At 47.1% G+C, this 144,179-nt stretch overlaps 1 protein-coding gene, 1 non-coding gene and 1 pseudogene across 2 annotated transcripts; all 3 read left to right on the top strand.

Annotated features, from left to right (window-relative positions):
- Positions 1–28,525: 28,525 nt before the first annotated feature.
- On the top strand, positions 28,526–131,064 carry LOC149337756 (uncharacterized). Its single transcript, XM_089554510.1, has 13 exons — positions 28,526–28,581; positions 30,941–30,976; positions 65,066–65,197; positions 70,696–70,716; positions 73,893–73,912; positions 74,815–74,847; positions 75,680–75,902; positions 92,078–92,234; positions 98,180–98,301; positions 106,310–106,454; positions 112,377–112,577; positions 127,704–127,823; positions 130,876–131,064. Exons 1-13 carry the CDS (start codon positions 28,526–28,528, stop codon positions 131,062–131,064), a joined length of 1,455 nt encoding a protein of 484 aa, XP_089410636.1.
- Positions 81,604–81,675, top strand: TRNAT-AGU (transfer RNA threonine (anticodon AGU)). The gene has a single exon. It is a non-coding gene; the product is annotated as a tRNA-Thr (tRNA).
- Positions 131,065–138,954: 7,890 nt separating the features above from the next.
- Positions 138,955–140,342, top strand: LOC149337755 (uncharacterized; annotated as a pseudogene).
- Positions 140,343–144,179: the final 3,837 nt, after the last annotated feature.

The raw sequence follows: 144,179 nt of genomic DNA, 5'->3' as shown, positions 1-144,179 counted from the left end.
TATCTGGCTGTGTGTTTCGGCTATGTTCATTTTGATGTGCATAGAAACTCTCACCTGTTTGACCTGTAGAAGTGAGACGAGAACGCATTTCGATTTGTATTGCAATACGTATTTCAACACTCTATGACGTCGTGATATGTTTCCCGGTAGTTCTTCTGAGCAAGCGGATGTTGCAAAGTTTAGAAAGATCGCATAGTCGCAAGGAGCGAGCTTTAGTGACAAACTTTCTCTTTACATTGTGCTGTTTTTCTCCGTTGACACGTCCTAACTTGCCAGCAGTGACTTTACAATTATTGTGGCCTCATAGTTCGTTGAAGGTTTTCATGATTTTTTAAGCGCATCGTTTATATGGCTATATTTTGCTAAGAGGAGACTTGTGAGTAATCCGACTGTGGGAAGTTTTAAAGGGATACTGAGGCGGTTTTCGAATCAGCTAATTTTTTAGGGTTTTGAAGTAGTGTCATTGCTGATCACGTCTGTGAAATTATTTTTTCGATTTTGGCCAAAACAGTGGCGCAATCACCGATTAAAAACGCGACGTTTAAATCTCCCGCGCTCCGCGCGACCACAGGAGAGGAGAACAGCGGAGAGGGAAACCTCGTCCATGTCGGCCAACGTGACGTCACGTTGATGAGCCGGGGATACTTCGGCGCACCCGAGAGAGCTTTCAGCGCGCGTTGTTTCTCGTGCTGCATGCGTTGTTCCTCGTACTGCGTGTGTTGTGACGTACAGTAGTAGTAGTAGAAAACTTTTATTGAGATCTTTTAAGAGATTCGCGGATTCGAAGCCTCCGTCGTCTTTCGTGGCGCCGGCGACTTGAGGCTTCTCTTCAGCAAGGTTGGGCCCCTAGTCCAGGGCTCCACTGAGTCGCGCTGCATCAGTAGCGTGCCGCACTAAGGCCCTTTGGGCCGCGAGCTCGCTGCTGGTGAGCCGGCTCTCCCATTGCTCCGCACTCGGGAATTCGTGTTGGTGGAATGCTTTATTTCGTTCGCACTCCCATGTGATGTGGTATAGTGTGGGTGTGTCGCCGCACCAGGGGCAGTTTGCTCTGTATTGTGTTGGTGACATCTTGTTATAGATGTACAAGTTGGGGAAGGAGTTTGTTTGTAGCCTACGCCAGCCGACTGCTTCCTCCCTCGTGAGGGCTTTGTGTGGTGCTGGGTACTTGAATCTAGTCCCCCTGTATAGTTGTAATGTCTCTGTGTATCCCCCCTCGCATGCTAGTAGCTGAAGCTCCAGAACATCTGACATGCCTGCTCGGTATGTAAGCCCTCGAGCTAGGCTGTCTGCTCTTTCGTTCCCCGCTACGCCTGCGTGGCCTGGGACCCAGATTATGTGTTGTATGGGTGTCTTCTCAGCAGAGGCTGCTGCCCCACTGATTATCCTGAGGGCCATGCCACTAATTCTGCCCTTCGTATAGTTTTTACACGTGTCTTTCGAGTCTGTTAAGATGTTTACGTACAAAGCGTGTCAGCCGACCTTGAGAATCAGATTCAACACGAGGTACTACTCAGCTTTCGTGTCCACGAACAACTACGCCCGCGACTGTGTCGTCTTCCACTGTTTTCCGCAAGATCATACGCTCGCAGCGCAAGCGCTCGCTGCTTTGACGAAGAATTCAAGCCGACCAAAGCAAGCATACTCTGCTCGAAGCACTTTCGTGAGACCGGCTATATGCAGAGCTTGTCCCTAATGTGATCTCTGGAGATTTCTGTCGCGGCTGAACCATGACGCAGTTCCTTTCATTTCCTCGCGCATGAGAGGCGTGTCACCATTTCGAAGAAGCGCCTCTTCTAAAAGAAGAAACATGCTCACTAGAAACATGCCCCTGCAGAAACCTAATAGAGGCTCAATCATGTGTTGCTCTTCTCAGCTTAGGTGCGGCCAGACCACCTGAGGCGTGCACAGCAAGGCTCGGTTAGTGATTTTATACTCGGTTCGACGTGTCCAAGCAAGCAAGCAAAGCAAAACACAATAAAGCAAAGCAAGCAAGTATTGAAGCTCTTCATATGCGGCATCTCGTTTTATAGTATCTAAGCGATTGAAATGAAAGCGTTCGACGTTCTGATTTCGGATGCAAATTTAACAGAGAAATTAATGGCAACCAAGTTTTTGCAAAAAAACACCATGTCTCGCAACCTTAGTCGGTTTCTTCATCAAGTTGTGGCAGCGAACGAGTTGCAGCTATAGCTTGGCTTTTAAACACACATATAGTTGGCCACTACTTCACTGAACCTAAACTGCAAATCTAGGAAGGGCGAACGTTTACGAGGCAGCGATTAATATTTTCTGGCATCTGCTGAACGCGCCACGAGTGAAGCAGCAGCCTTGTGAGCGTATTTAGCTCGGTTTCCAGCGCACAATGATTCCTTCAATATCCTGTGGTCACGTGCTTCGCAGTGCTTGGCCACTGCTCTTCGCTAATTTTGACATCAGCTTTGTGCTGCTTCATCGTTTCCTTGAAATACTTTCTTGCCCCAACCTACGCCGAATAGTGAGAATAGGATTTTTTGTACACAGCGCTTTGGGCCTTTTCTTTAGGATGACGCTCTTTCGGGCGAGCCAGGAGGCGTCCGGTGGTGGTAATTGACTTGAGTATTGTTCGCACCCCTTCCTTTCCGAGAATACCAGCCGAGGTTGTGCTGGCACCTTTTACGCATGGTCTGCATCGCGTCTTCGACGCTGGCGTATGCTTGTGCTAGGCATAGAATTTTTTGCTTGTGTCTTTTTTGGTTTCAGGCGATACGTGGAATGAACAAACTGTAGTATCCTTTTCTTTGGAGGTCAGTAAAAATATAGTCGCCATATTCGCTTTTACAACGTCACGGAAAGCTGCGATCTGCACTCAGCGCAGCGCCGGATCCGCATCGGCAGCTTCTCCAGTCCTCAAAATGACGTCACGACCTCTCTTGACCAATCACGGGCGGCGGCGCGCCGCGCGGCGTGCCCCGCGGCACAGGCCGCATATTTCTGCTAAAAAAGGCAATTCGCGCTTGTTTTTGCCTTATTTGGATGCGATATTCGAGCATATAGCATCAAAAACTATAGGACGCCGCTGCCAGCCGGATTTTCAAAAAAAGTGCTTCAGTCTCCCTTTAAGTAGTGGCAGTTCTTCAACAAGGCGAATTGTTATGCTAGTAACAAAATAATGACGGTGGTGTTCTCGCTTTAATGCGTATTAAGCGCATTTTCTTTGTCCTATATTCAGGTGTTATTACAAAAAAACAGCCCAAAGCGATGCATACTCTTCATTGCCGCGCCCTTTGCATGCTTCGGGTTTGGTGCTCCTGAATTAAGAACCGGCTTGAGCAAACAGCCAAATTCTCCGCTTCTACTTTGAAGAGCGCGTGTTCGGCTTCAATCTCTGGTGCCGATTCGTGGCCAGGGGTCCAAATAATTTTGATCTTGTGGTAACTCTCCTTGGATTCGAATAGTTTCTTCGTTTCTACCGCCACTCTTACCTTGGGGAGATTCCAGATGGCCGTCTTGCCGTCACTAATTATGGGGCTGGCTTGCGTCCCGACACACGCGCGGGCAACAGCTACTTCCTCGGCGATGCAGCGTTTCTGGTTTTAACCGATGCTGTAATTAAGTTGATGCCTGCCACGTCTACCACCGCGGCGACCGCGGCCCCAGATTTTTTGGTGGCTGCGTCCATGTATGCCACTGTTTGCGACGGTTTCGAATTCATATCTTTAGCTACTACCGAGCGAAGCATAGCGGCTCGACGACCCGTCCCCCGAGGAGCGGCTGAACACCTTCAGAAATGCTTGCGATTACTACAAACTCAGTAAACATTCCTACGCCACACCGCACAAACAACCGGACAACGAACAAGACAGGATCCTGAGAAGACTCCAAGCAGGCAAATATCCGAACCCACATTGGCTAAACCTCATTAGCATAGACGGCAGTGAGTAGAACGCATGTAAACAATGCACCCAGAAAGGGACACTAAATCACATAGTCTGACCATACTCACCTGGGGCTGCCGTAAGCATTCGTAATGAAGGAGCTGAGCTTGGGAGGCTCTCCTTCGAAGCTGGAAACTCGAAAACCAACTTCAAGCCATCCGCCTGGCGACCGAGGCATCGAAGAACCAAGCGGTTCGCCAGACACGCCTCTAAGGCGGAGCCCCCTGCTCCCCCTCGTCTCTGCGTAACTTAGTTCAGAAGGTAGGGGGGCCTCCTATAACGGTGTACAATAAAGTTCCTCCCTCTCGCTTTCTTTTTGGCTTTGACGGCATAGATTACAGCCATTTCGGATCAGTAAAGACGCAAGACGTCCCACTCCCATCACTGAGAACGAGCAGTCGAACCGAGTGTGATGCCTTCATTTGGGGTAAATAATTCATTGCGGGAGTCCACGCTGAGTGATTGGAAAAGACAAAGTATGCGCAAGCATGCAATGAAGGTTCCTCCAAAGCATACATAACCGCACTAACAAATGATAAAGACCAATTTCTAGTCAACACCTTACTAGACAAGCTACAAACAAATGCTAGAAAATTTTGGCGAGTCGTTAATCCCACAGCCAGGAATCATATTGTTTTGACAGACTCGCGTGTTGAGCCAATTGATAATAATACCTGTGCTACTGCAATAAACAATATTTTTCTAGTAATATTTCATCCCACAGCCGCACCCGTCTTCCTGATGTACATCATCGTGATTACTCGATCATGCCCCCCGCCCCTCCGGACTGTTTACCCAGCCGGTGTTGCTCGGCTAATTAATACTCTGAAAGATCATTCCAGTCCAGGATACGACCTGGTTAATGCTAAATTTTTAAAAAACTTCTTGTGTATATAGCTCAGCTACTTTTACTCATGTATTTCAACAGCCATTGGACACAGGCACACTACCTGAACATTGAAAAATCGGGAAGATCGTTCCACTTCACAAATGTGGGTGCAAGACTTCTGCTGCTAATTATCGCCTCGTATCTATGACTAGCACACGTTGCCAACTGTTCGAACATATCATATTCGCTGCACTTGTGAACTTTCTCGAAAACAATTAGTTTTTCTTCTTTGTACAACATGGTTTCCGAAAAACATATTCATGTGACACTCAACAAATTTCTTTCACGAATAGCTTGCAACATATACTTGACAAGTCATCAGTCGCTGATTGCATTTTTTTTATTTTTCAAAACCATTTGATAAAGTTTGCCATTACTTGCTTCTTCACAAATTACGCCACCTAAATATTGACAATAACTTGATCAAATGGATTGAATGCTTTCTGATTAATCATTCCCAGTTTGTTGCTGCTAATTGTTACAACTCATTTCGTTAATGTACTTTCTGGTATTCCTCAGGGTTCCGTTCTCGGATTATCACTGTTCTTAATTTATATCAATGATCTTCCTTCTCATGAGTCATCTAACGTACATTTATTCCCCGACGACTGCGTGATTTTTCGCGAGATTAAAAGCGATAATGATATTAACATCCTGCAGCGCGACCTTACAGCTATACTTAATTGGTGCAATTAGAGGCTAATGGAACTAGACATTAACAATTTCAAAGTTTTGCGTGTATCCCGTTCTGCTTATCCGTCTCCCGTATTCTATTTGAATGACATTCCAATTGAAAGCCAGGACAGCAGCTTGGACATGGTTATTCATTTGTGACGAAACAGCGCAAAACACCGGGACAAGAGACAAGCGCTGACCTCCAACTGGTTTTTATTTCGAAGGAACACTGCTTCTTATACCTTCTTCACCCAATCAAAAAACACATGCGTCACAACCACATCATTTAAGCATCCAAAAAACATAAGGCAAATAATCACAGACAATTATAATCACATTTTTAACATGTCAAATTCTTTTTTTGTCAAACCAACAGACGGCGTGCTGACTCAATCGTCGCGCAGAGTCGCTGTAGAAGTTGCCTCGATTATTTCCCGGTCTAACTGGTCTTTGTGATTAGCCAAAGCTTTACATTTTTGGAAAACAGGTGCACAACTTATTGAAGGGCAATCTCTGCTATGAATTCCCAGGTTCCTGCAAGTTTGCTCGAAATTAGTTTTGTGTTCTAGTAGCCTTTCATTCATGCACCTGCCAGTCTGCCCTATGTATTGTTTACCACTTGTCACTGGACACGAATAAACAAGGCTTTCCGTGCACTCCACAAAGGGGGTTCAATGCTTTATCGTGCATCCCTGCTTCTTTTTGGTCGGGTCGGAATTGACTCATCTTCACACACTTTTGAGTTTTTTTAGGGGCAGTCATCACTACAATCACGCCAGATTTTCGACCTATGCTTTTCAGCCGATGGGAAACGTTGTGAATATACGGTATTGCTACTACCGGCCTCCTTTCTTTCTGTTTCTTTGCCTCATCTTGCTGCTCGAGCCTAGCCTGCATCAGGTGCTTTTTCATCTGCTTGGCAACAGATACCAACAGGTGCGAGGGGTAACCGGAGTTGCCAAGCCGTTCCGCCTGGCGAAGAAAGCTCGCTTCCATTTTGTGAACAAAGGACTTCCTCAAGGCATTTGTGAGGCACAAGTTCACAATAGCCCTCTTGGTCAGCTTAGAGTGAGCTGATTGGAAGGGCATTGGTGCTTTCTCCCCTCTGGGCTCATAGGCCCAGCAGACATGCCCTCTAGTCAACTCAAGTCTCAGGTCTAAAAACCTGAGTGACCCTTGAGCAGGAAGCTCGTGCGTGACAGTAAGTGGCTGCAAAGCCTGCGCAAAGCGATCAACCTCCTCCGTTACTGTTTCTAGCGTATTCGCGCGTTGGCCTCCACAAAGAACAAGGTAGTCATCAACGTACCTAAATACCTTTTTAACACTTGTACCAGCAAGGGTTACGTTCAGGAACCTGTCTTTTCGCGCCAAGTAGAAATCACTGAGTGGAGGCGCGACACATGAAACAATGCAAACATCGCGTTTCTGGAGATACATTTTTCCTTCCCAGAAGACGTAAGTCGACCTGAGGTACACTGCCAAAAGTTCCATAAACCCTCTAATAGACATTCCGCAGGCGTTTTGAAATGGAACAGCACCATGCGTATCTATGCATTCTTCTACAGACACCATTAGTTCGTCATGGGGTATGGAATAGTACAAATCTTTTACATCAACTGGGCATGCGGCAAAGTCACTGCTAGAATAGTCATTTTAAAAATGTAGCTATATCGTGCGAAGATTTCACCTGAAATGGGTCGTCAGTTATTGGTAGTTTTAATTTTGCTTGCAAGAAGACACCAAGAATCTTTTGCGAAGTCCCTCCCTCAGAAATTATTACCCTCAAGGGCCAGTGTGGTTTGTGAGTTTTTACAGCGAAAAACGCGTCCATGTTAGACTTCTTGCAAGTTTTTATGCCTCGAAGGCGGCAGTGAAGTTTAAGTTCTTTGCAGAGCTTCATAGCAGTTAATTTTCCTTTCCTAACAGCTGATGTTTGTGCTCGTCAAAAACAGAGTTGCTGGTTTCTAACGCCTCAGTTTTGTACAGGTCCTTGGAAGTCACTGCAAAGCCCCCCTCTTTGTCAGAGGTCAGCAACGCAAGGGAAGTGTCTCTCAAGTACCTTACAGTACGTCCCACTGGCAGATTCCTCTCTCAGAGCTGGTAGCGACCAACGACGTCGGCTCCGTCTAAAATACACCTTGCACTTTCCGATTCAGGGCTTGCCTTGGCAACGCGCCGCACCATGGCTAGAAGCTCCGGTGTTGTCTTCTTCGATTGGATGGCAAACTTCGGCCCAAGGCTAAGCACTTCGCGGACCGGTTGTGGCAGAACATCTACACCAAGTGTGTGGATCTTGTTTTCATGGCTCTGTGCGGTCATGCCTCTTCTCCTATCATTGTAGTAGTGATGACTCCTCCTGATAAACTCAAAAGTCTGTGCAGATGAGTCAATTTCGACCTGACCAAAAATAAGCAGGGATGCACGATAAAGCATCGAACACCCTTTGTGGAGTGCAGGGAAGGCCTTGTTTATTCGTTGCCAGTGACATGTGGTAAACAATACTTAGGGCAGACTGGCGGGTGCATGGATGAAAGGCTACTAGAACACAAAATTAATTTTGAGCAAGCTTGCAGGAGCCTGGGAATTCATAGCAGAGATTGCCCTTCAACAAGTTGTGCACCTGTTTTCCAAAAATATAAAGCTTTGGCTAATCACAAAGACCAGTTAGTCCGGGAAATAATCGAGGCAGCTTCGATAGCCAGTCTGCGCGACGATTGTGTCAGCACGCCGTCTGTTGCTTTGACAAAGAAAGAATTTGACATGTTAAAAATGTGATTATAAATGTCTGTGATTATTTGTCTTATGTTTTTTGGACGCTTGAACGACATCGTTGTGACGCATGTGTTTTTTGAGGGGGTGAAGATGGTATAAAAAGCAGTGTTTTTTTGAAATAAAAACCAGTTGTAAGTCAGCGCTTGTCTCTCGTCCCGGTGTTTTGCGCTGTTCCATCACAATTGAAAGCGTCAGTTCTCATAAATACATAGGCATTCCCATTAAATCTGAGCTATATTGGAGGCTTCACATAGATTACATAATCAATAATGCAAACGAAACTTTAGTTTATCTACGACGTAATTTTTCTCGGGCACCATGTTCTTTGAATTAAGTTCTTTATAAATCATTAATACGTCTGAATACTCACCTAGAATACTCTAGAATACTAGAATACTCACCAGGATTGTGGGATCCTGGCCATGACTACTTAATTTCTTCGCCTGGACGTGATAAAAAAACTCCGCTTGTTTCATTCTTTATAACTGCGTATAACCAAGGAGGTAGCATAACAGAAATGAAAGCTAACCTTAGTCTTCATTCATTAGCTTCGCAACGAAAGAGTTGTCCGCAAACCTTATTTGACAAGTTGTATTATCACTCCTGCCTACACAATAAATGCTTTCATGAACCCTATTACTTTTCACGCCGCATTGATCATACCCACAAAGTTGACATACCCTTACGCAAAACAGTTTCTTTCTTACACTCATTTGTTCCCCGTACTGCTAAGGAATGGAATGATTTTCCATCTATTGCTGACATCAAGGACTTTAGCAAAATTTTGACTGTTGTTGTATAAACTTCCAAAATTTGGTTCTGCACTAATGTATTATTGCCTTAGATAACATTACATACATTGCATTAATGTTTTATGTACACGTTCCCTTTTTCTCCATTGTTCGCTCTATATTTTCTGCCCACTCCCCTCTGCTATGCCTGCAAGGCCCTGAGGGTTAAATAAAATAAAATAAATAAATCACAGAATAACTAGTCGGGCTCCTGGTGCCTCTGCCGCTCACCCAAGAGTATGGAGATTCCGGCAAGTCCTTTGTAGTCGGCGCACACACGAAGCGATGATTCCCTCGATGAAGGCAGCGAGCCTGCAACAGTAGTACACGGCTACGGGATAGCTAACCGCTCGGTTCGCGGCACGCGCAGGTGAGCCAGGCTTCATGCTGGTTTCAATCGTACTCAGCTTTGGCGTCAGAAGCGTTCTACTGCTCTCCGATCTGTCATGCGGTCAGTCTTTCCTTCACTCCGAAGCGGAATGAGTAGGGGAAACCTCTTCCACCATCACCACGACGGGGTGTGTGCAGGTGGCCTCGGCTTCGTAGTGGAAGGCGTCGGACCGCTTTGGTATTTCTCCTACGGCGCGTAGTGATCACGAAGCGGAGTGCAAAGGAGTCCTCCTCAGCGTCCCATGCGTGCCCCTTTTTATGCGATAGCGTTAAGGACCTCGTGTCACAGAAAAAGCCGGTGGCGGCGTTTTTGGCGGGAAGGTCGGGCGTGCTGGTAGGCTATAATGCGATGCTTGGCAATCAGCGTTTGTCGGACCTTCGGCGATGACGAGAAGCACTCGCTGTAGCTTCCAAGGATGTTGCGAATCTGGTCTTTTCTGTTCCGGGGCAGAGCTGGGTTTATGTCGAAAGTGGGCGAGTTCGCTTGGTGAGGCAAAACTTCTACCGGTGATCAGCTTGGATCGCACGTCGATGATTGCCTGATGCTCATTAAGGACATTCATGCACAAGATCGAAGAATTCTCGTGCGTCGGATATTTCGTCGAGGCAAGCAGTTGCCGTTTCTCTGTTTAAGTGCCGGTATTCTTCGCTGAAGTTAGTCAGCAGTACATCGGCTTGTCCTTTGAGGAAATATGCGATGCCTCTCGCGGTACCGATTCCTCGGTCGAGAAGAAATTGCCTGTTCCCCTCGATGATGGCTTCAGCTTTAATAGCTTCCGTGGAACCTACGGTGACGATGACGCTTGAGCGGGGTGGGACACTCACTTGTTCCTCCAGGACACTAAATGCAACGTCAAGTTCCGGAGTTCTCATCGAAGGGATGGCCTCGTCCGTGGAAAGCATGATCATCTTGGACCGCAGGTCGATGATTGCGTGATGATCATTAAGGAAATCGATGCCCAAGATCACTTCGCGGGAACATTGCCGTAGCACAACGAAGGTCGCGGGATAGGTATGTCCCTTGAGAGTCACTCGCGCTGTGCATCCTCCTGATGGCGTAAGGAGGTGGTCCCCTGCGGTACGAATTTGCGGGCCATCCCAAGCGGCCATTACTTTCTTCAGCTGTGCAGCGAATGGTCCATTCATAACCTAATAATCGCTCCTGTGTCGACTAGAGCGGTAAATTTACGGACGTCGATAACGACTTCTAAGTCGGATGCCCTGGCTCCGGCGTTGCACGTCGTCCTCGGCGTCGGGTCACGGCTTCACGTGCTCCTCAGTGATGGCTAAGGCGTGTCGTCAAAGACTTTCGGGGGGGTGGCCGCATCGTTTTTGAGATGGTCTCGTCGTGGTCGATGTTGTCGCCGTATGTGGCGTCAGCGTGTCGAGGGCGGCGTCTTCATGCGGTACGGCCGCCGGAGGATCTTCGGCGTTTCGCTTGTGAGCGAACTGAGCTCCCGAGGTTCCCGTCTTTAGTTTCCCCTTACGGGAATTGGGACACCTTCCTCTTACCACGGCTGCGTAGCTTTGGCGTGGCGAAGGGAAACTCGTCGTGGTCATTTTATTGCACAACCGCATAGTCTGAGGGAGTTGTAGCGTGTATTATTTCTGTGTCAATCTTTATCAGTCACCGGTGGAAGGAGCGTCAGCAGCTCTCAGCAGTTTCTAGGAATTTTTTTTCCTGTCATCCCTATAAATCTTCAATGCAGGTGTGAATCAGCAACATGCAACACGTGGTAAAAAATCTGCTTTATTTCAAATGAAAAATTACAAACAAATGCAAGGCTACTATCACAAATTAAAAAGTGATGTCTTGATCAAATACATAAATAGAGCTCGTTTTATGCACCCAAACAAAACTAATTGCTAAAACGCTTCGAAATCAGAAAACAAATGTTTCCCAACATACGCCGCCGTTTATCTCTTATAACAAGAAACAGGATTAAAATGCGGTTACGGTTCAATGCAGCATTAGACCACCTTTACCTTGGAAACTTTGACGTAAGTGATCTAGCAGGATTTGGCTGTGAATACACCCTTCAGCGATGCTGCATATACTAGTTTGGTATTTACGCTTGAAGAACAGCATCGGCGCTCCTCTTTTCTTACTCTAATATTCCTCTCTTCATTACATGGCGCTGATGAGAGCGAAAAACATGTTTTTATTGATTGGACGCCTGACAATAGCCGACTGACATTAATCCCTGATTTATTATTGTACTGTTCTATTTATTATTTTTATTTTATTTATAGATACTGCAGTCTTACAGATAAGACCATAGCACGTGGGTCATCACAACTGCACACTAACACAAGAGGACAAAATAAGAGGGGAAAACATATACAGCAGGCAAGGCGTTACGAGCAACAAAATTACACCATACTGTCACGTTGTAGTGACGGCAGTCCAGCGGTCAGGAAGACACCAGAAATACTCGCAAACGAAGCTCTTTATTAGGGCTGACTTGCGCCCGCAAAAGAACTGAATCACTCGGTGGCGGCGTAAGCAACAAGCGTGCTCGTCAATCGTCGATCTACGAATGTCCGCCGCTCGCGGCATCGCTCAATTTAAAGGCGGCAAGGAAACTTCCAGATAACAGGACAAGATCATCGACAGTAATCTAGAAAAACCTAGATGCAGCCCTTCATGGCTGCGATCAATCGAGATTAGTCTGGTCGCTTCTCGCGCCACGAACAAAAGTGATAACAACCCTTTCCTGCAGCCTTGAGCGTGAACGAACAAACACTACAATGATACGTGGCATTACCCCCCTTCCAAAGAAGCATCGTCTCGATGCTTTAAAATGAAAATAAACACGGAGAATGAAACTTCGAGTCCTTTAGCGTTCATAATATGGCTTTAGGCGTACGACATGTACGACTTCCGGGCGTGGGCGGCGTCGCTGAGATGCTGTCGTGCCGTCGGGGATGACTTCATAGTCGAGGTCACCGATGCGACGGAGAACCCTGTACGGGCCAAAGTAGCGTCGCAGCAACTTTTCGCTCAATCCGCGGTGGCGAACTGGCGTCCATATCCAAACCCGATCACCTGGCTTGTAATGAGTGTCTCGTCGGCGCAGATTGTAGCGTCGGGCGTCGGTGTGCTGCTGGTCTTGAATGCGAAGCCGTGCAAGTCTTCGGGCTTCCTCGGCGCGATGAAGGTAGGCGGCGACGTCGAGGTTGTCTTCGTCGGAAACGTGCGGGAGCATTGCGTCGAGTGTTGTCGTGGGCTTCCTGCCGTATACCAGATGGAATGGAGTAAACCTGGTTGTCTCCTGGGTGGCAGTATTATAGGCGAAGATCACGTAGGGCAGAATAGAGTCCCACGTCTTGTGTTCGGCGTCGATGTACATGGAGAGCATGTCTGCGATGGTCTTGTTCAGACGCTCTGTGAGTCCGTTGGTTTGTGGATGATAGGCAGTTGTCCTCCGATGGCTTGTCTGGCTGTACTTTAAAATGGCTTGCGTCAGTTCCGCTGTAAATGCTGTTCCTCTGTCTGTGATGAGTACTTCGGGTGCGCCGTGTCGGAGGAGAATTTGTTCGACAAAAAATTTTGCAACTTCTGTCGCGGTACCACTAGGCAACGCTTTTGCTTCGGCGTAGCGGGTCATGTAGTCGGTGGCCACGATACTCCACTTGTTACCTGGTGATGAAGTAGGAAAGGGGCCGAGTAGGTCCATCCCGATTTGCTGAAAGGGCTTAGTTGGCGGTGGTATGGGATTCAGGAGTCCGGCTGGTCTAGTCGGAGGCGTTTTGCGTCGTTGACACTCACGGCACGTTTTAACGTAATGGGAAACGTCGGTAGCTAGCCGCGGCCAATAGTACTTCTCCTGGATGCGGTGCAACGTGCGAGCAATCCCGAGATGCCCTGCAGTCGGCTCATCATGACATGCCTGCATAATTTCTTGCCTGAGATTTTTGGGCACGACAAGAAGATGCACTGCCCTGTTGGGCGCGAAGTTCTTCTTCAGAAGGACATTATTGTGAAGGACGAAGGACGACAGTTGGCGCTTGAACCCTCGGGGAGGCGATATGGTCTTGCCTTGCAGATAATCAACCAGGCTTTGCAACTCAGGATCCGAGCGCTGCTGCTGCGCGAAACTGCTCTCGCTTACCGGTCCTAAGAAAGCGTCGTCGTCTTCCTCTTCCGGTGCTGCGTCGACGGGGGCTCGCGACAAGCAGTCTGCGTCGGAATGTTTGCGGCCAGATTTGTAGACTACAGTTATGTTGAATTCTTGAAGGCGCAGGCTCCAACGATCAAGGCGGCCGGAGGGATCTTTCAAATTGGCTAGCCAGCACAGAGCATGGTGATCGCTCACAATCTTGAATGGTCGTCCGTACAGGTAGGGGCGAAATTTCGACGTGGCCCAAATAATGGCGAGATATTCTTTCTCGGTGGTCGAGTAGTTGGCCTCGGCTTTCGACAGTGAACGGCTAGCGTACGCGATAACCTTCTCCTGCCTGCCATTTTTCTGAACGAGGACCGCTCCTAAGCCCACACTGCTTGCATCGGTATGAACTTCGGTTTCGGCGTTTTCATCAAAGTGCCCGAGCACAGGAGGGGACTGTAAGCGGCGCTTCAGTTCGTTGAAAGCTTCCTCTTGCGGCCTTTCCCATTTAAAAGGCACGTCAGCCTTGGTAAGTTGGGTCAAAGGTTCAGCGATGCGCGAAAAGTTCTTGACGAATCGCCGGTAATAAGCGCATAATCCAAGGAATCTGCGTATAGCCTTCTTGTCATTAGGCTGCGGAAACTCTGCGATCGCAGCCGTCTTCTTGGGGTCTGGACGAACTCCATCCTTGCTTACGACGTGACCAAGGAACAACAGCTCCTCGTAAGCGAAGTGGCACTTCTCTCGTTTCAGTGTCAGGCCTGAAGACTTGATCGTTTCCAGCACTATCCGAAGCCTTCTGAGGTGGTCTTCAAAGCTTGAGGAGAAGACAACAACGTCATCTAAGTAGACTAGGCAAATCTGCCATTTCAAGCCTGCGAGCACCGTATCCATTACTCGCTGGAACGTCGCTGGGGCAGAGCAGAGGCCGAATGGCATCACCTTGAACTCGAAGAGTCCGTCTGGCGTGATGAACGCAGTCTTCTCGCGATCTCTTTCGTCGACTTCAATTTGCCAGTAGCCGCTCTTCAGGTCCATCGATGAGAAGTACATAGCGTTGCACAGCCGGTCCAGTGTATCGTCGATGCGGGGGAGGGGGTAGACATCCTTCTTCGTAATGTTGTTCAGGCGGCGGTAATCGACGCAAAAGCGAAGGGTGCCGTCTTTCTTTTTCACTAGGACGACCGGTGCTGCCCAGGGGCTCCTCGATGGCTGGATGACGTCGTCACGAAGCATTTCCTCAACTTGCTTGCGGATAGCTTGGCGTTCTAACGGCGATACGCGGTAGGGGCTCTGTCGCAGCGGTCGTGCGTGTTCGTCTGTGACAATGCGGTGCTTGGCAAGCCGGGTTCGTCGCACATTCGATGCTGATGAGAAGCAATCTGTGTACCTTTGAAGAAGACTGCGTATTTGGTCATGTCTGCTCCGGGGTAATGCCGGGTTGATGTCGAACGTGGGTTGATGGCCTTGTTCAGATAGTTCTGCAGGTTGGTCGGGTAGGGCAAATACGTCTCTGATGTCTGCCAGCTCGTCGAGGAAAGCGATCGTTGTACCTTTGTTTAGATGCCGGTATTCTTCGGTGAAGTTGGTTAGCAACACCTGGGCTCGGCCATTTCGGATTTCGGCGACTCCCCTCGCGACGCCCAATCCTCGATCCAGGAGTAACTGGGTGTTCCCCTCGATAACACCTTCGGCATTTTCGATGTCTCCAGTACCTATGCCGACGAGAACACTTGATCGGGGCGGCACGCTGAATGCTTCATCGAGGACGTTTAAGGCAACGTGATGAGTCGCGCTCGTCGCAACAGGTATGGCTTTTTCCGTGGAAAGCTTGATCGACTAAGATCGAAGGTCGATGATCGCCCGATGTTCGTTCAGGAAGTCCATTCCCAAAATCACGTCTCTCGAGCATTGCTGTAGGATCAGGAAGGTTGTCGCATAGGTTCTCCTATTTACAGTAACTCTCGCGGTGCAGCGTCCTGACGGCGTAATCAGGTTGCCACCTGCGGTGCGGATCAGCGGGCCATCCCAGGTTGTTGTCACCTTCCTGAGTCGGACAGCGAGTGGCCCACTCATGACGGAGTAGTCAGCTCCGGTGTCCACCAAGGCAGCAACCGCATGATCGTCGATCATAACTTCAAGGTCACTTGTTCGCGTTTTCGCATTGCACGTTGTCTTCGGTGTACGATCTCGGCTTCGTCTAGTAGTGAGGCTGCGGTGGGCGTACTGTTACGTTACTTCACTGGGCAACGGTAAAAGCTTCAAGTCTGGCCGCATCGTCGTCGTCGGTGTCGTCGTCGTCGGAGCTGTCGTCGTCGGAGCTGTCGTCGTCGGTGTTGTCGTCGTCGGTGTTGTCGTCGTCGGTGTTGTCGTCGTCGGTGGTGTCGTCGTCGGTGGTGTCGTCGTCGGTGTTGCCGTCGTCGGTGGTGTCGTCGTCGGTGTTGTCGTCGTCGGTGTTGTCATCGTAGTTGAGGCATGGTCTTGAACACTCGTCGATGGAGGATCTTTATCATTGCGCTTAGAAGCAACCTCACCTCCAGAGGCTGCTTTATTTAGTTTAACCTTCGGGGGCTGGGGGAGCGTCCACGCACGGCGTAACCTCGGCTAGGAGAAACAAAGCGCGGGGACGATGGCGACGGGGAACGTGATAGGCGGCTCGGCGATGAGTATTCTTCCCGACGTAAAAACTCCTCGATTTCGGCTGGTCGCTGGCCGGGTCGGGGACGTGGAGCGTCGTAAGAGAACCCTCGGATGCCCAGTCTTCTGTATGGGCAGTGCCGGAGGACGTGACCGGCTTCGCCACAGTGGAAGCATAGTGGGCGGCGCTGGTCGGGAGTTCTCCACTCGTCGCATTTCCTCGGCTGCGCGCGTCGCTCGTAGGACGGGTGGGTTGGGGCGAGTGGGCGGTGGTCCAACGCAGCTGGCTGAGGGCGATAGGGGCTTGGGTCCCGTCGTCGAGGTGCAGGACGGCGCACAGCTGCGGCGTAAGTCATGGCTGGGGGCTGCATAGGCTGCATGGGTGTTGGCGTCGCACCCAAGGCCTGTTGAACCTCGTCCCGGATGACGTCAGTGAGCGGTGAAGGTTGCGGCTGCGTTCCCGTTGGCAGCAATCGTCGGAACTCCTCTCGCACAACTTGACGTATAACCTCCCGCAGGTCATTGCTGTTAGCGGTGTCTAGGCAGCTTGCTGAGAAAACGCGCTGCTGGCGGTCATACTGGCGGGTTCGGGAATCAAGAGTTTTTTCCATCGTGGATGCCTCTTCTACAAATTCCGCGACAGTTTTCGGTGGGTTGCAAACGAGGCCGGCAAAGAGCTGCTCTTTAACTCCTCGCATGAGCAGCTTTACTTTTTCTTCTTCCTTCATGTTTGCGTCGGTACGCCGGAAGAGACGCTTCATTTCCTCAGTGTACACAGCAACGGTCTCGTTTGGGTGTTGTATGCGAGACTGTAGCAGCTGCTGGGCTCTCTCCTTTCGTACGACGTTCGTGAAGGTCTTTAGAAGCTGCTCCTTGAAGGTTTCCCAGTTCGTGAGGTTAGCTTCCTCATTCTCAAACCAGACTTTTGCTGGTCCCTCCAAGGCGAAGAACACGTACCTAAGTTTCGTGGCATCGTCCCAGTTGTTGATGATCGCCACACGGTCGAACTGCTCCAGCCATTCTTCGGGGTCGGCGCCAGGTGAAGCGTCGAAGGTTGGTGGCACCCGGGGCTGCTGAAGAATGATTGGAGTCATCGTCTGGGGCAAGCTCATGGTAGATGTTGCTGCTGGCTTTCGCTTCCGGGTAGGGTCCGGCAGAATCCCGAACTCAGGTTCGTCCCCTTGCAGGCGTCGGCTTGCGCGGTGCACTGGACTCAGGTCCTGCGGTAGATGACTCAAAGGGCTGGCGTCTCGACTTGTAGGGGGTGTCCGGAACATGGGAGGCTACCCAGCACCTCCACCAGATGTCACGTTGTAGTGACGGCAGTCCAGCGGTCAGGAAGACACCAGAAATACTCGCAAACGAAGCTCTTTATTAGGGCTGACTTGCGCCCGCAAAAGAACTGAATCACTCGGTGGCGGCGTAAGCAACAAGCGTGCTCGTCAATCGTCGATCTACGAATGTCCGCCGCTCGCGGCATCGCTCAATTTAAAGGCGGCAAGGAAACTTCCAGATAACAGGACAAGATCATCTACAGTAATCTAGAAAAACCTAGATGCAGCCCTTCATGGCTGCGATCAATCGAGATTAGTCTGGTCGCTTCTCGCGCCACGAACAAAAGTGATAACAACCCTTTCCTGCAGCCTTGAACGTGAACGAACAAACACTACAATGATACGTGGCAATACTACAGTCGTACATAAACATTAGAAAAACTACATCACAGAGGTGTCATCCAGCTCAAGCGAATTATGAAAACTTTCAAGCATTCAGTGAGCCAGTTCAAATCAGCAAGTAAGTTATTCTGTAGCTCGCGAATTATTACACCCGTGACTCAAACGAAACCATTGTTAGTACATGATCGCAAGGTTGTTCCATTCTGTAATTGCACTAGGGAAGTAGGATAATTTACAGCAGATAGTTCTTGCTGACCAAGGTTTTATTGAAAGGCCATGTCGCAAGCATGTAGCATAACTGCTAGACTAACAAATTATTACCGAGTTGTAAATACTACATTGTCCTTTTATCAAGCGGAAAAGGAATTTCAAGCGAAGAATACGATTACTTTCTGTGAGGGATATTAAGCCACTTTTTCTGAGCATGTCAGCGATCAGAGATATCGCGCACGATATCATTAATCAATAGAATAAACATAAGCGCTCCAAAAACAGATTGTTGGGAGACTCCAGACCCAACTGGAATACTGTAAGAGAAGGCATGCTTCAGGGTAGGAAACCTGCTCCTGTTTGACAACTAAGCTTTGATACAGGTTATTAGTTGTATTTTTTTCATTACAGAGCCTAATTCTTAAATTTTCTATGTAAAACCGTGTCGAAAACCTTGCGAAAATCTAAAAAGATTGCGTCTCTTCGTTTATCTTCGTTAATTGTTTCTGAAAAAATCATGAATTGTCTCAACTAGCTATGAGCCTAACGAATACCTTTTTCTGTAGCCATGTTCAGCTTTTGCGAATGCATAAAAAAGGTAGTTAAACGCTTGTTAATAATATGCTCCAGGATCTTGCATGCTGTAGATGTCAGTGATATGAGCGAAAATTCTGCACACATTTCTGTCTCACGCTTTACATAAATGTTTCATCCTTGCAACCCGCTTAGAATCCGATGAAGTGCCTTCCACTAAGCATCTTTTTATATAGCAATTGCAAGAACTTGGTACATCATTCCGGCATGTTTATTTCTTTTCAGACATGCGTAAGACATCACTTTACATGAATTAGCACGTGGTATCCGCCTGCGGCCGCAAAATCTTTAATCACAGATCTGTGAGATCAAAGTTCTCTAAATATCATAAAAGGCATAAAAACACTGCGGTATAATGGCTGCGTCTTGATTCATTGTTTCCTGCTCTTGAAGCAGGCTCGCTTTAGCATTACAGTGGATTAAAACGATGAAGCAGGGAAGACATCCCGGTTTTTAACATGTCTTCAGTTTTCACATGTCGTACAGTGGTGAGCAGCCTTGTCTAGAGCGCTCGGGCGGTGCACTTCCTTGCAAACACATCCAGATTTTGTGGCAGCCTCTAGGGTCCAGCTCCAACGCTTGCACGGAAGTAGCGCCAGATAGCCTCGTAAACAAAGCAGGCACGAAAACTTTGCCCTGTAATGAGGGGCTGCTCTCTAATTTCGGTTTTTGTTACCAAGTGCGCACTGCTCAAGCGCTCTAGACAAGGCTGCTCACCACTGTACTCGCGTTTACCATACCATGAAGCCACAGCTTCGAGTATAATCGCATTTTCAAAATTATAAGCACTGTTATATCCATTACTAACGACCGGCTACAGATCTCTGTTTAGAAGTAGGCGCCTAACGCTACTAGTTAAGACGTTAGTTACTAAAAATTAGTTAGCCAACATACTGCTTAAGACGATTCACCTCTTTTCTGATGTTCCCGAGAGCGGTAATACTGTGCCGCAAAGACCATATTTTTACCTAAAGATGCCTATATTTAAAAATTTTTGAATTCCTTAGCTAAAACACTTGGCATATGTCGGTAGCAGCCGCCGCATGTTCTTACCATTAAGAAATTATCGCGCATGTTATCTCGCTCCTTTCCTATCAGCTTCTAGCACATCCTGGTCTGTGCGCAGTTGGCCTGCTAACCACCCTATAAGTTCCATTAGAGGCGAACACGGCAGCTCGCTCAAAGGCACCAGCCTCTCCAGCTTCATTTGCGCGATTCATGAGGGGTCACGAACCTGCTCTAAAGACAGAGCAAACTCCTGGCAGGCTCACGAGATTGTGATGGCGTTGAAGGGCCCAGGACCACGGCATGCTCGGAGGTCAGGCGCTGGCAAGCGACCCTCTCTTGTGGTGGCGTGTCGCCGATGGAGCTGCTCAGATGGAAGCTGCAGTGTCGCGGCAGCTGGAAAGAAGTCCTTCTGAGGTGGGGGTCCGGGCAGTTGTTCCCCGGGCTGACGTAAAGCGGTCATGCCCTTAGGAAAAGTCAGGAACTGGTACCTCGGACACGCTTCTTTTCTTGTCCTCCACTTCTTCTAGTAGTCGTCCGCACTAGTCCGCTAGCCACATCATGACAATGTCCGTAAAGTTGGAAGATACCTTAACGAAGGATTCTGATTGGCTTGGTTTATTGGGGTTTAACGAGCCGAAGCAACTCAGGCTATGAGGGACGCCGCAGTGAAGGGTTCCCGAAATTTCGTCCACCTTGGGTTCTTTGACGTGCACTGACATCTCGCACCACACAGGCCTCTAGAATTTCGCCTTCATCAAAATTCAGCCTACGCGGCCGGGATCGAACCTGCGTCTTTCGGGTCAGCAGCTAAGCGCCATAACCACTGATCCACCGCGGCGGGGCGAAGGATTCTGAGCGCCGAAATATAGTGTTCGAAAAGTTATGCGCCGCTCCCTAAGCAAACTCTGCCAAAACATATTTCATTTCGTCAACCTATATCGAAGCCTTTAGGGCCCATGGGAAACATAAGGCCACAAATTAAATTTCATGAACGACTCTCAATATTCGTGAAAGACATGAGAGCGCAAAACGGAGACACGGACGAGGAAGGGAACAGGACGAGCGCTGCACTTTCAACAGGATTTATTCAAGGAAGAACGTTTATATAGCCTTTGCCCCTTTCCATGCTCTTGATCGCAGACAATCACCTCTCACAGATACACATCAAGAAACAGCATTTCACTGTGGCGAATAACAACTGACGTGTCACTGATACAACTATCACCTCGAGCACTGCCAAGCCTGCTCGAAAGAGAAGCGTGCAGCCTGCAAGCCTCGGCTATCTGATTGCAAAGTGGTATTGAAAAGCCGAGATAGGACAGAACGTGAGCTTGTGGAAGCCTCCTATATCAAGAAAAGCGAGGTGATAGTTGTATTAGTGACACGTCAGTTGTTCTTCGCCGCAGTGAAATGCTGTTTCTTAATGCGTATCTGTGAGAGGTGATTTTCTGTGATCAAGAGTATGGAAAAGGGCAAAGGCTATTTAAACGTTCTTCCCTGAATAAATCCTGTTGAAAGTGCAGCGCTCGTCCTGTTACCTTCCTCGTCCCTTGCCCCCGTTTTGCGCTCTCATGTCTTTCACGAATATGCACCAACAAGCCCAGCTTCAAGTACTTCTTGACTCTCAATATGTTTTAATTTTTTTCAGTGTGCTAGTGACAACAACACCTCAAATGATCACAGAAATAATTGGAACCAAATAACTATGCCATCGGGTTGATGTGTAAATATTGTTGCCGCTGTCCCCGCTGGAAGAAGCCAGATCACCAGCATTCCCTTAGACATCATCAGACATTGTATGGCGTTGTTATCGGCGGCACTTGCCGCCTTTTATTGTGGCATGATCTTGCAATATTTCCTCAAAGTATGTGATTCTATTTCTTCTCTTCGACTTGCTGTCGCGGCGTCCCTTGTTCCGGGATCTTTTTAGCCAATCAGTTCTCAATTGTAAACGTAGTACTACTGAAGTAACCAATGGGATTTAGCAAAAAGCAATATTTTTTGTGTGTTTGACTCCTTGCGTGGCATTTTCCACCTGGGTTCACATCTGTGGAATAAGAATTTAAACAGAACCAAACGCTGTGAGATCATAGCACAGTTCCGCACATTGGCCGTCCAGACGAATGTCGCGACATCGAAGTGGCTTGAACTAAAGCGTTTTTCTCAGCAGTTTTCTGCCTGCTTTTGCATGCAGCATCATCGCAGCACGCTGAAAGTGCGAAAGGCGGTTCCGGTGAAGACGACGACAAGGACGCGGCTCACTACTCATACGTCGCTCAAAAGAAGACCTCCACGCAATCAACAACAACCAGTGCAAGCAGTACGTGCGGCGAAAATCCTGCTTTAGCTCTCGTTGTGACGACACTACCGCCATGCGGGCCACTGCGCCGCTTCTCTGTATAAGTGCTCCACCAATACGCGTTCACTAACACGAATATGCAAGACTTGAATGTGCATCGTCGAATAAGTAAAGTTGAAATACTTTGCTTTATTTGATGAGTGCAAGGCTGATCTAAACTTCGCTGCACTCAAGCATGTCGAAAAAAGGTCAGTTTATATGACCGCACAGTTTAACCATGAAAAGGAGTTTATTCGACAATAAACAGGACACCTTGTTGACGAGTTGCACAAACGCTGATGTTTGCTATGATTTAAAAATGATCAATTTTTGGTGTTTGCCAGCGATTCACTGATTGTCGTAGTTAGAGAGAGATGATTTATGCCATTACATTACACTTGCCTTCAGCGTGCGGTTGCCTCCGACGTCACCATTGCGGGCCCCATTTGCACTGGAAGACGCTGGGACTCTCTGTAACAGTGTCATTTTTTGACTCATAAGACAGAGTTTTTGTAATCGCGAATTTATGGTGACGGGTGACTCTACTGAGCGTGACGCCCAATTGAACCTTCTCCCGTGGTATTCATGTAGAAGACGTCTTCTATCAATCGCACTTTTTGATCGTGACCCAAGCCCTACTTACGTGTTCGGGTAAACCGTATTTACGGAAATTAGGTGTGGTTACTACGAATCGCGGTTCGCCATTGCTGCGCAGCTGTCCACCGGTCTCAATTACGCAAATCGACTTCTGTGCAACAAACGAAGTGACGTAGGAGCGAAGTTGCATTTTAAAATATTTTAATTTATAACGCAATGACTAGAGCGTGTACCCACGCCGTGGCAACAGTGCGCTCAAGAACCGTATGGCGGCAGCATTGCCTCCATCGCGGCGCCTCCCGCAAGCCGTCCGTGCCAAGCACACAGCTCCCTTAGAAAAGTTCTAGTTTGGGCTACCTTTTTCCTATGTCCTCACTACGGATCCCTGGCGCCATTGCCAAAAAGCGTGCTAGTGTTTAATTTTAACGAGAACAGAAAACTGGGCAAGTTGGAAAGGATTCATCTTAAAGCAGCGCGATACACAGCACGATACACAGGTGTCGTCTCTTGTTTCTTTCTCTCGTCCTGTGTATCGCGCTGCTTTAAGATGTTTAATTTTCACCGATGCAATAAGCCCTCGGATAAAGATAAAGGAATAAAACAATAAATCCTTTTTAAGGATTTCTAACTCGCACTGAGTGCTGAACAAGCAAGGTTCGTCTCAGAGCCGCACAAAAGCTGCCGCCGGTTAGGCGCGTCTCACCTGGCCTACTTGAACGCTAGCATCGTTGCAAATAAGTCCCCAAAATAAACAAATAGCGCAATTTACTGTAGGGCTTGCCAATTCCAAAGCGGCCTCCGCTGTGGCTTCGATGCGAAGCAACCTGGGTCTAGGAACGACCAGAGAGTAACGTACTGCCAGAGCGCTGTCGTCCGCGGCGTTCATGGGTGGCACTATTGCGGTGCGCTTGCGTCATCTGGTGCTGCGAGGATTGCGATGTAATCGTCTACTTTCTTCATTCAGCAAGGACCGGACCATTACTGACATTACGGCACCAGAATGCGTAGCTTGAGCCCCGCGGGATGGTGCTGCAGTTGAGTTCTGTGCCTTATACACCACTCGAAGGCTCTATAAATGCTAAATAAGGCGCTTTGGACACCTACTATTTTAATGAGTTGCTACTGAGCTTGATTTCCTGTGAGAAATGTACGTTCTTGAAGCGGGCCAGCTCGTGCGCTTTTCGCCCTTGGGCACCAAAGTGTTGCATTCGTTCACAGACGCCGCCATTTTCTCGGTGAACTACACAAAACGAGGTCGCGAAGTTCGCTTCGGGATAACCATAGCTACTGGCGTAGCCGCGGCTTAGTCCTCCGTGTAACATGGGATAACCATTGTTTCGCGTAACCGCGGTTAAATATGCGCGTGTAGCCACGAAACTGAGCAGTCAATTGTGTATAATTATACCACGGAACTGTGCAGTCAGTAGTGTGCAATGAATATGTGCCCAGCCGACAAACACTCGAGGCCTCCGGTCTCTCAGATGACAATATGGGCAACTGGGACTGAACTATAGGGGAGGCCATTTGGCAGGCAGCTCACCGAAAGCAACCAGGAGAAGCACATTTGCCACCATAGTGCGTCTGTTATCGTTCCTTGTCCCTTTAGTAGGAAGCTTCTGATGCCTCCTTTTCTGTAAGCTGGAAGTGTTTAGAATGCTCTGACATATATCTCTGGAGAAGTTATGTTGTAATATGCAGAAAAAGATGAACAGGTCGTAATTCGCCAAGGGTACATGAACCTCTGAAATACCCTTGAGGAATCATTTGAGGGGCTGAACAGAGGGTATAGCTGAAGAAGTGCAGGCCCTTGTACGCAGCCTAGTGTTCGCACACTTAGGGACCCTAGGGTTCATCCCACTCGCGCTTTGGAGATTAACATCATAACCTAGGGTGCACCTGCAAGCTATCGACGTCCCTATGGATGGTGAAAGGCGGGGTATCCAAAATAAAAACCGGCGCACGGACTTAAAACTCCACTGTTTAGAGATTGCTTAATCATAATGTCAATTTAATAACAGCTAGGTTGCTGCGAGGAGTAGGTATACTTGAAATAATGAGTGGCTTTAAACTTAGAACATCGCAGGTAGCTGGCGACGGCGAAACGCTCCCAGCGAAATTTACAACATGTGAAGTATAAAAATGTCTAGTTGAAATGCTTAGATGCTATTGCATCTGTATTGCTACTGTATCTGTTTAGATATTCCGTGTTTGTATTGTTCTGCGAAATATCTAATCTTTAGCGGAGCTCAGTTTTCTGAACTCAAGCGCTACAGTTGAACGCCAGTTAAAGGGAGACTGAAGCACTTTTTCTGAAAATCGGGCTGGCAGCGGCATCCTACAGTTTTTCATGCTGTATACTGGAATATCGCATCCAAATTAGGCAAAAACAAGCGCGAATTGCCTTTTTTAGCCGAAATATGCGGCCTGTGCCGCGGGGCACGCCGCGCGGCGCGCCGCCGCCCGTGATTGGTCAAGAGAGGTCGTGACGTCACTTTGAGGACTGGAGAAGCTGCCGATGCGGATCCGGCGCTGCGTTGAGGGCAGATCGCAGCTTTCCGTGTCGTTGTAAAAGCGAATACGGCGACTAGCTTTTTTTACTGACCACCGAAGAAAAGGATACTACAGTTTGCTCATTCCACGTATCGCCTGAAACCAAAAAAGACACAAGCAAAAAATTCTATGCCTAGCACAAGCATACGCCAGCGTCGAAGACGCGATGCAGACCATGCGTAAAAGGTGCCAGCACAACCTCGGCTCGTATTCTCGGAAAGGAAGGGGTGCGAACAATACTCAAGTCAATTACCACCACCTGACGCCTCCTGGCTCGCCCGGAAGAGCGTCATCCTAAAGAAAAGGCCCAAAGCACTGTGTACAAAAAATACTGTTCTCAGTACCCGGCGTTGCAGGTTTGGGCAAGAAAGTATTTCAAGGAAACGATGAAGGAGCACAGAGTTGGTGTCAAAATTAGCGAAGCGCAGTGGCCAAGCACTGCGAGGCATGTGACCACAAGATAGTGACGCAATCATGGTGCGCTGGAAACCAAGCCAAATACGCGCACAAATACGCTTCACTCCTGGCGAGTTCAGCAGATGCCAGAAAATATTAATCGAAGCCTCGGAAACGTTCGCCCTTCCTAGATTTGCAGTTTAGGTTCAGTGAAGTAGTTGCCAACTATATGTGTGTTTAAAAGCCTAGCTAGCTGCAACTCGCCCACTGCCACTACTTGATGAAGAAATCGAGTAAGGTTGCGGTGTTTTTTTGCAGAAACTCGGTTGGCATTCATTTCTCTCATAAATTAGCATCCGAAATCAACGTCGAACGCTTTCATTTTAATTGCTTAGCTAGGATTAAACGAGATGCCGCATATGAAGAGCTTCGATGCTTGCTTGCTTTGCGTTATTGTGCTTTGCTCTGCTTGCTTGCTTGCTTGCTTGGATACGTCGAACCGAGTATAAAATCACTAACCGAGCCTTGCTGAGCACGTCTCAGGTGGTCTGGCCGCACCTAAGCTGAGGAGAGTGACACATGCTTAAACCTCTATAAGGTTTCTTCAGGGGCTAAGTGAGCATGTTTCTACTTTTAAAGAGGCGCTTCTTCGGAATGGTGACACGCCTCTTAAGCGCGAGGAAATCGATGGAACTGTGTCATGGTTCAGCCGCGCCTTTTCGACAGAAATCTCCAGAGATCACACTAGGACAAGCTCTGGCTGTAGCCGCTCTTACGAAAGTGTTTCGAGCAGAGTAAGCTTGCTTTAGTCGGCTTGAATTTTTCGTCACAGCAGCGAGCGGTTGCGCTGCGAGCTTGTGATCTTGCGGCAAAAGTGTAAGACGACACAGTCGCGGCCGTAGTTGTTCGTGGACACGAACGCAGAGTAGTACTTGTTGAATCTGATTCTCAAGGTCGGCTGACACGCTTTGTACGTCACAACGCACGCAGTACGAGGAACAACGCATGCAGCACGAGAAACAGCGCGCGCTGAAAGCGAGCTCGGGTGCGCCGAAGCATCCCCGGCTCCTCAACATGACGTCACGCTGGCCGACATGGACGAGGTTTCACTCTCCGCTGTTCCCCTCTCCTGCGCTCGCGCGGGCCGCGAGAAATTTAAACATCGCGTTTTTAATTGGTGATTGCGCCACTATTTTAGCCAAAATCGAAAAAATAATTTCACAGACGTGATCAGCAATGACACTACTTCAAAACCCTAGAAGGTTAGCTGATTCGAAAACCGCCTCAGTATCCCTTTAATGACTTGAGTAAGATTTTGCGAAATGCATCAGGGAGGACTTAACCTTAGAGTGGCAAATAACCGCATCTTCGGGTTCGAACTATCAGATTATTATTTCCTGAAAAAAATATCTATAGTTTTATAATCATATTACCAAACACCTAAACCTGATATTTTTCAGCAACGACGAAAAAGAAGCGGAAGACTACGCTGTCATCGAGCAAGAGAAGTAAGCCTAGTCTTGTTAGAGGTTGCCGCTAAAGTTATTAATACCTTGATATGCATAGGTATTAGCTTGATACGCCCAGCATCATTACAATAGAAGAAAGCCAAACTCCACAATAGTAACCTAGCCACCGTGTGCCTTTGACTTCCAGGCATATGTAAATGTAGAATTGTTTCAGATGAATGTAGATAAAGCTACATGTGTCTAAGTCAATGTAATGGCAGTGAGGGCACAATACGGATACTGCAGCATATTCACTCAAATTTTGTTATTAAACGCGACAGTATTTGACATCATAATAAATTTTGTTACCTGTTAAGAAACACGATAACTACGACGTCGTGTTAACAAGATCAAATCGTTATTCTTATTTCCTGACGTTCTTGCTTATTTGGCCTTGTTCACTAAACAAAAATTTTTCATACTGCATGGAGGTGAACCTTGATGGCTGAGCGGATGCCCCATTTTTATGTAGAGGAAAGACAAGATCTCAGAAGGTTTATTTTCTGTTTAGTTGATATCAATTTGCGATGGACGCGGGTGACAACATAACCTCCTTAACTGTCTGCTTGAAGTTACTCGCCGCTACTAAACTGCACCTGCCATAGGCGCAGTTGCGGAGGATGGGAAGAACGCGGGTGCCACACAGTTTCTACTTTTCTTGCAGCGACCTTGAAGAGCACAAAGCGCAGTAAGATTTCTTTCCCACACTTCTTGTAAACTTGTGAGAAAATGTTTATGCTTAAGTGTTGTTGTGCATACCGCATTCTATTTTTCCGTACCACTTCCAAGCTGAAGTGCATTTTAGTTATGCATGCTGCCCTTGCTTACGGGTAAAATCCCGATTGTGCTTTCCTTGTATACGTGTAGCGACTGCGAAGACGACGAGGGGTAAGTGTTCGCGGAATAAAGTGCTCATCACGAGAAACTAGCGAAAAGTTTTGAAGTTTATCCTTTTTATATTATCATGTAATAAAACAGCGCAAGGACACAGGACGAGAATGGAGAGAAGACACACACGGTTCTCGTCCTGTGTCCTTGCGCTGTTTTATTACAAGATGCTTAACCAACTCGCCCAAACTGCCATTTTACTAAAGTTATATTATCAACACGGTCACCATTTGCACCATTTCTGGATCTCAAAGGTGTCGACACAAACATTAGGGGATTTTTTTTTAATTCTCGTGTGAACGGCACCCTCTCGCAGAGACCACAGAGACGACGGAATGTAAGTAGAGGCGTAACGCTTTATGCGTAGACGGCTGTCTGCCTTGGCTTAATTATAACATCCCTCCATAAAATAAACAATATCGAAGTAGGTTGAACCTAGAAAGGCACCCGCATTAAATGACAACAAAATCATATGAGGATTTAGGCACAGATGCGAGCAGAACATAAATAAGCTCTACTTCTCTACCTGCCCTGTAATTAACTCTTACTGAAAAATGGGGTGCCCGAAATGAGACGCGCTTTAATGAATGCGAAACTTTTCAGCAACAACTTCAACGACGAAAAGGCCTACCACGAAAAGTAAGTACTGCAATGAAAACTAATAACGAAAAAATGCGCAATATAATGAAACAGAACGGTAAATTTTATAACGTTGGTAACCTGAATGGAAATTTTTATTTCCTGCAAGTTGGCAGCGGACGTAGTGAGTTTTTGAAGCAACAATAAAAATGGGTAAAATAGCTAGGATTACCAACATCAGTAGTACTCTCACGAATGAATCTGTGGTGAACATGAAGAAATCGGAAGTGTTGCTCTAGCTGCTGCTGGGCTAAGCCATGTATTGGAGGCTAAGGTAGGCGATTTTTCATTGTAAACACATGCGATATGGATAGTTTACAATCATTTTCAGGGAGTTTGGTGTGGCTTATGTAACCTATATATTTGTGGACACACCGCACTTATCAGTAAAACACGGTTGCACTCGAGTCTGATGTAGGTAACAGCAGGTAAAGCCCAAATATTTTAACAACACTTTGGAATAAGAGAAGAATTTTTATAAACATCTTCAGACCCCACATACAATATAAATTATCTTTTGAAATGGGCTTGCAAACCTATTACGTCAAGGAAAGCTTTCAGTCGTATTTATTATCCATATTTCGTGCTTCTCCTTTTAGCATTGATAAGGGCGTTCGCAAACTATCATCTTATACGTTTAACACCATGTATAGCAGTGCTATTGGAACTTTTCGCGTTGTTAAATAGTGCTTCATTGCTTCACGCCTGCTTTTCATTAAATTGGTCCTATATAATTTATTGTGTTCTTGAAGAACACCAATGCATGGTGTAAAATATATTCTTTTAAGGACATGTTCCAGCATTCCGGTGCTGGTTTTCAGTTTATTTGTGCACGTCCAAGCCTTTCTAGCGCATATTTTGCTGCTAAGTACTCCAAATGGGACCTGTTAGTGTTTCCTATTTGTCACCTCTGCCGCTGCACTGAGCTTTAGTTTTTTTACATCTCAGCAAACGAACTCTTCCTTGTGGACATTGTATATGAGCCGCACCTGGTCTGCGCTGCCCACGTGCCACCGAGTAGAGCCACTTTGAGCTGCCTCAACCTTTGTGTTTGGCGTCGCGCAAGGCCACATATATACGGCCAGAGGTGATGCAAACACCCACAAGAGGCGTGCACTTCCCTTCTTTTGTTAATTCGCGTTTCCGCATTACTTCCCCGACCCAATCGTGCGCCCACCACTTCTCAACTGGATGTCTGAGTATTCACTTCGTATTCACGCCCCGTGGCATCTTTGCTCTTATCTCTTTGTCAGTGTGTCTGATGTCTTCCATTCTTCTTTTTAACTCCTCTGTGTGCACAAATGAATGAAATATTTAGACGTATGAGCGCCGTGCCATCATTTCTGGCAAAGAACAGTCCCCTGTTGAAACGTAAATTGAATGCGTTAAACTTTTATGTGAGTTGCTGAACTTACTATAAAAAGAGAAGGTTCTAAAGGCTCCTTTTTGAAAATCTAAGCATACAGCTATTAGCTATAACACAGCAAATGTAAACACGCGAATGTGGTTAAACTCATAAGAAGGATGAACATCATGCAGCAACAGGTCTAAGAAGAAAGAAAAGAACTGTAGCGCAACCAAGACGTACATAAGAGAGGACCACACAGGACTAGCGCTAACCTTCACCTAACATTATTCTCTAACAGCGCTGCAAATATAAGGAAAAACCAGCACACGTGCAGAGAGATACCAGTTCCCACACAACACTGTCTACATAACTGTTCAAGATACGCCATTTCCTATTTTAAGAGGATGACCGACGTATCGCTAACACAAGATGCACCTCTCTTCCTTATATGAAATGCTTCCAAAAGTTCCGTGCCCTTGTGTCTTTGCTTTTACCTAAAATCTTTATCTTATGAAACCGTAGTTGACACTTCTTGCAGTACCTGCATCTTGCCTGTGGCAAATGTTTTGCCGCTCGAGGTCATTCATAACACTCAGCGCAGTGCTGGGAAAGGTGTGCACCACTTACGTCTTTTACTGACCGGGCGTGCTCACCTGCCCTTTCATTGATGCACCACCCTGTTTGGCCCACATAGGCCTTCCCTCATTCTTTCAACATGCACCATCTAGCCCAACAAAAAGTTCTTCTAAAAGGTCTAAGGAGAGCTTAATATTTCCTTGTTCACATCCGTCATTCTTAGATGTAGGAGAGTCAAATGGGAGTAAAAGGAAGAAAGGTTTCAAGTGTTCCAAGACTTTCATTTTTAAACGTGTTTGCTGGGCCTGGAAGCACCGGTGTATACAGTACCCAATTGGACCGAGCTGAGTGTGCTTGCGGTGAGCAAATCCAGTCAACAGAACTCATATCAATGCGTGTAGCTCTCACCAACACTCCTTCATCCTCTCATTTCAGGGGCCACGAAAGCCACCAGGACAACTACGAAGGCAGGTGAGCAACTTCAATCAGTGATGTAGGAGGAAGGAGAGAAGAAAGGGACCTCTTGAAAAGACATAAATAGATATGATACTGCATATCCGAACACTGCGATTTCAATATTTAGAGTAGCTAACCACATTATACAAGAGTCAGGAGTCTCGAACTGGGTAGTGTTGTCAACGCTGTTGTCCTATGGTTTTATTATTTTCCGCTGCGTGAGTTTGTGCCCACTGATTGGTTCTGTATTTTGTTATTCAGCTTATTCTGTCAATTTATTTTATGCTTAGGTTACACAATTGTATAATTTAACTACTTAGTGCTGGCTTCAATCCTGTTCTCTTTAATTCCCTGTGTAATCGACAGATTTCCTCTGTTCATGTGCAAGTTTGCTTTATTTGCAGTCATTCCTATGTGTGTGCTGTTTGTGCTGCAAGTTTTGTAGGGACATTGGCCCAGTCAGGCGTTCATTGCTATCGCCTTTTGCCTCGGCCCCTTGTCACTACTTCTGTACTGTCTTAAGCACAATAAACCAACAAACAAACAAATAAACAGACGGTACATCACCATCGGAAGCTATCACTGAAAAAAATTATTTCTAAATATCTATGAGAAGTGCTTTCTTCTGTTCCATGCTTCTGCATGTGAGGATTAGCGGTAGCTGTAGACTGTAAGACTCAGGCAAATACTGAAGTTTTTCTTTTGGCTGCAGTAACTACCAAGGCCACCCAGAAAAGTAAGCACAAATTTTGGCATGCATCCACCGAGGAGCTAAAATGCTATATTTGCGTGGAATTCCGCTATGATGAAACCCTGCAGAAAACGCTGCCTTTCAGTTTTGAGAAGGCCCCAGGCTTCGAATCACTAGTTCGTGGAATGCCGCAGCTTGTCCAACAATTCGAGATACAGCAAGATGATCATACATATTATTGCTTCCTTCTCCCAGCTTCGCAATGACGAGTTTCTCGACTTTTTTCTTAGCGTATCCATGCCAGAGATTTCTGCGGTGGCAGAGGAACCAAATTCAACACCTTTCCTCACAACTGTGGGATCTGCTCAATCCTTGCTCACCGTTAGTGTATTACCTCCCTCATTCCTGTATGGTAAGGACACTCTAGAAGCCGGCTTGCCCACCCCGTTCGAATTAAACTTAACTCATCTCTTCGTAGAAACATCCTGGAGAGGTTGCTTACTCCGCAATTAATGACGAGTGATACTTGTGATATGAGAAGCGACCAGAACTACCCCGCACTGGACACTGGGTTAGCAGAAAAGTAAGCGCCAAAGCTTCAGGCAGCCTGGTTTTCACTCTTACACCGAATGCTGTAGCAGACGTCACCTTGAGTTGCAACAGAACCTATGCGTTTCCGCGTCTGTGAGATCAAAGAACAATTATTTGTGCAAAGTACCACCCTAAAATTCTGATATGAATGTAGGCTTTGCAACACTGCTGAAATAGCCTGTGATGTTATTCGACATCAGAAAATTCGATGTTATGCTTAAAGCTGTATGACAAATCGATGCCGCAGGTTCAATGGCACAGTTGTGTACAGCCTTTGTCAAAAGTTTGGGGCCCAGGGGGTTTGCTTCTGAAGCACAGTGTCTGGTTCGTAATGCATTTCCAGCGCTGCAAATTTGCTGAAGGTAAGAAGATTTCTGGTCCTGCCTCCTCCAATCGGTAGCACTACCATGAATGTTACAGGAGTCCCACTTCGAGGCTTAGAAGCAAACCCCCTGGGCTAGAGGCCCGTGTACTGTGCGATGTCAGTGCACGTTAAAGAACCCCAGGTGGTCGAAATTTCCGGAGCCCTCCACTACGGCGTCTCTCATAGCCTTAGTTGCTTTGGGACGTTAAACCCCATTAACTAAACTTTTGACAAAGACTGTTCCACAGGCTCCTGTAAATCTGTCCAGAATTTTCAGTGGCTTGCATGTGACAAGTTTGGTTTATTTCCGTTAAGGAACTGAAGAGCTAAGAGAGCGTCTCGAACCGAACAGCTTGGTTTCTACATTGTCTTCCAGCAACTGTAAGGACGGCATGAAGGCGACCATTCGTGATTGCCGAGTTCCTTTGCCCTGCGCTTTACCAGTTCGGAATAGCAAAACACGGCATGTGATTATAGGTGCCAGGCGTCCCATTTCCTAAAAGTTCTTTTCGTGGTTTGTTCCAGGTACCGCGGCACTCAGCATTTTGGCCGGTATCTGGCACTGCACACTTAGCTGAATTCATACCCTCAGAGGTGTCACAACCACAAAAATTTCAAAAGAAAATACAAACCGGAGAATATAATCTTCAACGAATACGCGTCGATATTCGGCAGATTAGTGCTTCTTCATGTGATGCAACTGGAAAATCGAAGAACGCGGTCTTGTGTGCAGAACATTTAGTGAGCTTCTATACACGAAGAAACTAAATTTTCATTGGAGTAGGGCTAAATATGCACAGTGTTTTATTCATTCGTAGTGATGGGTATAGAAAGGCGGGGGTGGGGGGAGGTTTGTGTGTCAAATCAGCTGCGGAATACGCATCTCTGAGGACAGTTGAACGCTGCATGTCGGCTTCTCGTTACTGTTCTTGCCTAAATTCCTGCGCATTCATTTGAAAGGAATGCGTTAGATATTATGCGGATAAACTGAGGGACATGTGTTTTAAACAACCCAAAGTGAATATATGACGGCTTGGATTGAAAATATATATCTTACTTCTCATTTCCAACCCTTATCGTAGGCTTTTAGAGAACTAAGTAGCGCTGACAGCGATACACTATTAGCAATTCTTAAATACAACTTTTAGATCTCATCAACGTAGCAGAAACCCGTCCTGTATTATCCATAGTTTGCAACGCGAAACACAGGCGAGCACCATGCACATTCACACAAGCTTCTCTGATAGCTGGTAGTTTCAAGATGTGCTAATATTATAGTGCTAAATCGCAGAGACACATGATGGTGCGTGCCGATCCATGTCAAAATGCATGCTAGAGCTGCCTAACGAACCACTTCTGGTGCCGAGACTGGCATTCGCCGACCTCGTGACTAAGCTACCTCGACAACATTCTCGTCTTTTCCCCCAATTTTCAAACCCATATATCCCACCTGAAGCATGATTTGACCTGCCCCTCTCACGTCGACCTGCAGCTCAACTTGAAGAAATGTCGTTTTTCTGCGCTTAAGCTGATAATATTAGGCCAGGTTACCGCCAACGAAGGCGTTTGTCCCAACCAAGCCAATACTCGTACAGTGGCTGCCTTTCCCAAACCTACTTCCATCAAAGACCTGAGCAGCATCCTTGGTCTATGCTCTTATTTTCGACGGTTTATTCGCAACTATGCTTCGATTGCTGCGCTTTAACGCAACTGTTCGGCAGTTGCGATTTATCGCCGTGGTCTGCAATGTGCGACCATGCTTAAACACCTTATACCGCCTCCTTGCGGCGCCGCTCATTCTGCGCCATTTCGACTCGACCGCTCCTACGGAAGTTCATACGGACGCCAGTGATGTCATAACGCTGTATTTACCCATCACACCTCTGGTTTCGATGAAAACGTCGTTGTCTATGCAAGCCGCATACTTGCGGAGGCTGAATATAATTACTGCGTCAGTGAAAAAAAAGTGCTTTGCATCCTATGGGCCCTTGCCAAATACCGCCCTTGCTTCTATGACCGCTCTTGACGTTGTGACGGGCCGTCATGCACTTTGTTCGCTTTCGTCCTTGAAACATCCATCCGGCTTCCTTGCCGGGCGGACTTTCCGTCTGCAGGAATATGATATCGACGTGGTATATCACTCCAACCGCAAACATCAAGATGCTGATGCCCTGTCCCACTGCCCCCTTCCAGCCGAGATCGCCAGTCTTTCCACCTCCGACGCCTCCTCGCCGTTTCTTCACATACGCGACATGCGCTAAGCGCGCTCAGCGCAACGTACCTAGCCCTGGACGGCTTGCCTTCTCGACTCTCTCTACAACTCCACGGCTTGTCCTCTGTCACGTGCTCTCCATCGCCATGCTTACATTTCGCGATTCGTGATAACTTCCTATATCATCGCAACTGCAGCTCAGAGACGGCCGCAAGTGGCTGCTCGTTATTCTTCGCCACTTCCGCACGCAAATATGCGCCTATTTCCGCGCCGATCCACAATGCGGTCACGTGGGAGTTTCAAGACATACACCCGCATCTGGCGGCGCGGCTACATGTACACCTTCGTACTTAAATACATACGCTTCTGCCTCGCCTGTCAATGTTGCGAGACATCTCCTCATCGTTCTGCCGGAGAGTTGCAGCCGCTCCCTTGCCCACCACGCCCCTTCGACCACATCGGCATTGATATCTACGGCGCGCTTCCGTACACAGCAGCCGGAAACCGTTGGTCTAACGTTGCGGTTGATTGTATGAGGAGGTATGCCGAAACCGCCTCCCTTCCGTCGGCCACAGCGACAGACGTAGCTTCCTTCTTTTCGCAGTGTTTCGTCCTTCGTCACGGTGCACCTCGTGAACTGCTTAGCGACCACGGATGCGTCCTTTTTCGGATGTCGTCAAAGCGCTGCTCAGCCAGTACAACATAATTAATCGAACCACCTCCGCCTATCATGTGTAGACCAATGGCCTGAGCGAACGCTTCTTTTTTTAATTGAAACTTTATTGCGAGCACAAGTGATATACACCCTTGGCACATGTTCTGCATGTACCTCGTATCTGACCACTCGAATTGGGATCTAGTCCTTCCTTAGGTGGCTTTTGCATACAATACCACTCGGCAGTCCACTACCGGCTTCTCTCCTTGTTTTCTTCATTACGGCTCTCATCCATCTACTACAATAGATACAATTCTGCCTTACCAAACTGACGTCTCCGAATATGCCCGTTTCCGAAGTCACGCAACAGAAGACTGTCAACAAATCGCCCGCGCACTCGCGACTGGCTCCAAGTATCCCAATAACTTCTGGCACTACAACGCTTACACCGTATCGCACTTCTTTCCTGGCACCGTTGTGTGGCTCTGCGCCTCAAACCTTACTACAACCAGCCAGGATGGCCCATCTTGTACGAGGTGGTTGACTGTAAAGAAGAAGGCGCACACTCATGGCAAAGACGAAGATGGCCCTGCGCTTCAGCCGCATTGGTATCACTACGAATGTCTGTGGTAGACCTGGCTGCCCTCTGACTGTTTTTGCAGCTGCTACCGTATTCCGAGTTCCTTTCAACAAACCCCCGTCTTTCAGCATCAACGTCTCTAGCTGCTATATTTGCCGTCAAAGGTAAATCCGCGACCGGTTGAGATGGCTATGGAGGTCGATCGACGCGGCTTACCCCGACATACGCGTGAACGAACTGCCGAGAAACGCAACATCTTAGGCTAGTTTGAACGTTCTTATAGATAATGAAAAAATGTGTCAGGCGTCGCAATGTACAACTTCTCGTTCAGTCAATCGATGCAGGGTTGCAATAAAGGTTCAGGATCCTAATTGCACAAGTTATCCCTTTGGCTATACCTTTTCTTTTGATTCATATGTATGAATCAAAGGAAAAAATACAGCAAAAGGGCATTTGACTCATACCAGGACACCAGAAAAGCGTGTATTGTTTTAAGTAGTGAGCTGGTTAACTAATTTTTAATAATTAACTTTTGAACTAGTAGAGTTAGGCGCTTAGTTGCAATTCGAGATTTGTAGCCAGTCTTTAGTTATAACTGAAGGCCGGATTTTTAGGCACTAAAAAGCACGTTTTAGGCGCCATAAATAGGCGGCTAAAATTGCATTTTAGGCACCTAACGGAGAAAATAAGCACTGTAAACTTTATCAAAAGTGCATACAGTTCCGAACTTCAGCGCGCAACATCTGCCATAAAATAAAACAAAAACACAGCAGGAATGATTTGGGACCTTAATCAAGGTGCGAACATTAGAAGCCATTTCTTTTAAGGCTGTCGCGCAACTTTTCGAACAATACACATGCTTCAGTAGAGCAAAAGGGACGGTTACCAACCGTTTTAAAACACTTTGGTATACCTCGAAACAAACAATTCGCTTGTCGTGTACAAAAGTAGAATCAATGAACACCTTAACAGGAGGCCATGCATTTAGAAATTGATAGAAACATTGTCAATTGAAAGCATCTGACAAATGAGGTCAGTCTTCGCTCACACAGGAATTGAACAGTGTTTTATAGTTTGTCTTCACGTGTCTTAAGCCACGCGAGTATCAAATGGTGCTTGCCATTAGAATGGTCTGGAAGCCATAAATACGAGATGCTAGAAAATGTTACACACAGTGCTGCTTGATGCGGAATATGCCGAAAAGAATCATACTTCTGCACGGGCCTACGTACATCCACAAGGATCCATGGTAACATCATCCATTTAGAAATCACTGTTAAAGCTATGGAAGGAGTAGCAGACAAGCACCATCTCCAGGTTGATGGACTCATATTTATGCCTCTTATCAGTAAGGACAAGCTTGTATTTTCTTTTTATTTATTTAGTACATACTGCAGACCCTTTTCAGGGTCCAAGCAGGACAGGCATATATTCTTAAAACTCAAAAGATACAGAACACAACGAAAAGAAATATACATAAAAATGAGGAGACAAATTTTGCAAACTATTACGATGCCATAACATGGTTCCAATCGGATATTGTCCGCGGAAAAAACGAATATTTAAAACAGTCAGTTTTCGCAAAATACGGTGTCAATGAGTGAATGTGATGATGTCGGGTATAACGTGTGGTTAAAGAGGATATGTACTGTGAAGGATCCAAAGCAAACTTATGGTTAAGTAAAGAATAAAGAAACTCAAGGCGATATTTTCCTCTTCGCGTTTCAAGTGTTTCAATATTGTTAGCCGCCATGAGGTCAGCGGGGAGTCGGTGATTTTAAATTTGGAATAAATAAACCTAACAGCTTTTCTTTGAACCCTTTCTAATTTATATATGTTAAGTTTAGTGAATTTGTCCCAAACAACCAAAGCATACTCAAGCTTTGGCCTGATGTAAGCGTTATACGCTAGCAGTTTTACGTGAGAAGGTGAATTTCTTAGTTTATGCCTCAGAAAATATAGCTTTTTAAATGCAGAGGAGCATATGTTGTCTATATGTGAGTTGGAGGAAAGACTGCTTGTGATTGTTACACCTATATATTTGTCGCTATTAACCTGCTTTAGTTTTGATGATCCGAGTGTATACACGTGGTTAATTGGGTTCTTTTTATTTGTTATTTGCATCGAAACTGTTTTTTCAGTGTTAAGAACCATGGAAAACTCACTGCACCAATCGAGAACATTTCGAAGACACTGGTCAAGTTCGTTTTGATCGTTAGTGCACGTAATTTGAGGGAAAACGACACAGTCATCAGCAAACAAGCGAATATGAGTTCCTGGAGTAACCACATTAACAATATCATTGATGTAGATCTGAAAAAGCAAAGGCCCCAAGACGCTTCCTTGGGGCACCCCAGAGGTGACTGGGAGACAACTGGAGCTGCACCCATCGACTGAAACAAATTGCACTCTATTCATGAGGTAATCTTGAATCCACGATATTAAAATGTCTGGAAGATTAATGTTTTTTAGTTTTTGAATGAGTTTTCCGTGGTGAACTTTATCAAATGCTTTGCTGAAATCCATAAATATGGTGTCTATTTGACCATTCATATCCAGTGTTTTAGCAAAAGTATGTACTATTGTAACTAACTGTGTTATTGTAGAAGCTCAGAGGTAGAGCACCGGACGCGTAATTCGGAGGTCGTGGGTTCGGATCCCACCGGCGGCGTGTGGTTGTTTTTTCTTCTGCTTTTATAATCAATTAGCTTTAAGCGATAACATATTCAGTAATATTCTATATTGATCAACACCACAAAATAAATAAATTAACAAAATCCCCTGTGCCCCTTGGTTTCTGTGGCTGTTGGCTTCTTTCATATTTATAACGAGCCCCTCATTCCCCTTCCCTTGTTTGCTTAATTGCTTAGCGAGGGCCTCGGTTCTGGCAGCCTTGACGCCATAGGAAGCATAAGAGGGTTCTCACGCAGCTTCCACCCTCTCCGTTCGATGACGTTCTACGTCACACCTGCGGTAACTCAGGACGTTCTACGTCCGCCGCTTATGAACGTGGGTGGCGCTGATGAACACTTTCAAGGTTAGGTTACTTGTAAACATAAATACCCCCGAAAACAGAAGATTTGACAGCCGTCGCCGTAACTCAGAGGTAGAGCACCGGATGCGTAATTCGGAGGTCGTGGGTTCGCATCCCACCGGCGGCGTGTGGTTGTTTTCTCTTCTGCTTTTCTAATCAATTAGCTTTAAGCGATAACATATTCAGTAATATTCTATATTGATCAACACCACAAAATAAATAAATTAACAAAATCCCCTGTGCCCCTTGGTTTCTGTGTCTGTTGGCTTCTTTCATATTTATAACGAGCCCCTCATACCCCTTCCCTTGTTTGTGTTATTGTAGAAGAGCCCTTTCTAAACTCATGCTGAAAGTCGCTTAATATGCAGTGTTCTTCAAGAAATTTGTTAATATGTTTAGCAATAATATGTTCGAGCATTTTACAGCATGCAGAAGTTAAAGAAATAGGACGGTAATTTTGTAGTAATGTGCAGTCACCTTTTTTAAAGATGGGAATAACTCGAGCAGTCTTCCATTCAACCGGATGCTTTGATGACAGCAGAGATTTTTTAAACAACACAAAAAGAAACTTCACAATTATTTCGGCAAAGCGTCGCAAAAATACATTTGGTAAATTATCGGGACCAGAAGTAGTTTTAGGTTTCAGTTCTAAAAGCAAAGCAAATACACCAGGGAGGCTAACAAAGTCAACCTCCGATACAGGAAAATATGATGCGCTTTGTACAGTTTGTACACCTGCTTCAGAGAATACGCTGTGAAAAAAAGAATTAAAATGGCGTGCAATGTCAATCGGATCAGTCAAAGTATCTCCCTCCGCTGTTATTTTTGAGATATGTTTCTTGCTGTCACTCAGGAAGTTCCAAAATTTACTTGGGTCATTTTTAACAAAACTGGGCAACGTTGTGTTAAAGTACAAGTCTTTTGACTCACGAACCGCACGTTCAAGATTATTTTTAAGCGTTTCAATCTGACTTAACTGGCGTTAAGTCGTTAAGCGTTTCACTGGCGTTAGGCGTTAAGCGTTTCAATCTGACTTAACTTAACTGACTTAACTATGCTGAAAAGGAACGCTCAACATCAGCGAATGTTACAGGAGCGTGCTTGTACTTAGGAACATTTGATGGCTTTGCACTGTTTCGTATCATAGAATGTTCACCTAAAAGTACTCCTGAAATTTGCTTGAGGACTGAGAACCCCTCGTTTTTGTCCAAGACGGACTGCAACTTTGCGCGGACTTTCTCGGCAACTTCTCCGTGAGGAAGGGCAGCGATTCTTTGCTGCACATTCTCAATTAGTACAATGTTGGTTGTGAGCATTATACCTCCACATTTCATTTTTTATAGTCCTCGCAAGAAAAGTGAAGTTAGCGCACAAGTACGCGAGGTCTCCTTAGAGGTTGCCCTGAGAGAGGGCAGTTCGAGCCCTCCTGATTAGAGCACTCTCTCATCACCTGAGAAACTGTTTATGACGGTCTTCAGGTCAGAAAGGCGGTAGTTGTAGTATTCAACGGCTTCCAGCCACGTTCCCCAACGTGTGATGTTAGGCTCCGGCGGGAGAGGCACTTCCGGCAACTGCTCTTTAAACGCGCACACACGAGAAGGCGCTTTCAAAAATACACCCTTGACTGAAGCAATAAGTTCATTAACGTCCTTGAAGTGCTTTCTGAGTTCTTTAGAAAAAAAAATCTTCTTGAGAAAAAAATCAGTTAAACTGTTTCCAGCAGGTTAATGGCACATTTTACAGCTGGTTTCAATTGGAACCAACTGGGAATTATTTGGTCGAACCTATAACTTACTCCGTATACTTTCCGAAATGTGCTGTCATCTGCTCAACTACCACTTTAACAGCCAAAGTCATCAACAACCTGCCGCGATAAAATGGCAGAAAATAGGAAAAAGGTTGCTTCGATATTTTCGGCTGACGTGGTTGGTATTGTGTACACAGCCGGCGTAGGTGCAGTGTTCACCACAGCCAACAGATGAGGTCATCTAACGTTGTCACGTGTGTGTTCTACTCAAAACCGAAATGGATTCGAAAGAAAACAGATCTGAAAGCAAAACCACAGCGTATTTCAGGCCCTTTTTCTGGAAAATGGGGCATTTTTAGGCACCGACGTCGGAAATAGGCATTTATAGGCACTGACACCCAAAATAGGCATTTATAGGCACTATAAAAAGAGTATTAAACATATTATCACCACCTAATTCGTGCTCACATGTAAAAATGGTGCTCCTACGAAGCGTTGAAAAAAATAGGCATCTGCCTAAAATCCGGTCTCTGGTTATAACCATATCAGTTTTCCGTGTTTCAAAACGGGGTTGCCCTTGCCGCTGTAACTCTACAAAATCTGGCTTCACAGTGCGAAACAACATGGCCTTTCAAAAGCATGCAGGCAAAACAACCCCTCCAGTTCACATAGTTTGCAGAGAAATGGTTTAAAGAGTCACATTCTGAAAATCATCTTTGGAGACTGACGGCAACTCGTAAAACCTTTTTGAGAGTATGTGTTTCAATAGCAACTTGAAACACTTGCCGGCCTTTTCTCGCACTTGCTCTGTGCGCCCTTTATTTTTATACGCCCTGCACAGAACGACCGATTCCAGTTCGGCCCATTCATTTACTAAGCACAGCACGCATCTGCCATCCATGATCTAAGCAATCGAATAAATGCAGGCACTCCACCGCCAACCTTGCCGCCGTATGGCGTTTGGCTTAGAGGCATATTCAGATGGTCGGTTCCAAATATGTATAGTTAAAGCTACATGAAAAGGGTTGGTCAAAACTTCCCAGTCCACAAGTCTGCTTTTCAGTGTCATACCTTGCCATTTGTAATAACAATAAAGCTATCAACTTTCTCAGACGTGTGAACCTTCTCCTATCCTGTTTAGAGATTGTGCGCTTCGAGGACTTGTAACTAACCAAATACAGCGCTCGAAAGCAGAGCCTATGGCCTGGGAACTTTTGACTGACCATGTCCATAACGTTTCTATTTCCCTGCGAGGTAACCCCTTACAGTCAGTACATGAATACTCACTTGGGTATACCCTTTACCCGGAAAAAATAATCAGGCTAGTTTTCTACTGATGTTAAAAGCACTAAGGTGAAATAATTTATCTGTTGAAAGGCTTCGTTTGTTTCCGGTCGCTGTCACCTGTTTGAGACCCGTTGCTGCTTAATTGAACGAGCACAACTACAATGTGAGTCTTCAAAAGTCGCGCCATTGTCACCCAGACTTCGCGCACTTTTAAGTGGGAAGCTCCCAGACACCCTTAGAGCGTGTGGGGGTAGCGGTCTCGGACTCGAAGGAGATGCCCTCGACTCAGCGTGGCAAACTCAGCGGAGACCAGCTACCAAGTGACAAGAGGTTTTTGGGCGTTCGGTGCCCAGCTTTCGCTGGTCGCAAGCCAGAGAAGGGGTCGGAGCCAAAGGTTCACAAAACAAAACAAAGTTTATACAGCGGTTGAGACGATACAGAGGGTTTCACAAACACTAGTACAAAGACAAAGTGATTAGCAACACAATGCAACTCGTGCAAAGTTAACTCGAGAGAGAATACAATTTCAAAGGAAATATTACACCTGAAGTGCACTAAAACACGAGAGAGAGGTAAACAAACAAAACACAATTTGTTCACCGGGCACTGCGGCAGTCCGACGACCAGAGTTCCACGACGATGCCGTCCCGCAGACTGGCGAACGTTGCCTCGTTGGTCCGATGCTGGCCGAGTGGTGTTTTCCCGGGAGTCGAACGGGCGCGCTTCGATGAAGCTTAAACGGCGGTCCGGACTGGCTGATAGCGGTCAACGTCCTTCTTTATAGGCTCGCTCTCCCGTCTGTTTGTTGTTCGCGCCCGAGTAGGCGCGCACATACACGCAGGATTGGCAGTGCTGTCTCCCTTTCCTCTTCTCACCGGCCGCGCGTCCCCATTGGACAGAGGTCGGGGGTCGCATCTCGAAGTTTCGAGCGTGTTCTTGAGTGGCGCCGACGCCGACGGGCGAGGGGGACGTGTCTTAGTGCACGCAAGGCTACGCCCTTTCCCCCCCGTCAGCTGTAGAACCGACTCGCATGTTCGAGAATCTTCGGCGTGGATGACTCATTCCTTCGGCGCACGCCGTGGCGATGGAGAGAGAGGCACGCGCTCGGCGGGGGCTTTCCCTCTCTCCCGTTGGGCTCGCGCCGGCGAGACGCCGTGTGCGCGGCGGTTTTTCGTTGTTTGTTTCTAAAATGCGCCGAATTTTGTGACACTGCCCCTTCCTTTAAGAATATTGTGTAACAATATTCACAAATCAGAAAATTCGCGCGCACATGCATGCGCTCACAAAGTCAGTGGCGAATGCCAAAATACATACATCAATACCTTGATGCTTTCACATACATAACACAGTACAATAGCCAGATTGCACTCCAAAACACGCCGCAGTTCGGCGGTACAATTCGCGCGCACGTGCATGCGCTCACAATGTCAATGGCGAATGCCAAAGTCCACACATCAATACAATGATGTTTTCACATACATAATTCTATGCAATGTTCACAATGCACATAAAAACACACCGCGATTGGGCAGTACATTAACACAACATTGCATACAGGCACACAAGTATGTGGCACACTTTCGCCTATACTCCCAATTTCGTCTTACTGGGTTCAGGCCGAAAAGGCTGGCCCTGTTCTAGAATTGGGGAGCACTCCTGGCTCTCCTTCGTACGCGACTCTTTCGCTCTGTCAGTGTTTGCCTCTAGCCTTCCCGCCCTGGGAAATTATTTCAAATTCCACGCATACAAAAAGGTCTCGGGGCGGCACGCACCTGCGAAAAAGACAATCGACAGGTTCCAAGGCACTTGCATCAGAACGCAGAGACTCACAATAAGGACCGGTGTGAACACTCTCCTGGTATCCTTCCCGAATTCGACGGTGCGGCAAGCAAACAGCCGAAGCAATGTGCCGATAATCACGAGAATCATTTCCAGAGTGTGTATTGCGCTGAGTTTGGCAGAAACTCCTGACACATTGTTTTCGCGTGTCCTTCTCTGGTTTTTCGTTCCTTCCTTCGGCGTTCGTGCTCCGCTGCGGCCACTCACTGGCTTATCCGCCAGCTTCTCACAGCTGCTTACTTCGTTCTCGCATGTTTCTTGCGAAGAGGGTTTCTCTTGCGCGGAACGTTCCTGCGCTACATTTTGCCGTTCTTCCTTCTTCGGTGATTCTTTCATTTCTTCCTTTCTTGCGCTAGCTCGCTCGCGCTTCCTTCGCCGCCTTTTTCCCTGTCGATCGCTGCGACGCTCTGGCGTGCAGAATTCCGATTTTTCGCCCTCGCGGCGACCGCCTGGGTCCATGGGAAATTTTGCCCCCTTGATGTTACCCAATATAAGGTCGTATATGGGGTGTTCCATGCAAAGTGCAGTAAGTTTTCCGCTGTAGTACGGAGTCTGCACCTGCACTCTAGCTTCTGGTAAGCGCTTAAAGGATCCGTCTACTAGCCGCACAAGGTTCAGTTCAGTTCAGTTCAGTTTTATTCCTTAAAGGCCCCCTTTTCAGGGGGTGTTACATAAGGGGTGGGAATACACTTGAAAAACAGCAATGATTAACATTGAAGATGATTTGTTACACGCGCTTGAAAAACAGATGGCGAAGCGATGACGACGATGTCATAGGGAAGGCCGTTCCAGTCTGAAGCTGTTCGCGAAAAGAGCGATGCAGAAAAAGTAGTAGTGTGCGACGATGGGCGTGCAACTTGCAGTGGATGACTGGTGCGGTGAGATATGCGTGCTGCGGCTGTGATGTACGGTGCTTGATTCAGGGAAGAATAAAAAAACTTGTGAAAAAGAGCGAGGCTAGCGATGCGGCGACGAAATGAAAGGACTGGCAATCCGGATTTCACTTTCAAAGTTGAAACACTGGTGTCGTACGAGTATGAGGAATGAATGAACCGGACGGCACGATTTTGAACAGATTCCAATGCAGTGATTAGATATACTTGATGTGGGTTCCAGATGGCAGATGCATATTCTAATTTTGGTCTTACCAATGATTTGTACGCGAGCAGCTTTACCTCAGGTGGGGCAAGACGGAGGTGACGCTTCAGGAAACCTAGTGTTTTATTTGATGCTGAAATGATGTTACTGATATGAGCGCGCCATGAGAGATCAGGAGAGACGGTGATTCCCAGATATTTATACGATTCTGTTAGCTCAATCGGTGTATCAGAAACAGAGTAATAAAAACGATAAGGGTTGCGACGACGAGAAAAAGACATGAGTTTGCATTTAGTAGGATTAAGGGACATCAACCAATTATTGCACCAATTTAATACACTGTTAAGATCTGCCTGAAGGGTGTGTTGATCATCGCGATTGTTAATGGTACGGTAAATGACACAATCATCGGCGAACATTCTAATGCTGCTGGAAACATGCATGGGCAAGTCGTTAATATATATTAAGAATAAAAGGGGACCAAGGACAGATCCTTGTGGGACACCGGATGTTACTGGGACGGACTTAGACAGGTGGCCGTTAAATAGACAGACTGCGAACGATTAGTTAGAAATTCTTCAATACATTTTAAAATATTAGCGTGTAGGTTGAGCTGCGAAAGTTTTAGTAATAGTCGGCAGTGAGGGACCTTGTCAAAGGCTTTCGCAAAATCTAGAAAAATAGCATCGGTCTGCATTTTACGGTCGAGATTAGCATGTAAGTCATGAAGGAAGAGTGCTAGTTGGGTTTCGCATGAGAGGCCCTTGCGAAATCCGTGTTGTGAAGGATGGAAAAATTCGTTTGCGTCAAGGAAGTTCATGATTTGTGAGTATATGACGTGCTCCATTATTTTACACGGTACGCTAGTTAAGGAAATGGGGCGGTAATTCAAAGGTGAGTCTCTGTTACCCGATTTGTAGACTGGAACGACCTTGCCCTGTTTCCAGTCAGCTGGAATGATTCCTGAAGACAGTGACTGTGAAAAAAGAAGACATAAATAGGCTGCGCAAATAGTGTTCACGTTCTTCAAAAGTTTTGAATTAATTAGGTCTGTACCAGCTGCAGACGACAGTTTCATATTATGAATTATGGATGAGATGCCTTCTTCGCTAAAGGCAATAGCCGGCATGAAGGATTCCAAGTTAAAGGATGATAAGTGTGGAGGCGCGTCAAACTCGGTGGTGAAGACAGTTGCGAATGCATTGTTAAAAACATCTGCACAGTTGTTATCAGCAACAGGTTCATTCAAGTCATTCGTTAACGTAATATGGGAACGGTGCGTAGGATTTAGGACCTGCCAAAATTGCTTTGGGTTGCTTATTAGTAGGTTTGGTAAGTCGTGGTGATAAAATGAGGCTCTTCGTTCCAGTGAGATCCTTATCTCGCACCAAGCCTCGCTTTATGATGACCGCGCTGCTTCCTGTGTCCCGCAGTACTGAAATTCTGCGCGGCCCTACTTTCCCTTCCGAGACAGGCATCCTGTGCATACCGGCTTCGGGTCGCGCGTTCACTACCGCGTTCACAACGGGCACCTTCTTGCCGTTTTTCAGCTCGACAAAGCCGTTTTCGTCTTCTTCCTCCAGGTGATCACCTGAGGAGGCTCGCACGCACGATACCTGGGGAACGGACTTGCCCGGGTTGGAACAAGCCGCGGCTTTGTGCCCCTTCTGGCCGCACTTAAAACAAGCTGCAAGGTTACTGTTCGTGGCGCTGTTGCGGCAGTTAGATGCGTAGTGGCCTGTCTTGTTGCACAGGTAGCACTTCGGTGGAGGCTTTGGGCTGGATCGAGTATCGCGGCTGTCGGATTTCTGTGCGCTTTCTGAATTTGCATTCTTAATTTTGGTCAGATTCGTTCCCCCTTGGGCTTCAAGAAATTGGTCGGCAAGTTCTAGCATTTCGGAGAGGGTCCTGGCCCTTCTCTCCTTGAGGTATAGCGCCATGTTAGGGTGACAACTGCTCAGGAATTGTTCCTTGATCAGCAGCTCGCGGAGTGCACTATATTCCTGTGCGATTTCCGACAGTTCCGTCCACCGATCGAAATAGTGGCTTAATCGCGCCACATATTGGGTTGCCGTTTCTCCTTCTGTGGGCTTTCCTGTCCGGAATTTGTCCCGAAATCCCTCGGTGGTGAGTCGGAATCGTCTAAGCAGAGCGGCTTTCACCTTGCTATAACTTGCTGCGTCTTCGGGAGACAGTCGCCCGAATACACTTACTGCCTCACCGCTCAGACAAGTGCTAAGAACGGTAGCGCATTCACTGTCTGACCAATTCTGGCTCACCGCGATCCCTTCGAATCGCTTAAGGAATGCGTCGAGATCGTCCCTTCTTTCATCAAATTTTGGAAGCAACCTGCTGGCATCTATACGCAAGCTGCTACCTTCCTCTCTAGTGTTCTGAACTACAGCTGACTGATTCGCACCACGTTGCAGTTCCAGTTTCGCGGCAAGCAGCTTCATTTCGCGTTCAAATTCTCTTTCTTTTTCTTTCTCGGCTTCTTCTCGAGCCTTCTGCCTTTCCTTTTCAATTCTCTCTCTCTCTCTTTCGGCTTCTTCCCGAGCCCTCTCTCTTTCTTTTTCGGCCTTCTCTCTTTCCTGGTCCACCCATTTACGCAGTCCAGCTCCGGACAACCCCATCTGGGTGCCCACCTCTACAAGCTCCTTTAGCTCCTTGAAGCTCATGTTTGGAGACCGAACTCTACATTCAAGGCAATGAATACCTCTCCACGGTGAACCTCACTAACCGCTTCGGCGCGGCACCTCACAATATCGCTCTGCTGCTAACACTCGTTTACGATTCGTAAACTCCTTCCGACTCTTTCTCCGTTCTCTGTGCTTGCAACACCAAACGTCCTGTCGCGGACGCCAGAATATATTGTCACCCAGACTTCGCGCACTTTTAAGTGGGAAGCTCCCAGACACCCTTAGAGCGTGTGGGGGTAGCGGTCTCGGACTCGAAGGAGATGCCCTCGACTCAGCGTGGCAAACTCAGCGGAGACCAGCTACCAAGTGACAAGAGGATTTTGGGCGTTCGGTGCCCAGCTTTCGCTGGTCGCAAGCCAGAGAATGGGTCGGAGCCAAAGGTTCACAAAACAAAACAAAGTTTATACAGCGGTTGAGACGATACAGAGGGTTTCACAAACACTAGTACAAAGACAAAGTGATTAGCAACACAATGCAACTCGTGCAAAGTTAACTCGAGAGAGAATACAATTTCAAAGGAAATATTACACCTGAGGTGCACTAAAACACGAGAGAGAGGTAAACAAACAAAACACAATTTGTTCACCGGGCACTGCGGCAGTCCGACGACCAGAGTTCCACGACGATGCCGTCCCGCAGACTGGCGAACGTTGCCTCGTTGGTCCGATGCTGGCCGAGTGGTGTTTTCCCGGGAGTCGAACGGGCGCGCTTCGATGAAGCTTAAACGGCGGTCCGGACTGACTGATAGCGGTCAACGTCCTTCTTTATAGGCTCGCTCTCCCGACTGTTTGTTGTTCGCGCCCGAGTAGGCGCGCACATACACGCAGCATTGGCAGTGCTGTCTCCCTTTCCTCTTCTCACCGGCCGCGCGTCCCCATTGGTCAGAGGTCGGGGGTCGCATCTCGAAATTTCGAGCGTGTTCTTGAGTGGCGCCGACGCCGACGGGCGAGGGGGACGTGTCTTAGTGCACGCAAGGCTACGCCCTTTCCCCCCCGTCAGCTGTAGAACCGACTCGCATGTTCGAGAATCTTCGGCGTGGATGACTCATTCCTTCGGCGCACGCCGTGGCGATGGAGAGAGAGGCACGCGCTCGGCGGGGGCTTTCCCTCTCTCCCGTTGGGCTCGCGCCGGCGAGACGCCGTGTGCGCGGCGGTTTTTCTTTGTTTCTAAAATGCGCCGAATTTTGTGACAGCCATCTAGGCATGTACTGTCGAGATTTGAGAGTTCTCTATTCAGGCCGCTTCACCAGACCGCTTTTCGTTCAATCTTGAACGACAAGCACCAACTAGCCCGTGATATATTTTGAGGTAGCAGAATCCCACCGCTGCCACCAGTTGATATGTTTTGCCGAGCTCGTAGCGTGTCCCACCAGGCATCGGATCCAGGATCACCGCCGCCGTGCCGAAGGAGGAAGGAACGTGGGCCGGAGAGGGGGAGTAGGGGAAGTGAAGGAAAAACTGTATTTACATGGTTACATGATTAATTACATTATTTACAAGAGCGGGACTGAGAATGGCTCTCAGAGGAAGGGGAACGTCTTCGTCAACCGTAGTCGACTGGAGCTAGCAGGCGTCTCTCGGCCACACTCACGGCCGAGTTAAATATCGTTTGGTTTCCCCAGATCCCTGGCTGGGGAATAATGGTCGACGAGCACTGTCCAATCGGATGGACCGAAGGGGACGTTCTTGTTACCACCCACGGCTGGGCAGGTGCGGGTTTTTCCCTCTCTCTCGCAGCTGGGTCGATGAGAGGAGGAGATGCCGGCTCATCCAGCCCTGCGGGAAAGGAATCTCCCGAAGTCTTCCAGCAGGTGAATGAACTTGCTTCCCCGCCGATTGCCCAGAACGCGAGTCGGGGCCACAGAATTCTTCAATTATCCGCCAGCGTGACCGGCGCCGGCACGTAGCCTCCTCTGTGGTCGCTCAGACAATACCTCTGGCATCCCTGCTACACTAATCCGCTCAAGGAATTTCGCTGGGGGTACTGCTGACAATGGCCCTTGAAATTCCTGCTACACTAATCCGCTGAGGCTCGGACGGGCATTCCAAGCATCCCACTTCCCATGGTCATCGCGAGTTTGTCGGCCTCGAGGAATGTTCACGGTAGCTGCTTGATCGGGCCCACGTGGTCCGAAGTGGACACAGGTGTGACGGGAACACACAAAGAGAGTTAAGGGGGCGGGGGGGTAGAAACACAACAGCACGTCCGCCGCCCGAAGAGGTCTCGTAGTGGTTGCAGCCAACGCTGCTGCGCGCAGAGACCTGGAGTTGTGTCCGTTCGGCTTTTGGTCACAGCTGGGCCCAAAGTTTCTTCTTGCATCGTTGACAACTGTAACGGTCTCAACCAGCAAGGTACACAGCCCAACAAGCAGAAAGCGCCAAACCGACTTTAAGAACTGCCAAGCTGTTTTCGGTCGACAAAGTCTGTTTAGAGAAAATGAGCTGTCGCGTGAAATTTACGTCCTCCTCCGAAAGTTTCCAAGTTTGACCAAACCAGAATACAGAGAGCTTGTTTAGCCAAAAGGGAAAATTTTCCTAAAATTTTGGGGGGGTGCCGTAGCACGGTTTATGTCACAGAAAGCCACCGCCCGTGAGAGCACAAAGGGAAGGTGGAGCTGCTGAACACACATACAAAACAGACAAAAATGATTCCCGCTAAAGCAAAAAACAAAATACAAATTTGCATAGCGGATTAACGTCCGGGGAGTCAGGAAAGGGCATTACACGTTAAAGCTTCGGCTGAGGCCATCAGCGTTGCCATTACTCGCACCCTTCGGCAACGCATGTGAACTGAGTCCCGCAATGCCAAGCTCCGAAATTTCGCATAGGAGAGTGATATGAACAAAAGACAAAAAACAAGCATTAAACTCAATATGATATTATGCGTCATATCCGCCCCTTGCGCGGCCGTGGTCCGACAGCTGCCTTAGCAGATGAGACATTACATAATGCTAGGAATTTCAGCCTGCATTTCTGTACAGGAGAGTTAAATGAACAAAAGAAACAAGCATTCAACTCAAGACGGGATTATTCCTCGAATCCGTCTACAAACAGCGTTGCGACTCAAGGAATTTACTGGTTCCTATTTTTCAGCCGCCCCCTTCGCGGCCGCGGTCCGATAGCTGCTCTAGCAGGTGCAACAGGACACAAGGCTAGGAATTTCAGCTTAGGACCCTTAACTGTTCCTCGTCCAAGTCTCGTGGTTCTGAAGTTTGGCTGACGCTCAGAAAGCAGAACGCGAGAAGGGAACGGACGAGTGCGAATGCCGTGCCAGCGTATCCGTCTCTCTCGGATCGGGTTCGCGCGTTGCTTTCTCTTGGCTTGTGTTCCCACGGGGCGGGTGCGAACTCTTGAGCACCGAGGTGCCAAATTGGGGCGGCCACGCGGTTCGGATTTTAGTCGAGCATTCAACAAGAGCCGCACTTTCCCCTTAATTAACTCTTCCCGTTTGGCCACCTCTTTACGCTGCCGCTCCGTGGAAACCCTCGCTGTTGGTTTGCGGGGCGCGTCACTAGCCATCGCGGAACCGTCACAGGTTAAGTCGTCGGCGTTCGCCTCATTTCCAAATTGTGATCCAGCCTGCTCTGGCTCACTACCGTGAGAGTTTATAAGGGTTACAGGGTCACGTTTGCCCTCTTCACCCGCGTGCTCTGCTGGCGCTGCGAATTCTGGAGCCTTCGAACTGGTGAGGACCTGCGCAGCGCTATCTCCAAGACTAAGGCCCTTTTCTTTGGGCAGCCTATCCAAGTGATTTGGGAAAATCGAGGGATGCTGCATAGGCAGATCTTGGGAGACGGCTGCCTCGGTCAGACGCAGCTCGAGCGGGCTCTCGATCGCGACGCGGGCAGTAAGTTGGTCGTGTTGGATACCTTTCCTATCCTTATACTGGCGGTACAGCAGGCCAGAACGGAGCTGGAAAGGTATGTTCTTCCGTGACACACCTATGTCAATTTGGTGACTCAAGTTGCGTAGAGATTGGTCTTTCTATTGCTCAGCGGTGAACGTTTCTCTGTCCACACGAAGGAGTTCAAGAAAGCCATCTGAGTGGGGCAACACTAGATTGGTATTCAATTCCTCACCTAGCCCCAGCTCATCACTCGCGCCTGATTCGGAAGACTCACTATAGCTTGCACTACTATCGGTGCTCTTTACCCCTGTGCTACAAGTGAGTAAGTCCTGTGCTGACTCGTCATTAGGTAACGCGGAGCCGTCACGGGTTAAGTCGCCGGCGTTCGTCTCATCGTCTGTTTGTGACGAAGCCTGCTCTAGCTCATCACCGTGAGAATTTACAGGCTTCGGGCTTACAGGTTGAGGTTTGCCCACTTCAACCACGTGCTCTGCTGGCGCCGCGACCTCACGAGCCTTCGAAATGGTGAGGACCTGCGCAGCGTTATCTCCAAAACAAAGGCCTTTTTCTTTGGGCAGCATATCCAAGCGATTTGAGAAAATCGAGGGATGCTGCTTAGGCAGGTTTTGGGAGACGGCTGCCTCGGTCAGACGCACCTCGAGCGGGCTCTCGATCGCGATGCAGGCAATTGGCAAAGACACGCAGTTTTCATTGACGCATAACTCGTTTTCGGGTGTTCGGTCGCGAGCGGCTGTCGTTCCCTTATCGCTGAACTGATCTTTGTTTCCAAGCAGCGATGATGCGCATTCCTCGCTTACAGTAGAACTTGCAGTTGCCTCCTTCAGCGCGCGACTGCTTTCCGGAGGACGACATTTTTGCGCGGCGCCTACGTCTTTCTGGGTTGAAAGGGAAATCTGCGCGGCATCGCGCTTTTCAGCTAACGCCGCGCTCTGGCTTGGAGCTCCACAGTCGCTGTCAGGTTTGCCCTCTTCAACTACGTGCTCTGCTGGCGCTGCGAATTCACGAGCCTTCGAAGTGGTAAGGACCTGCGCAGCGTTATCTCCAAAACAAAGGCCCTTTTCTTTGGGCAGCATATCCGAGCGATTTGAGGAAATCGAGTGATGCTGCTTAGGCAGGTTTTGGGTGATGGCTGCCTCGGTCAGACGCACCCCGAGCGGGCTCTCGTTTGTGACGCGGGCAATGGGCAAAGACACGCAGTTTTCATTGCCGACTTTAATTTCTTTTCGCGCCGAAACCTCCTGATTTAATGTCGAATTCCTGTCGGCGCGCTTCGCCTCTAAAATTTGTTGCAACTCCAAACGCATTAAAGCAAGTTGCCTTTCATCGGCTTCCTTGAGACGAAGACGTTCTTTTTCTATCCTGTCAGCCTCCTCCTTAGCGGCTTCCTTGCTGTAAAGGCGTTCTTTTTCTATCCTGTCAGCCTCCTCCTTAGCGGCTTCCTTGCGGTAAAGGCGTTCTCTTTCAACCCTCACGGCCTTCTCCTTGCGTTCCTTTTCAACCCAGTCGGCCTTCTCCTTGCGTTCCTTTTCAACCCTGTCGGCCTCCTCCTTAGCGTTCCTGATTCCCTCCTGAATGACTTCCCAGGTCTCCCAAATTTTGTCACCCTCCTCCTTAGCACCACATTCCTTAATAGCCTCAATCAGCTGCGGCTTTCTGTGACTCTTCCTGGCCTCAATACCCAGCTTTTCACACAGCAACATCAACTCTGGCTTCTTTAGCTTGCTCAAATCCATGGCAATTCTCGAACGAGGACTTTCAAAAATAAGCTGCTACGTGAAATGCTTAAGCGAGCACGTGCAGAAAAACAATCTACAGGTAGTGATAAATTTCCAGAGTTATCAAGCCTGGCAGATTCTCAAAGAAAGTCAAGCGCTCACCACTGCTGAAGCCAGGACCAAGCGTGGAAGATCCCGCCGCTGCCAACCAGTTGATATATTTTGCCGATGCTAGAAGCGTGTCCCACCAGGCATCGTGTCCAGGATCACCGCCGCCGTGCCGAAGGAGGAAGGAAAGTGGGCCGGAGACGGGGAGTAGGGGAAGTGAAGGAAAAACTGTATTTACATGGTTACATGATTAATTACATTATTTACAAGAGCGGGACTGAGAATGGCTCTCAGAGGAAGGGGAACGTCTTCGTCAACCGTAGTCGACTGGAGCTAGCAGGCGTCTCTCGGCCACACTCACGGCCGAGTTAAATATCGTTCGGTTTCCCCAGATCCCTGGCTGGGGAATAATGGTCGACGAGCACTGTCCAATCGGATGGACCGAAGGGGACGTTCTTGTTACCACCCACGGCTGGGCAGGTGCGGGTTTTTCCCTCTCTCTCGCAGCTGGGTCGATGAGAGGAGGTGATGCCGACTCATCCAGCCCTGCGGGAAAGGAATCTCCCGAAGTCTTCCAGCAGGTGAATGAACTTGCTTCCCCGCCGATTGCCCAGAACGCGAGTCGGGGCCACAGAATTCTTCAATTATCCGCCAGCGTGACCGGCGCCGGCACGTAGCCTCCTCTGTGGTCGCTCGGACAATACCTCTGGCATCCCTGCTACACTAATCCGCTCAAGGAATTTCGCTGGGGGTACTGCTGACAATGGCCCTTGAAATTCCTGCTACACTAATCCGCTGAGGCTCGGACGGGCATTCCAAGCATCCCACTTCCCATGGTCGTCGCGAGGTTGTCGGCCTCGAGGAATGTTCACGGTAGCTGCTTGATCGGGCCCACGTGGTCCGAAGTGGACACAGGTGTGACGGGAACACACAAAGAGAGTTAGGGGGGGGGGGGCGGTAGAAACACAACACCCGCCAGAAAACCCTTCTGATAGGGAGGCACATTGAGAAGTTGTCACGTGAGATCATGGAAACTGCCAGCATAAAGAGGTTGAATGATCATTGTGTGGTCACACTTTAAACTTCATTATCAGAAAAAAAATGTAGCTTTTCTCTAAACTAAATTCTAGGTTTCAGCATTATTCTGTAGCACGATAGTTCTTACTCCATTCTAAGTTTTTCTATGCTTTTCAGTCGATGATTGCCAGTTTACCATATTTTTTTTGCCTTGTTCTTTGTTGCGCATATATCCTTTTACCGTGATGCCCACCAGTCATGTTTTTAACCGCTCATCACTGTTTTCAATATTTGCAGCTTTCTTTCTTGTGCTTTTTTAGGGTTCATATTCTTAGCCGTCATTCAGGTGCTGTTTTTGGCACTGTTAATTGTTGTTGTTGTTGTTATTCAAATGCCTAGCAAGGGAACAGCAGTTCGCAGTTGGTAGCCAGGTGCTGGAAGTAGTAAGAGAATATGTCTATTTAGGGCAGGTAGTGACAGCTGATCCAGATCATGAGAGGGAAATAACTAGAAGAATAAGAATGGGGTAGAGCGCATATGGCAGGTTATCTCACATCATGAATGGCAATTAAGCAAACAAGGGAAGGGGATGAGGGGCTCGTTATAAATATGACAGAAGCCAACAGCCACAGAAACCAAGGAGCACAGGGGAATTTTTCTTTTTTTTTCCAAATTAATTTTTTTCTTTTGTGGTGTTGATCAATTTAGAATATTACTGAATATGTTATCGCTTAAAGCTAATTGATTAGAAAAGCAGAAGAAAAAACAACCACGTGCCGCCGGTGGGATCCGAACCCACGACCTCCGAATTACGCGTCCGGTGCTCTACCTCTGAGCTACGGCGACGGCTGTCAAACCTTCTGCTTTCTGGGGTATTTATGTTTACAAGTAACCTAACCTTGAGAGTGTTCATCAGCGCCACCCACGTTCATAAGCGGCGGACGTAGCACGTCCTGAGTTACCGCAGGTGTGACGTAGAACGTCATCGAACGGAGAGGGTGGAAGCTGCGTCAGAACCCTCTTATGCTGCCTATGGCATCAAGGCTGCCAGAACCGAGGCCCTCGCTAAGCAATTAAGCAAACAAGGGAAGGGGATGAGGGGCTCGTTATAAATATGACAGAAGCCAACAGCCACAGAAACCAAGGAGAAACCAACGTGGGTGGCGCTGATGAACACTCTCAAGGTTAGGTTACTTGTAAACATAAATACCCCAGAAAGCAGAAGGTTTGACAGCCGTCGCCGTAGCTCAGAGGTAGAGCACTGGACGCGTAATTCGGAGGTCGTGGGTTCGGATCCCACCGGCGGCACGTGGTTGTTTTTTCTTCTGCTTTTCTAATCAATTAGCTTTAAGCGATAACATATTCAGTAATATTCTAAATTGATCAACACCACAAAATAAATAAATTAATTTGGAAAAAAAAAGAAAAATTCCCCTGTGCTCCTTGGTTTCTGTGGCTGTTGGCTTCTGTCACATCATGAATGGCAGTTTACCCATATCGCTCAAGAGAATAGTATACAACAGCTCTATCTTAACCGGTGCTCACCTATGGGGCAGAAACGTGGAGGCTAACAAAGAGGGTTCCGCTTAAGTTAAGGACAACGCAGCCAGCTATGGAAAGAAAAGTGATGAGTGCTACGTTAAGAGATCGGAAGCGGGCGGAGTCGGTGAGAGAAGAAACGCGCGTCAATGATATCCTAGTTGAAATCAAGAGGAAGAAGTGGGCTTGGGCAGGGCATGTGATGCGAAGGCAAGATAACCGCTAGTCCTTAAAGGGACACTGAGGAGAGCACTATTAATATTTTTTTTTATGGTAAAATCCGATAGTTCTCAAAAGAAAACATTCGACAGAAGTCTGTATGGTTGGGAAATTTAATGTTAGGAGAAGGTAAGTGACGCCAACCAAGTAAAATACAGGAAAAACACGACGTTTCGGGACCGGCTCGGCCCCTTCTTCACGGTGTGACTACGGGCGAGCGCAGCTTGGCTTTTTAAGCCCCTGTGTGGAGGACCTGCGGGTCAATGGCCGCAGCCCATGGACGTAGGATGAGGGGAGAGTCCCCAGGGAACGATTAACATTCTCTCGTGTTTGTCGTGGCACATACAGCAAACACGAGAGAATGTTAATCGTTCCCTGGGGACTCTCCCCTCATCCTACGTCCATGGGCTGCGGCCATTGACCCGCAGGTCCTCCACACAGGGGCTTAAAAAGCCAAGCTGCGCTCGCCCGTAGTCACACCGTGAAGAAGGGGCCGAGCCGGTCCCGAAACGTCGTGTTTTTCCTGTATTTTACTTGGTTGGCGTCACTTACCTTCTCCTAACATCCGATAGTTCTGCATGTCATGGCTTTGTTGCCACTTGGCCGGCAGCGAAAGATGCATTTATTTCTAAGAAATTTGGATTCTAAGTTTAAAAAGTTTTTCCCGACGCTCTGATTCAAACTTGGGATTCGTCTATGACGACAGAGGACTAAGAGACGTGAAACATGACGTGCACATGACGTAACGCAGACTCCGTGATTTCTGGTGCCAGCAGTGCGGCCTAGCAGCAGCCGAAAAGAAAGCTACCGCCGGCCGCACGTTGAAGGCATCTATCGGCTATTGCGGCCGTCGCTACAGTCGCTTCGATTACGTTTGCACTGGCGTTTTGCCAGCGTTACGATGGATCTCGTTCTCGAAGTCGTCAACGAAGTTCTCGCAAATAGACACCTTTAGCATACCGTGTACTGTAGTGCCAGAGCCCACATTTCGCTGGCTGGCCTCTCTGGAAACAAGCGCTGCGCGCCCGCCGTCGCTCACAGCAGGCCCAGACTTTCTCGGACAAGTCGCGACATGCAGCGTGACTCATCGCGCCGCCGCGGCGCCGACACGGACCCTTCCTCCTCTCCTCCTCTCCGTCGGTGCGAACTCCTCCGACGCTCGCCGGCTCTCGACCATTGGTCTAATTTGAACGGTGGCCAGTGATTGGAGGATTTGAACGGCTGGCTGCCGTAACCGTTACCAGCGGCTATAAAAACGGAGCCGCGCTGAACCCGAGCAGCAGACGGGCAGCAGAAGAGCCATCACGCCGGAGCTACGCTCGCCGCCGGGGCCGCCCTTCTTCTTTGTGCTAGCCCGTGGTGGTCTTGACCCTTGTATCATGTAAAAGCCCTTGTACATACTGTACATAAAGTTCATTTGACTCACCGTCGCCTCGACCGTTTCCTGGCTCGGACTCCCAGTCCCAACAGTGGTGGCAGCGGTGGAATGCCAAAATCCCAACAGTGGATGGCAGCTGCGGGATCGACCGGCGTCAGCTACCTCGGCGCGGTGAGTGCCAGTTTTTCCCCTCAATTCGCCAGACTGCTCTAGCACACGTGATTGTAGTTTAGAGTAGGGCTGGGTGTAGCACTGTAGAAAGCTTTGCTGTTTCGAGCCAAGTCGGAGCGCCTTGAAACGAAAGCTGGTGCAGAGGGAGTAAACGAGGCGTTGTTGGAAAGAATTACTTGCGCGTGTCATGCTGGTAGCGCTATAGTAGTGAACGGCAAGGGAATTCTAAGAAAAGGGCAAACTACAAGAGGCTATTGAGCGCGATGGAGAACTTCGAAGTGAAGGAACTCATCGAAATTTGTGAAGAGTTGGGCATTGATTTGGGCCCCGCAAAACGAAAGCATGCGATTCTTGAGATCATGCGAAAAGAGAATGTAACGGCTGAGGAAGCCAATGAGGCCTGGGGAAGAGATCACAGAACGCCGTGAGCACGAAGAGGCTGAAAAACAGAAGCAGCTTGAGCGCGAACGGGCAGAACGTGAGCGCGAGGAGGCAGAAAAACAGAAACAGCTTGAGCGCGAAGAGGCAGAAAAACGGAGGCAGCTTGAGATAAAACGGCATGCTCGCGCTAAGAAACTGATGGACCTGGAGCTTGAAGCACACAAGATCTTTTATGAAAGAGATAGAACATTGTCCGCTCTCCATGAGACCAACGGTCAGCAGCTGAGAGACAGGCCGCAGCCCTTCGTGATCGCCGAAGATATGGCGAAATATTTGGCGGAATTCGAGCGCGTCTGCGAGAGAAAGCGCGTTGAGCGGAATGGTTGGGCACAGAAGTTGGTAGCCCTGGTTTCTAGCGAAGCGTATGACGTGGTAAAGCGCCTGTTGGACGACGGCTTGGCAGACTACGATGAGCTGAAAAGCTTCTTACTGGCGAAATATAACGTGTCACCGCTGGACCTTCGCCAAAGGTACCTGCGAGAGAATAGCACCCCATCGTTTAACGATTTTCCCTACCAGTTTAAAGCCGACATTTTAGGATGGCTCGAAAATGCGGAAGGTTCGGAAGATCGGGACACAGAGGTAGAGTGCGTCGCTGTGGAGCAGCACTGCCAGTGCGGCACAGAGGAAGGTAGTCCGTACGTGGCAGATGTAACTGCTGCTGTAACATTGGGAATTGCCCCGCATTCGCCAACTGAGAAAGCCTCTATACCATCGGATAAGGTGGTCACAGCATCGGACGACGCACTTACAGAGGTTTCGCCCATTGAAATTGTGGCGGAGTTACCCGAAAGCGGATCTCCTAGCGAGTCAAAAGCAGGAGAAGTTGCCGAACATGGCAGAGAGGTCGTCCGTCTGGACATTAATGAAAACGCTTGTGTCGTAGATGAGAACGACACACCGCGTTGTGCATCGCATCCAACAGAAATGCAGAAACCTGAGACTTCCGATCAACGGATGCGGACGCAGTTAGAGTTTGCGGACGCTGGGTTGTGCGTTGGTGTCTCGGGCGAGGAATGCGAAACGAGTCTTGTGCTTTCGCACTGCTCTGAGCTTTGCGACTTCCCAGAAAGCAGCTGCAGTAGCGGGAACACCGCGACTGAGTGCAGAGCCGACCCTCATCCGAAATTGGCTGAAACGCGTCAGGAGCATGACGAGAACTGTATACCAGCACTCATATCAGTTGAAAACACTGGTTCGTCCGCGCCTGAAGAAACTAAGGTGCTGGACGACAGTGGAGTACAGAACGTTCCAGACGACATGGGGGCTGTAGACGTCATTCCTTCCGAGAAAGATGAGGACGAATGCGCACTCAGAGACGCTGAGCAGGAAGAGCGCATCTTTGAGGAACTTAGTGAAGGCGCCAAAGACAGGTCTGGTCTCGGTAGCGCACGTGAATCGGCTGAGAATCATAGTGACATTGTCAGAGAACAGGAACCTAGGCGACGAAAGCAGCATGTGCTTCCTCAGGAGAAAATGATAGGAAAGCATAAGAAAGAAAGCTGCAACCGGAAGGAAAGTAACAGCCAGTTCCGAAAAGTGAGCTATCACCCCAAGGTGACCGACAAACAGTGCTGCCGCCGAAAGGACAGTAAATGCAAGCTCGAGAGAGAGAGCTGTCACCAAAAGACGATGAAAGGCAGGCAAAAGAAAGAGTGGTGCCGCCGAAAGATGAAAGGAAGGCATAAGAAAGACGGTCGCCGCCGAAAAGAGAGAAAGGGCAAACGCGCGAAAACGGGTTTCCACCATCGGAAGCGCCAGCGTCGCCGGCAAAATGACTTCAGTAAAGTCAGTCACGTTGTCAGCCCTGAAACTAGAGTCAGAATCAGAGCTAAAGAAGTGTTCGAGGCGTCGCTATCGCGAAAAAGGAAGCGCATCAGTGTGTCAAGGCACATCGATCTGAGCAGTCGAATAAACTGCAAAAAGAAATCGTGCAAACATTCGCGCGGAAAAGTGCACCAAAGCAGCAAACCGAGATACAAGAGAGCGCTGCCCGTGAGGCGAAAAATTAAGGAGCGGGACAAGTGTGAATCTTGCCGCCAGCACAGAGAGAGCGAGACGCGCAAAGGCACGTGCTCTCATGCGGGCTCTCGCTTTCCGCTGCATTCACGGGAGAAACCGCGCTCCCATAGAAAGCGGCACGCGCGCGGAAGAAAAGCGCGTGTGCGGCTCAAAGAGCGAAAGGTTGTACGAGGCCGCAGTGACAGGGGCAAGAAAATTGCCAAGAAGAAACCGTCTAAGCGCTCGGCCAAGCACAGTTATCGCGATAGAAAGCCGCGATTCGAGATGACGCCACTTAGTAGGCGTAAAATCAAAAGGCCGTGTAGATGTGAGCCTGACATCGAGCGGAGAGGCAAAAGGGTGCGCGAGAAATTAAAAACTCGTGGAATGTCTCACTTGCCACCACGAACAAAGAGAAAGAAAGAACGGTCCCATCGGAAGCGTTGCGCACTCGCTATGGGACGTCGCGACTGGCGCGCGAAGCGCAAAGAAAGGGACAAGTTGCCAGTCTATGAAAGCGAATCGCTCTCGTACTGTAACTCCCGTAGAAACTGGAAAGACAAGTACAGAGAGAAAGAAAAGCGCGTATACCGCGAAAGAGGCAGAGACATTAGCTACCGCGGTAGTAGAGAGAGAAAGAAAAGCGCGTCTACCGCGAAAGAGGCAGAGACGTTAGCTACCACGGTAGTAGAGAGAGAGAGAGAGAGAAAAGCGCAGCACAGCGAAAGAGGCAGAGTCACTAGTTTCCGCTGTAGCGGGTGTCGTTTACCGTCCGTTAGAAACGAGGAAAACGCGAACGTAGACGCACTAAGCCGTGTGTTCTAAGCAAGGCTGGCTTCGCCTCCTCGTGACCTACATTTTGTCTCTTCGCGAACCGCTGTTAAGTTCGCTCGTAGATCCGGGAAAAATTAATGTCCTCATTTGTGGCCTCAGCTGAGTGTTCTTCTGGCCGAGTGATCTCAAGAGAGCGAATTTGCTTTGCATTCATTTTATTCCGTGTGTTACATGTGTTTAACACTTTGTTTGAGTTTATTATTTTAAGAGTTCTGGTATCCCACATGTGTCTCTTGTTGAAGAGGGAGCGAAAAGGGGACAGAACTATTGCTAGCGGAGTTTTGTGACCTTTAAGTCTGGTGTATTGACGGGTGACAGAGGGCACTTGCTCGTGTTGGGTGTTGCCGGTTGTCGGTCGGTTCTTCGCAACATGCAGAACGATCAACGACCGATGCTGAGAAGCAAGCTCTTCCGAAGGACCGAGCGAAGCTGATCCAGTCACCTGGGCGACTAAGCTGCGGAGCAGTTATCCTGTCCTGACGAGCGGGACCCGTTCTCGGAAAGGAGCCTGGAGCTTCCTGCGGCTGAACACCGGACGAGAACTTGGAGGAGCCTGGCGTACGAGCGCGCCCCGCATCCGAGCCACGCGGAAGTAGCTCGTCTTTGCGGCGCATTGTCTGGCGGCGGTGGTGCTGTAGTGCCAGAGCCCACATTTTGCTGGCTGGCCTCTCTGGAAACAAGCGCTGCGCGCCCGCCGTCGCTCAAAGCAGGCCCAGACTTTATCGGACAAGTCGCGACATGCAGCGTGACTCATCCCGCCGCCGCGGCGCCGACACGAACCCTTCCTCCTCTCCTCCTCTCCGTCGGTGCGAACTCCTCCGACGCTCGCCGGCTCTCGACCATTGGTCTAATTTGAACGGTGGCCAGTGGTTGGAGGATTTGAACGGCTGGCTACCGTAACCGTTACCAGGGGCTATAAAAACGGAGCCGCGCTGAACCCGAGCAGCAGACGGGCAGCAGAAGAGCCATCACGCCGGAGCTACGCTCGCCGCCTGGGCCGCCCTTCTTCTTTGTGCTAGCCCGTGGTGCTCTTGACCCTTGTATCATGTAAAAGCCCTTGTACATACTGTACATAAAGTTCATTTGACTCACCGTCGCCTCGACCGTTTCCTGGCTCGGACACCCAGACCTAATAGTACCTTGTTACTGCTAGCGGAATATCGGGAGCCCGCCTACCGCCGGAAAACAGGCGCTGATTTGTCCCGATGCTTCAGGAGCGCGCGTAGCAGCCGGGCACGTGGCGCCATCTGGCGACGTCAAGGAGATTTGCGCATGCATTGGCTGCGCCTCAGTGATGCATGGTACTAGCAACACTGTTTTGTTCTATGATCTCATCACGCTTGTACTTGCGAGTTTGGCCTGTGGCGGCGATACCTGTATTTTGGTTCTTGCTCTTTTCTACGTTACAAAAGCTTTGTTGTCAGTATGAGTGCCGTTTTTGTAATCAGGAGCTGGTATTCTGTCGATACAAGCCAACTTCAATTTCTCCTCAGTGTCCCTTTAAGGGCAACGGAGTGGATTCCAAGAGAAGGGAAACGTAGCAGGGGGTGGCAGAAAATTAGGTGGGTGGATGAGATTAAGAAATTTGCGGGAATATGGTGGCCGCGGCTGGCACAGGACAGGGTTAATTGGAGAGGCATGGGAGGAATACGGCCCGTACTCTATGGGCACACGAGGTACACCACAGGGGGCGGTGTTATCACCGCTCCTTTTCAACATCGCCATGATGCACCTGCCCGGCCGACTGTCTCAGGTGGATGGCATAAAACACGCACTCTACGCAGACGACATTACAATCTGGACCACCGAGGGGAGCCTTGGGGAGATGGAGGATCGCCTTCAGCAGGCCGCCTCCTTAGTCGAAGCATATGCTGCCGACTGTGGTCTCCAAAGTGCTCCCGCCAAATCAGAGCTTCTACACGTCAGGACAAACCACAAGGACAACACGTCTCTACACATATCTCTGTTGGGCGGTCCCATCAGAGAAGTGGCGGAGCTCCGGATCCTGGGTCTGTTGATCAATAACAAACTTAGGCCGGACTCTACTATAGCGAAACTCAAGAACATAGGTGAACAGGTAGGGCGCATGATCCGCCGTGTTTCCAACAAGCGGGGTGGCCTGCGGGGCAGGGACGCGCTACGGCTCGCCTATGCCTTCGTGACCAGCCGGATCCTCTACGCCGTGCCGTACCTACGCACCACCAAACAACAAGACGAGCGCATTGACGCCATCATCAGGAAGGCAACAAAGCGAGCACTGGACCTCCCGGTGGCTACCTCCAACGCCAAAGTGAAGGCGTTGGGAGTGGTAAACTCCTATCAGGAGTTGCGGGAGGCCCACCTCGTGAACCAATATACGCGGCTATCGCAGATGGTGCCTGGGCGCCGCCTGCTAAACCGCTTACACATCCAACAAACATGCATACCAGAGGGGACGGAACACATCCCGGTGCTGTGGCGCCACATGCTCTTGGTCGCTCCGCTCCCGCGTAACATGGACATGGCTTCACATGAAGGCAGACGACAAGCGCGGGTTCGCACGCTTGAGAGGCAATATGGCTATAAAGAGGGCGTCTATTACGTGGACATCACAGGGCCGTCGCCCGCGGGATTCTTCACGGCTGCCGTAGTCCACCAGGGAATGAATGTCGATGGGCTATCTTTTCGGGCCCCAAATTCAACACGAGCGGAGGAAGTCGCAATAGCTCTCGCTGTCGCCGATCCAAAATCGAAAACGGTAATCACAGACTCTCGCCGGGCCTGTGAACATTATCTTGCAGGCGAAATATCACCTCTCTCCTCGCAAATTTTAAGACGCGCTCTCGCCGATCCAACTCGCACAAAAGTTATCTGGGCTCCTGGCCACCAGGGTCTACGAGGCAATGAGGCCGCTGATGCGGCCGCCCGAGCGCTCACACACCGGGCTCCTCATCCTAGCTCTCATGGCTCAGAAGCTCATAAACCGCTTCTGCGGTTCCGCGAAATTCTAATTTATTACTGCGACAGCCACCGTCTTTACCCGGCACCTGCCAAGGGGCTGAGTAAGGCGGAGGAGCGAACTCTGCGGCGCCTGCAGACAGGAACCCTTCTCTGTCCTGCAATAGCAAAACACTTCGATCCGAACACAGATGGGCGCTGCCCGCACTGTGGAGAGATCTGCGATATCTTTCACATGGTGTGGGCATGTACTCAGAATCCTCACCTTCCCCCCTCCCCCAACCCCACCCGAGAGGCATGGGAGACTGCCCTCCTCAACTGCTCCACACTGGAGTCCCAAAGGGCTCTGGTCAAGCGGGCGCGAGACGGGGCCTCGTCATGCGGTGTCCCGGACTAAGGATACCGACCATGCAGCAGGGTTTTTTTTTTTACCCTCAAGCTCTCTTTGATTAAAGTTTTTCACCACCACCACCACCACCCTAAAGTGGACGTAGTAAGGCTGATGATGATAATGATGATGATGAGGAATTATTTAACCACTGTGTTTGTTTTATCTTTGTCGCCTTAAAAAACCTGATTTTTTCATTCTTCACCCATCAGAAACGATCCTTTGTTTCGCGTCGAGTGTCTGTCCTCTAGGCACTGATGCATTCTGTGAAGTTGTCTGAAGAAAGTTTTTCCAATTTGGCTGCGTGTTGTGGGAGTGGTGGTTGCTGGTAAGCTTGCTCGGCTCACTAACAGGCCATATCCACCGAGTCAAGGTTGCCGCATGTGCATCGCGCATGTGCAAAGCGAGTGTCACGGAGACGAGTAGTGGACGAGGGGTTAGGTTTGTTATCTGTTTTAGATATTTCGTTCTACCAAGAGGAACAGCAGCTAAAAAAGCATAGAGGAAAATCCCGAGAGTGTAGTTGAGCAGAACGCGCGTAGCTGGGTGATGTATTTTTAAACCAACTAACCATTTTTTGACTATGTACAAAAAAAGGTATTTTAGGGCCTAGGACCTACTGTCTAGGGTCTTCACAAATCTTGGTGGAGCTCCTGTTCCGGTGCCCCAGTGGCGTCTAACGCCCTTCGCAGACTGGCGACCAAGGTTCGTTGGGACTGCAGCTCATGGCAGCGGAGCAGTGCCGCCCCCCAGGGCTCCCTAGAAAGGCGGGAGATGAAGGATCGGGATGGGTCAGGATTGGAAGAGCAGGCAGAGACCATGGGGTAAACGTCCGAGAACGTCTTTCCACACAGGCTGCTGCCCTCATCAAATTCTGTGCTGAAGTGTTTCAATACTGTTAGGCGCAGCATTTTATTTGTAAACATTTTCAGAAGGAGCCGTTAGTCTGATCTCCGGAGACCTTTACAGGGTTCCGGAAAGCGACGTTGACAGTCCTTATGTGGTGATGTCTTTGAATGTTATTAGAGATTGAATGGGGTCGAAGTAGGCTTCCAGAGCAAGTATCTGGGCCCGAGGGGAAGAGAGGTCTGACAAGCATGGTACATAAAACCACAAAGAAAAAGTACCGCCTAACGCCGTGTTGTTCAGCGCTCTTGCCAGAAAAAGGGCTCATGCAGGACAAACGGTGACTACATGCGACATGAAGGAGAGGGGGGAGTGAAACGAGTCACAGGATTCTGTAATGCTTTGAGAATGCTTTATACGTAGTTCAGAAGACGATAGGAGGCAAGGAAACGACGACGTGACGGCGTCATAGCATTGCCTCTTTGCAAGACAAAAACTTGGTTATCGATTTCACCAAAACGGCTCCAAACACTAGCGTAAGGTTTACGGCCCTGGGCTGTCACCTTTTTGGCTCAAGCTGGAATAAAATGTTGCTGCGCAAATACCGAAACTGTGGAACAGTAAATAAAATCAGCATGCACACTTAGAGCTGTTGGAGTGTTTTATATATGATTCATTCTGCAAAGAAAGTAGAGTAGCACACGTCCAAGCAACACCATTCGTCATTACTGTGATTCACTGGTAGAGCGAAGAAGGTTGGCCTGAACGATGGTCGTGTGGCGTGCGCCTGCGTTTCTGGGCTGGCTCGAAATGACGCGACGCGTTACTCGGCAATGGACCAATTCTGGTAGTTGAAAATAAAGCTTCAGACAAAAACACGGACAAAATACAAATGAGTATAACTGCAATTGGTAATAACGTCCGATGTTTTCATTATATGAAGGCGACATTCATAAGCGGAAACGTATGCAAAAGCCATCAGTACAAAATACGACGCAGCAAGGCAAGATACCAAAGAACAATTTACAGCATTAAGAAAGGCTGCCGACTTTAGCTTCGCTCTTTGAGACGGCAGATTCGTTTCCATCTTACTGAGGTATATCTTTCGTTTCTTTCTTGTAACCTGTCTCTCCACGCAATAAACGAACAGCAAGTGATCAAGTGCAGTGTAAACAGCAAGTGATCAAGTCTGCTGTAGTGTATTCGTGATGAAACGAAAATCCTGCTTTATCACATCGCCACTTTTTTTCCAAATACGGCATGCATATACGTGCTTTCTCATATAACTTCAACCGAGCACTTAAATAAACATGGGGAACTTCGGCTGAGTGAAACCAGCCTGATATTGTTTTTCTCATATGCCGCTTTTCAGAGAACTTTCTTAGCTGCAACTAGTTAGTTAACTGCTAAGATTAATTGACCAAATTTTCTAATATCCATTTTATGATCAAGTGCGTTGCGTTACGAGGTTAAGAAAGAACTGATTCAGTTTATTGCAACCTCCGACGAAGTTCTTTTCTCTGGCATTTCTTTCTTTCTATCTTCCTTTCCTTCTTTCTCTCCTTCTTCCTTCCTTCCTTCCTTCCTTCCTTCCTTCCTTCCTTCCTTCCTTCCTTCTTTTCTCTCTTTCTTTCTCTCTTTCTTTCTTTCATTCTTTCCTTCTTTCTTTCTTTCTTTCTTTGTTGCTTACACAGTTGCCTAACAAGAGGCTGAGGCTAAAGGCTCAGTGTCGCCTGACGAGGCCTCAGCCCCTGTTACATGACTAACAACCATTAAAGCACAATAGTGTGGCAGGCCGGTGCACAACAGGGTCCTCGATCAGGACCTGAAATCAAAATTGCTATAGGCACAAATATAAACATAGTATACAAAAAAATCCATAGAGATACTTTCTCAAATAGAAGAAGGCACTGAACAACTTGCAGCATAGATAACTGAAGGTCAATACGTATGTAGCTTAAGACACCACATTGATGTCATGTGTTTTGTTACACTTTTTCGGCAGCCCCGAAAATAGGGCAAATGAACGAAGAAGCAGTGTGGATACACGCACAGATCACACATTTGAAGACGAAGAGAAAAAATCCTCGGTTGTTAAAAAAAATGTTCTGCAACATACATTTGGCAGAGAATTTTAATGAGAGGTATAGGCAACTTCTACGCAGAAAAACTCTTTTACAATAGTTCTTGAAGGCTAAAAAAGGTTTATTACAATTTACCGATGTATCTCTTTGTTCAGCATTTTGGGAACTCGGAAAACATTTTTTGGCGGCCATAATTTGTTCGGACCATGGGCTTCTTTATTTCGGAATCTCTACTAGCAAACTAGCTTTCAGAATCTGTGGGTGTGCCGTGCAAAAGATTTTTATGCATCCATTGCAGTAACTTAATGATGTACAGCTTGTCAGTCCTTAGTATACTGTATTTTATAGAAAGGTGGTGCGTTTTAGTTTTCCTTTATCTTCACAATAATTTTCGCATATGCGTGATACTTTCTTCTGTAAGGTAATTAATTTTTTATGCGAAGCATACTACTTTAACTACCACTTCAGCCCTTCACCGTGGTTATGCGCCTCCAAATCACGTGATACATGACGTCACACCACGTGACACGATGACGTCACGGCAGTGGAGAAACGGGGGCCCACCTCGCGCCGTCGCTGTGGTTGTGCGCCTCCAAACCACGTGATACATGACGCCACACCACGTGACACGATGACGTCACGACAGTGCAGAAACGGGGGCCCACCTCGCGCCGTCGCTGTGGTTGTGCGCCTCCAAATCACGTGATACATGACGTCACACCTCGTGACACGATGACGTCACGACAGTGGAGAAACGGGGGCCCACCTCGCGCCGTCGCTGTGGTTGTGCGCCTCCAAATTACGCGACACGATGATGCTTCGCATTCTCCAGGCTTAACCAAGTTAAGCCTCAGCCATTTTTGTAATTGAAATCAGTTTCTGTACCCCAAACTAAAATACTACAGGTTATTCTAGAATAGAGCATAGTTAATGAAAGCCCGCGATATAAGAAAAAAAAACGTTACTGCGCTCTTGCGGTACTATACGCTGCTATACGCTACCATATTTAAATACTCCCAACGCTGTTTTGAGCGAACAAAACGTGCGCGTTGATCGTGACCAATTGAACGGCCATTGCACGGTCGACGGGTAAAAAAGTGGAGGCTATCATGATAAACACGACATGATATGCCAAAAAAAAAGAGGATACCTGATATCCACGACTTACCCCGTCTTTTTTGTTATATATCTGCGATGACTTAGTTCAAGCTCCGTCTGAATGTGCTGTCGATGGTCTGCTTATCGGTTATCACGGCTATCGGCGGCTTGCCTATCGCGGCAAGCGCTTTTCATGGCCAGGATAAATGCGCTGACGCACTTTCAAGCCTGCGCTGAGGGCGGCTTCGGCCGCTCACTTGAGGTTGAACTAGCGTGCTTTGTTCACTCACCATGTTCTTGGCAATGCAGCAATTAGGTAGTGCAAGAGCGCAATCGGGTGTTCTTTTCTTTTCTATTTCTGGCGATATCTTGAAGTGCTAGAAGAATGAACCACGTAGAAGATGCGTTGCAACAAAAACTGAATAGATTATTTCGTAATTCTTTCCAGAACTGACGGTAAAACAAGTCCCTGAACTGTGTATTGAAGTTTTTGCATAATTTATCGAAGGTACTTATATACGTAAGCGAATTTATCCAAATATTTTGAGGAGCGCCACACGATGAGACACAATATGGTGTTAGTTTCACCCAGCTGCGCTGTGCCACTTTGTTAAATCGTTCGTTCAAGTTACGTCAAACGCTCTCTATGTCGCAGAATTAGGGGCAAATAATGGGCAGCTTGGAGAACCTGTTAAGATGGAGCTGCCAATCGTCAGGAAACGTTAGAAAACGCGGGATATTGTAGGGTGTGGAACGGAGTGCCGATGCAATAATAGGATGCAAAATCAACAACCAGGGACATTAATAGAAATGTAACTCATTGGCACTCCCAATATGGAAGAATAGTGGTCACCTAGGGTCATTGTTAGCATTTAATGAAGGGACGCTTCCCAGATCAGAAGCGGATAGTTAGGGCCTTTATTGAAACAATCAGAAAGCGGCGCTGCCAATGTCGGTGACACATAGTCAAGGTAGGTTCATCATTACAATAATCAGACAGCGGCAACCCTTTGTGGCAGCGGCCTTTGCAGTCACAGTTCCAATGTTAGACCGACGCCCTCTGCCGACGCCCTCCGCCTAAAAGTGAACTATGTGCCTTATCGATCACGTTAAGATTACTGAAACACATGCCCTCAACCTGTAGTACCATTTCATATCTTCATATCATTGTCGGTTTGGAGAGCGTAATAACAAAACTTAGTGCTATTTAAATGTGCAGTCCACATCTTACATTTTTAATTCGATCCGTAATATACTTTGTACTCAAAAGAAACATTTCGTATAGCACGGGAGCACAGCTTCGTGCTTGAAGGGATGCTTCTCGGTTAGCGAGAGGGAAGACGACCAAATGTACCTTGATAGTCCGCGTTTAATATCAAACGCGCAGCGCGCGTTTATTTCTGAGATCTCTGGTCTAATTGGCTGGCCACTGCCGAATTGTATTTATGATTAGCGTAACATTGGGGGAGAGGATGACATCGATGAACTGAACATCTTCTTTGGAGCGACCACGAGGAACACAACGACTACTAAGCATTCTTCTCATGATTTTGTGAAACGTCTTATCAAACCACTCATCATCAGAACACTTGTGTGTATCCTTACATTTTGGTCGTTTTGCTTTTGTTACTGCGTGTCTATCGTTTCATATTGTACTTAGTGCAACACAACCTTTTTGCTTTTGTTTCCTTTTATGCTTTCTTGCTTTTTCTCCCCATCAGTGCAGTGTTACTTTTGATCGTCGCGCCGTTGTCTGAGGCATGTGTGCAATAAAGGTTCCGAGGCCCCGTCAGGCGTGTGAATACGCCTTTTGCCCCAGCTATCCAGACAGGAAAATTAAATATGTATAAGCATATGCACTATACCGATTTCTGCCAAAAATGAATGAATGAATGAGTGAATGAATGAATGAATGAATGAATGAATGAATGAATGAATGAATGAATGAATGAATGAATGAATGAATGAATGAAAAGCTTTTAATAACTGTAATCTTTTTGTACGCATGCCACTTTTTTCTCCCCCTTCGGAGCTGAAGTGCTGAGCGGGTATCAGTTAACTCACCGTGCTCTTGAGAGCGGTAAAAAGGCCGATTGGGCTGACCTAGTATTATGTCTGCAGCGACTGTGCAGACGGCGATCATAATTGCGATCTATATTTATTTCAACCATTTCACATTTCTGGCTTTGTATTTCTTTGTAATGTTTCTGGAGCTTAACGCTGTTGAAGTGCACCATGACAGCTAATGTTTTTCTAATATAATGTCATTCGTTGTGAATGAAACCCTCTTGCAGGAACCACCAAGATGACGAAGAGTAAGTCTTCGCCTTATGCTTTAGAAGTCAACACTTGTCTGCATCGGCTTAATGATGCCATTCCTCATGAGAACAAGAAATACCAAAAATTCACGGGGCACTTCGTCTGTCTAAAGTGCGTGGAGGCGAAAGCGTTTTCGGACCACTTTGACTGTCTCTGTGGCACTGGTTACGTCACACATAATAATGACTAATTACTATGTAATGAAAAATTACTATTTGATCAATAATTACTCATTAATGAATAAATACTAATTAACTGCTAATTAATGACACTTCAGCGTCGCCTTTAGGAGTGGAACGCGACAGCGTGTTCTAGCGCTGTCAGGGAGTGCACGCAACGCCACCAGCGTTCTGTGCGATGCCTCTTCGGTTGGAAACACCTTTGAACGCAACGATTTTTGAGGAAAGGAAATTGCGCAGTAATACTATGTCATCTCGGTGGACACCAGAACCGCACCTTACAGGAAGAGAGGAAGTGGGAGTGAAAGAAGAAAGAGTGGCCGCAATGAAGAAAATTAAAATTGTATTTGACGAAAGGAAATTACGCAGTAACTTTCTCACGTAACTCGGTGGACAGTAGTCTTTCGTTTGATGACGTAAGCTGCGCTCGCTGATGAGTCACTCCAGGCGATGGATGTAACGCCGGCGGACGGACGGGAGAATGAGCTGTTAAAGGCTTTGGGCTTAAAAATTTGATTGCACAAGGGCGTTTACAATAAACGACAACATTGCGTGAAACTATCGGCATAGGTGTGGCCAGAACTAAGATAAGCCTCTACTTCTTCACCTTGTCTGTAAAGAACGCTTACTGAAAACTGGGCGCGCGAATTGATGCTCTTTACTAAAAAAAAAACTTTTCAGCAACAATGTCAACGACGAAAAAGCCTACAACGAAAAGTAAGTGCACAATTACAATTTATGGCGAAGAAAGTTTGAAATGTAACTGAATGACATCTTAAGTTTCAAAACGTTGAAAACATGAATAATTTTTTTTCTGTAGTTAGACACCCGATGTCATAAGTTTTTGAAGCACCGCTATGAATGTTTTTTTTAATCTATACTGTTTATATTTAAATCGTCCCTATGCCCTCCCTTGGTTTAAGGGGGAAACATCGGCGGGAATATTTGAAAGCTCTTCAGTTATAAAACCTAAGTACTCCAGGAAGTTAGACTGCTCCAGGCAGCTTCCACGTATTCAGCTTTCCACGTACTGCAAGAGTAGGGGTGATTTTGGTAGCATTTCAGACAGCTGTGTCTAAATAAGCTCAGCTGTTTAAGTGGCGAAATAGCTAGCAAGATTCTGCTGCTTTACACAAAAATCTAGTAGAAATTTGATTTCATTGTACACCCTGAGCTCCATGTATTTATTTAAATACACGTCCCAACGCGCTGTTGAATGGCGCCCTTCGCTAGTGTTGTTTTGCAGTGCTAACCCCGTGTGACATGTCTTTTTGAAGGCATAGATGCCCTCATCAGAGAACACGGAGAAAACTCACAGAACTGCTTGATCTTATGGAGCAAAAACTGCAACTATTTTTGCCCACATGCATGTGGTAATGGAGACGTGCGAGATTGGTTGGTTTATTAGGCTTTCACGTCCCAAAGCGGCCAAGGCTATGAGGGACGCCGTAGTGAAGGGTTCCGGAAATTTTGACCACCTGGGGTTCTTTAACGTGCGCGCACAGTACCACGGCCCTATGTATACCGGGTGTTTCAGCAAACATTTTCAAAAATTTTATAAATAGGATTTTGGGGTAAAAATATGGCTTTTGCAGCACAGTGTTACCAGTGTTGGCGGACACCAGAAAAGCGGTGTATTGCCTTAAATTATGAGCTGGTTAACTAATTTTTAATATTAACTTCTTAACTAGTAAAGTTAGGCGCATATTGCAATTAGAGATTTGTAGCCGGTCGTTGCTAATAGCCATATCAGTTTCTAGAATTTCGAAAACGCGGTTACTTTCGCCGCTGTGACTCGACAAAATCTGGCTGCATCGTGCATAAATGGGCTTTCGAAAGCATGTAGGCAAAGCAACCCCTCCAGTGCATGTAACTAGTCGAAAAAGCCAAATTTCGCCGCGCCAAAGCTCCAACGCTAATCGCGTTTTCTAATTTTTAAAAACTGATATGGCTATTACTAAACACCGGCTATAAATCTCTAATTGCAACTATGGGCCTAAGTCAGCTAGTTAAGAAGTTAATTATTAAAAATTGGTTAACCAACTTACTACTTAAGACGATTCACCAGTTTTCTGGTGTCCGCCAACACTGGTAATACTGTGCCGCAAAAGCCATGTTTTTATCCCAAAAAGCCTGTCTATGAAAATTTTTGAAAGTGTTCGCTGAAACATCCGGTATATATATATATATATATATATATATATATATATATATATATATATATATATATGAGAAAGAAGCCAACAGCCACAGAAGCCAACGGACACAGGGGATTTCTATTTTTTTTTTCTTGTAGTGTTGATCAATTTAGAATAATACTGAATATGTTACCGCTTAAAGCTAATTGATAAGAAAAGCAGAAGAAAAAACAACCACGTGCCGCCGGTGGGATCCGAGCCCACGACCTCCGAATTTCGCGTCCGGTGCTCTACCTCTGAGCTACGGCGACGGCTGTCAAGTCTTCTGCTTTCGGGGGTATTTATGTTTACAAATAACCTAACTTGAGAGTGTTCATCAGCGCCACCCGCGTTCGTAAGCGGCGGACGTAGCACGTCCTGAGGTACCGCTGGTGTGACGTAGAACGTCATCTAACGGCGAGAGTGGAAGCTGTGTGAGAACCCTCTTATGCTTCCTATGGCATCATATATATATATATATATATATATATATATATATATATATATATATATATATATATATATATATATATATATATATGTATATATATATATATATATATATATATATATATATATATATATATATATCCCATCGTCTTCCCATGTTCCGATCGCACACGAAGCAGGCAGGACACCAGAAGGAAAGCGAGGCTCCAGGAATAGCAGCGGAGTTATTAGTATGCTCGCCGGTTGAAATAATTTACGAATCATGAGTAACTTGTTCCGAAAACGAAAGAACAGGAAGTGGACGTGGAACAGACCCAATGGTGAGACAAAAAATAAAATAGACGCGCACACTCTGGCATCGTGCAGATGTGGAGGTCCTCGGCACGGTGTGTTGTAGCGACGAGAGTCATAAGCTCCCGAATTACCTCAGACATGAGTAGGGAATGGAGGAAATGAATATAGCGGTAGCCCATTGACGAGTTAGCGGTAAGAGGGAAAATAGAGGAATTCAATATATCGCTCCACAACGGATATTCGGCGCTCAGTGAGAAAGACGAACTTAATGTTTAAAGAGTGTACGATAATCTCGCAGCTATCATTACGGAGTGCGCAGAATATGAAAAGCTAAAAAGAAACGACATGGTCAGCCCGCACTGCCTTAGGCACAGTGGGCTTAAATTAATATAAAGTGAAATATTAGGAATAAAGGACAACTTAGCATTGTGGAAAAAAGAGGACAAGAAAGAGAGAAGGAAAAAGAGGGAAAAGGGGGGTATCTAAAACCAGCGATCCAGAACCAAGGAATGGCCCCGGCTTGGCGGAATTTATTAAAGAAAACTTAGTTACACTAATTACACATTCAGCGCGAATTGAGACTGCGACGAAGGAAGACACACAAGAACAGCGCTCCTCCTTGTCTGTCTTCCTTCGGCTAATCTTCAATGGGTTTTGCTTCTGCTGATTCTATTTGTGGTGATGGTCGTGAGGTTTCAAAAACGCGTCCTGTCCACCTTTGTCGTGACAATTATTTGGACAAAATACTAACAGAAACTTCTCATACGAACGTGTAGTTTAGTACGACCCTAAAATAGTGGGTGCTGCTATTCTACGGCAAAAAAAATTGCGTCACACTTACAGCTGTACTACACTGCCGCCTCTCAAATTGTTGCAGCATTTTCAGTGCCTTGCATGTGCCTTGCAGCTTGTTGGTGCTGCTATTTAAGCATTAAAGCGTTAAGTCATTGAGTCCCTGGAACTGAAAGAGCTTGCTTTCCACATTCCCTTCCAGCAACAGGGAGTCCGACGACGACGACGACCACTCGTGAGTCCTGATTTGCTTAATAGGGCGCATCACCGGTTTCAAATAGAGATAAGCGGCATATCAAGATGGATTGGTGGCATCGCGTTTCCTAGAATCGTTTTTTCGCAGTTCGTTTTGGGCACCTCGACACATAGCGCCCTAGCTGGCAACCGACACTGGACACTTAACTGTCATTCACTAAATCACACACTATGTCCCGTTACCAGAAGGTTTCGCACGCTTTAGCGCTTGTGACCGGTGCCCTAGGCCGCGCAGCCAACCAGTCTCCGCGAGCGAAAAATATCACTAAGAGCCGCGACGAAAAGCTTCACTTGCAGGGACGCGGCGCTTTGATCAGTATACTGAACGACCAGGAGCGTTGGAATTCGACTGCTAGATTTTTTATACTTAAGATCTTCAAGGGGATAATCTTCGTGTGGGATACAGCTAGTAATTGAAAGTATTCGCGTTGGATATATAGAGTCTCACTATACTTTAGTCCGCAAGCTTGCAAAGCTTGTAATTTGGAATCAAAAGTGCTTAGGTTGCGCTTCGAGAATACTACTTTTAACTGCGCAGCTAAAGACGCATTGTAGGTGGGACCACTGTTCACAGAAAAGATCTACCTTGCAGCCTCTAAATACGTTCACAGTTAAAACCTGCTGAGCAAGGCTGCTCAATGTGGAAGAAGGGTTGTAAACGCCGTGAACTTTCCCAATGGCCTACTTTGGAGTACATGATGTCGTCTTGGAATTAGGTTCTCAGAGAATCTATTTAAGAGCAATTTCCAATGCTTCGCAGCCCTATCGTCTACATGCTGTTTTCGCCCTTGCTTTCCATGTGCCCTGTGCAGAACGGCCCATACCCCACAACACCCTGGTGTGCACTTTCGGCCCTCAGATAAAAGCGAGCTCGCCCTTCCCCGCGGACGGCTTGTGCGACTACGTCATCCTGGAAGAGATGCCTTCGGGAGCACCCGGGGACTTTGGCGAGCCCTACCCAGCCCCGGTGAAGCACTTCATCGACGTCGCGTCCAAGCACCGCAAGACCGAGTACGGCGTCGGCTTTGACGGCATGTGAGTGCGCTCTCCTTGCGGCGGAAGCTTCTGCGAACAACTTTTCGTGATTTGAGAGTTGCGCCTTTATTTATTTTTTAAGCGCTGCTAAAGGGAATACTGCGGTAGTGTCATAGAAAGTACAGCACGTGCTTCAGGACCAAGCCAGGCAAAACGTGCAGCACATTAACAGTTTCTCACGATCACAAAAATAAATCGTAGGTTCATTGTATTCATTATTCCCAGTGCGCGCTATGCTAAACATCCAAGAAAAATTTCGCTTCCGAATGATTTCGGCCATTCATCATCAGCATCATCATTAGCATAACTACGTCAGCTCCAAGACAAAGGCTTCTCCCATACCTCTCCAAATAACCCTGTCTCTGCCAGCTGCAGCTACCTTGTCCCTTCAAACTTCTTAACCTCATCCGGCCATCCCGAACTTTCTGCAACCCCCTGCAACGCGTGCCTTCTCTTGGTAGCCAGCCCGCTATCATTAACGACCATCGGTTATGTTCCCTGACATGCCCTCCTGAAATCCATTTCTTCTTCTTGATTTCAATTACCATATCGCGCGCGTTTGTTACCTGACCAATTGTGCCCTCTTCCAGTCGCTTAACATTACGCTTATAATTTTCCATTCCATCGCTTGCTGCGTAGTCTTCAATTCAGTTGAAACGTTTTTGTTGGCATCCATGTTTCTGCCCCCTAGGTGAGCATCTGTAATATACTGCTGTAATATATGGCTTCAGGTTAAGAGACTAGCATACGAAACCTTTATAAGGACTAAATTGGAATATGCTTGCATTGTATGGGACCCGTATACTCTCACTAACATAAAAGCGCTTCAGCGGATGCAAAGGAAAGCTGTGCAATTCATGTTTTCGCAACACAATATAACTGCTTCTGTCTCTGCATTAATGCAGTCGAATTCAATATCAACCCTTCAGTCCCGGCGCAAGTTTCTTTGGTTGAAATTCTTATTTTTGTTATTTAACCATCAGCTTGGAATGAATTCTTCGCCGTATCCTAATCAACAGAACACCAGACAAACCCAACACTCCCACCCCTTTCTCTGACCCCGTACTTTGCAAAGACTAACTTATTTTAGCACTCTTTCTTTCCGCATACCTTCAGTGACTGGAACAGCTTACTAGCTTCGTGTGTACGGTCTCTTGACCTGATAAGTGACCATTGTTGGCTTGTTTTTTAGTTTATTTTGTTAGTTTCTTTTTCTCTTCCATGTCATTTCGCGCTGCTCGTTTTCAGTTTGCACTCTGCTATTATTCCTCAATTTGTGGTCTGTTTCTGTATCCACTCCTGATTGGGCCTCACGGCCTCCAGTATGCCATAAATAAATAAATATACCATTGTCTTGAGGGATATTGAAAAAATGAAGTTCGAGATCTCGGAGAACCGGTGAAACGCGCTCCACCCCATTCTTATTCTTCTAGTTACTGATCTCTCGTGATCCGCCTCCGAACACTGCCTGTCATAAGTAGGCTTAATCCCTCGCCACTTCCAGCGCCTCGCTTCTAACTCCTTTCGAGAGTGTAGAACATTACTTTGGTTTCTTGAGCGTTAATGTTTTGGAACCATAGCTGTACTATGCTTAGCCAAGCCATTGATCAATCTTTGCATTTTGTCCCTTGAGTGACATAGCAGGACAGCCCTCAGCCTTTCTGCACCTAGGTCGGCTCCGCCGGTAGGATGGATTCTGTGATGAATTACCATCTTGTATTAGGTGTTGCTTTCTCACTGGCGTTGCTTGATCACATACGGAGTCATGTAGCATGGAAAGGAAATTGCACTAGCCTGCCCACTCGCTCCAGCACAGCCACAATTGCTGTCACGTGCTTTGAATATAGCTTACATGTCTTAGACTAGTTGGAGGCCAGCTTGCAGCAATTGTTCAGACCGAACACATGCGTACCTTCCTCTGCATGTCTTCTAAGACTTTACGTTTTTCGGTTGAGGCGCTCATCGAGGTGCCGAGAGCTGCGAGCTACTGCGCCCTTTCCTATCCTCAATAACTATTTTTGTGTTAAAATTGTGACGTAACAGGATATGACAAAGTGATGTAGGTCGTAAGTGGAATGCCGAAGTAGTGAAGTATGTCGTAACAGAAACGACGAAGAGTAATATACAGTAACCGGAAATATCGAAGTGTCGTGGTATTTCTTAACCGGAAATGTTGAAGTGGTGTAATCTGTCTTAACTGGAAATGACGAACTGGTGTATTATGCCGTGAACGGTAATGAATAAATGCCGCACTTCATGTTATCAGCCAGAAAAAATAACATAAAAGACGTTTTCGCATTCCTCCACGCAAGCAGACTTCAGTCCCCGCAGAATTTCTTGAGCTGCGTATAACCCCTATGCAGAAATACATATAGCGCCCAAGGGAAGGCAAATGAGGGGCTCGTTATAAATATGACAGAAGCCAACAGCCACAGAAACCAAAGGGCACAGGGGATTTTTTTTAATGAATTTATTTATTTTGTGGTGTTGATCAATTTAGAATAATACTGAATATGTTATCGCTTAAAGCTAATTGATTAGAAAAGCAGAAGAAAAAACAACCACATGGTCTCGGTGGGATCCGAACCCACGACCTCCGAATTACGCGTCCGGTGCTCTACCTCTCAGCTACGGCGACGGCTGTCAAACCTTCTGTTTCCGGGGGTATTTATGTTTACAAGTAACCTAACCTTGAGAGCGCTCATCAGCGCCACCCACGTTCATAAGCGGCGGACGTAGAACGTCCTGAGTTACCGCAGGTGTGACGTAGAACGTCATCGAACAGAGAGGGTGGAATCTGCGTGAGAACCCTCTTATGCTTCCTATGGCGTCAAGGCTGCCAGAACCGAGGCCCTCGCTAAGCAATTAAGGAAACAAGGGAAGGGGAATGAGGGGCTCGTTATAAATATGACAGAAGCCAACAGCCACAGAAACCAAAGGGCACAGGGGATTTTTTTTAATGAATTTATTTATTTTGTGTTGTTGATCAATTTAGAATAATACTGAATATGTTATCGCTCAAAGCTAATTGATTAGAAAAGCAGAAGAAAAAACAACGACATGCCTCCGGTGGGATCCACCCTCTCCGTTCGATGACGTTCTACGTCACACCTGCGCTAACTCAGGACGTTCTACGTCCGCCGCTTATGAACGTGGGTGGCCTGATGAACACTCTCAAGGTTAGATTACTTGTAAACATAAATACCCCCGAAAGCAGAAGGTTTGAGAGCCGTCGCCGTAGCTCAGAGATAGAGCACCGGACGCGTAATTCGGAGGTCGTGGGTTCGGATCCCACCGGCGGCATGTGGTTGTTTTTTCTTCTGCTTTTCTAATCAATTAGCTTTAAGCGATAACATATTCAATATTATTCTAAATTGATCAACACCACAGAATAAATAAATTCATTAAAAAAAATCCCCTGTGCCCTTTTGTTTCTGTGGCTGTTGGCTTCTGTCATATTTATAACGACCCCTCATTCCCCTTCCCTTGTTTGCTTAATTGCTTAGCGAGGGCCTCGGTTCTGGCAGCCTTGGCGCCATAGGAAGCACAAGAGGGTTCTCACGCAGCTTCCACCCTCTCCGTTCGATGACGTTCTACGTTACACCTGCGGTAACTCAGGACGTTCTACATCCGCCGCTTATGACCGTGGGTGGCGCTGATGAACACTCTCAAGGTTAGGTTACTTGTAAACATAAATACCCCCGAAAGCAGAAGGTGTGACAGCCGTCGCCGTAGCTCAGAGGTAGAGCACCGGACGCGTAATTCGGAGGTCGCGGGTTCGCAGCCCACCAGCGGCATGTGGTTGTTTTTTTTTCTGCTTTTCTAATCAATTAGCTTTAAGCGATAACATATTCAATATTATTCTAAATTGATCAACACCACAGAATAAATAAATTCATTAAAAAAAATCCCCTGTGCCCTTTTGTTTCTGTGGCTGTTGGCTTCTGTCATATTTATAACGACCCCTCATTCCCCTTCCCTTGTTTGCTTAATTGCTTAGCGAGGGCCTCGGTTCTGGCAGCCTTGGCGCCATAGGAAGCACAAGAGGGTTCTCACGCAGCTTCCACCCTCTCCGTTCGATGACGTTCTACGTTACACCTGCGGTAACTCAGGACGTTCTACATCCGCCGCTTATGACCGTGGGTGGCGCTGATGAACACTCTCAAGGTTAGGTTACTTGTAAACATAAATACCCCCGAAAGCAGAAGGTGTGACAGCCGTCGCCGTAGCTCAGAGGTAGAGCACCGGACGCGTAATTCGGAGGTCGCGGGTTCGCAGCCCACCAGCGGCATGTGGTTGTTTTTTCTTCCGCTTTTCTAATCAATTAGCTTTAGGCGATAACATATTCAGAATTATTCTAAATTGATCAACACCACAAAATAAATAAATTCATTTAAAAAAAATCCCCTGTGCCCTTTGGTTTCTGTGTCTGTTGGCTTCTGTAATATTTATAACGAGCCCCTCATTCCCCTTCCCTTGTTTGCTTAATTGCTTAGCGAGGGCCTCGGTTCTGGCAGCCTTGACGCCATAGGAAGCATAAGAGGGTTCTCACGCAGCTTCCACCCTCTCCGTTCAATGACGTTCTACGTCACACCTGCGGTAACTCAGGACGTTCTACGTCCGCCGCTTATGAACGTGTGGCGCTGATGAACACTCTCAAGGTTACGGTACTTGTAAACATAAATACCCCCGAAAGCAGAAGGCTTGACAGCCGTCGCCGTAGCTCAGAGGTAGAGCACCGGACGAGTAATTCGGAGGTCGCGGGTTCGCAGCCCACCAGCGGCATGTGGTTGTTTTTTCTTCTGCTTTTCTAATCAATTAGCTTTAAGCGATAACATATTCAATATTATTCTAAATTGATCAACACCACAGAATAAATAAATTCATTAAAAAAAATCCCCTGTGCCCTTTTGTTTCTGTGGCTGTTGGCTTCTGTCATATTTATAACGACCCCTCATTCCCCTTCCCTTGTTTGCTTAATTGCTTAGCGAGGGCCTCGGTTCTGGCAGCCTTGGCGCCATAGGAAGCACAAGAGGGTTCTCACGCAGCTTCCACCCTCTCCGTTCGATGACGTTCTACGTTACACCTGCGGTAACTCAGGACGTTCTACATCCGCCGCTTATGACCGTGGGTGGCGCTGATGAACACTCTCAAGGTTAGGTTACTTGTAAACATAAATACCCCCGAAAGCAGAAGGTGTGACAGCCGTCGCCGTAGCTCAGAGGTAGAGCACCGGACGCGTAATTCGGAGGTCGCGGGTTCGCAGCCCACCAGCGGCATGTGGTTGTTTTTTCTTCCGCTTTTCTAATCAATTAGCTTTAGGCGATAACATATTCAGAATTATTCTAAATTGATCAACACCACAAAATAAATAAATTCATTTAAAAAAAATCCCCTGTGCCCTTTGGTTTCTGTGTCTGTTGGCTTCTGTAATATTTATAACGAGCCCCTCATTCCCCTTCCCTTGTTTGCTTAATTGCTTAGCGAGGGCCTCGGTTCTGGCAGCCTTGACGCCATAGGAAGCATAAGAGGGTTCTCACGCAGCTTCCACCCTCTCCGTTCAATGACGTTCTACGTCAAACCTGCGGTAACTCAGGACGTTCTACGTCCGCCGCTTATGAACGTGTGGCGCTGATGAACACTCTCAAGGTTACGGTACTTGTAAACATAAATACCCCCGAAAGCAGAAGGCTTGACAGCCGTCGCCGTAGCTCAGAGGTAGAGCACCGGACGAGTAATTCGGAGGTCGTGGGTTCGGATCCCACCAGCGGCATGTGGTTGTTTTTAGAGCGCAGCTCTTTGGCGTCCGTTCCTGGGTTTGGCGTCGTCGTCGGCGTTGTCGTCGGCCTCGTAACCAGCTCCGCCCCCCTTTCATCCCCCCAGCGCTAGCAGCGACCGACTGATACCGCTGGATGCCGCTGACGCCGCTAGAGAGTCAAGATAACGTGACTGCATAGAACACCGTCGCCGCCATGCAGAAAGAGGAGGAAAGGGTCCCCCCCCCCTGTTCTTGTGTGGCGGATAGGGTGCTCTTCAGTTGCCGACGCGCCGGTTATTTCACGTAGGCCCCGGCACGTCGACGAATACGTGACCACCTTCCCACGGCTAGACCTGGTTCTTAGCGCTGCGGAAGCGAGGGTATCATATTGTTTGTGTCGGCATCGGCGGCGTTGTCCCTGAAACCAACTCCGCAGCTGGGGTTGACTCACTATCGAAAAGGTGAAACAGCTTATTTGCTGCGCTCAAATTTCGCATTAGGAAGTAACGTAATCGTCGGTAATTTTTTTCTTCTGCTTTTCTAATCAATTAGCTTTAAGCGATAACATATTCAGTATTACTCTAGATTGATCAACACCACAAAATAAATAAATTCATTAAAAAATCCCCTGTGCCCATTGGTTTCTGTGGATGTTGGCTTCTGTCATATTTATAACGAGCCCCTCATTCCCCTTCCCTTGTTTGCTTAATTGCTTAGCGAGGGCCTCGGTTCTGGCAGCCTTGACGCCATAGGAAGCATAAGAGGGTTCTCACGCAGCTTCCACCCTCTCCGTTCGATGACGTTCTGCGTCACACCTGCGGTAACTCAGGACGTTCTACGTCCGCCGCTTATGAACGTGGGTGGCGCTGATGATTACTCTCAAGGTTAGGTTACTTGTAAACATAAATACCCCGAAAGCAGAAGGTTTGACAGCCGTCGCCGTAGCTCAGAGGTAGAGCACCGGACGCGTAATTTGGAGGTCGTGGGTTCGGTTCCCACCGGCGGCATGTGGTTGTTTTTTCTTCTGCTTTTCTAATCAATTAGCTTTAAGCGATAACATATTCAGTATTATTCTAAATTGATCAACACCACAAATAAATTCATTAAAAAAAATCCCCTGTGCCCTTTGGTTTCTGTGGCTGTTGGCTTCTGTCATATAGTGCCCAAGTGCCGTTTCGAAGCATTCGGCAGCGTCTGACGCCCACGTGTCCCATCCGATGACAACGACTTTGGCAACAAGAGCACGGCAAGGGTTGTACTCTAGTCCCCTAGTGTACAACTCCATGGTTGGGGGCAGCTATGCGTGATTGGTTGCTGAATGGGTTTCTTAAGCAGATCGTGCTTTAAAACGAAGACCTTGCCCGCAGACGCAGCCGACGTAGAAATCCGTTCTCGCAACCAGAAACGCGCAGTTTAAACATAGTGACCCCGGTGAGTCGGTTAGGGCGCTCGGCTGATGATCCGGACTTGCAGGGTTCAAACCTGGCTGCGGCGGCCGCGTTTCGATGGAGACGAAGAGCTAAGGGGCGCGTTTTTTACGGCGTAGTCAGTGCACGTTAAAGATTCCCAGGTGGTCGATTTTGTTCCGGACTACACACGGCGGCAACCGTTTGTCTCATTCCTCTTTCCCTCCAGGCTTCCTTCCTTCTTTCCCTTAGGGCGTTGTTCGGGTGTGCAGCAAGATGTGAGAGAATTCCTGCGTATTTCCTTTCCTCAAATTATAATTTTTTAAACAGCACCGGAAACCTCAAGCACAATGCTCTTGAATGCGCCGCTGATGGTTCGTAGTGCACCAAGTGGATGCCGGGCGTGATAACACGTGTATTTTTTTAAGGAAGGGAAGGGAAAAGTTTATTTTCTCTAATGCTTCTTCCTGCGGTTTGGGAGCATCTTCAGAGACGTCTTGGTTCTACCCCCAGGAGCCTTCTCTGTCGAAGTCGTTCGCCTCTAATCGGTTGCCCTCAGTCCAGGGCTCCGCTGGCCACTGCCGCCCGTTGAGCTCGCTGTACCAGACCTTGTTGGTCTTCACAGCGGTCGCTGGACAGCAGAGTCTCCCATTGCTCCGCACTCTCGTTTTGTATTTTGGGTACCACGTCTATGTTTTGGCAGGCACATGTGATGTGATATAGAGTAGGTTTTTCGTCGCACCAGGGACAATTGTCCGCGTATATGGTAGACAAATGTCCCTCGTGTGACGAGTGAGTGAGTGAAAAACATTTATAGCTCCAAAAATCAGATTTTAGCGGTGGGCCGATGTCTTCATGTCTTCAGCCTCTTCACAAGGTCGGCGCCCCTATTCCAGGGCACCGCTGAGTCTTGCTGCTACGCAGGCGTGCTGCACCAGTGCCCTTTGGGCCGTGAGCTCGCTGCTGGTCAGCAGGCCCTCCCATTGTTCCGCATTCGGGTCATTTAGCTTGTGAAATGCTCTGTTCCGTTCGCATTCCCATGTGATGTGATATAGCGTGGGGGTTGCTCCGCACCACGGACATGTGTCCCTGTATTGTGTAGGGAACATCTTATGTAGTATGTATAAATTGTGTGAAGTCCCTGCTTGCAGTCTCCGCCAGCAGACCGCCTCGTGCTGTGTTAATGATGTGTGGGGTGGTGGGTATTTGAATCTCCGCCCTCTGTGGTAGTTCAATATTTCTGCATACGTTGGTTCCACCGTCATGGGGTCCTCCAGGGTTTCTGACTGCCCTGCTCGGCTCGTGATCTCGCGAACTAGGCTGTCTACCCTCGAGTTACCCTCTATCCCGGTGTGTGCCGGTATCCAGAAAATCCTGTGTCTTAAGGTCTTATTTGGAAGCCTTGCTTCGAGGAGGATGCTCAGCGCTTCCTTGCTTATTTTGCCCTGTATGTAGTTCCTGCATGCTGCTTTGGAGTCTGTTAGGATTACCAAAGACTTGTTCCTACGGTAACCTTCGGCCGCCGCTAGTGCTACGGCAGCTTCCTCCCCCTCTGTTACCGTACAGTTTCTTAATGTCGCGCTGCTAATTGGTTCCCCCATGTGGTCTACCACTGCTGCCGCGACTCGGAACTTTCTGGTCCTGTGGTCCCATGGATAGAGGGCCGCGTCTGTGTATACTGTGTTTTCCATTGTGGTTAGGTTCCGCTTCACATAATCTGGCCTGGCCTGCCTTCTAGCGGCATGGAGGTTGGGATCCATGTTTCTCGGCAGAGGGCTGATGTCTAGTGTCTGGCGGACCTCGTCTGGAATGCTAGCTGTTCTATCTACGATCCCTTCTACATTGTGCCCTAATCTCTTTAGGAGCTTGCGGCCGGTGGCTGTCTGCTGGAGCCTGGCTATTTGCGCACTTAGCTGGGCTTCCGTTAGTTCTTCGAATGTGTTGTTTAGGCCCATTTGTAGCAGCTTTTCATTTGATGTGTTTCTTGGCAGGTGGAGTGCCGTCTTGTACGCCATTCTTAGCAGCGCCTCCGTCTGTTCTTTGTCTTTCTTGGTCATGCGGTGGTATGGCAACGAATACGTGACTCGGCTGACTATCAGGCTTCTGACGAGCTTGATCGTGTCGCTTTCTTTCATCCCGCTTCTGTTCTGTGATACCCTCTTTATTATGCGGCTTATTTGTTCTGTTGACTTCTTGAGTAGGCTAATTGTGTAGGTACATCTCCTGCTTCCTTGGATCCACATGCCCAGGATGAGTATCATATCCCTCTCTGGTATATTTTGGCCTTCTAACTTTACTGTCAGTTCCTCCTTGGTAGGGTTGGACCCTACCCTAAGAAGTTCCGACTTTTCCGTGGAGCAGGCTAGGCCCCTTTCCCTCACGTACTCTTCTACACACGTTGCTGCTTCTTGCAGTCTCTCTTGCTTTTGTCCTAGCGAGCCTCGATTCACCCAGACCGTAATGTCGTCGGCGTACATCGCGTGCTGGATGCCATCGATCTTGCTGAGTCTTCTGGCCAGTCCGATCATTGCAATGTTAAAAAGAACTGGTGAGATTACGGATCCTTGCGGCGTGCCCTTACGTGGGGTGGAAAAGGTGTCGCTTCGCAGGTCTCCCAATCCCACTGTCGCTGTGCGTTCTGACAGGAAGGATCTTACGTAGTCGTGAGTTCTTCTTCCGCAGTTGGCGTTGTTTAGGCCTTCCATAATGGCCTCGTGGCTAACATTGTCGAAGGCCCCTTTGATGTCCAGGGCCATGATAATGTTTTCGCCAGTTCTAGGTGCCGTGTCTATGATCTCTTCCTTGATCTGCAGCAGGACGTCTTGCGTCGACAGGTTCGCCCGGAAGCCGAACATGCTGTGCGGGTACTGTTCTTCGTCCTCCAGGTATTGTTGAATTCGCCTGGTGACGATTCTCTCGTACAATTTGCCAAGGCACGACGTGAGGGAAATGGGTCTCAGGTTCTCAATCTGAAGCTTCTTGCCGGGTTTGGGTATCATAACCACGACAGCGTGCTTCCACTCCTTCGGCACCACTCCCTCTGCCCACAGCGTGTTGAGGTACGCCGTGAGCTGGTCGATCGCCTCGTCGCTGAGGTTGCGGATCAAGGCGTTCTTGATCTTGTCTGCGCCGGCTGCTGTATTTCTTGTTGTCGCGCTTATCGCCGCCTGGACTTCCTTTCTTGTGATCGGCCTGTCTATTGCGGGATTGTCTGCTCCTTGGTACTCCCCGTTGTAGCCCTGGGGGTTGTCCTTGCCGTAGCATTTGATGCGGACCGCTTCTAGCAGTTCTTCGTCCGATCCTTCGTACTGGTAGGCCAATTTCTGAATTGCCTTGCCACTTTCTGCTTTTGTCTTGGTTGGGTCCATGAAGGCCTTGAGTATGCGCCACGTCTTGGCCGTGCTGAGCGTGCCGTTCAGTGAGCTGCTGAACTGCTGCCATCCCTGCCTGGCCAGTTGCGTCGCATACTCCTCTGCCTTCATCGTGATTTCCGCAATCTTCTTTTTGAGTTTTATGTTTACCTTTTGTTGTTTTCCAGCGTTTGGTGAGCCCGCGTCTTGCCTCCCATAGCCCGAGTAGCCGCCTGTCCACCTCCGGTGCTTGTTCTGTTTTATCTATTTCCTTTGTATAGAGTTCTTGTATTTGTTTCAGCTGTTGACTCCACTCCTCTATGGAAGTGATTTCCCCTTTTAGCCGTTCGCTGTGCTTGCGGAAGGCGTCCCAGTTGGTAAGGTGGGCCGTTCCGATCTTCTTCTTTACGTTGTCTGCTTCGATTGCCGTTCTTAGAATGTAGTGGTCACTGCCAAGGTCTTCCAGCAGATTTTCCCACTCGGCCTGCTTTGCTCCCTTAATAAAGGTGAGGTCAGGGCAAGTATCTGGACTCACACTGTTACCTCGCCTAGTTGGTTGGTTTTCATCCGTTAGGAGGTCGCAGTCTGTTTTTTTCCGCCGCTACGCATATCTGCTGCCCCTTTTTCTCAGTTTCTTGGTATCCCCAGCTCGAGCTCCTTGCGTTAAAGTCACCCGCGATTATTAAGGTGTTCGTCTTGGCTAGCTTATTCGCCTCCGAAAAAAGCTTGCTAAAATCGCCATCCCTTTGTCTGGGGGGGCTGTAAAGGTTAACTATGAAAGTGCTTTTGGCCTTGTGTTTCTTTTTGGGTATAATCTCTGTTATTACGTGTTCTATCTGTGTGCCCTCAATCTCCTTGTGTGCTATGGTGACCAACTTGTTGCTGATGAGGGTGGCGGTGCGTCCGCTTTCCTGGCATGTATAGCCCCTCAGGGTGGGTGTTATGTTAGTCTCCTGTAACATGATGATGTCTGGTGTTGCGTGTCTAGTGTTAATGAACTGCTGGAGGAGTCCCTGCTTGCGCCGGTATCCCCTGCAGTTCCACTGCCATATGTCTAGTTGGTTTTGTCCTGCCATATTGCGTCACTACTTTTTCCACTTTGGTTTTCTGCTCCGAATCTTCTTTCATTAAAAAGCCTGTCTCTGGCGTCATTTGTAGTTTTTTGTGTGTTTTGGCTTTTTACGTATGTTCGGAAGTTCTGATCTTGCAGCGCTACTTTGTGCTGTATGTGTGTCATTTGGTTTTCCATCTGCGTTTGCAGTTCCGTCATTTGATTTTGCATCATACTCATAAAGCTCTCTAATTTCAATTCAATTCAATTCAATTCAATTTTATTCAACATCTTGAGGATGTTGGGTGCGCCGACAAAAAGCCAGAGAGAAGGCTTGACAGAGGTCGACGCACCCTACAATAACTTGACAGCAGCACCAGAATGTTGTACAGTCCACGGCAAGTGAGCGCACAGGAAAAAAAAATAATAAAATACAAATCATGAGTAAAAATCTCCGTGACACGAAGTGCTGACGGTACCTAGGGTTACAGCAATTCAGATGCCTTATTTAATGAGTACGGAAGAGTATAGCAAAGCATTTGGCGACCGTAATTCGTTCGAGTTTTTGGCACGAACCATGTGAAACCAGTACGGGTGGTGTACTTCTGTTCTTTACATTTTAGGTTCGACAGGTTCATCATAAATGGATTGTTTTGTCTAATACTTGTTTTATACTGCCTTAACAGTATACTTTCTAAGCTCTGCGGTTGTTGTGCATGCTGCTCCAAGGGCGGGCCCGGCGTTCGCGGAGGCGGACTCAATATCCGCGGAGGCGAACCCTGCCTCTGGAGCTGCATCTCCCTTATGAGATCATCTATTCTTTTTTTAAGTTGCCGCGTTTCCTCGCGACAAAGTTCGAGCTCTTTTTTTTTTGGTGCCCTGTTCTCCTCAGCTAGTTTCTTGTCATTATTTGTCTGATTTTGCTGACCCGAGTGCGGAAAGAGTGATTTGGGAGGGCCTGCTCCCCAGCTCACCTTCACTCCACTCTTCTTCTGTTGTTGTTTTTGTTGTCCCGGGCCTCCGCTTTGCTTTACCAGGGGTGGGTAGGACTCGTCTCTGGTCCAGCTCTGCCCCCGGCTCTGGCTCCGCGACTGGCTCCTGGACTGGCTCGCCTCGTTCCGGGCCTGGCTCCCGGTCCGCTCCGAGCTGAACCACCTTGGTCCACGTCCTCCCTTTCGGTTCCGGCTCCGGCTTTGTCGCTGTGAGGGCCCTCCTCATGGGGGTCCTCCTCGCAGCTCTTCGGCCGTCTTGAGCCGGTGCTTGCACTCTCTCGTGCCGGCTGCGTGATTGCCTCCGCAGACCAGGCACTTGGTTGTGCACGAATGTCCTTCCATTGGGTTCTGCGTCCCGCATAGCCTGCAGGCCTTGCTCTCCGGGTTGGGGCAGACGTCCGATCTATGTCCTTGTTGGCAGCAGATATAGCAAATCTGCCGCGTTGGGCGGTATGGGTAGCACCACATCTCCCCTCCGTAGTATAGTACTTGTCTTGGGGTGGTGAGTCCGTCGAAAGTGATGACGGCTGAGCTTGACTTTCCAAGCATTCGGGCGCTGTGGATCTTGACTCCCTGGGTCCGCACCCTTAAGTTGGCTTTGAGCTGGGCGGATGATGTCCCCGGTTCTATGCCGTGGATCACGCCTCGCTGAGTGCCTTCGGGGGCTGCCACGTAGGCGTTGACTTCGTACACTTTGTCACCGAACGCTAGATGGTTAATGCGTCTCACGTTCTGGGCTGCATCTTCATTGTCCGTGCTGACTATGATGATGTTCGAACCGTTTCGTAGTCTTATGATTAAGTCTTCACTTTTGCACTTTGCACTGGTCGCCGCGACTACGGCACGGGCGACTTGATGAATTTGCAGCGATCGTACCACGAGGCCCCTCGGCCTCAGGATTATCTTGAAATCGTCTTTCGGGAGCGGCGACAATCTCGAGCCCGGCCGACGCGCCGCTTCCTTCTTGTCCTGCTTCGGCGCAGCTGGCGCGCCAGCTGCCGTCGAGGCGCTCCCCGGGGTTTTCGCGCCAAAATCCACCTGGGCGGAAGGCGGGAAGTCTCCGGGGTTTTTTTGTTCCTTGCGAGGTTTCTTCTTGCGTTTCGACGTGGCTAATTCCCAGTTTTGGTCGTCGTCCTGCTCGATTCCGCCCTGCGTTCCCTGCGGGCCCAGCATGGCGGCCTCTTGAGGTGCGAAAACCGCCCCGCTTCCCGCCTCGACCGTTGGCCGAGTGCTGACGTGGCAGTCTTCTTCCCTCTTCTGGGTTTCCATGAAATCTTTTGGCGAATCTTCTAGTGCCTTCTCGATGTTGGGTCGGTTGTCGAGGTAGGGGACCGTTGCCATTGTCGTCGTCGCTCGTGACGAGGCCGGAGAGTCCTCGAACGCCCGTAGTCGTGCTAGGCGAACGAGGCTTAGCTCGCACCACGCCGCTCGGCAAATTCAAAGTCCGGTAGAAAACCCAAAAATGGGCCCACCTATTCGAATTTGGTGTCCAAGTGGTCCGCTTCTGTTCCTCTTCAAGCTCCAACAAAAATTTTGGAGGTCCGTTGAGATGATCGGGCCTGGCTGGTCAAAATTTGCGGAGCCCATGCGGAGCACGTCGCTCGCGGTGGACACCCGAAGCGTCTCTTCTCGTGTGACGAAAAACCTACTCTATATCACATCACATGGGCCTGCCTAAACAGAAAATAATGTTACCAAGGGTGCCCGCCTTCTTGTTCAAGATTCCACGGGCCGGGGATTCAAGGAGAGCTCGGTCCACTGGCATGTTTGGCCAGCTGGTTAAACTATTCGCACAGCGGCCTCCCATGAGGAGTGATGTGGATTATGTATTGGGGTACTGCCATGTGTTGGGGGCTTTGCTAGAGGTAGATTATGAGGTTGGACCTTCGCCGCACCACATGGAGAGCAGACTGGGAGGATGAAAGTAGGCTGGTAGCAATGAAGTAGGTAGGGTGAGATGTAACTTTTGTCTAGAGTTGGCGCTAAGCCGCAATGTACTTTAATATTAGCGTTAAGGCTTCTCCTCTGCGAAGAACCCGGTGGCGGCGTCGTCCGCGTTGTAAGCGAGAATTTCTCGAAGAAGCAACCTATAAGAGGCACCTAGGTAACGTGACTTTGTGGCGCCATCCCAACTTGCCCACTGGATTGTGAGCAAACTGACCACTGTGGCAGGGGGCAGTGAAATAACAATTCGACGCGAGAGGTTGCTCTGGAAGAGCACGAATCACACAGGTGGCAGCACCTGCCATCGCAAAGCAGTAGCGAATCACTTAATCACTGTATCACAGCGCCATGAGAACTGCCAGGATTGTATGAACGTAAAGTCGAAAATGACCTATTCCGCATATATGGGCATTCAACCACTAACGCTGTCCCATTATGCCCTTAAGGCGAGCCTGAAGTGTCCCCTGCAACGTCTCTCTTTATCTAGTGTACTCTGAGGTGGCGGAGGGTTCTGATGACTGTTTCATAATAAGTGGTGACTTGGAGCTATGTGAGTAGAGACAGCGAAGTTTCTTGCTTAGATTTGGACGTCCGATAGTCCGGGGAAACAAAGCTCTCTTTCGGACAAGTCACCTACAGAATTTGAAAACATTGTACCACCGGGTTTACCGAAGTCAAACGCGTTTCCAAGCTACACAGTTTTCTGTCCAGAACAGAGATATCGCTTTCGTTGAGATACCGAATTAGCTGGGGCACACATGGTAAAAAGGGGCTGTAAACGATTACTTTTGGGCTATATTTTCGGTCGCTTAGGATTCCTCTGTTAAACTGCGGCTCAGAAGCTTGATATCTGTCTGATTCGTTCGTATAAAGTAAGACTCCGAAGCTTGATGTCTTTCTGATTTGTTCGTATGCCCGCAAAGTAAACGCTCGACTGGTGTGCGCACTTTTCATTGATTTGCTGATCAACTGCACAATGGGCGACCGTGACAGCTGAAGTACTGGTGATAGATATATTAGTTTCACAATTAGTCGCGGTTTCATGTGAACTGCTGGAGCACATTTTCTTTTTAAGGAGAAAGGAACATATGGCTCATCGCCAACTAAACCTGGCGTCGGCATTTACCAGCTGCAGTGGTACCGAAGATCTGAGATGAGGGCAGCGCGTAATGAAAGAAAAATAAAGTAAATAAATAAATAAAAAATAAATAAAGGTGCGTGGAACTGAACCCAGGTCTTCCAGATTGAAGGCGACCGCGCATCTCAAAGCCAACAATCGCGAGCCGTGTTGCAGAACAAAGATGAACCTACTATAAGCTTTGGCTCACGACTGTATTTTAATGAGAATGCCTGTCATTAGAAAGGAAGTTAAAAATAGAAATTAAAATGCAATGAAAATAAGAACAATATTTGCCGATTCAAAGCATGTAAGCAGTATTTAGGGCCCTCGGTATGTGTCCTCGGATTTGTGTACGATAGGGGGGATGTGTCAGACGTTCTTGCCTTTGCGCCCGTGTAAATTTAATGCGCTCAGCGACTCACGCCTGCGTTTAGGCTACCGCTTTTACTCGTCGCGTATCCTAGTTTCCGGTACACAATAAGTAACTCTCGTAACATCCCGGTTTAAATATTTTTAGAAACTTGATTAGCTATTCATTATTTTAACCCTGCTAGGTCCTGGACCGCAACGAAGAAAGCTGTAGCTGACCCGAGTGTGAAGAAACATCTGCACAGCCTGTTTGCGAAGAGGATCTTTCACTTTGCGTATATCAACACTCCGACGTACGAATTTAACAAGAAAGCTATGCTGGAGCTGCTACACATACTGAAGGTAAGCACATGGGATTTATCTGGTATACAAAAGAAGGCTGCTTTATTTGCCCCATACCGCAACTCTGTGGCAGGGTTTTATTCATCTATGGTGGGAGCATGTAGTCCAGGATGACCAGCTATGAAGCCTAGCGAACTAGGGCGCGCATGATTAGCGCCGGACTGGGCAAGTCACATACTATCCATAGGGCCGTACAGTAAATCTTCACTATATCAGAGCGCACTGGGCCTCAAGGTATTTCTGCAGCATGCAGCAGCGCGCACAAAAAAACCTACCACGTCTTGTTTTGTGCTCCATCTCTTTGTGCGGTCTTTTTGATGACGCATGTGCATTCAGTGTTGGCTGCGAATATGCAGTCACACATTCACCAACGCTGCTGCCATTATTCTATTCCCAAGTTAAAAAAAAATTCATGCCCGTGTTTGGAAACCCAAATACATGTGGTTTCTGCAGCGTACCCCGCCATTGGACTTGGCTGGCCAATGCCCCGTCGCGTGCCCCGGCATTAGGGTTTTCAGCACGTAGCATTTAGACGTTTCCCATCATCACAGACCTGGAGCTTCGAAGCGATGCTTCCTTTTGGTCGTCGGCTGGGCGTCAGCCCGACCTTATCAGATCAGAACAGTCACTCTCCCTCCCCGCGTCTCCCGCCTAGTGGAGGACACAGCCCCATTGAGAAGAGCACACAGCTTGATGAAGGTGCACTATAGGGATACGACGGTACAGCAACAAATAGACGCAACCGCGTCCATGCCATTCGTCGCATGCGCATGATCTCCGCCTTCGGCTTTTGGATGTAACGGGACATGAGGCTGTCGGTAATACATTACAGGGCCCAGAAGAGTATTGAGTGAGGGTAAAAAAGAAGGACAAATGTACGAGAAAAATTTATTAATCTAACATGACATATAAGGGAATAAATAAAAAAGAAACTAATGTACGCGGCATTGAATATTGTACAAGGCATGGAATATAGAACGGATGCAGGACATATGGGAAACAAAATCTTAGAAAAAAATGCAGTGGTCATATTAGAAGTTACAGGCGCTGTAAAAGGTGTAACGTGCACAAAGAACGAAAGCAAAACGCATTAGCAAAAGAGAAACAAAAATGCGCTGTGATACAGAAAAAAAAACAAGAAAAAAATGCGATGTCATTTCATATGTTTGCTTAGCTGATCCTGGAATGGTTGGTGGTTGCCGAAATATGCGATACTGTGAAAAATGATTGCACGTGGAAGTGCAGATGAAATGCAGCTTGGATTCTTGCATGTACGCGTTTTATGCTGACCGTATTGTGTACGCCGCGTGAAATCCGTCAAGGCGCTACAAAAGGTAATGAAGATGGCTTGGTGTTTCAAAGGTGTTTATAAGGTAAGCATAAAAGAGCAATTGAACGGTGAATGTCCAAAGGCTCGACACCGATATCAAGTCTAATATTTGTTATGCTGTAGTGGGACTGTAGTTGCATGAAATTAAACCAGCGGCTCTATTCTGGGCTGATTCTAGCATACTGATTAGGTACTTTTGATATGGAGACCATATAGGCGATGCGAAGTCTAGTCGTTGCCGTACGCTTATTAGATGTGCAATACTCCTTACGCGGTTAGAAGATTTTCGAAAGTCCAGACGCAGGTACACTAATGATCTGGGGCGAATATGCTTGTCGGATGAGAATTTATGCATCAGGTGACTACCTAAATACTTGTATGATGCTGCCCGAGATACCATAGTGCTATCTACGACGTACGGGAAGCTTGAATTAACTTGCGGCTGAAAGAGACGGTTCTGCATTTTGTCGAGTTTTTCCATTTTTTTCACCAGCCTGAAATGATGTTCAGGTTACTTTGGAGTAAAATATGATCATCTGTGGAATTAATAGAACAGTAAGTGATTCGGCCGCAAAAAATCGCAGGGGAGAAGATATGCCAGCGGGCAAATCATTACTGTATATTAAAAGCAATGAAGGACCAAAAACATCGTCTTGTGGCACACCAGGTGTTATATCACAGAATGAGGAGGTGAAATTATTAACTGTTGTGAACTGCTGCCGAAAACAAAGTTACGAACTCATGTCAGTGCAAAAAATCCAGGCAAAGAGCATATAATTTCGAGAACAAACGGGAATGTGCAACGCGGCCAGAGGCTCTAGCAAAATCTAAAAAATGGAATCAGTTTGTAGGGAAGTGTCCATGTTGAAGTGCAAGTCAGTGAGAATTCTAGCAGTTGCGTGTCACCAGAAAATCGTTTTTGCAAGCCATGTTGTTTAGTAAAAAAGAAATAAGTTCCAGGTGACAGTAACTGTGAGAGGCGATGGTGTGATCCAATAACCTTCAGCAGATGGATGTCAATAAAGTGGGGCAATAGTTTTCTGTCGAATTTCTATCTCCAGCTGATCAAGTGATCAAGCGCAACCAGTTGGTGTCGCAGCATTGAAGAGAAATTCAATAAAACTAACGCGCTACGGTCGCCGCCCTAGAAATGGTTCTCGCGTCTGTTTGCGATTAAAGCGGTGACAGAACGGGGCAGCATCCACGGAGCAAGGTTTCGAACTGTGCCCATCTAAACACTTTCGACCGCGCCCGAGCCTGGTCGGCGCTTTTCATGACAATTTTGCTTTGAGTGGTACGTTCGTTGAGGGCTGACGCCTACGACCCCGGTGAACGGTGATGCGGTACAGGCACAAACGTGGCTCCTCAGTGAAAGTCAAAATTAGAGGAGACGTGCACAAAAGCATGAAGACCTTACTTCCTGTTTGATTACTGAGTAATAAGTACCCAAATAGTACTATGTAACCTTACTTCCTGTTTGATTACTGAGTAATAAGTACCCAAATAGTACTATGTAACTGGCAGCACATGTTCAACGCGACGCAATCTACGATCATGGAAGACAGTTGGGCTAGTTGGTGTGAATTCGTTAGTGACTGTTAGTGATAATCTATCTGTCAAAAAACTTGCGCGTCAATATGGTTTAAATGTTTTGCTCTTTGTTATGACAACCTGCTTCGTGATAAAGAGAAGGGGGTGGGGGTACAGTCTCCTGAGCATGCGCCGAATAGAAGTGTAAAAATCTGTTATGTGTGCATTAAAACGTCAGTTGAAGTCTAGCGTACTGTCCCGTCGGTTCCTTTTGTCGCTGTCCTTGTGCTTTCCACGCTAGTTGCAATGTCGCAGTCACTAACGGATGCAATCTACCCTCCAAATATCTTGGCTCAAAAAAGTCGAACGAAACATTCGCCAGTTAAGCTAGATATATGAGCATTTAGGTGAACTGAATCGGAAGTTTAGGCCCTGTGAGACGATAACGCTATAGATCTTTGAGCTCCGCTGTCGGTGCGAGAGCAAATATGGCCATTGCGGTATAACAGAGGCGTTAATAGAAGCTATCAGAGAGTTGAGCTTTCTTAGTTGCAGTACAGACTATTATTTGTTTATATACAGTGTAGGGAAGCGATACAGAAAGCTTCAGCATCAAGAGCGAAGCTGTGCTGCCGCATTTAAGTAGAGCAAAACGCAGAAGACTCCCTGTGCTGTGCTATGTGAGAGCGTGTTAAAGAACCCGGTGTTGTCATAATTATTCAGAAGCCGTGCACTAAGCCATTTCTTTCTCCCTTTCTTTTACTCCTCTTTTTGGTTGGAGGGAGTCAGACACTAAATGAGCCTTTACTCTCCCGATGATGAATTATTATTCTTAGCAGGAGCATGACTCTCTGCCTCCTTCTGCAATGCATGTTTAACTTATAGTGGGAATGCGACTCGAAGTGCACACTAATTTTGAAATAAATAAAGGCTTTCTCAAGTTGTAATATACACAATAGGTGGAATATAAGCAAGAAAAGATCAAGAGGAGTGGAGAAATTTTCGACATAACAAACATATTGATTTTAGGTAACTGAAGTAAGCTCATCGGTGAGGCTCACCAGCGGGGTAAAATGCAAATAGGCTCGTTCAGAGACTACAAAGGCAGTTCGGGCTTCAATGTATAGCCATGTCCGAGAAACCAAACAAGAGGAAACCGGAAATTTAACTGAACTGCTCATGGGATCAAGAAACAAATGAAAAGCAGATAACGCAGGCAACATGTGTACATGATTTACTCATAACACTTTAAGATAAGATAAAGAAAAAGAATGCAAGTATCCTGAGTAGAAATAGGAAGCTGGGCTAGTTGGTACATTGCAACAGTGAAGGGTGGACATGGCTAAATTTACTAAAACCGGATCACTAGGCACACAGAGCTGGGCATGTTGATGGTTTGCAACACTAGAGGGTGGACGGGACCCATTGCAAAGAAACGATATCTGTAGGCGTACCGAGCTGGTCTAGCTGGCTATTTTTAGCACTGGAGGTAGGATGGAGCCTAATGTGCTAGAAAAAAATACCACTGGGCATATACGGGTCTGTTAGTTGCTGGTTTAAACACTGGAGGGTGGATGGGGTCCAAAGTAATAGAGAGTTTATCACTAGCCATGAACATCTGGATGAGTTGGTGGTTTCTAGACCGGGAAAGAGGGCGGAGCTCTATATAACGATATCACTAAAAAGAAAAGAGCTGAGTTCTCTATAGCTTGTAACACTGGATGGGGAACGGGGCTCATTACAGTTGAAAGGATATCATCAAAATTTGGCAACCGGGATTAGTTGGTGGTTTGTAGCACCGGAGATCAGGGTCGAGTTTACTAGAAAAGATATCACTAAGCATCGACAGCTGGGCGTTCACGGTGTTGACTCTCCTACCGTCCGTGTGTTTTTGTAGCTGGAAATATGTCTCATAGTGCTGCAAAGTGCCACGAATCTTCGAAAATGAGCCAATGGAAAAGTGGCTGAGCCATAAGTAGTTGCCAGAAATAAAAATAATTTCCCCCTTTGTGCAGTGGGTTTTTCTCGTTCACCTATAGTACGTGTAAATATCGCTGTTGAAGTACGGGTTCATGAGAAGGAATATGGTATTTTAACAACCACAATGCGCAGTAAGCGTGGACGACATAGGCTTCTTAATAAATCAAATAGTGTGGCGAGTAAGGTATTGGCCTAATCATAGCTATAAAAAATTCTAATTTCTGCTTTCTATCTCGAAGTATGTAAGAGCTTGCTTTTGACTTAGACACACGACAGGACTGTGCATATTGTTTAGCGTCCACTAACGCAGAACTTTAATTTCCTGAGTATGCGTTACGATATAAACGCAGATGTCTAAATCTGAAAGGCATTCGTTGGAAAATTCTGTGTTTAAAAACAGTAGTTGTCGTAGTTACACGAAATAGAATAATGCAATAAAATGAATGGGAAAGAAAAACCTTTAGGGCAGCGCCATGACTTTTTCTGCGGAGGTCTGTGCGTCCGTTGAAAATGTCATTGATCAATAAAAGATTATTATTAATCCACATTCATTCAAGCGTACCTATAACAAAATAAAAATGAAATGTAAATATGTATCGCATCAGCAATAACTCCAAGTGTAAATGGTGTATGCGCGATGTTTTTCCGGAAATTTCGTCAAGGTGTAGCAAGTTTGTAGTAAGAGAGCAATTAACCATTACTATCCGTTATAAGCAAAAACGTCCAGCAGGGCGCTGTAGGAACAAAATTAAAGTAGAATAAAATTTCTCTGCTGGAACTGTAAGCAAGAATTTCTTTCTCCTTTTTCCTGATTGCAGGCACAGCTGAGATCTCTGCCGCCCAATTTACATATTTTTCTTTTCTATTTTTTGTTTGGTCATGGAATCGCATTCGCTAGCAAAGGCAATCGGTTGCGCATTGCGACATATCTTGCACCACTTGGCTGCCACGTCGTCAGTCCGTCATGTGAAGGAATCATTTCAGCGACCGGGGTAACCAAAGATGTCCATATTAATGGCCACTTGATAAACGTATAGCTATAAACACTAGTAAGAAGAGTTCGTGAATATGCTGCTGCCTGCTGAAACTGGATTATTAATCGCAGATGATTACAAGTTACCTGGAAGACAAGAAAACTCCACAGCGCCCAATATACACATTCATGGCGTCTACATGGTCTCCAGATTTTGACGAGGTGTCAGCGTTGGACGCATCCGAGATATTTCGGTGAGTAATCTTTATTTTTATTTATTGTACGCAAATACATGTCACTGATGAGCCCAAGCACAGGGGCTAGATATAGTTATCTATTTGCCAGTTCTGCAATAATTTGAAAAAGGTACGTACTTGTGCAGAAGACGGGACGAAAACGAGGAAACACAAACGACACCTATAATGCGCAATTTCCAAATGGCTTATTTCATAGAGAGCTACACATTTATACCCTAGAGGTCAAACACAGCGATAAAACCGACGCATGCGCATTTCACGTTAGCATACCGCCACCACAGGTGCTGCGTAATTACATTACTAGTTCCAACAATTCCCAGCACTGCTATCAAGAAGGAAAGAAGAATCATGAAGTGGAAAATAAGGAAAGGTGACATTAAAAGAAGTCGTAGCAAAGCAGTGTGAAAACTAAAATTAACAACTATAGAAATGTCAAAGCGTAAAAACTAATAATCGTAGCAAAAGCAGTGTCAAAAAAGGCAAAACACAACACGAAAAACAGCCGGTCAACAGGGTAAGAAACGCATTGGAAAGAAGAATTCAAACCAGAATCGAAGGCTAGGCCACCCAACCACAGTACGACCCGAAATAAAATGCAAACCTGAGGCGCAGCAAAATTTACACGTGTCTGTCTAGAAAAGTCCCCTGTTTGTTAAGAAGTAAGATAGATGCAGTGCTAAAGCAATTATCTCGAGTGTTATTAGTGTGAAATGCCTCAATAATTTCCCTCTGAAGTTTGGTCTTTGCATGTGCCAATATTGTGGTGCCTCTGAGCAATGGCTTGCATTTGTGACTGATAACGTGCCTGGGAATGCGTCGTTTTTCGTTGTTTTTTACCGTCCTCTTGTGCTCACGCAGTCTCTGGTTGACGCACTTTCCGGTTTTCCTATGTATACGCTACCGCAGGACAAAGGTCGGCTGCTGACCCGATAGACGCGGGTCCCATCCCGGCCGCGGCGGCCGAATTTCGATGGAGGCAAAATTCTAGAGGCCCGTGTATGTGCGATGTCAGTGCACGTTAAAGAACCCCAGGTGGTCGAAATTATTCCGGAGACCTCCACTACGGCGTCTCTCATAGCCTCAGTCGCTTCGGGACGGTAAACCCCAATAAACCAATAAACCAAACAAGACAAAGTAATGCTGTATACAACATTGGTAGCGAATTCAAAGTATTGTTTTACATGTCTCTTACTACATGATTCACGTTTTCTAGACAGGACAGAGCAAATGCTAGACAGATTAGATTGCTGGGGGCAGAAAAAAGGACCTTCACATCATATCTTTCGCCTATGTTCTTCAAGCTATGTGAGATTCAGTGAAAATAAGGAATGACTTTCATGCACTGCCTACGTACGGTAAAGTGCGAATCCTTCTTGTTGCCTTGTTTTGTCTTCTTTAGAAGATGCACGGTGACACTGCTGACGACATCAATAGGGTAACCTGCTTTTTCTATACGGGTGATCTGGCCTTCAAAGCTGTTTTTTATGAAGTGCGGGCAGCTTTTGTCGAGCGCTGCTTTAAAAATAGTTGTGACGATTCCCCTTTCTTGAGCTTAGAGTGGGCGCTTTCATAGGGAAGAAGACTTTTTTTCGTGCGTTTTTCTTTCGTTTTGAAGGCCAGATCACCCGTCTAGAAAAAGCAGGTCACCCCATTGATGTCATCAGCAGTGTCACCGTGAATCTTCTATAGAAGATAAAACAAGGCAACATGAAGGATTCGAACTTTTCCGTACCTAGACAATGCATGAAAGTCATTCTGTATCTTCATAGAATCTCACCTAACTTGAAGATAGGCGAAAGATATGATGTGAGGGTCCTTTTTTCTGCCCCCAGCAAGCTGTCTGGCATTTGCTCCGTCCTGTCTAGAAAGCGTGAATCACGTAATAAGAAACATGTAAAACCGTACGTTGAATGCGCTACCGCCGCCGCGGTGGCTCAGTGGCTATGGTGCTCGGCTGCTGACCCGAAAGACGCGGGTTCGATCCCGGCCGCGGCGGCTGGAATTTCTTTGGAGGAGAAATTCTAGAGGCCCGTGTACTGTGCGATGTCAGTGCACGTTAAAGAACCCCAGGTGGTCGAAATTTCCGGAGCCCTTCACTACGGCGTCTCTCATAGCCTCAGTCGCTTTGGGACGTTAAACCCCATAAACCAAACCAAACCGAATGCGCTACCAATGTTGTATACAGCATTTCTTTGTCTTGTGGTAGAGTATGCATAGGACAAACAGGAAAGTGCGTCAATGAGAGACTGCGTGAACACAAGAGGACTGTAGAAAACAACGAAAAACTACGCCTTCTTGAGCAAGTTATCTCACACAAATGCAATCCATTGCTCAGAGGCACCACAATATTGGCACATGCAAAAACCAAACTTCACAGGCAAAATTATTGAGGCATTTCACATTACTTACACTGGAGATAAATGCTTTGGCACTGCATCTATCTTACTTCTTAACAAACACGGGACTTTTCTAGAAAGACACGTGTAAATCTTGCTGCGCCTCAGGTTTGCATTTTATTTCGGGTCGTACTGTTGTTGGGTGGCCTAGCCTTCGATTCTGGTTTGAATTCTTCTTTCCAATGCGGTTCTTACCCTGTTGACCGGCTGTTTTTAGTGTTGTGTTTTGCCTTTTTTGACACTGCTTTTGCTGCGATGATTAGTTTTTACGCTTTGACATGCCTTTGGTTGTTGTTTTCTGTTTTGACACTGCTTTGCTAGGACTTTTTTTAATGTCACCGTTCCTGATTTTCATCTCATGATTCTTTTTTCCCTCTTGATAGCAGTGCTGGGGGTTGTTGGAACTTTTAAAGTAATCAGGCTGCACTTGTGGTGGTGGTATGCTGACGTGAAATGCGCATGCGACGGTTTTATCGCTGTGTTTCACCTCTAGGGTATAAATATGTAGCTCTCTATGAAATAAACCAGTTGGAAGTTGCGCATTGTACGTGTCGTTTGTGTTTCCTCGTTTTCGTGCCATCTTTTGCGCAAGTACGCACCCCTTTCAAGCAATGAACCAACTCGCCCAGATTAGAGTTTTAATTGACAATAATTGTGCGCAAAAATATTTCAGGATGCATCGATTCTTAGAATTCATTACATTATTACTAAAGTGCTTGTCTTGAACCTACTAGTACATGCGCTCAGCCACCACAAGTATCTCCAAATAAATGTGCTTCGTTGAAGCTGCTTCAAGTTGTAGGCAAAAAAGGAGTAGCAAAATTTTGGAAAAATAAACTGCATACCCTTAGATGTTAAACAGAGGCTACGCTTATGAAGGCTGTCCACTTAAATATAGGCGTATTCCGCATCGCTCAGACATTTCGCTCATAAGCGTCTTCTAGTCGCTGTCGCTTTGCGTTCAGCTAAAACTTCTCCACACTACAATGTATTTTTTTCTGAAACATCTCATTTTTCTGCATTTAGGCGCAGTTAATATATTTGAAAATTTTTTGAAAATTTTGAAAAAAATTTGAAAATTTATTTTTTCTATTGGATACTTGTTTTCTGTTGATGTGGAAGATTTATTTTACTCAGTTCCTCATAGTGACCTTTTCAAATCCGTACGGGAGTGCATTGAATCTAATGGGGCCATCGCATTTCAGAACTCAGCTGGACTAAGTGTTGACAATTTTTTATCACTTCTAGAATTTTACCTAAGGTCTACGTTTGTTTCCTTTGAAACTGAAATGTACTTGCAGAGAAGAGGCATCTGCATCGGTTCCTGTGTCGCCCCTGCATTGTGTAATATATTTTTATCAACTATTGACCGTGCTTTAGCTTCTTCCCTTGACAGTGGTCCAGTCCTGCGAATTTTTAGATACGTGGACGACTTCTTGGTGATACTAAAAAGTACTAACTCTGCATTGACGCTCCCCAGCACAGTGGAAAGAATCTTATCCGTTTTCAGACAACAGGGAAAAGGGCTGGCTTTTACTCACGAACTTCTGACAACAACAGCTTGCAGTTTTTAGATATTAATATCAAGTTTTTAGAAGGACGTGTTTGTTGGATGTATTCCCCACGAGCAAAAAAGGAACTTCTTCCGTACGGATCAGCGCACTCTAAGACAGTAAAAAGGGCGATCGCTTCACTTTGCCTCGAGTCCGCATTGCTTAAGTCCTGTGCTCACATGGCTGAGGCTAGCTTTAACAATCAGATCGAAAGGCTTCAAATGGCTGGCTTCCCGTGTTCTGTTGTTTGTAGCGTAGCGGAGACCCTCCTTCAAAAAATGAAAGGAAAGAAGAAAAAATTCCATGCTAAGCCGGGATCAAAGCGACCACAAGTGGTCCCTTATATACACCGTGTGGCGCACAACTTGAAGAAAGTTGCTGGCCGGTACGACGTTCCTGTCGTTTTCTCTGCGCCAAGAAAGCTGAGCGGGTTATGCTCGCGGATCAGCGAAGAGAAGAAAGCCATGTGCGGAAAGAGGCACGGCAAGCATTTCGTTTCTTGTGCCGTCGGAGTGGTGTACGAAATCCCACTGACCTGCGGGGGGGTCTATATAGGCCAGACAGGTCGCTGCATTAACGACAGAACACGGAAACACGAAAAGTCGTTAGAAAACGGAGGAGGGTCGAATTTGCCCCTACATTGTAAAGATTGCAAGTGTGAGCCAGTGCTTAACGGAATAAGGATCCTCGGCAGGAGTCGCGATCAGGTGGCACGCGAAATTCTTGAGGCCTTTATGATCAATAAGAAGGGAAGCACTTGTGTTAGCGACTCCTCAGTATCCCTCCGTAGAAATGAAGTGTCCTTTCTTGACAGTTTTTTGTAACGCCATGTGCTGTGCATCTTTTCAGCCCTGCATTTCTAGCGGCCGTCTGTTGTTTGTTTTAGGCGGGTTGTTCACTTTGTTACTGTTTTTTTTTCGTTTTGTTGTTTCTCGGGTTCTGACTGCTTTTGCTTTATACGTTTGACGCTGCCTTTGCTACGATTGTATTTTTTTTTTACTGCTTTTGCTTCTCTTGGTTGACTCTGCCTTTGCTACGATTGTTGACTCTGCTTTTGCTACGAGATGGCCTGCTCAAAGTTCTGTTATCAAAATCTTTTAGTTTGTTCTGCAGAGGTTAAGGGTTCTTGTCTTTCATCCTGATGTTGCTGTTTCTTTTCCACGTGTTGGGTCTGTGCGATAATGCGATGAGTGTCATGCCTGAGCTGTATGTTTAAATATGCCACCTTTCCATGCAATAAACTGTTTGTAGTGTGCGCATATGGTGTCCCCTCTCTTGTTAAGTGTCCTTGTTGCGCCGCCGTTCATTTCTTCTTAATATATTTGGTTCGATGATCTCGGAGAATTCCCCAAGGTGGAATGGAATTGCAAAAATATAGTATTTGCTCATAAACATTCACAGAAGCGCTGCCTAACGGCTACAAAGAAAAGCTTTACAGTGTTGTCAGAAAATTCGGAGTTCAAGCAAAAATCGTCTTAGACCATAGTTAATGCTTGCCATGAAATGATTAGAACCCTTGACGCACCATCCTCGACAAAGCCTATGGAGACCATTTGAAACTATTATTGTTTGACAGCAAGAACTTATGGGCGAGTTGATTATGCATGGTATGATTGAAACAGCGCAAGGCCGAAGGCCAAAGAAGAGAGCAGAGGAAAGGAGGAAACGGACAACACAGCGCTGAACTGACTGCTCCCCACAGTTCAAATATTGTCGAGTTGTTGCTAAGAACAAAGACTAGCTGTGGCGTGAAATAATCGAGGCCTCGAATATCAAGTACGGTCATTCCTGTGTAAGTGCTCTATCAGTATCTTGATCACACAAAAAAAATTCGCTTCCTGAATGGCACATCTTAGCTTGTGTTGTCTTGCAGTGATTCGGGAGCACTAATGAAATCTTGGCGAGGTTTTCTATTTTGGTGCCTAAATGTATTTATACGCAGTGCCAAATAAACGTCAGTGGTTATATCAGTGCTTTGTTATCCGTTTTCTCCTTCCCTCTGCTTTCTTCTTTGGCCTTGGCCCTTGCGCTGTTTCAGTCATAGCTATTATTGTTCGCACTGATATCTTTGGACTGTTCTCATTTCTGGGGGTTTCACTAGCTACTCAGTAATCACCTAACTCCCTGTGTTCGAGGGAGAAAACCAAAGCAAATAATTGACATGTTGAAGTTCTGGGCCACTTGGTCCGACATCTCAGAAGAGAACTGTTGAGAGAGAACATGTTGGAAGAGAGCCGCGAATGGAACAGGACGTGGGAAGAGAAGTGTACATGACGAGCGGTAACTAGAAGCTGAGATTATTGGCCAGAACCTGGTCCCGAAAAAGCGAGCGCCTACGCAGACTGTATCACAACAGAGACAGGCCAAGTTGAATGCACATGGCAAAATTCAGGCAAAATGATCCTGAAAACATTGTGGCGACACATTATGAAACGCCAAATAACATTCCTTCAACAAGTTTCCACTCATATTAAAAATCAGGCCTTCATTTTACTGCAGAACCACAATAAATAACCACTGCTTTTTGTAGTAACCAGTACGTACTTTCTTTTATCGCCGCTGATTATTCAGTAAAGTTTGTGTTCATGTATTTGTCTTTGTGTTCATTTAGTAATATAAATCGCTTGGGCTGACGAAATATCGGAAGTATATCAAACGACCTCTTCCGCAACTGGCCTCGTGTTCTAGGTTCCAATCCCTACAAAAATATAATGTGCCTCTTTTCCGTCAATAAATATTGATTGATTCATTGATTGAAAGTGCGCAAACAAAAGAGGGCGTTACAATAAGGAAAACCGAGTCAGTCTCCTTATCTATAAGCGCCGCAGAAGGCTAACAGATTTGTGTCTAGTCCAAGTTTGTGCAAGCATACCGCTTTTTAAAATTTCCTTTCTAGCCTAGACTTCCCCCTCTCGATGAAAGTAGCTTTGTTCATCCCAGGGCAGCACCGTTCCTGTTCCCTGCAGTGGTTTGAGAGATTGGCACCATTGCTCAGTTTCAAGGACCTGAAGTGCTAATGCAGCCTGTCTTTTGGTCATTTTCGATGCCTTTCGATGCCTTTCGACGCCTTCTGCTGGCAGGGTGTGAAAAGAACTGATCTAAGACAGTCATAGCTATGTCAGTCTTAATTATCTTTGAGTGGGACAAAGAAAATGATAAAATAGCCTTCTTGAAACATGGCTTATAAGCACAACACACATGGTTATTTCCGTTAAAGGAAAGTTAAGGTTAAAACTGCGTGATATGTTCGTGCTAAAGTTCGAGGGTAACATTCAAAGATTGAGAGCAGTACCTAAAAACATCTTGCACGTCGCACGCGACTGCGTCACGTCACGCTTCAAGGTCTACACACCATGAAAATGCGTAGTCAGGGGCCGGTTGTCCCTCTGAACCATTACGTACTATAAGGTGCTCCTTATGAGCAGAAGCTACTGCCCGCATCCTGCAGAGCTTTGGGGAGAGCAAGGCATCCCAGTCGATTTTTCAGCCCCTTGCAAGTTCTCTCGACGTCGTAGGCGCGTGGCGGACGGTCAGCGCAGTGCTACTTGTACCATCAAGCTCGAGTGTCAATACGTGCGATATGGCATGGAATTTGTGCACCAGTTCCCGCTTCGATGGGGCAGAGTTTACGTCGGCCAGACGGGCCAATGCCCATATGACAGGCTGCGTTATCTCTTTAAGTCGCTGAAACCGGACAGTGGCCCCCAATCTCCCCATACTTTGCAGGGAATGCTACGGGCACTATTCCGAATCTTTTGGGGAAGGGAAAGTCTTGGCTAGGTTAGGAAATTTTAGAAGCGGCATGCATGCGCAATTGTTAGTTTTCTGCCATTTTTATTAATTCTTCCAAAGGCGTTTATCTTGGCGTTTCTCTATTGTAATGCGGTTTGCGCAGCCGCACATTTGTGCTGGACCATGTCATTTCTTATAAACCCTGTTTGCCAGTTACCGCTCCTCTTGTCCACTTCTCTTCCAACGTCTCGTTGCAGTCGCGGTCCTTTTAACCCTACAATAATTAATTTTGTGCCCCTCTGCTTTTCTCTTTTATTCTCGCAGCACGGTACTGATGCCTGACATGTTCATTTCGAGGGCGCACCTTTACGATCTAGATAACAAATTTGAATACTGCAAGATCCTGCCGGCGAATTTTCTGAGGCCGCCACCCCAGCCACAAGAAAAAGATGTCTATTTCTTTAGCATGGTGAGAGCGCCGGTATTGTTCTTTTGATCTTTTACGCATCACCGCTGACCATAGTCTGTGCACCGGCTTTTTCAGGTTTTTCAGGCGACAGGCTTCATCACAAGTTCTTGTTGGGAACCTATACGAGTGAACTTCATGGCCGATAGTCATAACGCAAGCTTAAAATAACTTGAAAGATTTTTTCTTCTAACGCATGCAGGAATCTCACGATATACCAAAACACCCACTGAAATTTCTGCATATTTGTCTTGTTAGAGCGTTATTTTGTTACGTAGACAGCAGCTGGAGGTGCCAATAAAAAAGCAGTACGTGAAAAAAGGCGACGGAAAATTTAAAAAAACGATTAGAAGGATACTGCTTAGCACCTAAGCTCTCCTCAAACTATACACACTGCTTGTATATACATTTCTGCAGTTCCCTAAAAAACTAAAGACAAAAAAAAAATTCCCAGGGCGCTTGACTGCTTCCGATCATGAAGGCAAAAGAATTAGCCACCGCGGTGGCGCAGTGGTTATGGCTTTCGACTGCTGACCGGATAGACGCGAATTTTATTCCGACCACGGAAGTCAAATTTCGATGGAGGAGAAATTCTAGAGGCCCGTTCACTGGGCGATGTCATTGCATGTTAAAGAACCTGAGGTGGTCGAAAATTCTGGAACACTTCAGTGCGGCATCCCTCATAGCCTGATTAGCTTTCGGCGTTATACCTCCATAAACCAATAACGTGAAACCCACCGCAAGGGCTCAGTGGTAAAGGCGGTGGTCTATTGAGCCGCAGCAACCGGGTGTGAACCCTGCCGGGGCGGCCGCGTTTCGATGGAGGCGAAACGCAATAAGCGCCCTTGTGTTATCCATTGTTAGTGCGCGTTAAAGACCCCAGGTTGGTCGAAATTATTCTGGAGACCTCCACTACGGCAGGACTCTCTTCCTTTCTTCTTTCACTCCCTCCTTCATCTCTTCTTTTACGGCGCCGTTCGTGTGTCTACCCAGTTTTGTGACACTGTTAGTGCGTCGTTTCTTTTCGTCAAAACCAATTTTTTGTCATCGTCAGTGTCCAACCTCGATGCACGTTTCGCACTCAGAAAAGAATCGAAGACGCAGCACCGAAAGCTAATTTCACAAATTCTGAATCCACAATTGTCTGACTGAAACAGCCGACTCTCGGCTAGAGTAGATGTCGCGAGTGAGCCTCCACCCTAAGAGACATATGCTATATGCAACGAGAACTCGTATGACACCACTCGCAACGGATTACAACTAATTTTTGCGTTATAATTTTATTACGAAAATTGGTTTTTGTTGAAAAGAAATTGCGCAGTAACTGCCTCTAATCTCTGTAAACACCTCTACTGGGCCTTAAGAGAAGGAATAAAGAGTCTGGACCCGCCGCGGCGGCTAAGTGGTTAGTGCGTTCGGCTACTCAGAGGGAGCACCCGGGAACTCCCGCGTTTCAATGGAGGCGAAGCGCAAAAGGCGCCTGTGTGCTGTGCGATGTCAGTGCACGATAAAAATCCCCAGGCGCCCGAAGTTACTCTGGAGACCTCCGCTACTTTTTTCTTCCTTTCTTCTCTCCCTCCCTCGTTTATTCCTTCCTCTATGGCGCGGATCAGGTGTCCACCGAGATGAGACATACTGCGCCATTTCCTTTCCTAAAAAACAAACAAATTTTTAAATGTTTGCAAAGCATACAATTTAAGGTGCATATGTGGTTGGTTCAGGTCCCTATCATAAACTAGCTTGTAACTTTTACTGGCGCGTGTAGGCTATATTCAACGAGAATTGCCAGTTTTCGGGGGCCTGTGGGCTTCATGCGGCCGCTCGTTGACGTCGCCCTATTTTTGTTGCCATCGCTGCGATTTGCTGTATCATCTGCGAGTGTACACACACAAAACACTATTATAGTAAAACGCTAACATATGACACCGGCTTTTTTGCAATGGGCTAGTGAGGATATAATAAAAGGTAAATTTCACCAACGGTGCCTTCACGCTGTGGCATACGGCTGAGGCTTGTGTAAATGAGTAACAGATTCATATCACTAAATTAAAACGTTCACTTTATAGCTGGAGCCTCCAGCCTTATTCCGCAATCCCTGCATGACTGCTGGGGTTTCCACTCATTTAAATGGTTTCTCTTAATTTAGAGGTTGGTTACATTCTGTGCATTTCTCTAACACCTGACTGATGGTGTGAATATGGTATATAGTCGGCTAATCTTTCCAGAAGCCTGACTGATCATTTCGTTGATTGAAGCCTAAGAATGTACTGACTCTTTTAGCAAATACCTTGCAGGCACCGGGCAGTAAGAAATACTTTCTTACGAATTAACATAATATTAGCCTTCTTCCAGGCTACTCGCGCGCTCGAGGTCATAAGGCATTGCGCATATAAGCTGACTTGTCTTTCTAGCACAATCTCCCCACCATCCTTCAAGAGATTTACAGGTCCTTGATTCCGACCAGCTGCTCTTGAATTGTTCCTAAGGCTTTCTTCTTCTTTCGTTAATGACGGGATGTCTCAATGTTTTTGGGATGTCTCTTGCGCTACTGCCTCTCTCATTAGCGTTTTTATGGGTAGAACTCTTCGGCTAGTTTAACTATCAAATCCGTGTTGCTACTGACATTGCCTTTTTTTTCTTAGAACATACATCTGCTGTTTACTTATGCCTAGCCTCCTCTCCACCGCTTTTAGTATACTTCTGTCCTTTAGAGCGTGCTCGATGCTTTGCATCTTAAACTTCCTTATTTCGGCTACCTTGCGTTTATTTATTAATGTTGATAGCTCTGCCAGTTCTATTCTGCCAGGAGAGTTAGTTGCTTTTATGTTTTTTTTTTCGTTTTTTAATCAGTCCTTTTGCCTCCTCAGATAGCTTGCCCTGCGTGCTCTGCGTGCTCCACAACGATAGCTGTCAGGTTATTGTTCATTGCTTGCACATAATAGTCAGTAATAAACTCAGCTATTAAATTCCAAAGAGGAAAACTGGAAGACATAATCTCGCTGATGCTAATCACCGCCTGTTTACTGGAGGTACCCCCGAGGTCTTGATTGGGAACTGTTCGGAGTAAGTGTTAACGGAGAATACCTAAGTAATCTACGATTCGCTGATAACATTGCCTTGCTTAGTCACCCAGGAGATTAGCTGCAAATCATGACCAATAAGTTAGACAGGGAGAGAAGACCGGTTAGTCTAAAATTAACATCCAGAAAAACAAAGCAATGATCAACAGTCTAGCAAGAGAACAGCGGTTGGCAATTGGTAGCGAGGTGCTGGAAGTAGTAAGAGAATATGTCTACTTAGGGCAGGTAGTGACCGCTGATTCGTATTATGAGAGGGCAATAACTAGAAGAATAAGAATAGGGTGGAGCGCATTCGGCAGGTTCTCTCAGATCATGAATTGAATTTCACCAATATCCGTCAAGAGAAAAGTATAAAACAGAGTATTTTAATGTGGAGGCTACCGAAAAGAGATCAAGTTAAGTCGAGGACAAGGCAGCGAGCTATGGAAAGAAAATGATAAGCGTAACGTTAAAAGGTGAAGCAGACAGACTAGGCGAAGGAACAAATACGGGTTAAGGACATCCCAGTCAATGTCAAGAGGAAGAAATAAGGTTGGACAGGGCATGCAATGCAAGGGCAAGATAACCGCTGTTCCTTAAGGGTAACGGACTGAATTCCAAGAGACGGAAAGCGTAGCACAGCTAGGCAGAATGTTAAGTGGGCGGATGAGATTAAGACGATTGCCGAGATACGGTGGCCGCAGCTCGCAAAGGAGAGGTTATTTGCAGATACATGGGAGAAGCCTGTGGCCTGCAGTGAGCGTAGTCAAGCTGTTAATGATGATTAAAAGGCTTTGAGACATGATTTTCTGAATAACATCCACATTGTCCCATACGATCGAGCATACATGTTAGCAGCAGTATTCCGGAAAGCTTGAAAATGCTAAATTCATTACTACACGCTAATACGAGCGTGGTGATCTTACGGACTAATTTTAACCCAGTACCACCTGCCCGCCCTAACCGAGTATTAGCGCCCCTTGACCTTCTCATAGGCAAAAGCATTCGTTATGAGAATAAAGAATAACTGCGCATAAAGGACGGTACAAGAGATAAGAAGAACAACACGGGACAAAACGCACATCCCGTTCTGTTTGTACCGTTCATTTTGCGCAGTTATTCTTCGTTCTCGTAAGGTCGTACCAACTAGCAGTCGGTTAGACGCGTACCCCCGCTCACTCCCGGTCATAGCGTGGGCTGGTATATTCAATTATTAACCGTAACCTGTCACGTCAGTGGTGCATGCTAATCAATAGCCCAGTGTATGCTGCATCCGCGGCTACAGTCGGTTTTCTTCTTCATCGAGAATACCTGTTCTGTGATTTATGAGGGCTTTCCAAAATTAATTCTAGCAAGGAAAAACACGCGTACAGTTTGTCGCCCATTATTCCAGAGGCGGCTTTAAGGCGGGTGTAAACCAGTAAACCGTTTTATAAGCAAGCAGGTGAAATTGGCGTTTCCCAAGCATGATTGCTCTTTGATCAATGCCACACCAGTGTAGCAGCTCACATTTGAGGCTTCTTGCATGCTGCCATTCACTCCAATATTTTATGAGGTGGTCTTTCACGTTCGTGCCGCTGCTATCTGTCCAAGATTTCGACAAGACAACACAATTTTGTACAGGATACACGCGGTGCGTGTACTTTCGGGACAAAAGTGGTATACACCACGCGGCGGGAGCCGCAGCAACGAAAAACTGCGTTGCAACGCCATCTACAGGTGGAATCTGGGATTGAGACAACCAATGTGACCTTAATTAACAGCAGGCATGTCGCCTGGCTCGTTTCAATGTTTTGTTCTTTAGCTCACCAAAATACCGCAGTTTTCCGTTGCTCGGGCTCCCGCCTCTTGCAGTGTACCACTTTTGTCCCCGATATTACGTCGTGGCGAGAAAGGTTCTTGCTTCATGTTCTCTTTTCTTAAACGGTGATGCAAGGGCATCAAAGGGCATAAAAAATGCATCAAGGGCATCAAAAAAAAAAGGGGCTTGCTTCCATGTTGTTCGTGGAGACGGGGTCAGTCAAGCTGCCCTTGACGCAGTTTTTATCCCGTCACCCTCGCCACACCTCGTACATGCCGTGTACTTGTTGTGGGAAATAAAATGAAACTGAAACTGAAACACGGTCGACCTGATTCGGAGTAGAAAGCAGAACTTTCAATTATAGACAAGCGCATAGTGTTCTGCAGGATATGTAACACATTCTCCTGATAACACAACTGGTTTAAGTGATGCTTCAATGGTTGCCCTGGTTCTTCCCGTTCTTCTCAAGTCAAGTAATGATCACGGTAGGTAACCAATCTGTGTCGAGTGCATTTAAGAACGGTTTCAGTAAACGCTCCCTCTGCACAAAAAAGCATGAAAAAAAAGTTCAGTGAATCAATAAAACAAATATTTTTTTTTGGCATCAATGAGATGTTAGCGGCGCCGAGAGAAGACTTACATTAGTGGTCGAATGTGCGCCCACGCCCTCGTACAATGTTTCAGGCAATGTTAAGTATTATATAGTGGCAACAAAGAACAAAACGAAAAAATCGCATTTGAGAAAAATAAGTGATGCGCAGCAAACAGAATGGACCTGAGGATATAGGGACCGCCTCGGGAATAGCTCATTACCAGTAATAAAGGACAGCGTCCAAACAGTGCCGCTGAGTCAAGTGAGCTTAGTGCTTCAACGGAAACCGCTCGCTCGTTCTCTCTCTTGCTTACGTCGCGAATGATGCCATCGCGCTATTTTTTGCTGTTTATATCCAAATGCCACACAGTGACAGCCAAGGGAACTTGAAGCGCTTCCGCATATTGCCTGAAACTGTGTGACGCCCGCAAAGTTAGATCGCTGGTGTTCGAAGCAAGTCTCTGCTCTTGCAGACATCTGCAATAGAGCACATTGCGGACCTGGACAAGCTTCGGGATGCCGGAGTGAAAACTGCTTCTCTGTCCCTGTCCGTGGGGCTGTACGGCCGCTGGTACAACCTCAACATCGACACCCAGCAACGCGTAATAGACTACCACGTGGGCGACGTGTGCTTCCAGAAGAAACTGGACCATCAGCGAGCGAGCATTACTCAAGTGAGTACATGCCCACGTCAATGGAATGTCATCATCATCATCAGCATGACTATGACCAGTGGAGGGCAAATTCCTCTCCCATATCTCTAGATTTAACCTTGTCCTGTGTCAGATGTGGCTACCCTCTCCCCAAAAACTAGTTAATTTCAACCGCCCACCTAACTTTCTGTCGCCACCTGCTACACGTGTCTTCTCTTTCAATCCCGTCCGTAACTCTTAAGAACCATCGGTTGTTTTGCCTTCGCATTAGATGCCCTGCCGAAGCCTCTTTTATCCTGATTAGGGCTAGGGTGTCATTAACACATGTTTTTTCCCTCCCCCACTCTACTTTCTTCCGGTCTCATACTGTTACACCTCTCATTTTCCTTTCCATAGTTTGTGGCGTTGTCATTAAATTAAGTTGAATCCTTTCGGTTATCCTCCAACTTCCTACCCCACAGGTGAGTACCGGTAAGATAGACCTGTTATATGCTATTCTCTTGAGTGATATCGGTAAACTTCAATTTTTAGTAAGAGAGAACATGCTCAATGCTCTCATTCTCGTTATTTCGCTGTCGTTATTCGGATCTGTAGTGACTACCTGCTCTAAATAGACGTATTCTGTTACCCATTCGAACATCTGGGTTCTTGATGAAAAACTGTAGCGCTCGAGACGAGGACACAACGAAGACGACAACACATGCGCTAACTTTCAACTGAATCTTTATTGAATGCACAAACAGTTTTTAAATACTGCGCAAGCATAAAAATATCTTCCCACTAGCCTATACACCGCAAGTCACTTTTCACATTTTGTACAAGAGAGGCTACGGGAGCACAACAGGAATATAGAAAATAAAAAAGGTAATCTTTCAGAACACTGTGAGGAATGCAACCCAGATGCATGCATGCCGAAGTTCGATGAATGCCAGGTTATTAACAGAAGCAGGAAACAGCTAACACGGGAGATTGTTGAAGCAAAACGAATAAAAAACTTAGAAGATAAGTGTGTAAGCATCCCATCTGTATATTTATCAAAGAAGGAGATGATGTTTCTTGATGGCTTGTACAAAATGTGAAAAGTGACTTGCGGTGTGATAGGCTAGTGGGAAGATATTTTGATGCTTGCGCAGTATTTAAAAACTGTTTGTGCATTCAATAAACATTCAGTTGAAAGTTAGCGCATGTGTTGTCGTCTTCGTTGTGTCCTCGTCTCGAGCGCTACAGTTTTTCATCATGAGCAACCAACTCGCCCAAACATCCACCCTGATCTGGGTTCTAATCGCGAACAACTGTTGCCTTCCGAGACTTTTGAGCGCGACTTCGTTTTTCTGTATATTAATTTTTAGACACTCCGTTCTCCTTTTCTTCTCTAACCGAATAATTAGAATCCTCCCAGTTTCCGTTTTCCTGTCAAGTCGCGAATTGGCAAGCTAAACTGAAATTACCGTACCACCGCCAGTAGATGTGAATTGCTGCTTGCAACCCATAAAACATGCGCAAACTTTGAGAACAACACTGGACCTAGAGTGCTGCTTACGTGTTGCTTTCTGTGAATTAACCCCACTTTGATTACGTTTGTTTGTTTGTTTGTTTTGTTTGTTTGTTTATTGTGCTTAAGACAGTACACAAGTAGCGCCAAGTGGCAGAGGCAAAAGGCGATAGCAATGAACGCCTGACTGGGCCAATGTCCCCACAAAACATGCAGCACAAACAGCACACACATAGGAATGACTGCAAATAAAGCAAACTTGCGCATGAACAGAGGCAATCTGTCGATTACAGAGGAAATTAAAAAGAACAGGATGGAAGCGAGCACTAAGCAGTCAAATTATACAATTGTGTAAACTAAGCACAAAATAAGTTGACAGAATAAGTTGAATAATAAAATACAGAACCAATCAGTGGGCATAAACGCATGCAGTAGAAAATAATAAAATCACAGGATCAACATTGCATTATGATATGCTATTCGCAGTCAGCATCATTCACCCAATATCTAGATATGCTTACAACTTATCCAGAAAATAAATTTTCCTCTTTTTCCTGAAGGAAATCAGGAAAGAACAACAATTAATGATTGCGATTAAAGGCGGGAAAAGATTCAAACAGTTAGGAATTCGCCAGTTGAGCAGTTGCATACCATAATTCGTTCTAATGAAAGGTTTAACAAAGGAGTGGTGTCTGAACGTGTAATAAAGTAAATTCTTAGTGTAAGTAGAAAAGAAAAGTTCGCTATTTGCTTTCACCTCTAGATAGATAGCTTCGGAAAGCCCCTGGTAGTACAAGGCTTCAAGTTTCAATATACCATCTTTAACAAAAAACTCAGACACGTGTTCATAAGACGATAGGCCATGAATAAATCTTAAACCTTTCTTTTGCATCAGATATAATTTATTAAGGTTTGACTTTGAAGTTACTCCCCAAACAAGTAGACAGTAAGTCAACCGGGAATGAATTAAGGCGAAATATAGCTGCCGTTTTAGGTTCTTTGGAAGGTATGCTTAAATTCTGTTTAGCATCCCCAACATTTGAGCAATACTACTTTTTACTGAATTTACATGTTCGGACCAGTGAAGGTTTTCATGAAATTTGACCCCTAAGAATTTATACTCGTACACTCTCTCTAAAGTATGCAGGTTAAATTTGAATGTACACGCAAGATTGGTCCCCTTATTTTTAGGACCAAATAAAATATATTTTGTTTTTTTGACGTTTAATTTAAGTTGATTAGCCTGAAGCCTCTGAGACAGATTCCCAAGCCATATATTTGCGGTTACGCAGAGAGATGTTAAATCATCAGAAGAAAAGAAAACATTTGTATCATCCGCATAGAGAATAATATCTTGGGTTTTGGAAAGTGAGACTATGTCGTTTACATATAAGAGAAAAATTACAGGTCCAAGAATGGAGCCTTGCGGGACACCGAATTTCATCTCTCCGGTGTCTGATAAGATACTGTTTATTGTGACATATTGTTTACGATTTGTTAGATAACTGCGGATCAGTTTAAGCGGTCAGTTTAAATGTGAAACCACATTTGCGAACCAAAGCCACAGTAGCGAACCAAGATAAACAATTCTTTTTTACCGTGTTAGAGAACCCTCGGAGGCCACCCTACAAAATTTTCGGAGCACACGTAAGACAGCTCGCGTCCATTGATGGCAAAATCATTAGTGCCTCATCAAGAGCGTTCGACATCGAAGCTGGTTGCGCACAGAGAAATAAAATGAAGGCGCACCTCCAAACGCTTATTCCAGAAACCCTGACTCCTCAAAGGTCCTAGTGGAAACACTCGGACACCCGTTTCGAATACCTGTCACAATCTAGCCTCCACCCAAAGACATGTACACTAAATGCAACGAGGAATTGTTTGACACCACCCGCATCGGTGTACGACCAATGTTTGAGTCACAGTTATCGTGAGAAAATTTTTTTTGTATGAAGGGAAATGACGCAGTAGCTGTGAAGAGGGAGAGAGTCTGAAAACGCTTATATTCGAAGAAGCATATCTCGTCGGGTCACATCCCTGTCGTGAGGTAGCCTCAAACATGACTAGCAGATCTAACGGGAAATCGGAAGAAACCACCCGGAAACACTATACGACAAACTCTAGCGTCACTATTTTGGTGCGAATGTAGTCGGGAAAACTGGAGCCACATGGAGATCCGCCATTCACGCCATAGGAGCGTATGACGCTTCGGAGGGGGTGGCGGAGGGGAAGGTGGCTGCTTCTTCTATATGTTGCGCATGCCGTCATCGCACTCGTCGCCACTTCGCAGACTAGACGACGGCTGTTGCCTCTTTTTTGATTCTGTTGCATTTTTTGGGACCATCTTTCGGCTTCAGCGCCGGTCGCCGTCGCAGTTCCGTCTAACTATCCAAACTTATCCCAACTTATCCCAGACTGTTATCGAAATCGACATAAGCTAACTTATCCCAGACTATTATCGAAATCAAGCAGGAGCAGGTCTTGCTCCCTAACACCATGGCTGAAATAAATGAACGTTTAGCAAGTGTTGAGCAGCCAACCGCTTCACTGGCAACCGTACAGCTAGACATGAATGAAGCACAAGGAAACATTGACCGCCTTGAACAAGATTGCATAGTCCTCCGCTCTCGACTTGATCAAATGGAAGACCATTCTCGTCGCGATAATTTAATTTTTTTTGGAAGCAGTGACGACGAATCAGAAACACCCCAGCAGTCCGAAGAAAAACTTTTAGCTCTACTTTCTGAGGAACTTGAACTGCAGCTAACATCAGATGCGGTAGCGCGTGCTCATAGAATTGGTCGATACAATTCAAAAAGAAGCAGGCCGCTTATTGTTAAATTCACAACCCACAATACCAAAGAACTGGTATTTTCTAAGCGGTCCGGCCTTCAGGATAGCGATTTCAGCATGAGTGAGGACTTCTGCCCAGCTACTCGACAAGCTCGAAAGAAACTTCTTGAGTTCGCGAAATTGCTCAAAACTAAGTACAAGCTTCGTCACAATAAATTGCTTGCCAAATAAAAATGCTACTTTTATGACGCGCTTACCGACAACATACGCGAGATGCCACCCGCTAGCCGAACAGTTCATAACGAGGCCCCACCTACGATGGCAACACGTTCTGGCCGCACTTACTCGTCCAAAAGTTTGGAATGGGCGAAGGGAAGCGGATCAGTATCGAAAGTTTCCGTGCTGTGTACAAACATTCGCAGCCTTTACAATAAAAAGGACAATCTTAATGCGCTAATTAACGACTCTGAAGCAGACATAATTGTCCTAATCGAAACTTGACTCTCTGAGAAAATATCATCAAATGAACTGTTCGACTGCAACAAACGCTTGGTTACTTTTCGTTATGATCGAGCTGATAGAACGGGTGGCGGAGTCCTAATTGCTATGAATGAAAGTTTTCAGTGTTTTCCTATAACGGTTGATTGTGACTTAGAAACAGTTTGGGGCTGTATAACTGTTGCTTTCAAAAAATTTGTCATTGGTGTCAGTTACCGCCCTCCCAGTTGCAGCACGGCTTTTTGTGAAGGTATCCATGACTGTCTTAACCAAATGACTGTACAGTTTCCTGGCGCACCTATTTTTTTGCTTGCGGACTTTAACTTTCCAAGCATTGACTGGTCCAATTTTTGTGCTAGTTCTACTACCGCTGAAGCTTCTAACTTTATCATTGTTTGTTCTGACTTCAGTTTATCTCAGCTTGTTAATCTACCAACACGTGTAACACCATCGACATCTTTGATTGTTATAATACTTACATCAGCTCCTGACATCAGTACTGCGGTGCTACACGTACCAAGATTCAGCGACCATGATATATTACACTTCTCGTTTTCAGTTCCATCTACGCGAGCAAAGCAACAAAAAGTGTATCCGAGATTACAACAAAGCCAACATTGACGCTATTAACATGGAGCTCTCCTCATTTCTCGATGATGTTTTGCTAATCTACGCGAGGCTTTCGGTTTCTGAACTTTGGTCATCTTTTAAAAGTAAACTTCTCCATCTTAGTGACAAGTATATTCGACTAAGAACGATCCATCACTCATCCAGTGCCCCCTGGTATAACACCTATCTAAAACACTCATCCAATAAGAAAAAAAGGCCATTTCGCCAAGCAAAAATTAGATGTAGTCCTAACCAATGGCCAGTATACAATCAGGAAGCACAAAACTACATAAACGCTCGGAAAACAGCTAAATTCAATTTCTGTAACACCACACTTCCTTCCTTAATAAGTACAAATCCGAAACAATTTTGGAACATTGTAAAAAGCTCCAACGATCGAACAACCACCCTGGTTGACGAATATGGCAAACAGGCCCCTGAAAATTTATGTGCTGCCTTATTGAATAACACATTTTCCCTCTCGTTCACTAGTCCCTCAGCCACTCAATGCCCGCTTTTCCCTCATGCTCATTTTTCTCCAATGGACCCCATTGTTTTTTATCCCGCCGGAATCAGAACCATCATTAGTCAACTGAAACGATCATCGTCTTGTGGTGTCGATGGAATCACATCAAAACTGCTTCAGAACACTACTGAATACTGCTCTATTTTATTAAGCTTTATTTTTGCCAAATCACTTTACGAGAGCTGTCTACCCAAAGACTGTAAAACAGGGAAAGTTGTTCCTATTTACAAATCTGGCCACTCACACAAACCGTCTAACTATCGCCCCATTTCGTTGACATGCAGAGTACTTGAGCACATAATCTTCCCCAACCTCGTCAACTTTCTCGAATGAAACCAGTTTTTTCATCCCTCCCAGCATGGATCCGCAAATTTTGCTCATGCGAAACACAGTTACTTATGTTCACCAATGATCTACATTCATTTTTAGACTCGGGGTTCATTACTGATTGTGCGTTCCTAGATTTTTCCAAGGCCTTTGATAAGATTAATCATCATCAACTACATAATCGCATTTCTTTCAAACCGCACCCAGTATGTCACAGCTAACGAGACTGACTCCCTTCAGGTACCCGTCCAATCAGGAGTGCCTCAGGGATCTGTCCTGGCTCCATTGCTTTTTCTTATTTATATTAATGACTTACCCAACTGTGTTTCTAGCTCTATTTGTCTTTTCACTGATGACTGTGTAATTTACCGTAAAATAACTAATCCTTCTGATATGACTTTACTCCAGACTGGCTTAAATAATATCGCTTCTTGGTGCTCCCTTTGGCAGGTGGAACTGAATGCTGCAAAATGCAAAACAATGCAAAACAATAATGATTCTCCACTCGACTCCCTTTCAACTTATAAATACCTTGGAGTACACATTGCGAATAACCTTTCCTGGAAATTTCATATTAACTACATTAAAGCCAATCGCATGCTTGGGTATCTGAAACGTAACTTTTCACTAGCTCCGTCTTCACTTAAAAAACAGCTATATACTCCCTATGTCCGGCTCAATCACGAGTACGCTTCATCCATATGGGACCCTGGCCATGTATCACTGAATAAAACCTTGGAGAGCGTACAAAATCGCTCTGCTCGTTTTATTGCCAATAATTACCACCGCACAGCAAGCGTCACTAACATGAAACTAAGTCCAAATTTGCCCCCTCTCACTGTCCGTCGTAAGATTTCTTGTATATACCTCTTCCATAAAATTTGTCATCATAACCATCAACTCAGAACGCGCCTGATCACAGATGCTGCTCATGTTTCTGCCCGTGTCGATCACTGCTACAAAGTCGCCATACCTCGCCACAACGCCATAACATATGCACATTCATTTCTACCAAAAACATCCCGTGACTGGAACCATCTGAAGAGATGAGGCTTGGGCATGTTGGTATAACATACTTAAAAGTATGTCAAGCGCTTGTCTGTGTCTCCTCGCTTGTTCCGTCTTCTCTTGTGCGCTATTTATTTCTTTTAAGTATGGAACCATCTACCTGCTGACCTGGTCGCTATCACCGACAACCACCGCTTTCGTACTTCCCTTACTAACATATTTTGAAGTCCTTTTTTATTCTTTTTAAAACTTGCACTTGGCGCCTATCATGTTCTGTATGACTGTTCCTTCATTTTTTTTAATACGTTGATGCTGTACTCTGCAGCATTCTGTTCAGCCAAAGTGTTGCGTATCTGTAGCCTACCCGTGTGCTTTGAATACGTGCCGTTTTTGTTCTTTTTTCGTCGTTCTTCGTGCTGCCTTTATTTTCTTTTTATTATTATGTTTCCTTTTCTTAACCATATTGCATAGTGTCCTTTGTATTTCTGCCCCTCCCCTCTACAATGCTTTTGTAAGCCCTGAGGGTAAAATAAATAAATAATGAAAACATCACGCCGTTCACCTCGCCTGACACGGCTCTGCTCATGCAGTCTTCACTCTCCATCCGTTGTCCATGTCTTTTATCAGTTCAAATGCTCGAAGCTGCTGTTCTCTATATGAAGTACTCGATAGTCGCTTGTCGATTTCGAGGTTGTATTCACAGTGTTGAGTCGCGGGCAACGTGCTCCATCCTTCAGCGGCCAAAGTCTTGTGACGCGTAATGTTGCAAAAACAAATGTCTTTTACAGTTATGCAATGAAATGCCTATGTTGCCCTCCAGTCTAAATATAGAAAGGCTACCCATTTTCAAAAAATGATAATAGCTGGAACGCCTAAGCGTGGTTTATATGAAATGTTAGTGACTTTACGTGGGACAACTGATGCAGTAAAATAAGGGCCAGTGCGTCTGTACGTCAATCGGTTCATCAACTTGGTAAGTGTTTGATGCTTGCTCTGCGTATCACTTAGCCTGCCGACTACCGTCGAGGCCGACTTGCTCGCCCTGACGGTTGCTGAAATTTCGTATTTGCGCTTCACTGAGTAGCCGGGCACGAGTTTCAACAGTTTTCATGCGAACACGGCCAAGATAGCTAATCGCGGATTTGATAACTCGTTCGAAATTTCTCGCATTTAGTACTTTTCAGGCATATCTGGCGTATTCTCTGCGTCCCAATGTGGACATCGTCTTCACATGATATCACTTATTTTACAGTAATAGTTATTCTTTGCTAAAAAGTGAAGTTCTCCCCGGATCAATGTATATGTGATGACAGCGTTCTTCCAGAACGAAAAACATGCAGTGAGGTCTACTTCAACGGCATCGGTCTGCCGCAGAGGGCGTTTAAGAGCTGGCTACCTGTCACAAAATTCGGCGCATTTTTAAAACAAAGGAACAAAATTTGCGCCGTACGGACGCGTCTCTTCGGCGCGGTAGTAAAACAGGGGGAAAGGGAACCGCCGCTGCGCGACTAGCCTGCTGTGCGTTGCTGCCCCCTCCACCACCGCTTACCGACACGGCGTGCGGGGAGAGAATGAGTCATCCACGCCGAAGATTTCTCTCGAACGTCCGAGTCTGTTCTACTGCTAGCCGGGGGAAAAGGGCGCAGCCTTGCGTGCGCTAAGGCATGTCCCCCTCCTCTGCACTCGGACGTCGGCGACGGCGCGAAGCCAGAACTAGCCCGAGAAGCGGCCCCGACCTCTGACCAATGGGGACGCGCGGCCGGCGTGAAAAAGGAAGGGAGACTGCTAGGCCGGGCCGACCATACGGGTATGTGCGCGCCTACTCTGGCGCGTAGAACAAACAGACGCTGACCAAGCCTATATCAGAAGGGCGTTGGCCGCTATCAGATTAGTCCAAGCCACCGTTAAGCTTCGGAGAAGCGCGCCCGCTTAACTCCCGGGACCACACCACTCGACCAGCAACAGACTGACGAGGCAACGTTTGCCAATGTGCGGAACGGCATCGTCGTGGACCTTTTGTCATAGAGAAAGATATTGGTAAAGAGCGGACACTCCCATAGGGCCCAGCGGCCCATTTGACTGCAGCGCACCAAGCGGGCGGAGTCTCATAACATCCGGTTTCGGTTTCAACGCGCGCAGTTTGAATGGCTGCATGCGCTGCGCCTCGCTGCCTGGGACGACTTCCGGTTCCGGTTTCAGGGGCGCGCGGTTTGAATGTTAGCATACGCCGCGCCCCGCTGCGCCGTTGGCAGCGTATAATTAAATAGATTTCGAGTGCTTTTGACCAGCCATGAACGCAGCTGCATCACAGCCTTTGCCAAATATTAGCACTCCACAAAAGACACCAGGTTTTGAGTGAAATGAGAACATTTATTTTGTGCAACACAAACAAAGCCGTGGGATGCGGATGATGGTTCCTGGCCTCCTGCTCAAGGTGATCCTGTTGCGGCGCCACGGCACACAGCAGGTGTTGCCTACGGGTGGCATCACCTGAAAAATTCGCAAGTATGGTCATTCTCAGTCACCTTATATTGTAACTCTGTAAACAGTGAAAAGGTGCGAAAGCGGCGAGGGAACGAAATTACGAGCGGAGTAAACATGTTTTTGCGAAACTCGCATGCTGAACGTCGTTGCGCAAAGTACAATACACATACCGTACTACACGGCAGATACCAATCAGCTTTTTGCAAGCATTTCTACATTCCCCGACGTTATTGTCTACCTTCTAAAACCTAGGTGGACCGCAGAGTACGCGGTTTGTTCGAGAATATTTCGTAAAAAGACGGCCACAACACGGACTACGAACCAGAAGTACACAATGTGTTAGGAGCACTGAGAAATACACGGGTGCAACGTATGTTTTAAGAAGCATAGAAAAATTAAACTATCGGCGCAACAGTTCTTGGTTTTCAAGCTCTTAAGAGCTTAGAAAGCCCGACGCGTTGCCTTTTTTTGCCGGTTTTCAAAAGCGCATCCCTGTGTTGTCAATGCACGGGCGAAATGTGCGTTTCCACGAGCGCAGATAACGGACTCTTTCACACGTACTACATACATACATACGTACTACAAGAGTAAGGTTTTTGAGCTTTTCGTGCGTCATCTTTTTTTTCCACCAGTCTTGAAAACTACGGTCCCGTACTTGCTGCGCGGGAACGGTCGTCTTCGCCGTTCGCCCACTTTCAAAAAAGTACATTTTAACCTTACACCGACAAATGTCACCCATAAGAAGTTACATATTGTCGGGGGCCATACAAAAACGTGACATCCCGAGAAAGCGCGAAACCAAGCAAAACTAACCGCTAGGCACAGCGCGTCGGGCCACAGGCCGTGGGCAGGTTTTTTTTTTTGTTTCTACGCACCGACCGGCGAGGCTGCATCATGCAGCATCATTCCTCCCGCCGCTCCCGCCACGGCGTAGCATGACACAGCGTGCGCGCGCCCTTCACAACTGCGCCGGCGTACTAAGCTAGAGTGCTCGAAATGCAGCGTAATTTTGCATAAAGTGCTTGAAATGTAGCGTACTTTTGCAAAAACAAAACATTCCTTCCTTGACGTTGTCTCAAACTGCAAGAATGCCGTGAACAACAGCCGGCTGGCCACAGAGCGAGCGCGCCGCTTCACGAACTGCAGACAGGCAACGGCGGCCGGCGCGGCCGCCTAAATTGCATGCAATACAGCGTACTTCCACAAATAAACATTTCTCACCTTGCCGCCGTCATAAACAGGAGGAGTTCTGCGTCAAAGGGCAAGAGAGACGAAAAAAATTGCGGTCTGCCCGCACGAGCAAATACGCCGCACGCTTTCACGCGCACAAAACAGCCCCCACGAAGCTCCGTTGTCTGCCACTCGGATGGGTCTGAGCCGCCGCGCCGGCTACCCGCCCGCGCGCGCGCGCGCGCGCGCGTTTAGAGACTGGTGGCGCCATCCTGGAGTTGGAAGATTATCTAGTGGAGGAGGAGGATTTCGCGTCATTTCCTGGGGCCAGATTTCGCCGAGTGTCCGCTCTTTACCAATATCTTTCTCTATGCTTTTGTCGTCGGACGGTCGCAGTGCTCGGTGAACAAATTGTGTTTTGTTTGTTTGCCTCTGTCTTGAAATCGATAAATGTGTGACGTGAATTTTCATGAAGGGCACTTTCAGAGACTAATACTTGCAGTGATGGGCCCTTTTGACATCTGAGTCCTTCAAGAGAATGCTGTGTTACAGAAACTCGATTTGTCTCCTACCACTATGTGGGCCGTGAAATTCCCATGCATGCCTCAGGATATCTTCCAACCTTCTGCAGGGGCTCTTAAGTTGTAACTAGGCAGCTCCACCGAAGTAGTTCGGCGTAGATGGCAGGACTTTGAAGCTACACTGCTAAAAAAAACAGGGTCAGAACATCGAAACCTATTCGCCGTAAATGAAAGAGTGGTGTACTCCGTTTCATGCATCAGTTGGAAAGGTTTGAGAGGTGCAGAAGTAGTCCGGATGGAAAAAAAAGAACTTGGAGTGCACAGCACTCTACTGCATTGGATAAATGCGAAATGTTTGAACGTCAGCAACTTTTTTCCCCAAGTTATTGTTTTCACGTTACACTTATTACGTGACTCTTGGATGATGTCAGGAACTTTCTTGTGCAAGTCATCGTTATTAGTACACACCCCCAGTTAACTTTTCTATCATACACACGACAACCCACTTCCCGCCCCTCTCACGCGCGTGAACCAACGCCGCTTCGTGGCAGATGCGTTGTGTGCCGACCTCATGCAGAGAGTTTGGATTCGAACCCAAATACCGACAAATCTTTTTTTCGAATGAGGTCAAGTGATAATTGCCGCTACTTTTGGACACATTTTATAGATAAATTTTGCGGATAACTTCTACGGACAACATTCGGTGACAAGTTTCTCATTGCGTGAGACATATAATGATTTCGCATTACATTTCGCATTCATCCTCGCTTGTTTTCAGGCAGAGTGGTTAAGCGACATCTATGTCGTCAGCTATACGAGCGTACTTAAGCAAGCTGTGGAGAAATGTGTCATGCAGTAAGCCTGCAAGCAAGGCAATAGCCTGAAGACGAAAGCTCTAGCTTTGACAGCGCTGCATCTGATGTATAAGCTAAGTTTAGTGTTCGAAGAAATTGCACAAAAACAAAATTTCGGCTGAAGAAAGTTTGAAAAATAATCAGACTTTGAAATCTGCTTGCCTTCATGGGCAAAAAAAATACTAAATGTGTATACAAATTCAACACCTGCTCTAAGGAATTCAAGTGTCAAATCGGTGAAAAATTATTTATTTCTTGACGAAGCATATGCAAAGCTTCTGAAATGTAAAACAACCGACTATGCCTGCACAGGCTCACAATGAAGATTATCAACTTGTGCTTCTCTAAGCTTCTGTCGGCATGTGTTTCGATGTGTGCCGTTGGTGTCGCATGTGAACAGCTTTTTACCAGCGGACTTCTTAGCAGTGTGCCTGCATAAGTGAGGACCTCGCAGGGCCTCGCTCGGAAGAAGTTTACGGCCTCCGATAGCTGTGATGAGTACACAAACAAAAAAAAGTCAGTGGCTTTGAGTAATTAGCCCAAATGCGGGTATGTGCGCAAGCATGATGTGTTTTGATGCTGGGCTGCTCATCAAGGTTAAGGTGCATTCTTTCATGCAAAAGTGAAAGGAGGAGTCTGGGGACATATGTGTATAAAGGAGTCTAGGAGACATATGCCTCCCCATTGCAATGAACCCCACCATGAATGGCGTGCTTTGATATCGTACACAAATGTTTCGGCGATGGCAAAAAGGAAAACAGAAAAAGGAGTTATTTCTGCTTTTTTGATTAAAAAGGCGTGGTGCGTGTGCATCCTGGCCCGGCTAAATGTCTACAAAAGATTGATCATTTGAACGCACTGGATTGTTGCGTTCTGATAACCGCTCGGCTTCTTGGTCACTTCTATTCTCATGATGGCTTTTTCATTTCGCCATCTTGATCTGATGTGCCCACACTGACCACATCTTGGCATAATAATTGTTGTCCTTTGAAGTCAAGAGTTTGACGGAAGCCCATCTGGTCGGGATGGGACATGACGAAAAATGAAAGGCACCGACCATCTTTCTTTTTGGTCGGATTCCTTTCATTTTTCGTAATTGTTTTCCTTCCTTGCCATGCTGGCGGCCGGCGGGTCGTTTCTCTTTTACTTTACACAGCCTTTAGACTCGGAAGCTTTTATTTAAAAAAAAAATTTCGCACCCATGTTCGCCGCATATAATGTTTGTTACATTTATGTTTTTGTACCTTCAAGCTTCTGTTCGAACTTTCGCGTGGACTCGTCTTCCCTCGAGTTCTAGATCACCCTCTAATATTATATTTCTTTTCTGTTATCATTTACACGCTGTCGTTATTCACTAACCTGTTTTACGTGGCTACTCTAATCTACCGTCCTTATTTGCTTTTTTTTTGGTGTCACCGGTTTGGGTTGCTGACCTCTTGAGCTATGGTTGCCTCCGCTTCGGCTTTCCTGTCTGGGCTAGGCTATTCGCACGGGTCACAGTTTATTCTTGTCCTTTTGTTGACCGCTTTATGGAGGACTTCGAGCTTTTGGAAGATAGTGTTTTCTTTTTGCAAGCAGCGCCATTTGGGTGCCACCAGCAGCTTTTTGGGACGTGCCACGTTGCTTACGACCATGTAAGAAGCATGGCGGTCTGAGCCTTGCTTCAATATTTGCTGGAGATTTCTATTAAGACGTCCACAGCGAGTCGATGTCGAGCATGTCCCAACGCCCAGTAGCGAAACCTGAACATATGTTCTAAATTTTTGAGCACCTGCTCCTCGTTTTACTCGCTTTTGTTTATGTTATTACCTTCATTTCGCTCGACGGTGTTATTGTCACGGACAGTTTCATATAAAACAAAGTGTATGAAAAAACTACCGAGACAAAATATGAGTTGCAAAAGTTGTAGTAGCTATAGCTGCAGTGAAATGCAAACGCTTTTCACAGTGACTAAGCACATAAGTAGCGCAAAAGGTCAATAGAAAATTCCTTTGTTTATGTGGAAGCGAAATGATTAAAGGAAGCTTATTTCAATATGAATTAGGAGATAAATTAAAGAATGGCATCCAGCCTGTACGTGGGCGAATTCACAGATCTTTTGCTCTTAACTCTTCGGAAATGCATGTGCATCGCTGTTTTCTGAAATGCATAGGAGTAATTTCAGTCTTTTACGATTCCGTTTGGTACTAAACTGGAGATTCAACAGTTTCTTATGGCGAATCAAGTTTCAAGCCTCTAGCCTCTAACAAAAAGAGCGGTAATATTTCTCGACTCGTCTGTATTTAGTGAATCAAGAGCTTAGTAATACGTTTAACTATATTATTACTCCCTGAACAACGTGGTGAGGGCGGGGATGCTCTGTTGCCACGCAGCATCCTTCCAACGCCGGCTGATAAGTCTACAATTAAAAAAATTACGCGAGAAACTGACCACATGTAACAAGTGAAGGCGGGCTAGTTGGTGGTTGACAATGGAGTGCATATTGCAACCGCGCAAAACGACGAGGGACGAAGAGAGGAAAGCACAGGACAAGACGCGGAACTTCAACTAAAGTTTACTACGGGAAAACCACATTTATACAGGAACCGTAATCACACATGATGAACAGCCGATACCATCAAATAACACAGGCACGTGGGCGCGCGTGGCACAAGTTAGCATCTAGATAGTTAAATTCTTTCTTGGATAAAGATACGGAAGTGGAGCTGATGAAACGGTCATTTTCTTTTTTTATGCAGTAGGCTTCGAAAATTTCCCTGCTAAGCTGGGTCGTCAATCTTTTCAAACAGTTGTGTCGCGAATAAAGAAGGCGAATAACGGGCGCATAAGCTCTGACTCCCTTTTGGTCATTGTAATGTCATGCAGGTTTGCAGGAACCGGAAGTACAAAGTCATGGACAGCAAGCTCATGGACTGCAAGTACATTGTTGACGAGAACGCAAAGAAGACGTTTGCCTACGACACCGTCAAAACGCTCCGTTACAAGGTGGGATCCCTTGGCTCGCAGCCATTACGATGTAATCGCAGCTCCAGCGCCATGCTTTACTTAACACTGGCACGCTCTGCAGCCTCTGTTGCTCAAGGAGCAGGTGGCCCGCCTAAGAACTCCGCATTATGCCTAATTGATCAGGTGGACATTTCTGCATGCGGGTGCCAGCTTCTATTTTGCTGGTAACTAACCCAATGCATCGTTTTTGGGTTGTAGGCTGCACGCAGATATTTATATGCTACGTTGAGGTGTCAAACTCAAGCGGACGACACCGATGAGGAGTAGTGCTTCGTGGGAAAAAAGGGCCCAAGCCTGCGCCCAGCAAAATTGAACTGCTTGAGGAAGGTGCTTGTAATCAATTTTTCTCGTACATGAACTGCGCTACAAACCCCTGTAAGGTCGCTATCTTCCACCCAACATGCGCTTCACTTTATGGGTGGCCCAATGCACTCTGGAGCCAAATTGAAGGCCTCAATAGCCGCGAGGAAAAGAGGATGCCCGTAATTCATCGCCAACACTAGCGGTTACACGGTGCCTTTGGAAAAACAAAACGCAGTTCTGAAGGCATGTCGAAAAAATCTATCCAGAAGTGGCAACCACAAATTTGTATCTGACGATTGCCTAAAGCATGACATGCTTTCTGTAGGGGAATTAGCAATGGCATAAACTCTGTGTAAGTAGAGTATCTAAATTACACTTAAAAGACGCACGGCAAAGAGACACACCTCGTGTCGTTTCTCTCTATGTGTGCTGTCCCTCGTTAGCTGCTCTTTTTAACTGGAACATGCACCAACTAGCTCCGATACATATCATTGTGCAGTACCCGCCGCTTTGCACTATACTGTGGTTGCAATGAAGAGATCTTGCTGCTTCTTCTTCACGAACGAAGATAACACTCGTAGCGCGACGAGTCCCATTTGTTGCAAACAGGAGGCTGGTTTCTCTCTGGTTGCTCAGGCGTGCCTTCGCGAGCTGTCTTGGCATACTGATCGCGCCTTCCTTCACTGCCCACTGTGCTGCTTCGCTTGTAGGCCTTCCTGCAGGGGCGCACCTGATTCAGGTTCGCTAGTGTCGTGCGCCGAGGGTTATGACGTAGCACGACGGGTGGAGGTGTCGTTAATGTTCGGGCCTGTCGAGTTTTCAAAAGATGTAGCAAAACAAAAATAAAAACAAATAATTACATCTTCCCTGTTAACGCAATGCGCTGCTGCCACTTTTCAGACAGCTGTTCTCTAACATGCATTGCGTGCAGGCGCACTGTAAATGAGAAACAACCTCTCAGTATGCTTGCGTACGGCTCTAATGCACGAAAATATCGCGTAGTCGCTTTATTTTTTCCCAGGAAGTATTACTGACACTTAGCTATAAGATGACGCTGGGCAGACGCGAAAAAAAAATGAAGGTAGAGAGAACTGGACAGAATGCCTAAGGATTGAAAGAGAGTTAGAAGAGGGCTGAGCCTGGTTAGTTAGTTCATCTTGAAGGAAACGACAGAAAAGCGCTAACATACGGGACGGGATGGAAGAAGACAGGAACTTACGCTCGGAAGAATGACTCCACTATGCGGAACAAAACCGAATCATTAATTCCGCAAGCGAAATTCAGAAACATATGCTTACCATTGGTGACCAGGCAGCGAAGAACACTCTGTATCCCGCACGTGCGCAAATTTTTGCATGTTCTCAAAAAGAGCAATGCTGGCGTAAAGATTTTTTTTCCCGCCCGGAATAAAAGGGGAGGGCTTCTCAGGCGAGTAAGTCAAGAAAAACGAAAGAAAGTCAATCGGAAGAAATAGAGATCCAGACTTGGTAACTGTTTCTCTACTGTCGTCTATAGGACTCTCTTCTCATATGAACAGTTTTAGTTCGAAGAGAGAAAATGCAGTATTCATGCCCAGCTACTCCAGGATACCAAGTATATAAAGAACACGTCGCACCAAAACAGCATGCTCATTCATTGCGGTAAATGCGAACACTGAGCATTTCCAGAACGACACCTTACTCAGCGTCAAATGCCAAGACCAGGAGCCATTTTCTAGAAGGATTTATAATTAATTTGAGTAAGCCGTTAGTGCGACAGCAGCATCAAACAAATTCAGCAAGCAGCCAGTCAGACAAACAACCAGGTAGCAGGTCCCCACATCGACAGCAGCGTTCGCCACTCGCCGCGAGCACTAATTCATCATTCGCTGCGATATGTAGCCGATTGTGAGGTCTAGTCAGCCAATGTTTGGTTTCTACAGTCTGAAAATAGGACAAAGCAGGAGCGCAGACAACAGAATGAAAGCCCTTCGTTCTTTTCGTTCTGTTGTCTGCGCTCTTGCTTTTTCCTGTTTTAGCGTCTTAAAATTAAAAATTAACCGAAACCAACTAGTCAAACAGAATAGTCAACCAGCCAATGGTGCGGTCACTTACCACGGACGCTTGAAAGCCGCGGCAAAATCAGCAAACTGCACTTGCCAGTGCTAGAGAACCGAATGGGTGCAAAAAAAAAAAATGTATAATTGATCCTCAGAGAACATGACCCTCGGCCCAACGGCTGATCCCCGAGAACATGCAAAACCTTCTTCACACTTCGTCAGTTGCCCGTCGGCGGCTTTTATCTCATAACAACTTGCGTTTATTCAGCAGAGATGCTATCTGACACTTCCTGATTGATAAATCTTCGTTTGCATTCTTGCTCGCCATGTTTCGTGTATAGCGCGGCCTTCCCCATCGCAATACACCAATTCGATGCCAGTCAGCGAAAGCGTCTTCCTGTCGCCGTCCCTCTCGTTACCGCTGTTCCAGTGCTCCACTCTGGCTGATACATTTCAGGCGTGGAAATGAATGCGGCGTTAACAATGATCCCTCTTTCGGCAGACAGATGGAGTGCAATTAAAATATCGTAAACTAACATTCTGTGAGAGAAATGCTCTCGAATCAGTCTTTTAAATATTTGTTTTTCCTAACGAATGCAGCATTGTGATAACAATCGCCCGTTGTTATAAACACTGCATTACCCTAAATGATACTCATAACGCGCAATTACAAGTTATTTACTTTTACAGTTGTGCTCAAGCAAAAAGAATGCGACAGGATTGAAGTACGGGCTGACGGCGGTGGGCCTGGAGTTCGTTGACGCGACGAACTACTGCGGAGATGGAAAGTTTGGGTTGCTTTCCACAGTCAAGGAAGTACTAAATTTCTACGCAGAAGAGTACACATCACCGGCCGCCTACGAGAAATGCCTCGGCTGAACTGATTCGCCCTGCCCACTGTGCAAGCAGAGCTTCATAGTGCGAACATTGATAAGACCAACGAAAATAAGACCAGACTTCCATTCGTTTCATTTCTGTGTGGTACTTCAGTGGCTTTGATTGCATACCGAAGCACTTTTTATTGAAAACAACGCACGTATGGTTTGAAATCACGCTCGCGTCCTCTTTTGAAGTGTGCTACATGATGTGCAATCCGCTTCTGGATTTCTCGATAGGGACGTTTATGTGGTTCTCGCCGCATATGTGTAACCTGTGTCCGAACAATGTACATGCTGCGCACATGCACAATCGACTCCTCCTTGACATTCTTCTGTGGAAGCATGCGAACACACATTTCCCGCATTAGCGTATGCATCCCGTTTGTTGGAAAAGCCGTCGGCGTAGCAGTAGTCAGAACCGCTTGTTGGAAATAATCAGGGGTTGCGTAAAAAAAAAATACGTATGATGCTGATTTGTGGTTCAGGTGATTGCTGGGAATGATGTGCGATAGGCCTAGACGAGTAACGCAAAACATTGTAAATAAATACTAAAAATGTAAAAAAAATGAAAAACAAATGGAAGAAGGGGTTAAACGTTGTAAAAATGGTCGCTGGTGCTAAGAAAATCAGAGTCTAATTGATCATTTACCTACTTCAATCAATGAAAAAAATGAAAAAGCCGTTCGAAGGTGTCATACTACTGAGAATAGAAAGCCTAATCAGCTACAATAATCATACTAATCAGGGAAGTAACCACACGTTAGTTCGGTCACGCTGTTACGGCATGGAAAACTAACATTTGTGCACTTTTTTATTGCCAGTAATTTATTTATTTATTTTATTTATTTATTTATTGATACTCTCAGCCGTCAGGTCGTTACAGGGTGGAAACTGATGCATATGTAACTAAAGTCACACAGCCAGAAGTATAAATAGTACACAATTCAAAACAGTCAAATTGAAAACGACAATCGCCGCAACACAGCTGTCCTGCACTGCAGATACAGGCCTAAAGTACAAACGCTAGTGGGTAAATATTTTGGCTTACAACTATCAAATAGCAGTAGGGAAACAAAACGTATGAAAAGAAAAACACAATCACTGGGATGTCTATTCAGGTAAGTAACGGTACAAGCAATTTTCAAATTTGGGGAGATTGTCTATTTGCAGAAAGGCCTGAGGCAGGGAATTCCATTCTGTTATTGTTCAGGGGAAAAAGGAGTATGAAAAACAGTTAATACGGGCCATCATGGGTGTAACCTGGTGTAAGGGATCGGTAGTATACGTGGGGTTATCGGAACGCGGCTGGGGGCGCTCAAAGCGAAGCGTCTCCTATTTGGAACGCGGCCGCTCGCGAACGCGCCAAGAAGAACGGGTGTCCCCCCCGCCCCGCGGTACCGATTCGCGCACGTGCTGGCACGAATGTCTATTTGTGTTCGTTTTTATTTTGTGGTGGAGAGAGTGCTCTACGTTACGAAAGCTGGAGGGCTGGCCATGCCCTGGATGAACCAATAATGTTAAGACCGCAACATGATTGGACGTTACCAAATGTGGGCCGGGCCTTTAAGGCTTTAAAACCGGGCCCCGGAGCCGGAAGCGGGGTTCTGGGCTAAGGTGAGATGCTACGCATCTTCGGCTACGCCGAGTAGGGGCCTCCCCTAGTGTTAGCCAGTTCCGCCTTTTGGTTGTTTGTCTTTTTGCCGTTGTATCTAACTTGTATATTCTGTAAATATTTGTATATAAATCTTCAGTTATTCCATTTTTTACTCCTGCGTCTCAACTGAACACAAGACCGTCTCTGACGGGGCACCCCTGGTGCGAAGAGCTTCAGTCTTCCAGTTGGAACCAACCGTCTCTGACGGGGCACCTCTGGAGCGAAGAAGAAAAGAACCTGTGAATTTTACTGGCGCAGTCGACAGGATCCTGTGGCCATCGGAAGACGGCGCAGGAAGAAGATTGAAGACAGGGAGAAAGGCGACGGTAAGGCAACAGCAGCGTTCGAGAAAGGACCTGCGGAGGTACGGCGGCAAGGATGCAAGGACCACGGCAGTAGTCCAGCGACGCGGGACTGCGTCCGGTCAAGGAAGCAGCGCGTCGAGAACTCGACGGTCACCGGCGGGTCGCAGCAAGTGACGACAGCGGGCACAGGACCAGCGGCGTGCGACAGCTCATCGCGGCGTGCGGTGAAAGTGGCGGTGAACTCCGACACCAGAGGGCTGGCAATGCGGATCGACGCATCGAAACTGTGAGTTTCCTTCGTCGCATTGTTAGCGTCCCTGTGCATGTGTTCGAGCCGGTAGGACAGTTGAGCGGTACAGACGGCGGTATGGAGAGTTATCCATGCCGGCCCTCACTCGATGTGAGGTACCAGGTTGAGTTAGCGAAGGCGCGCTTAGCGGACCTTCAGGCTCAACTTGCGAAAGTAAATGGCGGAAAGGCGCTGCTTCGAGGAAGAACCTCAGGATGTTAAGTATGTCTTGAAAGTAATCGAAGCAAGACGCCAGCAGGTAGAACTCGAGATCTCTCAGATCAAGGAGAGTAGAAGAGCCAGTCAATCAGCCAGGGAGAACTGCTCCGAGTCCCGAGAGATGAGGCCGCCTGTGCTGGAAGCAAAGGATTATGCTTGTCATGCACAGGTCAGGTAAAGAGCAGTGAGGACGCTGAAAGCAATCAGCCGGTATGCGGGAACGCATCTTTGTTAGGAAACGCCGCAAAAGATTCAGGAAGTAAAAACAGGATTCCTGAAGGACGCGGAAATATCACAGCTTTCCCGCCACCGCGGGCGGCTAGCAAAGAACAGGAGCAGCCCAATTCTCATGATCTAGGGCCAGTCGAGGCCAAGGTGTCCGATAACAAACAGGACAGTGGTGGAATTCCTGCAGGCTCTATGACTAAGATTGTGACCTCCGACACGGAGCTAGTAACAGGTGAAAATCTGGCGTTGCTGCTAACACACACTGTGTCGGGTATAGGGCATGAATTGCCCCGTAGCGTTACTGGTGGCAAGAGTCCTTCATCCGAGGCAGAGAGCGGAGGTGGGCCTGCTGGGCCGACCGGGCAGAGCGCCGCGCAGTTGTTGAACGCACCCGGTGTGTGTCCAGCCAGGTTATTTGAGGACCCGGAAATGAATGGCCACTTGCCGCAAGGCAAGCTCGAGTCAAGTGACTGCGAGGGAGCTCATGGAGCCTTGGAGTTAGATGATGCCACGAAGCCGGCAAATGCCTATAAAGCAGGGAACTGCAACGTCAAGGTTTGCCCGTGCAGGAACGGGACAAATGGCTCCAAGCGAGGCAGAGCAGCTGGAGGCAGGTGCGTGGCCTTCACGTTGAAAGTCAGCGCGTGGAGCAGTACCTTCCGTACTGCAGTACGCCAAATCCCGTGTGGCAGAAGCGGCCGTACTGATATGATTACACTGGACAGGGGCTATGCTCCTTACGCAGTACGCGTCTCGTATTGGTGCGCCGAAGAGAGCGTTCCCTCAAGGGCGTCGCGTGATCAGGGATTTGGAACCATCGAGTACCACAAAGTTTTCGATCCTGGAGGGCAGCAGGTTTTTAGTTATCGCCCCGTTGTGGCACCAGCCTAATGAGTGAGTGACCGTCAGGCGTTAATCGGGTTGATTAGCACGTAGTGGCTCGAACGCACACGGGGACGCTCGGTGCGACCAAGGAGGCTCACGTGGCCGCTTACGGACCCCATATCAGTGCTAGTGAACGCTCCAGTCGCGAGTGCCTGTGTGTGTGTGTGATCATTCCCGAGCAGGACCACGGTGTGCATTCTGCTGATCTGGGCACAGCCTATAAACTTGGACTCCGTTTTACGGCGCACAGCAAGCATGCTACCGTATGTATTTGTGCCATTTGCTTATGTTGTGTTGGTGCCTGTGTGAATTTTGTTTTTGGTTTTGCTGGTGCCAGTGCTGGTGTAGCTGCGGCATGTCACCCACAGGGTGGTTTTGTGACCCGTACCGATCCCTTCTTGTTATAATTCTAAAAGTGGCATTTGAGCCCTTTGTAGAATCTTGGGAAGGGCGTGTAAGGGATCGGTAGTATACGTGGGGTTATCGGAACGCGGCTGAGGGCGCTCAAAGCGAAGCGTCTCCTATTTGGAACGCGGCCGCTCGCGAACGCGCCAAGAAGAACGGGTGTCCCCCCCGCCCCGCGGTACCGATTCGCGCACGTGCTGGCACGAATGTCTATTTGTGTTTGTTTTTATTTTGTGGTGGAGAGAGTGCTCTACGTTACGGAAGCTGGAGGGCTGGCCATGCCCTGGATGAACCAATAATGTTAAGACCGCAACATGATTGGAAGTTACCAAATGTGGGCCGGGCCTTTAAGGCTTTAAAACCGGGCCCCGGAGCCGGAAGCGGGGTTCTGGGCTAAGGTGAGATGCTACGCATCTTCGGCTACGCCGAGTAGGGGCCTCCCCTAGTGTTAGCCAGTTTCGCCTTTTGGTTGTTTGTCTTTTTGCCGTTGTGTCTAACTTGTATATTCTGTAAATATTTGTATATAAATCTTCAGTTATTCCATTTTTTTACTCCTGTGTCTCAACTGAACACAAGACCGTCTCTGACGGGGCACCCCTGGTGCGAAGAGCTTCAGTCTTCCAGTTGGAACCAACCGTCTCTGACGGGGCACCTCTGGTGCGAAGAAGAAAAGAACCTGTGAATTTTACTCCTGGTTACTGTGAGAGCTTCTTACAGGGCGATACGAACGCTGTTGCAAACAGAGGCTTGTTTTTAAGTTGAAGCGATTATTGCGCAAGAAATTTTAGCCTGGCGATCTTCCTTCGTTTCGACAGTGAAGGAAGTTGTAAATCATGTAGCATGTCAGTCACGGAATCAGTATATCTATATTTTGACAGAATGAACCTGGCGGCCCTTCTTTGCATTTTTTCAACCTTATCCGTTTGATTTGACTGATACGGATCCCATATGACGCTTGCATATTCCAGTGTCGGACGTACCAGCGCGAGATAGGCAGTTAGTTTTGCTTTTGTGGATGCAAGTTTCAGTTTTCTTCTAAAGTACCACAATTTAGTTTCGGCTTTTGAACATGAGTTGTCAATATGTAAATTCCAACTTAGATTAGATGATATAGTGACACCTAAATACTTAAAGGAGTTGACACGTGTTATATACCGCCCATCTATTTCACAATGAAATGAAAAAATATTTTTGGTTTTGTTTGCCAGTGTAATATATGATGTTTTTGTATAATTAATTTTCATTCTGGAAGCTGTACACTACTGATTAATGGAGTTCAACGCCAAATTTAATGTGAGCTGGTCTTCTGTCTTTGACATAATTGAGTATATTAAACAATCATCCGCAAGTAGCCGGACTGTAATTTGAGGAGGAAGTGAGACTGCGACGTTATTAACATAGCATAAAAATATGGGCCCCAGCACAGACCCCTGATGGACACCTGAGAGTACACCCAGGACGTCAGATTTCGCACCGTCGACCTCCACATACTGGGTTCTATTAGTAAGGTAAGCTTTAATCCAGCATACAATATCTCTGTTTATGCCTAAGTCAATGAATCTATTAAGTTCATCATGGGGTACACGGTCGAATGCTTTAGACATGTCTAGGCAAACTGCATCCACTTGGTCCCTGTTGTTTAAGGCTTTTGAAAAATCATGCAGTGTTTCTACAAGTTGGGTAACAGTAGAGAGCTTCCGCCTGAAACCATGTTGATTGGGATTTAGTTTGTTCGTGTCCTCAAGATATTTGGATAAGCAGTTTGCCACGACGTGCTCAAGCATCTTGCAACAGGAGCAGGTGATAGAAATAGGTCTGTAATTGTCGGGAACGTGCTTGCTTCCAGATTTGTGTACTGGAATTATCCTAGCCTGCAGCCAGTCATTTGGCAAGGAATGTTGCTTCAGTGATGCATTAAATATGATTATTAAATATTTTGCGATCCATTCCGCGTATCTTCTTAGGAACTCATTAGGAATAGAATCAGGAGCGGAAGACTTTTTTGTATCTAAATTAAGGAGGAGGGAAAATATTCCTTCATGGGACAAGATAATAGCGGGTGTGTCAGACGGCGGGGAGCATAATCCTCTTCTAGAATTCTGGGGCATAGAGTTAGAAGGGCTAAATACAGAATGAAAATAAGCATTGCATCTGTTAGCGGTTTCTGATTTATCATTAACAATACAACCATCCACTGTAAGAAACTCCATGTTTTCCTTCGAGGGTGAAAGGTGACGCCAAAAACGCTGTGGGGAAGTTTTCATAAATTGGGTGAGCTTTTCTGAAAAATACCTATCTTTTGGTGTCAATAACTTCTCTTTAAGTATCGAAGATAGGTGCGAAATTTCATTTTGATTCCTTACTCTGTTGCGTTTTCTCCGCTTTATCCTTCGCTTTAGCTGGATTATTTCACGATTTATCCAAGGGTTACGTTTCTTTATCGCTTTTTTACTTTGCGGAACAAACTTTTGTAGGCAGTACCTGATTATATTTTTAAACCTCTCCCAGAAACTGTTGACGTCATCTTCCCCGTGGTAAGAATCGAAGGTCATTTCCAAGTAGTCTATGATGCTGACATCATCAGCATTAGAAAAATCGTTAACAGAAATAGTTCGCCTTTTCGTTTTTCCGGTGGTATCAGCCATTTGAAAGAAACTAAAACAAGGTTATGGTCAGAAAGCCCTTCCTTAACGGACACATCATACTCAGTTATTTTGCTGCTTACAAAAACCAAGTCCGATATTGATTCCGTACTTGCTCTAATCCTTGTTGTGCTTTTGACAATTTGTGTGAGATCATTATTAAAGGCAATGTCTAACATGACCTCACAGTGTTTAGCATCAGTTGTGCCTGCATCAAGTGACTCCCAAGATACACTCGACAAATTGAAATCACCGGCAATGATTACACTTGCGTTTCCAGGTACATTATTTGAAAAGTATTCTTGTAACGATGCAAGAAATGTAATAGGGGCACTGGGGGGTCGATATACTGCGGCAATAACACAAGAAGAAGCACCAAATTTTATCCGGCACCAGATGCTCTCCGTGTTAGGGCAATCTTTCATAAAAACAAATTCGATTCCTTCTTTAAAAAATAAGCGCCACACCACCACCACGCTCAAGAACTCTAGTTTGGGCTGGTTGGTTCATGATTCAGGAGGAAAACGGCGCAAAAAACGGGGACAAAAGCGACAAACACCACAGGACCAGCGCCAACTTGCAACTGAACTTTATTTCGCACCAAACCCGCCTTTATGTAAGCCAACACGCTGTAGCATCCGTGTAACACGCACAGGCAGTAGAAAAGATCACTAAGATATCTAACACATGAAGAACGATAGCAACCACGTAACATACTATCATGGCTAAAAAAACCCAACAAATGTATAGCAAACAACACTAAAGCAGTCATGGCCAAGCAACTCTTAAACACCAAAAATGATACACAATCATGAGTGATACCAGATGACCAACAAGAAACGTGGAAAAAAAGGTGAAGAATGAAGCGCTAAGATCAAAGTAGTGTCTAAGGTAAAAAAAAGCTTGAAATGGATGAAGAGTGGAAACCTTAAAATTTGAAACGAACAACCAGCAGCCACACGAATGATAACCGATGACCAACCAGAAACACGAAAGAAGGTGGACGCGGAGCTGAGACCAAAGTCAGCGTCAAAGGAATAAAAACGAGAAAAAAAATGGTAACGAACAACCAGCAGCCACATGAATGATAACCGATGACGCCTTTGACGCTGACTTTGGTCTCAGCTCCGCGTCCATCTTTTTACGTGTTTCTGGTTGGTCATCGGTTATCATTCATTGTTGTATATGTGGTTTCGGTTTCGTTTTGGGAATCACCTGCCGCTAGAGGCACCAGTGTCGCTATGTGTATATATATGACTGTATGTGGCAATAAAGGGGGATTTGTTTGGTTGCTAGCAGTTCGTGTACTTGGGCGGCACCCGCCGCTACAACATTGGCGACGAGGACGGGATCATTTCGGGGGGCGTGACTTTCGCCGCTTGCTTTCCGGCGCCATGAGCATTTCTGGAATCGCGCCGCCGCCCCCGTTCCTGCCTGTGCCTGGTCGGCCTGCTGTTGCGTGGCCGCAATGGTTCCGCATCTTCGAGAACTACCTGCTTGCTTCGGGGGCCTCTGACTGCACGCCGGATCGTCGCAAAGCACTACTTCTTCACAGCCTCGGCGTAGAAGGTCAGCGCATATTTTACACATTACCACTTCCATCGTTGGACAACGCCAAGCTCGGTGAGCAAACTGCTACTGATAAAGCGTCGGAAGATAGCAAGGGCACAGGCGACACAAGGCCTGAAGTATCGTCGTACGATATCGCAGTTACCGCTCTGCACGCTCATTTTTCGGCACCAAGCAATGTTGTTGCCGAACGGCATCGTTTCAGTAGGCGAGTTCAGCAAGCTGGTGAATCAGTGAATGAGTACATCACAGCATTGCGGGAGCTTTCTGCTACATGCTCTTTTCCTGTCGAAGAAGATTCGCTGCGTGACCAGTTCATTGCGGGTATTTCGTCTCGAAGCTTACGCGAGCGTCTTCTGCTTGAAGGATCGTCTCTCTCGTTCGCTAGAGCAGTACTACTGGCAAGGCAGTTTGAGCAGGCGTACAATGATCTGCAAGAATTTCCTTCTGTAGATGTTGGACGCATAAATACTCGTGGAAATACGCCTACGCGTACACCAGAATCCGACGAGAGCTCGAAGCGGGCGCACAACCGCCAGTCTCATTGTTACCGCTGCGGTTCATCCCAGCACAATGCAGCATCAGTTCGCTGTCCAGCCAAAAGCAAGCGTTGTCACCATTGCGGTGTCATGGGTCACTTCCGCTATGTTTGCCAGAAACGAGGCTCCGCTCCGGTGCGTGAGGTAGACAGCCAAGATTCTCCGAGCGAGGAAGTTTTGAGCATTCTGGCTGTGACGTCGGCCGCTCGCTCCGCTGTTCACGTCACAGTTTCGATTGGCCGTGCGGACATAACTTTCCTTGTAGATTCTGGGTCGTCAGTTTCCATTGTTGCACACGATCTTTTTAAGCAGTATTTTGAAGGCCAAGTACTTTTGGCCCCGACTGTTCGGTTACTGGACTATTCAAAACAGCCAATTCCGGTTCGTGGCTGTTTCTTCGCTGACGTTACGTACAAAGGTAGCACAACAAGCCTTCTTTTCTACGTCGTTGAAAAAGGCACCTCACTCTTGGGTATCGATGCCATCAAGGCCCTCGGTCTACAGATTGATGGGTCATCTCTTCAATGCCTTGAAACGACGCTAACTTCCAATTCTCGAAGGGAACAGCGCCCTGACCCGACGAAAGCCGTGCAGGATATTAACCTCCCAAAGGAATTAGTTGGCGAGTTTGGATCTCTTTTCGATCCAGGCCTTGGCCTCGCGAAAGGTTTTGTGCATCACGTCAAAACGCGATCCACGGTGCAGCCAGTGCAATCCAAACTTCGGCGCCTTCCGCTCTCGCTACGACCATTGGTGTCGGAAGAGACTTCGCCTGCCGCCAGTGGTTTCTCAGAAGCATCGGGACCTCAGCGTAGGGTACAGCCATCAAGGAATAGACGACCTCCAGACCGCTATGGACACTAAGTACAGCAAGACACGTTTTGCAGTGAACATGAACCTGTCACAATCTGCACGAGTGTTGAGTTTGCTGACGTTGTGAAATAGGGACATAAATGGAGTTGTATCTTGTTTTCCTCTTTTTGTTTTATATTTTTGTATGAAGTGCATAAGACAAGCATTGTTGTTACTGTAAATATACTTCTGTAAAAGAGCACTAACGTACTAACACTACTAAATCACTAACCCATGTAGCTGTTCTTTTTATAAGGAAGGGAATATGTTGTATATGTGGTTTCGGTTTCGTTTTGGGAATCACCTGCCGCTAGAGGCACCAGTGTCGCTATGTGTATATATATGACTGTATGTGGCAATAAAGGGGGATTTGTTTGGTTGCTAGCAGTTCGTGTACTTGGGCGGCACCCGCCGCTACAACATTCATGTGGCTGCTGGTTATTCGTTTCCAATTTTAAGGTTTCCACTCTTCATCCATTTCAAGCTTTTTTTTACCTTAGACACTACTTTGGTCTTAACGCTTCATTCTTCACCTTTTTTTCCACGTTTCTTGTTGGCCATCTGGTATCACTCATGATTGTGTATCGTTTTTGGTGTTGCTTGGTTAGGACCATTTTAGTGTTCTTTGCTATACATTTGTTGTTTTTTTTCGCATAGCCATGATAGTATTGCCGCAGATCTTTGTAGCGTTCGTTTGTACTATTTGTTTGTTCATGCTTCAAGGCGGCCGACGAGCAGCTTTATCGCTTCGTTTGTGAAGCAAGACGCGCCTAGATTTATATCGATTGATCGCATGCGGACGAAGCGGGTTCTAGTTTCTTCCAGAAGGTTCTAGTAACTTCCTAAGCTTTATATCGAATGCTCGCTATCAGCTTTAAAAAGAGCACGGCCGACAGCGGCGGGCATTCTGTTCGACGACCGCCGAGCACGCTTGTTGCTGTCGCCCGAGCTCGTCCAGACCCAGCGAAGATTTTTCGGCGCTGGCTTGCTGAGAAGTTTTGACAAGTGCAGGCGGGCCTCGGATCCACTGCGACCCCGAGGTTCCGCAACCAGCCTCCCAGCCCAGGCGCCGTGCCTTTGCCGGTGCTCGGGCAACTTCCAGACCTTCAAGCAGCAGCCCAGTCGGCCGCCCGTGACGTCATGGGAGGCCCGGGACCTGCTGCCCCTCCGGTGTTCCGTGCGCTGCCCCCAAAGGCGCACTGTTTTTCGTTCACAGTTACTTCCGACGCGACAGCTGACAACATCGTCGACGGCATCGAGCCGGTTGTCGGCCCGAAAGGGCTAGAGAGCCTCCAGCACCATGGAGACATGAAGTTCTGCGTCGCCATGGCCTCGGCTGCGGCGGCGGAGAAGATGCTAGTGGAAGGCGCCTTCAACGTGAACGGCGCTTCCGTCCCAGTAGCCTGCGTGGGTCCCGTCGTGGTCCACGTGACGGCTTTCGTGTGCCGCTGTTCGTGGGAGATGCGGCGCTGGCGGCAGCACTGTCCCCTTACGGAAAGGTGCTGGACATCACCCACCCCGTCCTCAAGGGTCGTCGTCACGTCGGCAACGGGACGCGCGTGGTCCGGATCGAGATGAAGCAGGCGGTGCCGAACTTCTTGACCGTCCAGGGCCACCGCGTCATGTTTGACTACCGAGGCGTCCGGAAGGTGTGTTCCCGCTGCGGGCAGGACGGCCACATCGGCGCGGCGTGTCGAACGCCGCGGTGCGCTCGCTGCGAGGTGTTCGGCCACGACACGGCCGGATGCGGAGCGGCTTGCAGGCGCTGCGGTGGAAGCCACGCCACAGCGGACTGCCTGCGACCACGGTCCTACGCGGCGGTTTCAGCTGCGAGCGTCGCCAAGACCACGCAGCAACCGTTGAGCAAGGCCACAAGCGCTGACGACCCGGAAAATATGGACTTCTCAAGACCCGACTACAAGCGTGCCCACCCACAATCATCGGAATCCGAGGGGACTGTTAACGAACGTTCTAGCAAAAAAGTGCCGCGCGCGCCGAGCGCCGCCCATGGCAGCGCTCTTTAGGTTGTATGCTATGCCGTCGGTGCTCTAGGCAGTCATGGCGGTTGTGCATCTCCTCTCCCTGAATGTTCGGGGATTTCAATCCGTAGACAGACAGAGGTGATGCACTTTGCCAGGGCTAGGGGCGTCGACATCCTGTTTTTACAGGAATGCAACTTCCGTACTTCACTTGATGTGCTGAATTTCACCACCCGGTTTTCTGTTTTTGCTTATTTTTCGTTGACTGATTTTCATATGTGCGGTGTTGGTGTCGTTTTTGTAAACCCCTGCCTGCGCGCGGGTGCTCATTGCACTTTCGGGCTGGACGGCCGCACTCTTGCGGTCGACTTCACACTAAACCAGCGGCGGGTACGTGCGTTGGTGGTATACGCGCCAGCACGGTAGACTAGTAGTTCTGATTTTTTAAACCGCCTCGACTCATTCCTCCTTGATCCCTACCCCACTTTCATCGTCGGTGACTTCAATTGTGTACTTAACATCGACCGTGACGTCCGCGGACAGGGTCACGGTCGCCGTTATTGCGGTGCCCGCGCGCTCCGCGATCTCGTGACTCAGTTCCGCTTGTCTGACGCGTGGGTGCAGCTTCACGGGGATGTCTTTGGAGCGACGTGGGAGAGAGCACAGTCAGCGAGTCGGATAGACAAATTCTATTTTCCACCAGAGCTCACTTCTTTTGTCGTTAGCTGCGAAGTTCTCGCGTTCCCTGCAGGCACGCCGGTGATTTCCGATCACCACCCCTTGTCAGTCAGGCTCGACTTTGGTGAGGACACCCCACGTACTGTTACGTGGCGCATGGACACGAGCCTACTGGCAGACCCGGAAAGCATGGCGTCACTGCGTACGGCGTTGGCAGCATCGTGCAAGAGCTTCGTTGCGACTGATTCATGGGACACACTCAAGGCTCGTTGGCAGGCAACTCTGGTGGCGGCCGGTCAAGACCGCAGACGCCGGGTAACTCATGCACTGAATGACACCCTCAAGCGCATCCGTATAGTGCAAAGGGGAGCACCCTTAACCTTTGCCATGAGCGATTACCTGAGTCTACTTAAAGCACGTTACCACGTGTTGCTCTGCCAGTCATCACGGGCAGCTAGTCGTGCACACCAGCTCGGGCGGCCGATATCAGACCCGGCTGTGCTACGACACGTACGCGCAGGCACGGCAGAGGAATTCGCTCCCGCTACATGCCTTTCGTGACACTCCCAGACGGCACCCAAAGCAAAACCACGGCCGATATCTGCACGATCTTCGCAAGCCACTTTTCGAACCTGTTCTCTACGGAAAGTTGGCTACATCTTCAAGAGGGTTATGACGCGCTTCTACAAAGTTTTTTTTGGAAACTTGCCACGAGTAGCTGAAGAGTTGCATGAAAACCTTTGCGCACCAGCCACAAGCCAAGAGCTGCACGCCATCCTGCAGAGTATGAATGCAGCCTCTGCCCCCGGTCTAGACGGCATTCCAACAAGTTTTTATTCAAAGTTTTTTTATGAGATCCAAGGAGCGCTCCT

Source organism: Amblyomma mixtum, chromosome 7 (assembly GCF_055824585.1).
Source record: "Amblyomma mixtum isolate Tamu chromosome 7, ASM5582458v1, whole genome shotgun sequence".
Classification (NCBI taxonomy): Eukaryota; Metazoa; Arthropoda; class Arachnida; order Ixodida; family Ixodidae; genus Amblyomma; species Amblyomma mixtum.
This window is presented reverse-complemented; position numbering and strand designations above follow the sequence as displayed.

Excerpts from the sequence above, each read along its gene's own strand:
- LOC149337756 (XM_089554510.1), top strand. The coding sequence starts at position 28,526 with ATGAATGCGAAACTTTTCAGCAACAACTTCAACGACGAAAAGGCCTAC. Across the intron at positions 28,582-30,940 it reads GAAAAGGCCTACCACGAAAA|GGGCCACGAAAGCCACCAGG; the intron begins GTAAGTACTGCA and ends CTCTCATTTCAG. Across the intron at positions 30,977-65,065 it reads CAGGACAACTACGAAGGCAG|ACTGGCGACCAAGGTTCGTT; the intron begins GTGAGCAACTTC and ends CGCCCTTCGCAG.